Here is a 144,179-nt window from a genome sequence, read left to right on the forward strand (position 1 = left end):
AGTCCAGGAAGTGCAGAGAGTCCCATACAGGATAAATCCAAGGAGAAACACACCAAGACACATATTAATCAAGCTATCAAAAATTAAATACAAAGAAAAAATATTAAAAGCAGCAAGGGAAAAGCAACAAATAACATACAAGGGAATCCCCATAAGGTTAACAGCTGATTTTTTTAGCAGAAACTCTGCAAGCCAGAAGGGAGTAGCAGCAAATATTTAAAGTGATGAAAGGGAAAAAACCTACAACCAAGATTACTCTAACCAACAAGGATCTCATTCAGATTTGATGGAGAAATTAAAACCTTTACAGACAAGCAAAAGTTAAGAGAATTCAGCACCACTTAACCAGCTTTACAACAAATGCTAAAGGAACTTCTCCAGACAGGAAACACAAGAGAAGGAAAAGAACTACAAAAACAAACCCAAAACAATTAAGAAAATGGCAATAGGAATATACATATCGATAATTACCTCAAATGTAAATGGATTGAATGCTCCAACCAAAAGACATACACTAGTTGAATGGATACAAAAACAAGACCCATATTATGCTGTCTACAAGAGACCCACTTCAGACCTAGGGACACATACAGACTGAAAGTGAGGGCATGGAAAAAGGTACTCCATGCAAATGGAAATCAAAAGAAAGCTGGAGTAGCAATTATATCAGACAAAATAGACTTTAAAATAAAGACTATTACAAGAGACAAAGAAGGACACTGCATAATGACCAAGGGATCAATCCAAGAAGAAGATATAACAATTGTAAATATTTATGCACCCAACATAGGAGCACCTCAATACATAAGGCAAATGCTAACAGCCATAAAAGGGGAAATCGACAGTAACATAATAATAGTAGGGGACGTTAACAGCCCACTTTCACCAATGGACAGATCATCCAAAATGAAAATAAATAAGGAAACATGAACTTAAAAATGACACATTAAACAAGATGGACTTAACTGATATTTATAGGACATTCCAACCAAAAACAACAGAATACGCTTTCTTCTCAAGTGCTCATGGAACATTCTCCAGGATAGATCATATTTGGGTTACAAATCAAGCCTTGATAAATTTAAGAAAATTGAAATCATATCAAGTATCTTTTCTGACTACAACACTATGAGAGTAGATATCACTTACAGGAAAAAAAACTGTAAAAAATACAAGCACATGGAGGCTAAACAATATGCTACTAAATAACCAAGAGATCACTGAAGAAATCAAAGAGGAAATCAAAAAGTACCTAGAAACAAATGACAATGAAAACACAAAAACACAAAACCTATGGGATGCAGCAAAAGCTGTTCTAAGAGGAGAGTTTATAGCAATACAATCCTACCTGAAGAAACAAGAAAAATCTCAAATAAACAACCTAACCTTACATCTAAGGCAATTAGAGAAAGAAGAATGAAAAAAACCCAAAGTTAGCAGAAGGAAAGAAATCACAAAGATCAGATCAGAAATAATTGGAAAAGAAATGAAGGAAACAATAGCAAAGATCAATAAAACTAAAAGTTGGTTCTTTGAGAAAATAAACAGAATTGATAAACCACTAGCCAGACTCATCAAGGAAAAAAGGGAGAAGACTCAAATCAACAGAATTAGAAGTGAAAAAGGAGAAGTAACAACTGACACTGAAGAAATACAAAGAATCACGAGGGATTACTACAAGAACTACATGCCAATAAAATGGACAACCTGGAAGAAATGGACAAATTCTTAGAAAAGCACAACCTTCTGAGACTGAACCAGGAAGAAATAGAAAATATAAACAGACCAATCACAAGTAATGAAATTGAAACTGTGATTAAAAATCTTCCAACAAACAAAAGCCCAGGACCAGATGGCCTCACAGGTGAATTCTATCAAACATTTAGAGAAGAGCTAACACCTATCCTTCTCAAGCTCTTCCAAAATATAGCAGAGGGAGGAACACTCCCAAACTCATTCTATGAGTCCACCATCACCCTGATACCAAAACCAGACAAAGGTGTCACAAAAAAAAAACTACAGGTCAATATCACTGATGAACTTAGATGCAAAAATCCTCAACAAAATACTAGCAAACAGAATCCAACAGCATATTAAAAGGATCATACACCATGATCAAGTGGGGTTTATCCCAGGAATGCAAGGATTCTTCAATATATGCAAATCAATCCATGTGATACACCATATTAACAAACTGAAGAATAAAAACCATATGATTATCTCAATAGATGCAGAAAAAGTTTTTGACAAAATCCAAAACCCATTTATGATAAAAAACTCTCCAGATAGTAGGCATAGAGGGAACCTAACTCAACATAATAAAGGCCATATATGACAAGCCCACAGCCAACATCATTCTCAATGGTGACAAACTGAAACCATTTCCTCTAAGATCAGGAACAAGACAATGTTGTCCACTCTCACCAAGATTACTCAACATAGTTTTGGAAGTTTTAGCCACAGCAATCAGAGAAGAAAAAGAAATAAAAGGAATCCAAATCAGAAAAGAAGTAAAGCCATCACTGTTTGCAGATGGCATGATACTATACATAGAGAATCCCAAGGATGCTAACAGAAAACTACTAGAGCTAATCAATGAATTTGGTAAAGTAGAAGGATACAAAAGTAATTCACAGAAATCTCTTGCATTCCTATACACTAATGATGAAAAATCTGAAAGAGAAATTAAGGAAAAACTCCCATTTACCATTGCAACAAAAAGAATAAAATACCTAGGAATAAACCTATTTAAGGAGACAAAAGACCTGTATACAGAAAACTATAAGACACTGATGAAATAAATTAAAGATGATACAAACAGATGGAGAGATATACCATGTTCTTGGACTGGAAGAATCAACATTGTGAAAATGACTATACTACCCAAAGCAATCTACAGATTCAATGCAATCCCTACCAAACTACCAATGGCATTTTTCACAGAACTACAACAAAAAATTTCACAATTTGTATGGAAACACAAAAGACCCCGAATAGCCAAAGCAATCTTTAGAAAGAAAAACCGAGCAGGAGGAATCAGGATCCCTGACTTCAAACTATACCACAAAGCTACAGTAATCAAGACAGTATGGTACTGGCACAAAAACAGAAATATAGATCAATGGAACAGGATAGAAAGCCCAGAGATTAAACCCATGCACATACGGTCACCTTATCTTTGATAAATGAGGCAAGAATATACAATGGAGAAAAGGCAGTCCTTCAATAAGTGGTGCTGGGAAAACTGGACAGCTACATGTAAAAGAATGAAATTAGAGCACTTCCTAACACCATACACAAAAATAAACTCAAAATGGGTTAAAGACCTAAATGTAAGGCCAGACACTAAAACTCTTAGAGGAAAACACAGGAAGAATACTCTTTGACATAAATCACAGCAAGAGCCTTTTTGACCCACCTCCTAGAGAAATGGAAATAAAAACAAAAATAAACAAATGGGACCTAATGAAACTTAAAAGTTTTTTCACAGCAAAGGAAACCATAAACGAAACGAAAAGACAACCCTCAGAATGGGAGAAAATATTTGCAAATGAAGCAACTGACAAAGGATTAACCTCCAAAATATACAAGCAGCTCATGCAGCTCAATATCAAAAAAAAAAACAAACAACCCAATCCAAAACTGGGCAGCAGATCTAAATAGACATTTCTCCAAAGAAGATATACAGGTTGCCAGCAAACACATGAAAGTATGCTCAACGTCACTAATCATTAGAGAAATGCAAATCAAAACTACAGTAAGGTATCACCTCACACCGGTCAGAATGGCCATCATCAAAAAATCTATAAACAGTAAATCCTGGAGAGGGTGTGGAGAAAAGGGAACCCTCTTTCACTGTTGGTGAGAATGTACATTGATACAGCCACTATGGAGAACAGTATGGAGGGTCCTTAAAAAACTACAAATAGAACTACCATATGACCCAGCAATCCCACTACTGGGCATATGCCCTGAGAAAACCATAATTCAAAAAGAGTCATGTACCACAATATTCATTGCAGCTCTATTTAAAATAGCCAGGACATGGAAGCGACCTAAGTGTCCATTGACAGATGGATGGATAAAGAAGATGTGGCACATATATACAATGGAATATTACTCAGCCATGAAAAGAGACAAAATTGAGTTATCTGTAGTGAGGTGAATGGACATAGAGTCTGTTATACAGAGTGAAGTAAGTCAGAAAGAGAAAAACAAATACGATATGCTAACACACATACATGGAACCTAAAAAAGAAAATGGTTCTGATAAACCTAGGTGCAGGACAGGAATAAAGACTCAGACATAGAGAATGGACTTGAGGACATGGTAGGGGGGAGGGTAAGCTGGGACAAAGTGAGAGAGTGGCATGGACATATATACACTACCAAATGTAAAATAAATAGCTAGTGGGAAGCAGCTACATGGCATGGGGAGATCAGCTTGGTGCTTTGTGTCCCCCTAGAGGGGTGGGAGGGAGGCTTAAGAGGGAGGGGATGTGGGGATGTATGTATACATATAGCTGATTCACATTGTTATACAGCTGAAACTAGCACAACATTGTAAAGCAATTATACTCCAATAAAGATGTTAAAAAAAAAAGCTTGTGGGCTTCCCTGGTGGCGCAGTGGTTGAGAGTCCACCTGCCGATGCAGGGGACGCGGGTTCGTGCTCCGGTCCGTGAAGATCCCACATGCCGCGGAGCGGCTAGGCCCGTGAGCCATGGCCACTGAGCCTGCACGTCCGGAGCCTGTGCTCCGCAACAGGAGAGGCCACAACAGTGAGAGGCCCGTGTACCGCAAAAAAAAAAAAAAAAAAAAAAAAGCTTGTAAGTTTGATTAGGTCCCAGTTGTTTATTTTTGCTTTTATTTCTATTGCCTTGGAGAATGACCTAAGGAAACTTTGGTACGATTTATGTCAGAGAATGTTTTGCCTATGTTCTCTTCTAGGAGTTTCATGGTGTTATGACTTATGCTTAAGTCTTTAAGCCATTTTGAGTTTATTTTTGTGTATGGTGTGAGGGTGTGTTCTAAATTCATTTGATCTACATGTGGCTGGCCAACTTTCCCAGCACCTCTTGCTGAAGAGACTGTCTGTTTTCCCATTGTATATTCTTGCCTCCTTTGTTGAAGATTAGCTGGCTGTAGGCATGTGGGTTTCATTCTGGGCTCTCTATTCCGTTCCATTGATCCATAATCATTCAGAAACATTTATGGAGTGTCTACTAGGTTTCAAATATTCAGCTAAATGCAGAGTAGTCTATAGGAAGCAAAACAGATATATTGTTGCTCTTAACACAGTTATGATCCAGGAGAACTGGAGGCTTTTCTGATGCATACTTTCACCTGCAGCCCCAGCTCATGGACAATTAGAGATCCACGTGCACTGCTGAACTAAAGGACGGATAAACAAAAGATGCTCTGAGGGTTCTAACCCACACCGCACATCACAGGGGGATGATACTGACCTAAGGAAGCCAGGTCTTTACCTTCTTAGGAAGTAGAACTTCAGTGGCACCAGCCAGTGCATTCTGCCACGTATGGACCATACTTTCAGTAGCTACTTAGTGCAGAAACTTATAAGGTTCACTTTAGAAGGCATTGGGTGACCTCAGTTTTATATGCAAAATAATTATTTTCCTTCTTTCTCCTGTTTTCAATTCAAAGACATTCTTTTCATAAAGCCCAAGGGGAAAAATCAAGTAAATGTTAAACAAATGCACTTAGGAATAAAAGCTAAAAACCGAAAGCAAAGCAACACCTTGGGCACGACTCAGGTAAGCAGTCCTGGCGGGTAGCAGCCTCAGGCGGCCGGGGCTGGGAGGGGCGGCCAGGCGAGTGGGAGAGCAAGGGTGGCCCAGGGCCAGGCCCTCAGCAGTGGGTGGTCTGCTCCGGGCAGGGCTGGGCAGTGGGCTGCAGGTGAGCCCCCAGTGTGTTTCCATTTGGGGAAGAGAAACATGCCATAAAAGCTGTAAATATATACAGCTTGCCCTTCCCATATGCCAAGCATGTCTCTGGACACCTTTCCCGAAGACAGCAGTTGTTTCAAGAGAATTCCAGAGAGAAACAGGTTCGACCCGGTGGAATAGCAGCCAGAGGCTCGGTGTCCTGAGCCGGGTGACAGGAGGTGAAGGGAGAGCAGAAGAACAGAACACGTCTGTCGTCCTCCTGGTTGGGGCTCTGGCTATACTTTGTAATCTTTCCGTTTCCTTTGGACTAGCTTAAGTGGAGGATTGTCATGCATTTTTGAACTGCACTGAACTCTACTTTCAAACTCTCCTAAGATGAACAAATGCTAAAAAGCCAACTGGGGGCCAAGGGCTTAGACTGAACACAGCCTAAATGTTTGCTGCAGCCCACCCAGCCCCAGGGTCCCTTTTCTCCATCTGAACTGAATTCCAGATGTTTCACAAGCACAAAAGATCTGTATTGTCCTCTGGGCACAAGAGTGATGCAGCCCCTCCCTTGAGTCCAAATAGCACCTGTGAAGCATTTACGCCCAACAGCGGAACGTGAGCTCCCAGGGAAATCTGCTTTGTATAAAAACTGGGCTCATTTTAAGATGCAGTTGTGAATACAATCATCAACATTTATGATGTCACCTTCATTCTCTTCCTTGGCAAATTCATCTTATATCTTTTTATTCAATATTTTTAAATTCTCACTTTCTTGTTAGACTTACAGTATGATATTCCAGTTCTGCCACTTACCCCTTAATGAGACATGGGGGGCATCATTAAGGCTCTAGGACTGGGTTTCTGGGTCTGTAAGCAGGGACGATCGATCGTAACACTGACCTCATGAAGCCAGGAGGGAGCCCCCGACCCTGCTTCACACTGCACGCACCCCGCACTTCCACTTCTGCTGTGTCGGCTTCGTTTCATCATCTGACACACCGTATGCTTTGTTCTACTTGTCTGCTTCTCGTCATCCCCTCACCAGAATGAAGTTCCAGGAGAACGGAATTTTCTCTATTTACTCACTGCTGCATTTCCAGCATCCACAACAGTGCTTGACGCATGAAGGGGACAGATGTTTGTTGAATGAATGAATGTGTGTTTCCAGCTCATGCAGTTACTGGCACATAGGACGCACCCATCAAGTGTCAGCAGCTATGGTGCTGGCCCTGGAAAGTCATCTGCAGAGGGTCTGCTCTCTTGTTTACAACCCAGAACAAAGAAAAGTACTTTATTTGCATGAAACAGTCAACATGTACTTGCAGAGTAGCTTCTACACAGAACATTAGAGCATATTTTGCCAAATGTACTCCGTAAACCACCAATATCAGATAAGTTGGGGGATCTTTAAAACAGACTATGTCTATATGTGTGTATATATAGGGGGTGGGGAGAGACGCATATAAATAGATGTGACGTGATATGGGTGTGGAGGCAGGTACGGATGGGTCCTCCTTTTACTGAATCTGAATTCACTGTTGATGGGAACAATATCTTACTCTCTTTCGTGGCATTCTTAGCTTACATAGGAATCACCTGGCATCTTGTTCAAGGAATACAGGGCTCTGGGCTTCACCCAGACACTTGGTCAGCAGTGCCAGGGCACCCCCAAAAACGTGCTCTTTAAAGCTCTCCTATTTCATCTGATGCTGGTGGCTACAGACCACATTCTGCAAAATATGCTCCAGTGTTCCGTGCGGAAGCTACTCTATAAATGCTTGTTAACTGTTTAACCTAAAAAAAAAAAAAATTCTTTGTTCCTGTTTACAAACAAGAGAGCCAGATATAGATAGTTTAAACAGCAAAGTAAATCTTAAAGCGGTGAAAGATGGTGGAAATATCTCCAAGAGCCAGAGCCAGGCTTCCAGCTTCACATGGAGCCATCGCAGGGGTTCCTCTGAAAGGTGCCCCTGCCACTGGCCACGTGGGGGGCCGGCCAGGTGCCAGGGGTTTCTCCCCCGCCCCTCCCAGGTAGGTCACTGGGTCTGACTGAGAGCGGAGGTCACACACCTGCAGGCTGCACCTGGGACACCTGAGACAGAGCAAACATGTGGAGCAAACATGTGGAGCAAACATCCAAAGCCTTGATTCTGGCCTTGAATCTGCCACTTAATAAGGTATTCAAGATGCCTCACAACCTCAGGTGGCAAAGGTCCCCAAGAGCTGAAACACCCACTGAAATTCTCCTCACTTCCCAGAGGCCATGAAGCACTGCCTGCAACTGAAATGCATTCAAAGCGGCCACGGCAATCACTGCTTTCTTAAAAGAGGTGTGGTCATCCAAATTCATGGTCTGACATGCATCAGCCCAAACACAGCCACCAGCCATGGCCTTACATGTGCATTGGGCCAATCTAAGAAAACAATCAGCCTAATAAATCCCAGTAACCACCTGTTGCTAAATTATGGCAAAAGGTGTCTGTTTACCAACATCACAGGTTATTCCCTTTGTGGTACTGACGGAAACAGCTGAACACTTTAGAGTGGCTAGAACATAGATAAAAATGTAAAGAAATTTAAAAAATAAGTTTTAGGAGGCATATTTTCTTTCATAGTTGTAATAACATTAGGTCATTAGTAACTATGAGAATGGTGCTAAAGTATGCAAAGTTGCATAGCCCAGAGACTAAACAAAGTGCTTTGAATGCTGGAAGGCAAGTCACTTCAGAATATGGGAGTCATCATTTAAAATATGTAGACCTTACATAGTCATTCCACTCATTGTCTAGGTTGAGATTTTAAATTATAGGCTCAAAAGTTTCACACTGGACTAGGGCTGCCTCTAATGCACTTTAAGGAAGTCTTTCCATTCTCTCATTATTTGGGGGAGGAAGGTAGCATTTCTGCCAAAAATAAAATGATTTCTGTAACAATTGGCTACCTGAAATAAAATTGGGGAATAAAACAATGCCTCATTCTTGGATCACCCAACATTGTCATGTTTCAATGCAATGTTGATTCCAAGGCAATCAATTTACTGTGTTGAACCCACAGAATTGTATCATCAATTATTAGTGAAAGCAATTGATGTGTTTCCACTTTATTATTTTGAAATTTTTATGGAGTCATTTAAGGAGATGTTTTAGCCTCTGGTGGAGGAAATCTTGTGCATTGAAGATGTGCTCTTCAATTAAATGGTCAATGTCCTTCAACAGGGATTTCCAATCAGATTCCAGTCACTACCTGCCAAGGAAAAATACTGAGCACTGGATAAGCAAGAAATGTTCACAAGAAACCCTTGGGCAAAATAAACGATTTGTGTTTTAGTTTTAAATGTACAAAAGATTCAGAGACAGAGAGAGGGCAGGAGAGAGAGAGAAAGAGAGTAGGTACTGATTTGTCTCTCCATTTATATGAAATGTGTAGAAACAGACTCTCAGGGACTCTCCAAACTACTTAGGAGGTGAGTGGAGTGAGGGGGAGAGTCCTGATTTATTCTACATTAATATAAATTGTTTATTTCTTTATTGTTTATTCTTTATTTCTTTTACAGTGAAAATGTATTTTCATGTTACTGGTGTTATTTAACAAAATTCAAAAAGAAATACATACTGTACTTTTAGATATATATTAGTGAAGGTTAACAATTGACACAGCACCATAACTGTTTATACTGTTAAAAAAAGATTCAGGAGAGAAAAAATGCTAGTAAGCAAAGGAATAGCTGGCTATGAAACCCCCAGGTTGAAGTCCCTTGGTCAGCAGAAAAACTGAAATGGAATGCTAATTAAAGCTCCATTTAGCACGAAGGATAAATTAACACAGTGGTTACCATAGCAACAAAGGGAGCCTAAGGGTATCGGGGCACCCGCATTAAGACAGGTAACATCATAGCTGGCACACTTGTGGAATACATTGATCTGGATGACTCACCACGCTCACTCTCACCTGGTGCATATCACCCTGTCTCAGAAAAGCTGCGCCATACAGGACCGACGCACTTACTTAAATTACAGTGAGAAATAAACTAACAGGAAATACTAAATACATGTAAGTCAGATGAATTTTGTTGACCATGAATTGCCACTGAGATTTCCCAGACAACCTCGGCTTGAAAACTCTTTCACTTCCCCTAATGTCAGTGTCCAGGGGTCCAAGCAAGCCCTGGAGACCACGGGGGATTTGTTCCCCGTCGGCCTCCTAAGCTCAGAGATGCTCAGACACCGAAGCCCCAGCTCACAGACAGCAGCTTCATCTCCTCCTGCCTGCTTCTGTGAGAGGCACAGCCCCGCCCCTCATCTGCCTTTTACCCAGCTGGTCCCCACGAACACGGATATCCACTCAGGTACCCGACTCCTGTTCTTTCTAGAAGATAAGCCTGTATTTTCATCTTGTTTACATAGTTACCTTAAAAAGGCTAGCGTAAGAAACTAGGAGGCCTAGTGGGAGCAAACTGGAGCAAACATCCGAAGCCTTGATTCTGGCCTTGGATCTGCCACGTAATAAGCTGTGTGATCTTAAGACACTTGACTTTTCTGAATACTTTCCTACAAAGGTGAGAGCATGGGAATAGATTAGTAATTTTCAATTTTTATTGAGCAGTGAAATTCTTTCAGTTTTTCAAAAGTGTAGTATTAAGCAGAGGCTCAATTTCAAGACGAAGAAGGGCTTCTCTAGATGAAGGGCCCTCCTGCCAGAAGCTCAGGCTTCCCGGCCTCTCGCAGGGCTCCCTGGAGCTCTTGAAATACTTGTGCTGGCTCCAATGTAATATGACATGAGAATATCAAGTAACTCAACAACAACGAAAACAAATGGAGATTTTCCCACAAAGACATGGTAAGCACAAAACGGTACTGTCTCTAAAACGGGGACGTCTCAGTTCTTGATTAAAGAGGAGATATGGGAAAATTGTAATTTGTAAAGGGAATGACCCAGGTTAACATTTACAGTAGCAGCCTTGAATCACATCGATTGATTGGGGGATAGCTTGTTTCACTGACAAAGTAGCATGCATTAGGTCGAGTCTGGTTACATGGACCATCACACCCAGTCTGCAGTGGCTTGACCACACAGAGAATTATTTTTTGCAGAAAACAAGCAGACGTAGGTAGGCAACTAGCTCTCAAACAGCAAACCCACAATATCACCGCGTCCCACCGGCTTTCTGCCTCACGCATCCTGGGCTTGGCTCTTGTCTTAATGGCTTCCACTTGGCCCTGGATTGGGGGATAAGAAACAACATGTGTAGCCAACCAAGGAGCCACCACCCCCTCACACGGGGCTTCAATTAGCAAGGGGGCCAAGGAGAACGCCCATCGGGCAGCTGTGTCTCCCTCCGACCTTCCCATGGACTCTGTGTTTTCCTCCGTGTCTACTCCAACGTGGCTGACCTAAACCACCCTTGTGGTCCCTTCCTTCCAGCTCCCAGCAAGGCTTGGCCAGCAGGAAGCCTATCTGAGGGAGGGAGAGAAGGTGCTTGGGCTGTCTTCCCCTTGCTCCCACCCTGTAAAGTCGCCCCAAGGTCATTTGTCTCTCTCCTGAAACCAGATCCTCTGCATTGTTTTGACCCTCATCCTTCTGGGTCTGGGAGGTGGGAAGCCCCTAAGTACTGCAGGAGCTTTTGTGGTTTCCCCATGGCCTGTCCCTAACCTTGTAAATCACCATATCATTAAATTTCCCCTACTAATTCTAATGACAGATGAGTGCATCTGTGACCCATGCCCTAGCAGAGTACTCCCTTTGGCCAGCCAGCCCCTGGACACAGTCTTCTGCAGGACCCTACGCATTTCTCACCTGCATGCTGCCTTCAGTTCAAAATCCAGGGTCACAGCTGATGTGAGGACAAGATGTGGCTCCTCCAGTCCACCAACCCATTACCTTAAAAGATAAAACTAGCTGCCCTGCAGACATATTCCACGTGCTCTGGTGCTGAGGAAACAGGAACAAAACTGAATCACACAGTAAACCCTCAGTCGTCAACACGCTGCGGACACTGGCTCGGTAAGACTCTCCACCCGAGGGTGGGGAAACGAAACCCTCAGTCTGAGGCAGCTAACGTGAGACCACAATGAAACGTCCAAACAAATGACAGAGGTGCTGGACCTGACGTCCTAGAGCCACCGACCAACCCCCGAAGCTCCTACCCTGACTTTGTGTACGTGTGTAATGTACATACATACGCATGTATATGTGTATATGCATTGTACATGTATATTTTAAGCCACCTTTGAGTTTCCCATTATTGTTACAAAAATCCTTGCTAAATCATTCATTCTCAACTTTTAGGTCAACTGTAGCAGAGCATGATAAACTTAATGGTGGTTTGAACAGAACGTGTGACTTATCAACCTTGAAAGTAAAAATCAGAGGCCCAGATGCTGAGATGATTGAAAGAAAGAAAATGCTTGTAGAGTAGAAGGTCAGGTGTATTATCGATAATAAGTGTAAGGTTAAAGCGTATGTATTTGGAAATTTCCAGTGGAACAAGTGGAAAAGCAAAACACAGAGAAATAATTCCGTTTGTCTTGGACACCAGGGAGAGAGCTGTGAAGGTGCAGACCACACCCAGACGTCAAAGGACATAATTTTAAATCGTCTAACATGTCTAAAACAACGTAAATTAATGCTTCTAACTTTTAAGGTGTGTGGAACCCCCTGGGGTCTTACTGAAATGCAGACTCAGACTCTCCGGTGGTGAGGGGAGGGGTCTGCATCGAGAAGATGCCAGGCTGGCCGGGGACCGGCACCACCTGGGGGCCAACACCAGCTGCAGGAACGGCTTCAGGAGCTGAACATCTCCTGTGGGGACGAAAGGACTCAGGGCCTCAAGGCGTGGGTTGTTTTATTCTGTTTGGGTCGTTTACTTGATCTGACCGTTGTAAGTCAACAATTTTTGGAAAGGACAGTGTATGCGCACAGAATGTGGCATAATGTGCAAGTGGTCTCTCCTTGGCTCCGAAGAAGGTTTCTAGGACGTGAGGATGAGTGATGATGAATATAACAAGAGTGACAATAATCAAGATGAATATTTCTTGAGTAACAGAAAGGAGCTGCATTGTACTTCTACGTATTCTTCCAGAGCCCCTCACCCTCACTGCCCAAACTCAAGTTTAGCCAGAGTCCGCTTGGAGTTAATGAGGCTTGGAAATGCAGAATACCACAACAGTAAACACCACGTCTTTGTATATCTGCAAATATCACAATGTTCTTCCGTAGCTTATCATTATTTAAATATTAGGATTAAAATAACTATTGTAAAAATATGAAGAAATAATCAAAATAATCCTAAAGCATCCAAGATTGTTTTAAAAATCTATTTCTACGTAGTGACATAAATTTAAATTTACAAAAAATAATAATGAATAGCAATTTTCCTTATGAAGTACATATTTCTTTAAAAATAAATTAACCAGATTCTTTAAATAACAAACACCCTTAGCACATTTAGGATTCAATTCAACTTAAATTTCACCCATGTTCTCAGGGATATACATAAGCAAACATATTCTCAGGCTCAGCCCTGCAAAAATACTTTCTAAAAAAATTAGCTAGTTACTCAGATGGAATTTCTACAGATGCCAAACATTTGAAAGCATCTGAATGATTGATTCCATTTTTCATTTTTCATCTGAATGTTCTTGCTTTTTGTAGAGTGGATATTGCCATACTATATAGCAGTTTCTCAAAACTGAGTGCATTTTAAAAGATGGAGGAAATTATAATTACCAAAGCCCTGCATATGGGACTGTTCTTTCACAAACCTGCTAATCATAAGGGTTCAAATAAAAGTCAAAAATGTAAAGCGCTCTTTTACTTCTTTTTTTTTTTTTTTGCGGTACGCGGACCTCTCACTGCTGTGGCCTCTTACGTTGCGGAGCACAGGCTCCAGACGCGCAGGCTCAGCGGCCATGGCTCACGGGCCCAGCCGCTCCGCGGCATGTGGGATCCTCCCGAACCCGGGTACGAACCCGTGTCCCCTGCATCGGCAGGCGGACTCTCAACTACTGTGCCACCAGGGAAGCCCTCTTTTACTCCTTGTACATACAAATTATATCAGAAACAAAGCTGGGCCCAATGAAAGCTACAAATTTGGAATTGATATAAATTTGTTTCTACTATTTTCTATCACTCTAATTTCAACGGGCTGACAACAAAAATGGAATTTCTTCATACTGTGGTATGTACATGAACTTCATCATTAGATATTTCATCAAGATTTGAGTAAGAGCACAGTCAGGAAGCAAGAAGCGCTGGCAACCACTTTAAATAGGACCTCAATTAATTTTAGCAAAACAAGTCCCTTGAAAACTGTTTATTGCTATCACTTCAACTAGGAATGCTTTTAAAATTACACCGATCAATTCCAGGTTGTTCCAACACAGACCTCCATGAGACTGGTTACATCCTCATTAATGCCATGGTTATTGATGACATTTAGTCAGGGCCTGCCTGAAGAAAGTCTGGTAACCAAGATTCTGAATAATGCAAACTGGATTTACTTTCTGCTATTTATGTCCAGCTACTACTTTATAAAATAAATGCAATACGATATTAAAACGAAGTGCCACGTTTAAAGGTGCTGTCTTTTCTCAGACTTAAATGCTCCCACTGTGTGGGGAGAAAACAATCCCCCATTGCCATTGACTTAAACCCCGTTGTACAAGATACTGTTCACATTTCTGCTGTAACACTGTTAGAATAGGCCCATTGTTCCTACTTGGATCATTTTTTTTCTTTAACTTTTTTTTTTTTTTGCAGTTCGCGGGCCTCTCACTGTCGTGGCCTCCTCCGTTGCGGACCACAGGCTCCGGATGCGCAGGCTCAGCGGCCATGGATCACAGGCCCAGCCGCTCCGCGGCACGTGGGATCTTCCCGGACCGGGGCACGAACCCGTGTCCCCTGCATCGGCAGGCGGACTCTCAACCACTGAGCCACCAGGGAAGTCCTTGGATCATTCTTAATGTGTGTTTTTGTAAATATGCAGAATGGTTACCTATGAAATAAAACCATATGATGCATTAGCAGGACTCATACCTGCAACATGCAGCTTTTCAGTAATGCCCAGGAGTAAAGAAGAGGCAGGACAACGGGGAAAGGGTATCACGCCAGGTAAGGACTCGGCGTCGAGGAGGTGAGAATGAAACCAGGAGACCTCAGCCTCTCAGGTCTTTAAAGCCTCTGAAAAGGATCCATAATAGGGCATCATAATTATACGACTGTGGTCATTCATTTATAGATAGAGGAAAACAGATAGGAATAAAATGGATCTTTTCTGGATATGCGAGTGTAGGCTAAGTGGGACCAGCACACGGGTTACGAAAATTCTGAATCCACGTGTCGCCAGCAATGGAAGAGTAAACGTGAAGTCTGCCAGTGACATGAGTACGTCAGATTGTAAAATGCTAAGCCGTTCAAGAAATATCCACCAATACCGCTCAAAACTGTGAAGAAAAAATAGTGAATTTCAATTTGAACATATACAGAGGGAAAATAAGCCGAAGTGTCCCTGAGGCACATCATAAATTTTTAGCTACTCAGCATCAGAGCCTGGGTCCTGAGAGAGGGGTACCCACGCACTTAAGGGGCAGAGGCGACAGCTAAACTCGGTCCAACACCATAGTCAGCAGGAGGGTGGCAGGTGCAGTGAAGATGCTTTGACAAAGTTGTCGTGGCCACTCCACTATGACAGGTTCTAAGACAGAGAACAGAAAACATTGCCATATAAGGACAAAAGTAGGATTCAGAAAGGACAGAGGCCAGGTGAGTATTTGGTCAAAGGCAACCGAATCACGAATCGTGTGAAAACCCAATACTGCCTGCTGCTTAGTTACAGAAACGTCCGCATCCTTTGTGTAAAACGATTTGCAGATGAAGGATTAAGAGCCGAGAATTTAAGGGACTAGCCTTGGCCTCAGCGACCGTGCCAGAGTGAGGCAGATCCGCTGCCTGCCTGATTTCCTGTGACTCCAGAGGCGACCCAGGGTGCCTCGTGCTAGATTCCAGCAGAAGACAAACACAGGCACGTCTGGGCGTCTCTGAATCATGCTTGTGTCGAACTAAAGAAAGTATTTTAATGAAAAGCAAACTTATGAAACTCACTGCCACAAAATGAGGCATAAACTACGACATAAACGTGTCCAAAGGCATCTGTGAGGAATCACTCCAACATTTATAAACAACCTCAGGGATGACACAGCAAAATCAGGATGTCAGAGGACAACCTGATTTCGGCATCACCGAGCCTTCCCAACGGTTCCCCAGAACGCAGAGCTGGAAGGATCTGGAGTCCTTGTCGGGGTTTCTAGTTTTGTGCTCTCGTTGCAAAGCTCTGCACCTGGCACACAGGTGGATCGGGCCGCACCCAGTGCCGTCCACCTGTGCACAGGTCCTCAGCCACAGGCTCGCCTCAGAGACGAGCTGCGTCCACAGGTCCAGCAGCAAAAAGCGGTCAGGTGTGCGACTGTGTCCTCTGTTCCACACAGAGTAGGATAAAGGTAGGATAAGGCTTTTATTTAAACTTTTGTTTTGTATTTGTTTTATTTTGCCTATTTTTTCTAAGTAATCTAACATTACCTCTTAAGCCAAGTAATGAGAACTTACTTTGCACACTGCGGTCGGTATTCCTAAATCTGCCGAGAACTACGTCGGCACGTGGTGGGCACCAGACCAGTATTTGCTGAATGGACAGATGAATTACCTTATGGAAGTTAAAGTTTACGTTTGTTCTTTTTGCTGTATTTTTAAATGCACACATGGAAGCTTGCCTCACTGGGAATGCTGATCTCAGGGTGAAACATTCAAGAAAAAGAGACAGTTCTCTCAGGCAGCGGCGACTTTCTCTCCTCCCCAACCTCATCTCTGTGTCCTCTCTCTGGGCTTCTTCCTTTTTCACTATTACTGCAAGATGGCTGCTTCCGTTGTTTAGATTTTAGTTCAAATGACGCCTCTTCGGAGAAGACTTCTCCAGCCACCTGGTGAAATGTAGGTTCCCCTCTACCCCTCGTCATCCCATCTCTCTCTCAGCATTTCTTTCTTCCCTTCTTCTGCACTCTTTGTAACTTGCTAGTTTTTATTCAGTCCTCTATTAGCTGGCGTGAGAACGGCACTGGGCAGGGACCTGGTGCAGCGCTTGACGCGCACAGAAGGTTCACGGCTCCATGGAAGGACAGCAGCTGCCTGGAGGGAGGTGGGAGGGAGGGAGTGAATTTTAGGCCCCGTCACTGGTCCATCTGCCACTGGCAAACCCTCTGGGCCCCTTCTCCACATCCACCTCCTGAGCTATCTACGTAAAATACAAATCTGAGCACCCATGGGCACATTACAGATCACAGGAGAGAGTCCGCAGAACTCAGAATGGCCTCTTTGCTTTTCATTTCTCCCTTACACTCCGCTGCAGAGAGGAACTCCTCAGATGTTCCAAATACGCGACGATCTTTTACACTGAGGTACCCTCTCCGTCCTTATCCCCCTCCCTCCATAAACCACCTGGCTCCAGCCCAACACATGCACTCCATCTGCCCTGATCTCACTAACTGGCATGCTCGTCACCCCAGCAAACACTGAGTCTCAGAGGCAGAAATCCTCACCTGTGCATCCTGCACATCTACTGGCTCACGGCAGCCGCAGCTGAATGTGTGAGTTCAAGTTTCTCTGCATGAATTCACCCTTCCTTGGTAGAAGTATAGAACTGTTTCTGTTTGATGTCACTGCAACTGAGTTCTATCAGGAATCAGCCTGTATGTGATGGGTACTGAGTATACCAAATCCTCTTTGTCTAATGGATTGCATTATAAAAGTGGCAAAAATATTAGAGAAAGCAGTACTGCCATGTTCAAATGTCCCCATGATTATAAGTAAGGGTCAGGTGAGCAAAAAATAGACCATTCTTAACAATTCATATCCCTAGCCAACCGTACATATCTATCACCGTCACTTAGGAGCAGATTCAGCAGTAGCCCTCACCCAGTGGTCTGAGTGCTGGCTGGTCACATGGACAGTTAATACTTCAGGATATTTCAGTCCACTTTCTAACTATAGATTTTTCCATGCAGCTGTGAACAAGTCACAGAATGCTGCTGCCCCAGACACTCTGTAGGATTTCGATGATGCTCTCTTTCACGGCATATCGTAAGAAATGATGAAGTATAGAAAAAAAGACTTTTAGGACAGTACACACTAGGAAAGGCTTAGACATTTTTTTATGTTTTAAAAAAATTTTAGACACTGTACTAAAAGGTTAACATACATTATCTTGTTTTAATACTCACAAAACCCCTGCAGTAACAGATTCATGTCCCTTTTAGACATGAAGAAACGGGGTTCAAAGGGCAATCTCACCCAGGTTCACACACTGGGGAGTGGGAAATCGGACCTGAGCCCATGTTCTCCTCCACCCTCCTGGGCTCTTTGGTCAGCAGAGCTGCTCTCACCTACTTTCTTACGGTCCAGACTCCCATGGCTCTGTGCTCCCACCTTGGACTTGTATATGCACATCTCTCATCCCAACAAGACAACCCCCCATCATTCAAGTGCGTTTCAGATATCACTTTGCCTACAAAGTCTTATGAGATAGCTTCATTTGGCTATCATCTTTTCTTATTAACAGTATATTGGTCATGACTTTCTAAAGAGATAGTCCATGTTCAAGTCGTCTTTGTAATTCTACAACACTGGTTTTCATAGAATAGGTGCCTGATAAGTATTTAGGTGATGTTTTATGAGCATCTGTCAGAAAAAATACATAAAATAATATCTTTATTTGTCTTTTCAAAAATTTTGCTTTGCGTGCACAATGTTCCCTGCGTGATACTAGGCACTGGCGATATAAAATAGCTCCTGGCTGCCAAAATATGATCGTCCAATGGAAGATACGGAAAAGTAATGCAGGACATCTCGGAAACTAAATGGAGTGAGTGAGGTTGGTGCCGTGATAGGAAGAAGCAAGGATGCAAGCCTCAGGGAGGTGGGGGCAGGGTGTTCCCAGAGGATCTGGTGTCTGAGCTGGGAGTAAGGATGCGTTATTCAGTGAAAGCAAGGAGTAGAAGGATGTGGTTCTAGACAAAAAGAGCAGTGTGGGTGAAGGTCCAGGGGGCAAGAATTTATGAACAGCTCCGCATGGCCGAAGCACCGATCTTGAGACTGGGGTTCCCTTCAGGGAGGACAGCGAGCCTTGCAGCCCTGCCTGTCTGCCCCGAGCCTGGCACTTGGCTGCACAGGGCTGGTTGCTGGCACACACTCCGCCCTGTCCCACCGTCCACAAGGGGGGCTAGGGCCCCAGACCGTTGGCCAGGGGTTAAGAGTTGTTTCTTCCTGAATTGCTTAAGGGAAAGAAAACGTAACATGTATTAGTTTTCTGAAGAGAGCCTGACCCTCCTACTCACATTGATCTGGACCCACCCCTTGCAAGAGGACGAGCTGAGGGCTTGGTGGGGTGCTGACCACGGGAACTGGACAGGAGTGCCGTGTTCCAGCTCCTGGCCTGCTCCACCATGTCTCCCAGGCCAGATGCAGAGAGCCCAGCGGGGACTTCAGATCCCAAGAAAGACAGAGCCTGAGTGACAGCAGGAAGAGACCACTCCCCTCCACACATTAGACCAGGACTTGAGAGAAATACAGTTGTATTGCATTAAGCCACTAAAATGTATGGACTGTTCGTTAGAGGGGTTATCTTACCCTTACCCTATCTTTGGAATATGGCACCTTTTTGGCACATTGGAAGTGCCTACATGACCCCAGTCAGTACATGTGTCTCCTTTGATCGGGATATTTATCTCCTGCAGGAAAAAAAAAAAATCCAGAAAATATACTGATGTGGGTGTGTCGTGTTGTTCCTCAGCATGACTGTACTTTGTATGATATTCCCATGGGCAAATCTGACTGTTTATGAATTTGAGATGGGCTTTTTACCAAATAAATAGGAGGGTCTTTATTTTATGTGTTGATGCAGGGTGTGTACATTTCAATTTACTCTCACTGTTGCCATCAAAGTGTGCCAGACTGGAGCCTCCAAGGACAGATAAGTGTCACCAAGCCTCAAGACATCTTCCCCAGGTGGATTTTGTAACTGAACCAGTTCCAAGGAACAAGGTAAGGTCCACGCTCCCTTTAAGCCTTTCGCCTCTGAGGAGTCCTCTTCAGTTTGGCCCTGGGACAAGAATCCGAGCTAGAGTCAGTCAGTCATGCTCAGCGTGTCCCCAGCCTGTGCACAGCTTTGGCCTCTATCGTTTCTGGACCAGCGTGCAACATGGTTCTGCAAATTCAAAAGCGTGTATCGAGGAGTGAAACGGGGGTGGGTGAGCTACATATCCTTAGAGTAGTGTGCTCCCTTTCATATCTGAGGGAAAGAACTAGGTGAAAGCTGTATTTCCTTAATCCAGAATACGCTACTAGGTAGTGTTGCTACTTATAAAGGGTTACGTGTATTATTGATACATTTATACTGAGAAGGTCAGTCCTGTTAGAAAGCTTGTCTTCCTAAATGCTTTATACAGTTTCTAGGACATTCCTAGCATACTAACATCATATTAATAGTGAAAATAACAGAGCTGATAAAAGTTAAACATTAAGCAATATTTCTTTATAGCACATAATGTTATCCTTTATGAAAGGTAATTGTTTTCTCTCTAATAAGAGTTTAGTTACATTATTAAATGATCAACATAATGGTTGAACAAATGTAACAACTCATTTTATTTTAAAACATCTTTATTGGAGTATAATTGCTTTACCATCTTAAAACGTATAGTTCATTAATATATATCTACTTTAGAAGTCTTTGACATCAGTTAATAGTCATCTCAAATAAAATACATCCCTTTTGTGGGAAGAGAAAACTGACTATACTTGAAACACTGGAGTTTTACAGTGTTTATGAATTAAAAAAAAAACTTTTTCATCTGACAACATAGGTCTACAGTAAAAGTAAGTTAAACACAGCTCTTCCCTCGTTGGTTAGTTTCCTTCCTATGATCCAATATAGTTTTCTCAAGATACTAAAACAAATCTAGAAAACTAAGCCATTAGTTATTTTGTACCAATAATGCTAGAATATAGTTTGTTGTGTCATTTTCTCATTTATCTTTTTTGGGCACTTCATAGTAGAAAGTTGTTCGCTTTCTAAAGGACGGAATTAAATTACTTAATATGAATATATCACCTCTTCTTGCCTGAAAACAGATGTGAAACTCATAGTGATTATTTCAGTGAATTGCCTTCAGCTTTTTGTAGGAAACTTGCATTATGCTGTTTTTAAACTTTGTTGGTAACAATCATAGAATTATATAGTTTTAGATTTCAGAAACCATCCACTCCAACCACCATTTTGCACAAAAGATAGTGGAGAGTCTAAGCGATTTGCAGCTACAACTTCACATTCCCACGTGAACCGGTTTACAGTCTGCTCCGCCTTCACCAGCACAAATTAATTCAGCCAATCAGGTGTGCCAGCAATCTGCACAATGCGCATATTTCTGGTGATCGGAGAGCTCCAAAAAGTTCATTCTGACAATACCACAAATGGAAAAGCTCAGTAGAGATTCTAAATCAGTGCACTCTTTTATTAAGTTGAAAAAGTCTGTAAAAATGTCTCAAACTGAGGGCACCTACCGTCATTTCAGCACAGAGCTTTGCAAAAACGGATGAACTAATACATGAACTGTCTGACCCTCACATGCCAGATCTCCTGAATCTAAAGACTGACCAAGTACCAGTTTTGTCGCTGTTGTTTATACATCTAAGTATCTAATAAGCTGGGCTGAAGTGTTGGCATATATATATAACTGGGTGGTAGAAGGAGTCATTCAAAGAATCCATTTGTCTGTCCCGTTAAAAACTGCAAAATAAAGAAAAGATAATAGTGATTACTAACAAGACTTCTTTGCTTGGTGGGGCAGTGGAAGATAGTTCTTACTGGTATTTTTTAGAAAAAAATATCTAGCTTTTGATATGGTAAGATACTATTTAGAAAGAAAGATTATTTGTAAATTTAAAATAATATGTGATTGGGCTAATTTCTTTTCTTTTTTCACTGCAGCAAGATGTTTTTCCAAAAACAGATTCACACCAAAATATTTGACAATAGCAGCGTCACATGCTTCCATTATGCCGGAAAGGAGTCCGGCGCAGACAGTACCCAGGCTGCCTGAGGGATGCTGGTGAGTGCTGGCCGAGAAAGACTTGTCACTAGGCGGTGCTCTCCCAAGAGGAGCTTAAACTTCCATTTACACACAGAAAGGGGAAAGGGAAAAAGGAAACATATCTCAGTTTATCTGCTTAAGAGCAGTTTGATATGAATGTTTACTGTTTCTAGAGTATATCTTGACAGAAACATTCACATTTTAGTCATATTGCTTGGGGGGGGAAAAAACCTCACTGAGAAATCAAACCACCTCCTTTAAGTACATACCCTTAAAAGGTGCGTGTGTGGAAGGAGCTGGACTTGGATACTCACAATTTCGTATCTTTCGTCTCTGTTCTATTTACCCCACCTGACTCTGCCAAGCACTCTTGTCTTCTTGAGGAAACAGACCGAGGGAAGGGAGGGAGAGGGAGAGACGGAGAGACAGAGGCTCGGCGCGGGCCCTGCCTGGGGCGTCGAGGCCGCCAGTGCCGCGCCCGCAGCATCCTCGCCATCCGTCCCCATCCACCCACTGCGCTGCCTGGCTAATGGCTGAGGCTTTTAATTCTGGTCCCCACGCTCCCTTTCGGGTATTGAACTGAGAACACCTTTCACAGTCAGATCGCCGACTTGGAGGATGTCCAGCTCCTGCCCAGAAAGCGCCAATAAAATGGGAAAGTGCGCAATTGATTGATAATACATTTTACAAGAAAAAAAAATTAAAGGAGATAAATTGTTGAACTCTCACAAATGTGCCTGCCTAAATCCAAAGAACCAAAACTTTCTGAAAGAGTCGGGCCTGGAGGGAGGTGACCCGGGAGCGCTCCCGCGGGCGTTTCCGGGGAAAGGGAGCGAGAGAACCCGGGAGCGGGTGGGCGCTGACGGTCCAGAGCGCTGTCCTCGTGCGTGGGTCCGGGGGCTGGGGGGTGGTGGTGGCGGGGGAGGGGTGCTGCCGGTGTCCTGCCCGGCAGCTGTGCCCCGAGGTGCCCAGCCCTAACCCAGCCCCTGCCCTCAGGGCTGCCCGCCTAGGACCGGCCTCGGGTAAAGCGGACCTCGGCCCCAGAGTGGTCCCCAGCCTCGCCGGCAGATTCCCCCCAAAACGCACAGACTCCAGTTGACTTATTAAATGCCGAGGCAGTCAGGCAGCTCCTTTTTTAATAGCCCAAGATCTACATTTAGACAAAAACAGATCTGAGTTCCTGGTAAAGGCGTTTCTTCTCATCCTGTCACAAGTGACAGGAACGGAGGGAAATAGACTGAAGGAGAGAAGCGGGGGGTGAAGGGGAGGGACAAAGGGGAGGAGGAGAGAGATGGGATGAAGGGGGAAGAGGCAGGAGAGGGGAAATGGGGGAGGGGGGAAGGGGGAGGGGAGGGGAGAGGGGAGGGAGACCGACAGGGCGGGTAGAGATGGAGCAGAGAGGAAATGGGGGAGGTGGGGGGGATGCGGGAGGGGGGAAGTGGGGGAGCTGGGGGAGGAGACGGGGGAGACGCGGAGGGGGAGCTGGAGGGGGTGGGGAGAGGGGAGACAGACGGGATACGGAGACATGGGAGGAGTTGTTGGCGGGGGGTGGGGGGGTGGGGGGGGTGTCTGACGAAGATCCGCGCGGGGATACGAACACTTCAGCGGCTTCTAATTAAAGCCCCGCGCTGGGCCCTCGGGGACCCTCCTGACGTCGGCGGCCGCGGGGATAAGAGGCGCCCCGAGGTCCGAGGCCGGACTCTGCCGGCGCGCACCCCAGGCAAGCGCGGGTTCCCAGCTCGGAGCTGCCGAGGCACCGCGTCCCCTTCTCCGCGCGTCCAGTGCGCTCCGCCGGCCCGGGCGCCGCCGGGCATGGAGTAGCGAGCGGGGCGCGCGGCTCTGGGGCGCGCGGACAGACGCCGGGACAGACGCCAGAGGACGCCCGCGGCTCCGGGGCGCGGGGACAGGTAACCCGGCCGGGCTCCTGCGCGCAGGTGGCCCCGCGGGCGGCGCCGGGCAGGTGTGGGCCGGGCCCCGTCACCGGGGGCCAAGGGTTTTCCAGAACCTGGCCCAGCGGGCGGCCGGGGCGAGGGTCCCGGCGCGGGAGCTCCTCGGAGGGGGGGGGGAAATCGGGGACAGCGGGAGGAGGGGGCGACCGCCACACAAAGGCGCTGCTGGAAACTTGAGCGCGGCCGCTCCCCGAGGGAGATGGGTGTGGGCCCGACCCTCTGAGCGGCCGCCGCCGCCCCGCTCGGCGTCTAAAGGGGACGGAAAGTTGTGGCGACGCGTTGAGCCGCGGGGCGCCGGCGATGCGCCATTTCCAGGAAAGTTCGGAGGCCGGCGGCGGGGGCGGGACGCGGGCGCAAGGCGGCCAGGGCCCGTGTCGCCCGCGCGCGGAGGGCGGGCGCACCCAAGGCTTGCTCTCAGCATCAGCGCGTGGGACCTCGGGGAGGGCGAGTCCTCGTGGAGACCGCGGCCCAGCCTCCCGCCGCCGGGCCCCCGCCCGCCCTCCAGGCCCGGGACGGCGCGGGGCGTCCATCCACTGGGTTGGCGGGCGTCCTCTGGGTCCGCAGGGCCGGGGCGCGCGGACCGAGGGGAGTGGCCTCTCCCGCCCTTCCCGCTCCCCCCGCCGACTGGCTGTCCGGGTCTCTCCGCACCCCTGTCCCTGCAGCGAGCCGAGCTCCGGGAGCGCGTCGGATCCGCCCAGCCTGGCCGAGCGCAGGATGCGCGGACCCGGGCGTCCCCTCCTCCTGGGGCTGCTGCTCGTGCTGGGGGCGGCGGGGCCCGGCCGGGGGGTCGCGGAGACCCGGGAGGCCGCGGACAGGCAGACGCTGCTGCAGCTTATCGTGGAGATCGTCCAGGAGCTAAGGAAGTACCACTCGGGGGAGTCCAAGCGGCTGCAGCTCTCGGGCCGGCAGGACTACACCCTGGGCCGCAGGGAGGTCTCGGACTACGGGGCTTACCCGGAGGAGCAGAGAGTGGGTGAGTGTCCCCGCCCGCGTGGCTGTGTAGACGGAGTGGACCGCTTCCCAAGGCCTCTCGGGTGTGTGCGGTGTTGACGGCGGGTCCGCCTGTCCTGTCTCAGGAGACGCTAGAAGAACTAGTACTTGCTTGGAAATAGAATTGTCTTTGAGAACACATACGTATTTTTAAAAGATAAATACATTTTGACTGTTAAAAAAAACTGGGAAATATGTTTTTTAGAGAAGGAAATAGGAATTCCATGAATGATGCCTGGCAGATAACATAACTATCCCTCATCCACTTCTAAGACATGTGAGTTGTTGCCTAGTTCAGTAATTTCAGCATAGAACTGTCATCTGTTATTTTGGATATGGAAATATTTTCAGCAAAGCGGTTTCAACTGAGACAGAAATTCCCATTCCCCGCCCCCCCTCCCCATGGCAGAGCCTTCGCAGAGTGGCTGCCCCTTGGGAAATTACCAAGGAAAGCATGAAAGCTTTTAATGCTTTCATGACACAATTAGGTCAAATATGATAAGGTCAATTTTATATAGACTGACTAAAGTTAGTTGTAAATGAAGACTGACATTTAGGAGATGTCTAAACCTTGCAAGTAAGATTCTTACGGAAATGTTCCCTCTTCAGATGAGGAGAACTGGTGGTAGTGTGACCGCGTGCCATCGCATTACTAGTGCAGAACAGGTGAGTGAAAATGAATCCAGATGGCTATAAAAAGAAGCAGAAACAAGGCTGAAATCAGAAGGAATGTCAGTCAGGTTATCACCAACACCAAGTAGGCGCTGTGCCGGTACAGCCAGTCTTTCCCTGGGAATTGTACCTTTATGTCATCCAACCAGGTTAATGTCTGTTTCCATGCATTCACACCAGCCTTCATAACAAGTGGTTTTGACAGCAACTAACCCTTTTTCTAAATATATACCTAGAAGAATATATACCTATAGCAAATTTTTTGTTTGAAGTGTGAGATCAGGTTTTCTTCCTAGAACTTTGAGAGGTTGTTGAATTTGATTCCCAAGCTCTTCAAGATGAAACTGTCTACGAGTGATTTATTCACTGGAAGATAACTGTCACACACACACCACACACACCCCCCTTTCTTTTCCTATAACTTTACAGTCCCTGCCTCTATCCTAGTGGTGGAGACTGGGCATTAATACCGGAGCTTTGGAGAGCAGTTAATATGATTTGAGGAAAATGTGCCCTATCACCCGTCTTCACATTGTCACGTACTGCAATCACGGGGCTGCTGTGTTCAGGGCAGAATTTCCAGTAACTTTAAACATTCACTTCGGATCACATGAAAACATGCTCCTTTCAGGCAATTTAATAATTAACTTACTTTCCCTCAAACAGAAATTGTTCCTCGAGATCTAAGGATGAAAGACAAGTTTCTGAAACATCTTACAGGTAGGCTTTCCACGCATTACTTCGCTGCTCCCCAGCTCCTGGCATCCCGCAGCCCTCACAATCTGTTTCTTCTTCCACGTTCCAGGTCCTCTTTATTTCAGCCCAAAGTGCAGCAAACACTTCCACAGACTTTACCACAACACCCGAGACTGCACCATCCCCACCTGTAAGTGACCGCATCCAACTCGCTTTAGAAATGCCGGTACAGTGTAGACGAGGCTTCAGGCCCCTCCACCTAGGTGAACAGGCCCCTCCCTTCTGTAACCCAGGTGTGCTAATACTGCTCCCTGCTGACCATACAGGCCGGGGCTGCGGTGAGGAGCCACTTAAGATAACTGCAGGCAGCGGCAACTACTGCCAGACTGAGCGTGGTTCACAGTCACTGGAATGAACCGGCTCTTGGAAGGGGCTGGACTCCTCCATGCACGCTCTCGCATTCTGGTCTGATGCCTGTCCTTGTATCCACTCAACTCTGACAGTGGGACAAATGTTTCAAAGGAGTTGCTAAAATGACTACTGCAGGGTGTAAGGTAACTATGGTTGGCCCTGGGCCACCCCCACTGCCCTGGCCAGAGACTTTGTGTTTCCACCAGTAATTGTAACCCCATCACCCAGGAATTTTACTGCTATTTCAAACTCCTGCTCTTCTACTTGGCTTCCTCACTAATTCAGAAACGCAGGTGCCCTTTTCTGTCTGGCTCTCAGCTGTAACTTCCTGGTTCATCCACAACAAGTGCACTCATTCCCCCAAAAGTGCTTTCTTGTGCTCTTCACAAAACATACAATGAAGACAAGTAACTTATTAGCTAGAGGGACATCTGCTAGAGCCCTACACCAACTTTTTTTTGTGTGTAGGGACCACAACTTTCCTTCCATTTAAGGCTCACAGGAGGGCAGTTGTACAAATAAGCCAGGTCTCCTAGGAGCTGCTTTCAGGACTGTCCGAAGGGGCAGCAGACCAGACCTGCCCGTCCTGCTCAAAACAATAAGCCCCTTTCCATGAAGGGGAAGCTGCTCTGTGCAGGCAGCAGCATCCCTTTACGGAGCTCCTTGTCTCGCACGTCCCCAAACATGGCAGGCAGACAGGGAGCGCCTTCAGGAGGGAGCTGACGTGGTCCTGCTCAAGGCTACCACGGGGACAGTGGCACGAGTCAACGGGTGGCACCCGTGTCCCAGAAGCTCCATGCTCCAGGCTCACCCTCTCATCCAGGCCACGTGGACCTGGGACACCTCACCTCCCTCTTTCCTTCCTCTGAAATGGAATCACCTTCTGTTTGAGAATTACTAACCTGCTTCTAGGGGTCAGAGAACCTTCTCATTTTGTTTCAATGTGTATATATTTTTATATTAAATCTTGTTTTACAATAATAGGATCATAGATTCTAAATTTGAAAGTGACCCTTAGGGTCATTGCTTGAATCCTTTCATTCATGGACAAGGAGACAGACAAGGCACTTAGGCTGCGTGTGCCCCATCGCAGGCGCCACCCACATTGCTGCCTCCTTTGCTGAGTGGGCCGCCACCAAGCTCCCAGTCACCCATAAGGTGAGGCAGTGGGACCAGGACCGGTCAGAAATGCCCCTGGGCCTGGAAGTAGATCTGTGCCCTGGACAAGTGGCTGCTTGTGTGGGTCCCACCTCTCTCAGCCCATAAAGAGCTGCAGAGCCAACCTGACCACTTCTGTGCTGCTCAAGCCTGCATACGACAGTTCCCAGAATCCTGGCCGGTTAGACAGAAGGAACCACAGACCTTCTCACTCAAGGTGTGGTCCTGGGGTGAGCTCTCGGGAAGAGCAGGACTTGTGAGTCCACCACACCTGCTGAGAAAAGTCTGCACCTTAAGGGACCCCAGGCGGACATCAGGGTGGAGAACATGTGGCCCAGCGGGGTCGTGGTCGCCCTCAGGATCTCAGGGTGTGTGGCAAATGCCAGTATCTCCTTTGAGCTCCTACAGTCTGCCGCTTCCACGTGTGGTCTCTTCAGGAAAAGCACATCCTAAAAAACATGGCACATCTGAAGAAGGGCAGAAAAGCCAGGAATCCTGACGACCCTGCCTCCAGCTGTCACATAATTGTTTCATTTGAGCCCAAACTGTTATGTCCTCTAGATATTTAGCGGGTGTGTTTTTAGAAGGCTTAGGTGCTTGCCTAACAGACACGCTGTGCGTATTTATTGCTGTCAATTTACGCATTCACTCAGAATTTCAGCTAAGAGCATGAATTCTTCCATCTTTAAGTAGGATTTTGTGACTCTTGAGAAGTGAACTTCATATTGAGGAATCCCTTTATGGGCGTGATTGCTGTGTCCTCTGAGGCAGCACCTATGAGACTAATGAAACAGGAAACCATACGAGATACCTAGGAAAACCAGTCTGCGCTCAGAAATCAGCTCTTGCTTCCCTCCATTGTCCAGCCAGGTTTTTTGCTCTGGTACTTGGCTGTTGACCCACTGTCTTTAGAATTTCTGTGCGGAAGGCTTTGTGTTATGATTAACTCAAGAGGGGACTCGGCCCGCACGTGACCTAAAAGTTAAGTCCGGGCACGGGAAGACCGACTGTACTCTAGGAAGCAAAACGAAAGCTGTTTTAATGAGCCCAGCAGCTACTGCGAGAAGAAAACAGGCAGAGAGCAGCCGCGTGGGAGACTCTGCATCCCCACTTCCCACAGCCTCCCAGTTACATCATTTAACTTCTGTCACGTGATGCTAAAGGCCCCAAGGCACCATAAATTATTAAATCAACAACTTCGAGCCATGATTGCGGGTGACAGTCTATGTATTGTTTCCAAGGAATTCAGAATATTTAAAGGAATGAATGGCTTTAGCAGTTGCTATGCTTGTTTAAAGTGAATGCAATTCATTTAAGTTGTTGAGGTAGCTGACGAGGGTCTGTGATTTATTTCCCTTGTAGACTATAAGAGATGCGCCCGGCTTCTTACTCGGCTGGCTGTCAGTCCGATGTGCATGGAGGGATAAGGTAAGCTGACAGCCCAGTCGCTGTGGCCCACACACCAAAGACTGGATGCATTTGGGACATGAAAAATTCATGGGAGTTTAGAGACAGTCATTCTTTGGGTAAAGTAGCCTTACTCTGAGTAAGGTTGACAGAACACTCAAAATAGCTCTAGGTACTGGTCAGTAGTAAACACACAGCACCCCAGGCAGCCACTGAGACCTGGTCGCAGGAGGACACGCTGGCCGAGCTCACATTAACCTGCACACAGCCCACTGGCTACTGACTTCAGTGCGTGACATGGTGTGTATCTGCCCACCCACTTCTAGGCTTTCATTCAAACACTCATAGATGAGTATATGACTAACCATATCCATGCGAATTTTAGCGACATATCTGGCAAGTGTTTGCATTGAATTCTGTCATTATACCAATACACTTAAAAAGAACAGCTAAGAATAGGTATCCTCTTCAAATGTTTCTATCGAAGTTATTTTTTAAAAGCCTCTGATGGTAAAAATATAAATACACATTGAGTTTATGAGCTAAACTTTTTACATTGGCCTCTTGAGGGCTGACATGTAACACATAACGCTAACTGTCAGCAAGAGTCAAGGGACGGGCTGAAAGGTTTTATTTTCCTGACACAAATGCCATCGATTTCAGCCACAAACTGTAACTTCACAACTGGACACTAGCTGTGTGTCTTGTATGCTAGGCACAGCCAGATGCGGGGTCTACCTTGCAGTCAGATGGCTGTCCCTTTGCCTCCTGTAAGTGGAGGAGGGGTGCTCACCGTGGCGAAGGCTGCGCTGAACAACGTCTGCACAGATGCTTGGGGTCAGCCGGGCAGTGGGTGCTGCCCTGAGCTGCGTCCTTAGCACTGCTTCTTCCCATCAGGAGTCCCACTAGCAAATGGGGGTTCAGTGAAACAAGTGGTTAGTGGAGGGTATCATCCCACATTTTCCCCAAGCTCACTGAAACTTGTATAACACTTTCTGTGTGGGGGAAGTGAAAGCACAGTTTTTAATGCCAAAGCTGAGAAATTCCTCCACCTTCACTTCTCATCTGAATGCTGTCCAGTTTCTCTTCCACTGCCCACATGGCAAACAGAAAACTTCTTATTTTTAAAGCAATGAATGGATTCTTGTAAGTCTACCAAAGTACCTGCCCGGGGAGATGAGAATGTTGTTTTCATTAAGCATTTCTTTATAGTTAAAGCATCACTATTTCCAAAGATGAACCAGGCACATCCCTGGAAAACAACCGCCATCTACTCACAAGTGGGGAGACCAGATGCCCAGCGTCCACATCCACCGAAGAACCGCTCAGGCCACAGGCTTCCTGTCTCTGTGCCTGCGAGCTAACCCCCTGCTTCCCCACAGCGGTTCCCCAAAGACTGCTATCCTGCAGAGACAGCTCCCCGGAGCGAAAAGTCGAGAGTAATGGTACCCAGGAGCCTACGCTTCCGTGGAACTGCTCCCGAGCGTGGACCTACCTCTGCACCGTCTCAGGACGGGCACACCAGGGCTTTCCCAACACAACACGGAGACCCACATCGCACTGGTCACCACCGTCGGTAACCGTGTTCACTTTGGTCAAGAAGTGGGTAGTTTAAAATACAGATACTTCTGCTAAAATAATTTTATAACATTTAAAAAGATTAACTTCTTCCAACTCCAGAAGTTCTAAACCGCAGTAGCGAAGTCTTAACTGGCTGGTGACGACGCAGACAGTCAAGGGTTTCTGTGTACCCTGACGTCCCGGAGGGCAGAGCGCACATCCTGCGTTAGCAGCAGGTTTTCCTTAAGTGGCGTAAGCTGTGTCCACATACGTTTCTTCCGCCGTCCTAACACATGAAGATGTCACAACAAAGCTGCAGGGTAAGACTCCTCTTCCTACTCCAGACCAGAGCCTCAACTTCTTAAAGGCTAAGTCTGAAAGAAGTGGGTCTTTAGAGGGGTCCGAGCACAGGGACCCTCCACACTTGAGGTCTCAGTGCAGAGCCCGAGCCCGAGCCTTTTGCTCCTTCTTGCTGAAACTCATGACCTGATCTCCTCGAGCCAAAGAGAAGCTGTAGCTTCGCAGCCATCCTCCCACACAGCAGGAGAGCCTCCCAGACACACCCCTTCACTACCTGGACTTGCCGCTCGAGTAAGTTACAAGCCTGAGCCCTGGAATATTTTCAGAGAAACGGAGTTTTGAGTAACAAGTATCCAGCTCGCTCTACAAAATGCAGCCTATTCTGAGCAACCCAGGATCGCCCCACATCAGCGTGGACTGAACTACCGAGGACTTGGCGGCGGACGCATCAACACTGAGCACTGTTCTTCAAACCCTAACAAGCATTCTCTCTTCGTTTGTGATGATTTCCATCCCTTTAGCGCAGCAGGCCCGTGAGCACTGAGTTACTTTCCAGAATAAAATATACACACATTTTGGCACACAGGGAAACATGCAGACTGCAATTCCTCACATCTATGCACACATTATGTTACACGTAATTGAATGTATAGTTCTTCCAGAATCAATAAGCAACTGTGAATCATTCTCTGAACCCAAACGTGTTTGTTTCGCAGCGAGCAGAGCGCCGCGGACGAGCAGCGGCCCGGGACCGTGAGAAGTGCCTTGGAGACCAGCAGGGCAGAGCCCACTGCCTTCTGGACACGCCCCATGAACAGAGATTTATTTTTGCAGACAGCCTCTCCCATAATTCCTTTACCTTGAGTTTTGTATGTTGACACCGTCTGTGGGCACAGAGTCAGTAAATGGGTGTGCCGACAGTAATGCTTGCCACCGGTCATTTTAGACAACAGGAGAATGCTCCACGTTTGATGTGTCATGCTGTGAAACGGCAGAGAGATTTCTCCTTTTCCTGATTAGGTGACGTCACAAATATTTCTTGAGAAGCATAAGCAGAATCTAGAACTATATTTTCATATAGCATATGGTATTATTTAATATTTTATTACTTTTACAATTAAATGCCCAGAGTATCATTTGGAATTGCATGAAAAATTTAAAAAATATAAATAAATAAAAAGAGACAGAAAAGAACTTCAGTTGTGGAGACATTGGAGTGTAAATCTGTGTACATGCTCAGGCTAATTTCATTTGTCCTTTGTATAATAAATGTAAAATAGTATCTAGATACTGTGCAATATGTAGATACTGTAAATAAAACGCAAGTAATAAATGAAGTGTTTGTTATAATGAAGTCTTCAAAGTGACTCTTTACTCCTGAACAAGTTCATCATTGGGAATTCATGATTTACAAATCTTTTGAAAAGACTGAAATACTGGCAGGATATCACAGAATATAAAAGGCATAAATAAATAAAACGAGAAAGCTATGAATTCTTGTAAGGGACATTAGCATTTTTTAAAAAGAGTGGCACTATATATTGGCGACATATTTCTTAACGTACGTGATTTGGTAGCGAATATTTCAAATAAGGTTGCATCCGTATTTCCTGTATGACTTTGTAATGGAAACACTAAACTCCGTATTTCCTGTGTGACCTTGTAATGGAAACGCTAAACTAAGAGGGACCTTAAGACTTCCAAAAAGCTCCAGATTTTTACAGGTAGATATATTTTGAACAAATCTGACTGGATCTAATTTTTCAGACAAGTGAATTCAGCAACGAGGTTTTCTGTTCACATGAGCCCTAGTCTGGATACAGCCTAAGGACAAAGTCAATTAGGAACCCTAGGATTTGTGTGAGGGTCTGTGTTTAAGACATGTGTGTAAGTGTTAAAGAAAACAAACTAGAGAGATTTATTCATCAACATAAAGGAACAGAAAAGAGTAAGAAATTTCCTTACTTTGAGAGTATTAAGCAATTACTGAACGATTAGGGCACTAGGGTGTAATTTTTGAAGTGCTTTACTTTCCTGTTTCCTAGTTGCAGGTAGACTTTTGCCCTCAATTCTTTACTTTTTAAAGCTACCATTATCAAATTCTCAATCCTCCCACGTTTCAGGATAAGCCCTCATGGAGCGACCCCGCAGGCCACCACACACACTCCTGGCCAGCCTTCTTGCCGCCACCTCCCCCGGTGTCCCTGAGTCTGCCGCCCCCGGTGGCCTGGTGGGAAAGACACCTTGCTCATCCCTCAGGCCCGAGTAAGCTCAGGACTGAAGGTCCCCCATCTGGGGCTCCTGTGATACTGAGGACCAGAAGCCGTTCTCTGAACTCTCCCTGCTTCTGAGCGACCGTCACTCAGACCGATCTGTGACCCAGAGTCCTCCCGGGACTTCGGGTCATCAACGATGAACTGGGGTGAAGACCGAGAGGAGAAAAGCTGTCCCTCATCTAGCCATCCACAGGGGTCTGCCTTGGGGTGCTGGCCCCAAGGAGAACCCACACTCCACTGAGGATGGGGCGCAGGCAAGGCCGCTGTGGCTGCAGGGCTGCCAGCTTCTCCCATGAACATATTACTTGAGTGGAAGCAACGTGCTTACTTAGGCACTTACGCCGCTTAGGGTGCTGCCCAGCACGGGGCAGACAGGCACACATCACACATCATCCAAAAGGGACAGTGGAGGCAATGCTTTCTGATTCTTCTCCACCTGTCAGTAGAAAAACAGGCAAACACCAGACTTGTACTTAGCTGTAGTTTTGTAATTTCCCCAGTTTATTTGAAAACAATCTTTTCTGACATATATTCATATGAATTTTAGATCAGTTATCTCCAAGTGCACAGAAATTACCTATATTTGCCTATAAACTAAGCACTGATAAAAGAATACTTAACATATCAATATTTAAGCATTCCAACATAAAAGGACTTTTCCCCCACTTATTATTTTTTTCCCACCTAAGCTGATCTATATTTGACATTCAGGTTAATCACACGCATGTAAAAGCAGACGTGGTCCCCACACTGACCCTAAGGTAAACCAGCACACAAGTGTCCTTCTTCCCGGACATAATTACATTTCCAGAGGCAAAGTGGTTCAAACGGGAACACATAAGGTGACTTCCTTATGAAATCAACTAGACAGACAAACTAAGGAGTGAAGGTGCTGAAGATGAGTCACGCAAATCTTCCTCCTTCCTGTCCTGTCAATGCGCAAGTGTGCACTGTGCATGTGTGTGAACACTTCTCACCAACATCGCTGGACACCAGGCCCTGGCATCAAGAGGGAGTGCAGGGCAGGGGCCCCGTCCACACAGAGGGAAGAGGTAGTGCAGGTTCCTGGAAGTGCCGATGGGCTCAGATGCTGCCGAGCCTTACAGAGATGCTTTACTTCATTATGTTCTATTTTGCTGCTCTACGATTTTCTTTGTTCCACTATTTTTGTAACTGGGGCAAAGTGGGAGGTTCAACTAGTCTAAGAACACTTACCCCATAAACTGGCTGAATCAAAAATTTTTATTTATTCGTCCACCAAACGCAACAACTGATTTCCATCTACAATTATTTTTTAAGGTAAGAAACAGTGAGTCAACTGAAAAAAGGGCTGCGGCCTTGGCTAGGGAATGGTGACACTGTGACACCTGACTGAGAATGCGGGCCTGTGGGAATGAGCCTGGGCCGCAGCAGGGCTGGACCCGGGTCAGCGAACCTTCTCCAGGAAGGCTCTGCAGCACCGCATACACTGCTGGTAGACGGTCTCAAAGTCAGCGTCATTACCCTGAAAAGACAGGGAAAAGGAAGAGTAACAAAGCCTGCGTAAGGAAAAGGCCCTTCAGGAGTCTGCCTCCGACTCCCGACGTGAGGGCACACAGACAGGCTGGTGTTTACGTTATCCCTACCCGTGAACCGCAGGATGGAAGTGAGAACCATACTTACATAATAAGGGTCTTCAATGATGAGCTTTTTCTGTGGATCGTAGCTCCCAAGTAGTTCAATTCTCGCTCTGCAGTTTTTAACTTGATTACTTTTCCTATTCAAATCTCTGTAAAATTGAAACATGAACTCAGTTTTCTGATCTATGGTTTCAAGTTAAACTGGGACGTCTGCTAGGGTTTTATGAAGCACCCATATCAAAATCCAGCAAAAGTGACCTGACTTAAAGAGGAAATCAAGCACTCGGCAGCTCTGCACGGCCCTCCGCGGGGCTGCAGTCATGGGGCTCTGTCTTTCAGGCAAGGGAGCTCGCAACAGCAGGGGACTTACACGAAATGTACAGCTTTGAGTCAGACAGTAATCAGCATTCCCCTGACGGGGCGACAGAGTGGGACGCAAAGAGCCATGAGAACCAAGTCCCAGAGGGCGGGAGGTTCCACGCTAAGGTGTCCTGACGGTGGTCTTGCACCCACTCCACTGCCTGGGGGGGCTCTGCGCCCATCTCCCACCTCAGCTTTCTCACTGAGCTTCGTGTGGACTGTTCCTGCATTTGGCTACCAAATCTCTACGGGGGACAACAGAGTCTAACGGGAAACCCACGAGGCCTCAGAGCACAGACCCTCCCCAGGAAGCCACCGAGGCTGAAACGTGAAGGGCAGGTGGGAGCAGGGGTGGCTCGGGCTGCACCACCAAGTGCCAACCACGTCTGGACATTTCAGTAATGGGTGCCACACGGCGTTCTCTAACAAGACACTGCTGATGATACTGATGAGCTATTCCGTAAGTGAGAAACATGTGGACCAAACAAAACTACAAGTGAAAAACAAAAATAGAAAATCTACGTATTTTAACGCAGTTCGTGATTAATGAAAACCTAGGTAAGCCTGTTGCGTCCGTACCTGTCCACCCTACAACAGTGACTAAAGGAAAGAGTTTCTGTTAATCAGACACACGCAACATTTACGGGTTAGCAGTGAAGCAAGGCAGTGTGGTCCTGCGCTCACACCGCGGGCTCGTCTCTGTCCTCTCGGAGAGGGCAGACACTAAGGGCCCTGCGGGCAGAGTGCTTAGGCATCTCACTCAGCAAGACCTATTGTGTGACAGGCAGCACGGTGCCCATCCTGCAACTGGTGCATGGTCTGCTCATACATTCCCTTTGGTCACTTAGCCCGAGTCTGCCTCTATATTTGTAAAATACATCGTATTCATTTATCTTTGCATGGTCACATTGTATCATATTGTTTGTTAGGTTTAATTTGAATACATGAAGCCCATAATACATGTAAGCCCACCTCAGACTTCAGGAGGAGAGGCCCAGGAAAACGCTCTCATCATTGGTTACCAGTGCCTGGCTGAAGAAATGCCACACCAAGTTCCTTGTTGCCCAGATCCATGTCCCCTGAGGTCAAACGCACAAGTGAGGCGATAGGGCACGGTGGTGAGTGTGACTCATGCCTCACAGAGCCTAGGCTAAAATTCCAACACACCCACCACTGAATCTGTGAACTTGGGCAAGTAACGTAACCTCTCTGTGCCTCGAATTCCTCTTTGATAAGATGGAGCGACAGTGCAAACCTTCAGAGGAAGTGCTTTGGCGTGCACAGCACATGATATGCACCATGCTTAGCCATTTTTATCTAATACCTTAATCTGACAGTTTTTGTTTTTTAAATTGATTAAGGCAATCAACAATTTAAATGAACTAAAACGTCTTCTTTTTTGTTAGTCTTTTTTTGGGGGTTGCTGTGAGGCAGCTGTAAGGGGGAATAAGATGAGAAACACAATAAAACACCATGCTGGCCGTGAATCATTATAGCAATAACGAACTCATTCTCCTGCAAAACAAAGCATCACCTTATATGTCAGACTTTTCCTTATCAAAGGGTGTGTCTAAGTGTAAACAGATCTATGAGACTTCAGTTCTAAATTATTCCCTGGATTTCTTACTATTCTAAATAAGTACTTCCACATGTTGTGACCATCATTATATATTACAAGTTTAAGGTACTAGAAAAGTCATTTTGGACAACAAACTGCCTAGCCTATTACTGAACCGAGTTGAAGAGAAATACCCTTTAAAAATACGATTACCTCAGGTTGCTTTCATCCATACATAGTATATAATCAAAAGTGGCAAAGTCTTCTTTGGTAACCTAAAAGTAAATGAGAAGTGAAAACATAATGTTTACGTTTAGACCAATCAAGCCTAGAGGATCCAAAACAGAACCTTAAAAAAAAGAAAAAAAACAAAAGGCTATACTTGAATCTGCTACTCACTTATTAAGTTATAAATCAATTAAGGTACTTTAAACAGTTAACCTGATTTCCTAAAATTGTATTGCAAATAAATTTTATTTTATACAGTTCCCTAGAATAATCATAAATAGTATAATATGTGGATGCAGAGTTTAGACTTCATCTTCGACTTCTTAGAAACCAAGTCTAACTCAGTTAACGTATTATAATGTTCCGTGTCTGAGCCCTATTTTTCATGCTACAAGTACTCATCCTCAGCCCCAGTGACATGGGCCAACTGCAGCTCTGGCGGCTGTCCTTGTGGGGCTTCCCTCCCACGCAGGGTGGGCAGCTCTCAGGAGTGACAATGCCTCACAGAAAAATAAAGCAGAGAAGAGGGCAGAGAGGAAGATAACATTTGAAGTAGAGGGTGGTCAGGCTCACGAGAAAGAAACACATGAGTAACTGAATCTCTGGATCTTCTCTATTCTGACTAAATATCCATAACTTGGACATGACACAGAAGAAAGTACCACTCAGTATTTTTACTAATTCTAACCCAAACTTGGCACTGTTTTCAGACATAATTCATAAACATAAGCTCACTAAAATGTAAACAAAAAACTCTCTTATGATTTTTTATTAGTATAAGTAATAACAGAATAAGAAAAGAGCGACTATATTCAATTTTAATAACCTATAAGGGGAAAGAATCGGAAAAAGAATATATATATATATATATATATAACTGAATCACTCTGCTGTACACCTGAAACTAACAGCATTGTAAATTAACTATACTTCAATTAAAAAAATGGTAGGCAGGTGGGAAGGAAGGAAGGGAAACATGCCGTAATCAAGGATGGAAATAATTTCTAAGAATGCTTTCAATACTCATCTTCATCACTAAAAAAATCCTCTAAAATCTAGTGGCACAATGAAACTACAAAGATTTTGAATGCCTGGTTAGACAGAGTAGTGACACTCTTCTATGGTCAGCGCTGCAAAAGAACCGCAAACACACTCACTATTCTGTTAAAAATAATACACTCTGGCTCTTAGTATGCACTTGCATTAACTTTTAGCGTAGCACATTAATAAAGTACTGGGACCAAATTTTGCTAACATTCCCAAGGTACTAGCTTATTTTAAAATCTGTTAGAACAAATATTACAAGTTATTTCCCCAAATTAGTTGTCTGAGAAATGTCCTGAGATTAAATATTAAACATTGTTTTTAGTTTTGGAATGACTGCGATTGCAGATCCTAAGAAAGACTTAGTAACTGACAGCTACATGTAGCTACATGATGTTTAGATGTTAAAATGACTGTGGAAGAGGAACAGCTATAATTAACATCTTATAAAGAATGCATGGTAAAGGATTTCCGCTTGCAGCTATAAATGAAATAGCTTGTGGCAAAACAACCCTATTGCCAGAAAAAAAGTAGAAAACGCCCATCAAAACTAAACACTTCTGCACAATCATTAACGTGCTCCCATGACAGCCAGGCTCAGAAAGGCCAAAATCCCAACCGCGTGCACAGGACCAGGTATGCAAATTGGCGGGCCCTCTGCTGCTACAGATAAGCCTGGCTACCTGCGAGGGCTGACCGGCCACAAAGGGCAGCTGGCATCTTGCCCCCGCCCTCAAGAGGACTTGCTGATCCTGGGCCCTGGCTAGAGCTCGGAAGAGAGATCTCAAACTTCCTGGATGCAGAAATTTTTAACTCTTAAAATTATTTAGGCCTTCCCTCTAAACAACTTGTTACTTAGGGTTTTATCTATTGTACCAATATTCACCAAAGCTATTAAAAGTGAAATTTTTATAACACTTATTATGCACTTAAAAATAATAAAAATTCATTACCTGTTATTATAACATTTTTATAAATGAAAAACAGCTCTATTTTCCACACTGAAACTTAGGGAGGAGAGTGGCACTGTTTTACATTTTTGCAAATCTCTTTAATGTCTGCTTACTCAAGGCAGACGGTTCTCCTCTGTGCTTCTGCATTTGATCTGCTGAAATATGCAAAACCAGCCTCACACAAGTATGTAGCTTAAAAGCAGTATTTTAACAGCCATTGTGTAACTGTGGATATTCTCTGATGCAACACCAAAGCTCATTAGCAGTGGTTTCTTACAGGTTATTTGCAATGCAGAACATGAAAACATACGAGCAAACTTTTCCTACTCTGTCCAAGCTCACTGGTTATGGTTAGTCTGAGCCTTTGAATGGATCCCTGACTCACACATTTTGACCTCACTGGCCTAGGGGTCCCTGGAACCCACTTTGGGGACTGTGCTTTAGACTCTCACAGGAGGGACTGTTAGCAACGTCTGAGGACATTGTGATTGTCACGATGGGGGATGAAAGGGGTGCTCAGCATCGCGTGGGTCAAACCACCCGGCCTCCCAGGTCATGAGAAGCCTGGGCAGAAGGCCGCTGATGGAAGGCAGGAGCACCAAAGGGCCAGTGGCCCTCACCGGATGGAGATGCCGGAGGTGAAGCTGGCACTACACGTCTTCTCCTCAGAGCATCTGCCAAGTTCCTAAACTATTCAGAGAAAGAAGCCAAGAGAACAAGTGGAAGGCCGCACGCAGCAGACTCAGTGGGGAGGGAAGAAGAACTACCTCAGAAGCTGCTAAACAGGAACAGCCCTGTGTGCCGAACGCCTCCCCGGCAGGGGGACTCCTGGAAGTTCACCCAAGAGGGGCCCGTCCAGCACAGCCCGAGCCCCGCGAGGCAGGTCCAGAAACCAGTCAGCTCCAAACCAATTCCTGCCCTACCAAAGCGGAGCCACCTGGGGGCGAAGGTCCTTCACCCAAAGCTTCTACATTGTCTATACATCATGCTCCACATTTAATCCAAACTGTCAAGCATGCCGAGCAATACAACAAAGAGGAAAAGAAAGAAAAGCAGACTCACAGATGACCCAGGTATTAGCTACTAGGCTTTGTGTAAAATAACTGTGATTGGAGTTGTTCACGAAAATATAGGGCAAGATGTAGAATTTCACCAGAAAGCTGGAGTCAATTTAAAAGATCAAATAAAACTTAAAGAATTAAACAAAGTAACAGACACTAAATATTCAATAAATAGAGGCTTATGAACTGTTTGAAAACAGAAAGATTTGTACATCACAAAACAGGTCAGGAGAAAAGTCTCAGACTGAAAAACAGTGAAAAAAAGGATGGAGAAAGTAGCAAAAGCACAAGAAATTTATGTTCAAAATACATTTAGGTTGAATCTCAGAAGAATGACGGGAAGAAAAGTAGACAAAGATAACAGCCCAGAATCTTCCAGCACTGATGAAAACCATCAAGACACAAATTCAGGAAGTGAATCTGACCACATAAAACTGCTGGTAACTACACACCAAAGAAAGCTAAAGACAGCAGAAGAAAATGACAGCAACAGCAGGGAGCAACAAAAGGACAATGGATTAGATGAATCCTTCCAAACAGTTAAGGTAGAAATACCATCATTGTTTGACAAAAGTTTTTTAACCGAAGAGAAAAGAAACATTAGCCAACTTGTTTTATGAGGCTGCTCGACCCCGACACAGTGTGTGATGCCAGGTGTGTATCCACCCAACAGAACTGCACACAGTTCCAAACTAGAAACAACCGAGTGTTCATCAAGAGTGGAACTGATAATAAACTGTAGCCTAACTGTAAAATGATACTGAGTCCATAAATGAAGATGACTAAGCTCTGCCATGAGCAACAATACGGAGAATCTCACAAAGGAAAACGCTGACAGAAGTATACACACTATAGGATTCCACTGCCATAAAGCTGAAAAGGTAGACGGCATTTTGAGTGGTGACCTCTGGAGTAGAGGGAGTAGAGCTGGTCGTGCCATAAGATGCACTGAGCACCCTGACATCTGTGCATATGTCAAATAAAGTTTACTGAAAAGGGAAAGAATGTATGATAAAGTAAACATCCCCACAGAACTAACCGGATGTGAGAGTTCACATACTCCAGAGAAATGAGTACATGCGCTAAAAAGAAAAAAGTACCCTGAATGTATTCTGTCTATAAAACCCAGGTTTAATAGAAATATTAGAATAGTTCTCATACAAATTGTGATACTCACTAAAGAGGAAATCTGTAAACATTAGAAAATGCTAAAAAATAACAAAGATCTGACATGATACTGACATATCCTACTAGGACTTTCACATTTTTAAAAAAATCATTGTTGAGAAAATTTTCTTAAAAGCAACAAGAAAAAGAAAATAGATCATGTGGAAGTACTACTTCTAAAACTGGTAATAATTTCATAAGCAATAACTTTCTAGCTTTGTTTTTTTAAGGCATGTGTATTTAAAATATTTCATTTGTACCCACCTTTATTATAAACTTAGTGTATGAAAAATAATCTGATCTTAAAAGCAGAAAACATGGAAGTGTGATTACTCATAATTCTGAAGGTCTACTCAAAATAAATCTACATTATTTAAAAAACAAAATAGAAACTGGCAAGGTATGTACAACCCTGAAGAGATTAGAATGGACAAATGATATAAAAAATGTTTAATCTCCAATGAAAATTCCACTTAAGAAAGGGTCCTTAAAATAGCTAATTTAAATAGTAAATTGTTAACATGCAGAGTCAACTGATGTAGCCAGAAACTAGTTCACAGATCTCAGTTATCTAAGTCAAAAATAATGTGTGTATTACTAATTTCTGAGACATTATTAACATATTAAAAGTGTTTCTATAGTAATTTTATTTTGTGAATTTTCTGGCTCACACCTCAACAAAAAAACCTGTAATTAAATCCAAGTTCTACCACTTTGCAGCTGCATAACCTTCAATAAGTCATTTATTTTCTCCCCAGAACTGTTTCTTGACCTGCAAAATGTGTTTACCAACCACTCCTTTCCGTAATTGATAAAATTTGAGAACGACCAAAATTTAAAATACGATGCTATATGGCAAAGCAATCTGCAAAGTTTTAAATAGAGACAAAATTTAGTATAACAACGACTAAGGAATCTTTATCCAGTCTTACAAAAAGTTCTGATCCAAGCACTAATACTAAATTATAGTTCTCACACTGCCATCCATACTTACAAACATGCAATATATTTGACAACTGATTTTCAAAATATTTGGCTTCTCACTTTGAAGGCCTCAAAAGCTCATGTGACACCAAGCCATAACCCTTCTTGGCCTATAGAGCCTACATTTTGTTAGGATGGATACAAAAGGAAGTTAGCAGATTTTAGCGAGGTTTTTAAAAAATCCAATTGAATCTCCACAAAATAATCATATTGATAAAAATAGCAGTCCCTTTAGAACAACACGCTAGTCAGAAACGAAGCGTGTTTCTGTAGCAGCTGGTCCCCGTGGTTATAGAAGGTGCCAGCACGAGCACCCACAGCAGCTCCTAGACTGGGAGGGACTGGACGGGCCGCCTACGGACCCCGACGTCTCACCACGAATGCTGCCATGAAAACCTCAGCACCCCACCTCCCGCGGTTCCACGGGAGTCTAGAACCCTGTAGCCCAATAACGTGCCCACCAGACCAAGTGGCTATTTAAATGAGTTACAATTTAAAATGCAGCCTCCATTACACTGGCCATATCTCAAAAGTGCAAGAGCACATGCAGCTCGTGGCTTCCACCCTGCAGAGCAGATAAGGTACACCAACCTCCTCGTAGGACGTTCTGCTGGGCCGCATTCCAGAACCAAAACCCAGAAGTACTACTGCTGGTGTGCAGGATATGCATCCATAGTAATATCAGCGTTACCCGGTATTTCTAAGGCACTTCACAGCTGGCAATATGTTTCTGTATTTACAAACGAAATTTATTCTAGCAACAACCTAGTAATGGAAGCAGACTAAGTCACCAGGGCTTAAATGTTTAAAGACCTCACGCACAGAAAAAAAGGCGATGCCAGCTCAGGTCTGCCAGCTCTTAGCCAGGGCTCTCTCGACCATGCATTTTAACAAGTCAATTCCAAGACCATGCAAACCTTTCAGAACTGTGGAACCAGAATGGGTGTATTGTGGCTGGTTAGGCTGACCCTAAATAAACAGACTCAAATAAACGCACTCATTATACATAAGTCTGGTTAAGCCTCTCACAACCGCTCAGGTTACGGGATCAACGTATTAGAAATTAAACGAGGTCTCTTCTACCTGTCTTGCTTTATGGACTGTGTTAATGCCATGATTTCTCAGGCAGCTCACAGCTCTCGGATCTGGCGACCGGCCCACGTTCCAGTCAGAAACAGCGCCACTGTCAATGACCCACTGCAACACAAAACACACAAGTGCACCTTCAAGGTCAAGTACGGTACCTGCCGGGCAACGTGACTCATGGGGACACCATGCTTCTTCATGCAAGCCTGCCCTCGATAATCAGGAGGGTTTCCTAGTTCATACGTGGACGTTGCTGCACTGTCTATCCTCCACTGCAGGAGAAAAAAAGAATTTTTTTCACAATTTTCTGCCCCAAAGCCATTCAGGTTGTCCTCTTTAAGGTTGTGAACAGTACTTACAGTATCTGAAATGTTTTGATCAGTTACAAGTTTCCTGAAAACTGCTTCTGCGATGGGTGATCGACAGATGTTACCTTAAAAAAAAGGAGGGGGCAGAGTGAGCATCTGATGTGAGGGAAGCAAGGTACTCTTCTCTGAGGTGACCGTCCTGCCAGCACGTGGCAGAACCTGGGGGAACAGCTGACCCAACCCTGCTCAATGATTTCACACCAACTGTCCAAGTACTCAAAGTACAAATGACAAAGACATCCGAAATCAGAACAGTCATGACCAAAATCATCGTTTTTCAGGTTTGCTATCACTGACCCAGAAGCGAGTCGTGAAATCAACGAAGTGGGTCGCAACCAGCCTATTTTAAAATGAAATACAACAGAATAGAGTTTAAAATATGCATTTTCAAGTATACTGCACATAATAAAGATGACTATTGTTTCATAAAATACACAAGCAAATGTATTTAGGCCTAAGAGTAGCTCCACACAGACTTCTACCGTAGGACCTGTGCGGAGGGAGCCCTTGCTTGAGTGCTGTGGACCCAAAAGTCAGCCAACTGGGGTAGGGATGGTCCTCCAGGCTGTCCAGTCTGCCCAGAACTTACAGCAGCTGCAAGTTCACAGATCCCCAGAGCCACCCTCACTTCAAACCAGCTGAACCTTACAGGTTCAATATTTCTCCAGAAGGACTGCAGAATTCAGGAAAATGCTATACTTATGATTATAGTTTTATTATCACAAAAAGATACAAAGCAGAACCAGCCAAAGTCAGAGAGCACAGCAAAGATTCTGGAAAGTTCCAAATCGGAAACTTTCTCGTCCTTGGGGACGTGTCACATTCCCGTCACCCATGTGTGACAGTACTCAGAGTACTCCCAATCCAGGACGCCTCCCAGAGCTCCAGTGCCAAGGATTTATTGGGGTTTCATAAATAAGCCCAACTGATTGAATTACTGGCCTGTGGTTGAACTCAATGTCCAGCCCCTTCCCCTGCCATGTGTGGCTCGCAGCCTCCACCCGAGTTACCTCCTCAGCATAAGCTGTGTAGGGCCATCCCTGAATCACAAAACACTCCTATCACTCCAAGGGAATTCCAAGGGGTTTGAAGGTTACCTCCCAGCAGCCAGGACAGAGGCAAGACCTCTCATTAAATGGGGTCAAATTCCTTACTACACAGGGGAAGAAAGATAAAAGACAGAAAATCTTCCCTCAAAATATTTCTACCACGTGCTAAGCAATGTACTTATGGGAGATACGGAATTAGCTATAATAAAAACAAGAAAACAAATGCTGATAGACAAGCAATATACTACAGGAGCAAAACAAGAAAACAAATGCTGATAGACAAGCAATATACTACAGGAGCACTGGAAAAGATTCTAAAAAGCATAAAGAATAAGAAAGTTTCTTATGAGAAAAAAAGAACAATTAGGGCTGGTCTTTAAAAGATGAAGAGTATTTAAATACTGGTTAATTGTAGGAAAAAGGTAACCTGACACCACTATGCTCTCTCTCATCTCCCAGTGTGCTGGCTGGGACACAATTAACAGCACACATTCTTTAGACCTTTAAAACATTAAACACTTAATAATCTTGCCAAAATAAGGAGTTCCATTCTTTTCTGCTATTACCCTTACCAATGGTATACATCTGACACTTCCCTGCACTTCAGTCTGAAACAGGTCCAAATAAACGCTTTGAAGGAATAAAACTTTTATGTTTCAGAAACGTACTGTTGTTACTGTCCTGCATACAGGCTACCAAGTGAAATGGCAAACAGCAACCTCAAATACCCCAGAACTCCATGTCTCACCCCCTCCACCGGCAAAGCTCTGGCTCAACACACAAACTCTCTCTGAATTGTGGGTCTCCCTCCTGTGGCCCTCACCCCTTCTCAGTCCAATCTCAACACAACAGCTGAAGGCTTCTTTTTAAACTTCCCACCTCTGCTCAAAACCCTCCAATGGCTTAACTCGCTCAGTGAGCCCAAGTCCTCACACGGCCTCACCAGATCTGTCCACCGCAGAACCTAAATGTGGGTCTGAAAACTAGGGCTCAGGACCCACCAGCTTTGTATATAGTTCTCAAAGATAAAAATAATTTTTTTACATTTTTAAACAGTTGAAAAATACTCAGAATATCTTGAGAATATTCCATAGAATTCAAATCCCAGTGTCCATACACAATTACAGCCGAGCATAATCATTTATGTATTGGCTAGGGCTGCTTTTGCACTACACCTTTGGTATGGCCTACAGAGCACAAAATATTTGTTCTCTGGCTCTTTACATAAAGCGTTTGCAGACTCCTGCCCCAGAGCACTCACTTTATGTCAGGAAGTAACTTCTCCCCTATGCACCAAGAACAGTACTGCTTATGTATCGACTGGGAACTGAGAAAACAGCCACATTATCTCTGAGTCCTCAGGTACAGAGGAGTGTCTGACTGAGAAGGTACTAGGTCACCAGGCCAAGAACTTCAGCTTCCCAGCCGTTTCTTGAACATGGCCAGCACCCTCACTTCAAAATCTTTCACCTGCCTTCCTCTGGGTCCAGAGTGCTTTTCCAAAATACCCTACACTTGCTTCCTCACCTCCGTCAGGCTTTGCTCAAATGTCACCTTCTCGGTAAGCCCTCCCCTGAACCGCCTACTTACAGTTGCACTCTCCTCCTCTCCCCCTTTCCTGCCTTACTGTCCTAACCAAATACTTGATTGTTGATGATGGAATGTGAGCTCTAGAGACGCAGGGATTTTTGTCTGTTTTCCTCACCACTATATCCCTAGCACTCAGAACAGTGCCTGGTCCCATGGCAGTTGCTTTAAAAAAAAAAAAATACTGAAAATAAATACTTACAAGCAGACATCTCCCATTAAGAGCCACCATAGTGCATTATGTCAGCCTAATCAACAATACTAAGTGAAATAAACAAGGCAATGGAATCCTATTAGATGCCCAACCTGAGCTGAACTGCCCTTTAAAAAACTGTGTTGAAGCCATCAGTCAGCCTTCAGTGGAGAGCTTAAAAATCAAATGATGCCTACTGTCAAAGTGAAACAAGGAGGCCTTTTACTTTTCCCCTCATAGAAATTCAATTCTGCAAATACCTAGTATGCATCATATTTTGTCCTAAAGCTGGAAATACAAAGAAAAATAAGCCACAGTTATTGCCTTCAAGAGGGCTAAATCTAGCTATAATCTCAGGAGGCTATCAAGTTAATTATAATAAAATCTGTGTGAGGAAAGGTGTCTATAAAGGGTCATGGGAACAACTACCTCTACCTAGATGATCTGGAAAAAGTAAAGAAGGGAATACTTGGGTCTGACCTTTTAGAAAGGCTTTCCAGGCAAAATGCAAAATGGGTTCCCAGAAAGAAGCACACACGGAAGGCACACTGAGCATCTGAAGTCCTGGGGAACAGGGAGTCCACAGGGTGTGTGAGTAGGAAACGGTAAACGGGGTAAAGTGGGAAACGCTGAGCACACTTCTGTGGCCTTCTTTAAGGGCGCACCTAAAGAGAAGTGGAAGGAAATGCAGGAAATGCAGACTCATCAGGTTTTAAGTCACTGGACTATTGACGGCCATATAGGCCGTCCTCTCTGGGGAATTAAGGCGATGGGGTGGAAGCACTGAGGTGCCCTATTAAAGGAAAAATCCTGAAAGCTAAAGGGAAAGTGAGCTCTATTTTAAGTAAGGGAGGCTAACTGTTGAAGTCCTAAAAATGAAAATAATTCTGAGCTGGGAGTTACCTGAAGAATTAAAAATAAAAAATACCTTCATTTTCATGTAGAGGAATATTGGCACATGGGGCTGTTACATAGCGACCTAGGGAATCAGATCTCCCTGGTTTGGCTTTTACAATCAAGAAATCCTAAACCTTTGCACTTCCCCTGCCTTTAGGTCAGATCCATTTGTGAGCATGGGCCGAGGCAACATGCCAGCAAACCAGTGTTGTCATGGGTTTCGGTGCATCAGGAGGCCCTTAAAGGACAGATCAGCCCAGTGGCCTCGAGTCTGTCTGATGAAGGGGAAAAAGGGATTCTAGGCAAGTGCAATGCCAGGAACCCTGGCTTGGAGTACAGGTGCTGCAGGTGAGAAGGGAACCGGGCTTGGAGAAAGGACTGTACAGAAGCTAGAGGTCCAGGCTTGCATAGAGGGCTTCGGCAGGTGACGGGGGATCCGACTCGGAGACAGGACTGAACAGGAGACCCCGCTTGGAGAGAGAACCGGGCACGTCAAGGACACCCCGCCTGCAGAGCTGCCCAGGCAACGGCGCCGCCCCATGCCACCCTCGGGTCTCCCCTCTCCGGCCTCCTCCGCATCACCGTTCCTGGTCCAGCGGCGCAGCCCAGCGGCGCAGCCCAGAGCGCACGAAGCCCTCCCCAGCCCTCCAGGAAAGTCAAAGTGGGGCTAGATCAGCGCTGTCTCACCCAGACACACGAACAGCACTGACTTGGTCACCTGTTCGGCCATCTTCCCGCGCTCATAGAGGCGCCCACTTATCACGTAGGAACTTTTCTGGCGCGGCGCATGCGCACCGCGAGGGGCCCGCTCCGCGCGCCCGCGTAGTCCTGCCCCGGCCCCACCCGGAGCGATAGTGCAGTCTCGCGCTTGCGCAGTCTGGCCCCAGAGCCTCCCGCGGGAGGCGGCGCCGAGAGCCACCCCGAGGGCGGGGGGTGGGGCGCGGGGAGGGGAGGGATGGGGCGGGACCAAGAGCCACCTGGAAGGGGAGGGGCCCAATGGGGGAAAGCTGGGGTCACGCGCCTCTGCGGAGTGACCACCCGAGGGCAGGAGAGGGCGTAGCCCCGAGTCCCGGGGTTTTGGGGGCCACAGATTGAAGCCAGAGAGACGGGGCCTGATGGGTCCCCGAGTGTCCTCGGAGAGTAGGGAGTCAGTCCTGGAATTCAGGTGAGCGCCCGTCACCTGGGCCGCGCGGCCGAAGGTGAGGCCCGCGATCAGGGGCTGGGCGGGGTCCGCAAGGGCACCTCCTGGTACCCCGAGACCCCCGCCCCCAGTGCCCGGGTCGGAACCGCTGCGCAAGGTCCGCTCTGCGGCAGGACGGCCGCTGGGCTGCCCAGTTATCGAAGCTGGGCTGCTTCAGCAGCCGCCCTGGGGCCGGTGAGGGCGAGCGCACACCTCCCTTAGCTGCAGTTTTTGTCCTGCGAATATGTGTAAAGTAGGTGCTTTGCCCCGGAAAAGCGGGTGTTTACCTGCTCCCTCACCTGTCTCAGGTGTGCACCTCGCTAGACCGGTCCCTGCCCTGGGAGGCGGAGCCGAGCGGGGAGGGCCTCTCCTCTTCCTGGGTAGGTGTCGGCAGCTCCAGGGGCGCCGGAACGGACCAGGCTCGGGGTCGCAAGTGAGTACGGGTGTCGGTGACGCCGCTGAACCTCACCTGGAATCGGGACCACCCCTTACGCTATACAAAAGTTTTGCTGAGGAGTGTAAATCTTTGGTGAAAGAGGTAGAAACGATGTCTTTGGGATTTTTTTGCTGTTGCGCATCTATTAACACTCAGTTATCCCACAACTGTTAAAAGTTAAGAGGAACCAGCTCCCTGGACTCTCCACAAATGCGGTTGTGATTCAGGTTTGGCCCCAGTTGATTCAGTTCACAGAATGGCTTTTCTCGTTTTTAATTTTAGCGATTGTCATTCACTTCATTTGTAAATATCTAATATTTGAAAAGCCAAGTATTAGGCACTATCTTTTTTCGCTCCCGTCTGTTTTAGTGGGGGACACTCTGGACCTTTGTTGGACGGTTTGGGTTCAGCCTGGGCCTGGCTCGCGCAGCCGGAGGCAGAAAGCTGCTATTGTTTCCGGGCTCCCCAGGTGTAAGTGCCGGGCCCTCCACACCTCACCTGGCCCTGCCTGTGATCAGCCACAGTTCCAGGGAACCTCTTGGGGCAGAGTGGCCGCCTCCCTGGTGCTGTGAGCGCTGGACCTTGGATCTCTTTCCTTTACTGTGGTGGTTTTTCCTTGTGTAATGAAATAGGAAACTGCTCTGAACAGGTAGATGACCATAAGATAATGAGATTTACCCTGCTAGCTGGAAATGTGTCATTTTCACTTCATCTCAACAAATAGTTCTGTGTCACCACTGCTGCTGCTGAGGCTGAGTTGGAGAGAATGACACAGACAGGAGACCCCTGCCCATAGAGAGTAGGAATCTGATGGCCCCAGAATGTTCTACCAAAGGGGAGGAGGTTTTCAGGTTTTCTTTTGTATGCAGAACATGCGTGTCCTGCATTTTTGTCCTCATGAGAGTTTTTATTGAGGTGTGGGAGATGCCTGAATTAATAATGGGTTAGTCAGAAACTCTGCACACACGCACCTCAGAGAAATAACAAGTCTCCATGGTGCTGTTTAGTTCTTTGTGTGGCCTGCTATTGGCATACCTGTGCAGTGACCAGCTGGAGGTTAAAATCAGTTGTTACTTCCATCCTGTTTATCATTTATAAACTAAGGAGAATTGGTTATCTGGTTTACAAATATTCTATTTAAACAGAGTTTCTTTAAAATGAGTTAATACTATCCCTCATCTTTTGTAAGATTAAAAAAAATATTTAAAAGAAATCTGTGCTCATCAAGAGTGATTTGATGCTTTTATTCCATTTAGGAAATTTTCTCAGGGGCTTTCTCACTGTTTAGAAAGAAAGATATGGTGTTTGGAAAGAGAACGCTGACAAGCGAAGGGGATGTTGCTGCCGTGACGCTGAGTGACCGGTGGTCACAGACGTCTTTCTACAAGTTGCCTTATGTGCAAGTGTGTCACGATAAGACATCATCCTGTGCAGTTTGAGACCTAAACACACGGAATTTTTATTTTCTTTGGGAGGAGTCCATTTTTCACAGTCACTGACCAGGTTAATGTGGCCTGTGTAGTTCTTCTCTGAGCCAGGATCACTCTTCAGTTTAAGAAAAGGTAACGTGGTATAAGTCGAGGGGCTCCTTATGCTGGAAGTTATGGTTCTTGTCACTCCATAGTCTCTGTCCCCTGTCTGAATCCTGTGGTCAGGGGAACAAGAAAAGAGGCACAGGCCACGGTAATGTTTGGGGCTCAAATCATCAGTTTAGTTTGAAGTTTGGATTAGAAGGTTAATGACCTGACCAGAGAGACCAGTTTTGATTTCTAGAACTGACAGACTTTGTCTCCTTAAGACAAAGGAAGCAGTTAAACCCAGGCCACAGAGAGATAAGAATTAGTTTAAGAAACAGTGGCATCCACCTAAAGGGGTGGGATAGGGAGGATGGGAGGGAGACAGAGGGAGGGGATATGGGGATGTACTATATGTATAGCTGATTCACTTTGTTATACAGCAGAAACTAACACACCATTGTAAAGCAATTATACTCCAATAAAGATGTTAAAAAAAAAAAGAAAGAAACAGTGGCCATAGTTATCAGGTGGTAGTGTCCGAGATGATAACGTCCTAATAAAGCTAAACTCAATATTTCAAAGGCTTTCAAAAGGTTACATAGATATATAAAGTTTCTTTTATTTTAGCTATGGTTTATAGCCAAGACAAAAATTAATAAAAAATTTCCTATAGGTAGCCCTCTCATAATTGAGACTCCATTAAGGAAAATAATATATTAGATGCTTGTTGACCAGAGGGAAAGTTTGGGAAGCCCTTGAAGTCTTAAAGCGATGAGGTGTTGGGAGGGGACCTTTCCTCTCCCTGCTTTTGTTCTAGACGGGAGGGCTAGGCTGGAGACTAGTCAGTTTTATCACCCCGGGTGGCAGCTTACTCCAAATAGTATTCTAATGTCACTGTGGCCCCCAGTCACCCCAGCCCTGAGTTTACTGCCCCATGACCAATATGGGAATTATTTCTACATCTTAAGCTCATTTCAAGCTTTTGAGGTTTCCAAAGTAAAAATTTTCTCCTCAGTATTAAAAAAAAAATCCTCTTAATTAAAAAAAAAAAAAGTCTTAGTATGGAAATTTTCAAATATTTCAGTTACTTTTTAAAGAAAACTTTACATCTGTTTTCTTGGCTTGAGGTTTGGCATCCATCCTTCTCTTTGGAGGAAACTCAAATATTTATAGATGATTTGCTTTGCCTTGGAGTTCAAGAGACTTAAGAATTTTATGAATATTGAGATGCAAACCATGACTTAATAATGACCTTGTCTTCACAACTTCAGCAATATCATGATATCAACATTCTGAACAGACCATGCCCCTCTGCCAAATGGTACAGCAGAGGAAAAGTGGATGAGCCACGATTTGATGCTGAGGACAGGAATTGAGGCTTGTCTCTAAATCGTTGTTATTACTTGTTGGCTCTGACAGAAAAATTCACCATTATACAACTATGACCTGGCAATATGCTCATATTAGAAATGTAATAGGATCTGTACTATTCAAACAAATTAGCCAGGTTCTTCTGGAATTCAGCTGAACGTGAAGGTGTCCTCACCATGACCAGCCTTGTGACGCCCAGCTCGCAGTGACACAGGGCTGTGTCTAGCACTCAGGCTTAGTGATTGAGCTTTGTGGTCTGCAGGCATCCCGGGCTGCGTGTGAATTCCCCGGTCCAGTAGCTTTCCTTCCCATGTTTATAAAAGAGGCTCTGACCTTCCCTACACAGGATGTTTGCAATAGCAACTCTCAACTGTGGAATTTGCTTATTTAACTCGTTTAATTCTGCCTGGTTGATGGAGTTCAAAGTAGAAAGTCTTTTGGGGGTAAGGTTTATGTATCATTTACTGAGCTTTAGTTGCACATGCCAGAATATCTGATCCAAACTGGCTTTAGCAGGAAAGGATTTCACTGGTCCATGTGACTGAAGAGTCCAGAGCTGCTTGTGGCACCAGCTGTGGCCCAGCCCTGGGCTCAAGCAGTGCCGGCAGAGCCCAGGTTCTCTCTCCAACTCTAGTCAAGCGCTCCTCTGCATGGCTTTGCTCTCAGGCCCTCCCCAGTGGTGACAAAACCTTGCAGCAAGTCCAAACAGAAGTGCCTGTGAAAGAGGCAGTTCCGGCAGCTCCCACACAAGCCCTTGGTCAGACGCTGACGTGGATCAGCCTTGGTTACAAAGCTCTGCTGTAGCACAAGGAGGACACTTGGTCTAATTCTGCAAATGGGTCCCCTTCAGGTGCGGCATCCGTGGAAACAGACACACTGTGCTGGTTCCAAAAACCAGAGGCATAGATGCTCAGTAGGAAAAGGAACCAATTTCCACTGAAGTTTATTAATTCAAGTCAGTGCGATGTACTGAGCACCTGGATGTATGAAGAGGGCTCTACAGGGGCACAAAGCTTTGTAAAAAGCACTGCTTCTGACCTGTAAGGATTGCAGCTGAGTGGTGGACAGCTGTGTGGGTAAGAGTCTCAAATCACAAGCTCGAGTGCTGGAAATGTAAACATTCTATTGAGTCCTCGTGTTCAGTCACGTCTCAGAGTGGGTGTTGGGAAGAAGCGTCAGGTGTATGCAGCCTCTGCCCACTCAGATTTGCTTCTGGGTCTGCAGTTATCAACAGTTCTGAAGCTGGCCCCTGCTGCACTCCCAAGGTCCTGACATCCCAGCTCTGATGGAACAACAGTAGAGTTTCCTGCAAGCAGAAAGCTGGCTCTCCCATGCCTTCTGGGCTGAAGGGGTCTTAGGGGGGTGGGCACCACTTGGCAGTGGGGCTACTTGAGGCTCTTTAGACCAGTGTGCTTGTTGGTCTCCTGACACTCAGGTCTCCTTAGTTTGGGGTTTGGTTTGGTTTGGTTTTGTCCTACCTTTCCTGTGACAGCCTAGAAAGGACTATTTTAAGGTACTATGCCATCAACTTGTACCACGCTTCCCTCTCACCCTCCTCTCTCTCAAGATCTAGGAAATGTTACAGAGTCTGAGAGTCAGGGAACCTTTGCGCTTACTCAGCACACGTTCTTCTAAACCCACTGGGTTTTCTATGTAAATGAGCCTTTCCTAGTCCTCACAGGGTTTTGATCTTTAATTCCTAAAAGCAACAAATGCTTCATTCATTTAACAAATATTTATTGGGCACTTACTATATGTTATTATGGTGTGTGTTGGAGATATTACAGTTAATAAAATAGTCAGTGTGCTTAACCTCATGGCACTTACATTCTAGAGAGGGAGATTAGGTTAGAACGATTAGATTAGATAGACAGACAGACAGACAGGGTAGATAAAAGCCATGGTGTAGACTAAATATGGTGGAAAAACTTCGAGGCGTGTTATCAATGAGATATTACTTAGAGCATTTCTTTGGAGAAGTGACCATAGGTGTTCAAGACTGGAAACAGAGAAACCACAGAGGAGGCTGCTGAACAGACGCCACAGGAACAGATATTCCTTGGGCCAGACTGGTGGCAGGGGAGCGGGTGAGATGTAACCAGATTCTGAGCGTGTTGAAGGTCTGTGCTCCAGTAGGGTGTGCTGGTGGATTGGCACTGGGAATGAGAGCGATATGGAAGTTACAGTTGGCTCAGGTTTTGAGTGTGAGCTCCCTGATGGATGAAGCCTACCTGGAGAGGAAACCTGGGGAGCAGGCTGGAGAGGAGGTTAGGGCATCACTGTGAAGTCTAAATGTGATTAATTTGAGATGCTTACTTGGATACTTGATTTGAAGGTCCAATCAGTAATTGATACGGTGAGTCTGGCATTTAGGGAAAGGTTAAAGAATAGATCAAGCTTGGAGAATTATCAGATATAAATGGTGCTTAAAGTCACAGGACCTGAGGTGTGAGTGTGAATAGGAAAGGTGGAGCCTTGGGGAAGCTGAGAGGACCCTGAAAGGGCTGGCCTCCAATGCTTCGCTCCCTCTTGGAAGCTGCCGACGGGAAAACAATGCACAATGTGAGAGTTGTGAGTTAAGTTTTATTTGGGGCAAAATGAGGACTGTAGCCTGGGAGACAGCCTCTCAGATAGTGCTGAGGAACTGCTCTGAAGAGACGGGGTGGGGAGGCCAGTGTACACGTGATTTCGGTGAAGGGGGTACATGTAATCAAGCACACATTTTGGCAGAAGTTCGCTGCCGGTCACAAGCAGATGTCTGTATCAGTGATTTTAGTGCTTTTCTAGATATGAGAAAATGTGAGAAACTGTGCTCTTAAAATCTTCTCCTGAAAAGATCTAAGTATCTGAAGGCCTGTTCTGCCAGTTCTTTCCAGAGCACAGAGGGCCTCCTTCCTGAGCTCCGCCCTGAGCTCCTTTCAGGGTGTGTTAAAGGTCAGCGACTGCAGTGACCTAATCTTTGTAGAGTCAGATGGCAAGTGACAATTTTCAGTTGGCAAGACAGACGAAGGCAGTGTTAGCAACCTTGGCACTGCTGGGTCCCCTGGGGCCTCTCCCACAAGACATGGGGCAGGTGTCTTCCTTGCTCCTTGGGTCATCTGTTGTTTTGTGCGGCGCAGGTGGTAAAGCTCTGCTCAGCTGCCCCAGGAAGGGATGGCCCCGGGGTGGGGGGATCTTGCCAAATCTCAGGTCTGGTCTAAGATTTAAGTACTCATGGTTTCAAGTAGAAGCGGTGTTTAAGGTTGATTTGGAAGAATGAGTGGAATTTTAAGAGGTCAGAGGTTGGCATTTTTTTTTCCTCTAGGGCCAGGCAGCCCGTATTTCAGGCTTTGGGGGCCAAGAGGAAAACTGAGGCTATGTATTGACACTTACACAACAAGAGAGAAAACAATCTTCTACAAATTGTTACTGATAAAAACTGAATTATAATAATAATTGAGAACTTTTTTTGTAATCCAAGTCTTCTGGTGGGTAGAATGGGATTCTCTTTATGGGAGAACGTTTTCACCTTGAGTTCACTATTTAGCGCCCCTCATCATGACAGATCATAAATGTTCAGCTATCAATGCTGATCTAGGATGGGATTTTACCTGTTTCATCTTTGAAAGTGTGTTCTCACATAAAATATTCTTCTTTTGATTCATTTTTTTCAACCAGCCGTTCCCATGGGAGAACAGTGCGTGGCTGGGTGTGCCCGAGTCCTCGGGGCCTCTGAGCTCCCGACGCCCCTTCCGTATGTGCTCTGGGAGGGGCTGTGGGGCTCCTGTAAGGGGCTGATGCCGAGCTCCCTCGGGGAGTGGTGAGAGGCCATCTGGCGAGCCCGTTTGGCCAGAGGCCCAGGAAAGCCCTCTCGGAGTCCTCTCCACAGCCCCCCGCACTCAGAAACCAGAGGCCCCACTGCTCTGAGGACTCCTGCCCCTGCCACCCCCAGAGGGAGCCCAGCCTGGTGAAGCGCAGCTGTCCGCCGTCCTCGGGCCGAGCGACAGCTTCTCCAAGGAGGGCTACATCTCCTCACATTTCCCCCCGACCCGAGGACTGGCCCTCAGCCGAGGGCGCCACACAGAGTGAATAACTCCCACAGTGAACATCCCCTCTTTGACCCGCAGTGTGCATCCCACCTGCCGTTGGACTCTGCCTGCTACATCTATTCCAGGTGGACAGGGGGGTTACGGCCAGAGGCATGACTCGGGCGCAATGAGGGAGGTGCAGGAAGGGGCCTATAACATCAAGTTTTCAGGCACGTGCTAATAGGAGCACTTGGTACAGCAAAGATCTATCTTTTTATCCATTTTAACATTTAATAAAAAGGCAAAACTACTGCTTTGCTCTTTTAGAAGGACCTGCAAGTAGTCTATTAGGAATGCTATGTAATCAAAGAGAAAGATATTAACATATGGTATGTTATATTTTATGTGTTTTTACCCAGTTATCTACCTCCCCAAACTAACTAAGTGATTAGAATGTATATAAAACAAGTCTAGTCCTAAGTTAGAAAATAAAAATTACAGATACTTCTCCATCTTTCTTCTGCAGCAAATTCCATGGAGAGATGAGAAGTCATTTTTAAGCATAATAAGTAGGGTTATGTCAGCTGCAGCAACAAGCCCCCAAATCTCGATTTCTTAGCACAAGAAGAGTTGTGGTGGGCAGCTTCCCCCGTGTTCTGATCCAGGGTTCTCCATCCCTCCCACTGTGGCTGTACCCTGGAGACCCCTTCAGGCAGCCAGTGATAGGAAAGGGAGGGTGCAGAAAACGCTCCTTCCCACTATTTGGGCGTAGAAGCGACATCCATTACTGTCTCTTGGCAGCAGCTCCCGGGACCAGCGCTGTGCTGACGCAGGAAGCACACAAGTGTGTGGGAAACTAGCTAACACAGGAGACCCCCTGCATGCGACTTGTTCATTCCATAAAGAGTAAGGTTACATCATCTTAGATCCCAACAGAAATTAAGAAAACAAAGGCCTCATCTAGTCCTATGCCCGGTATCAAAGCACATGCGTTACAAATGGACAGTGCACGTTAGTCGGTTTTCTAGTCGCACTCCGGTTGCCTTGCTGATCGCCAGCTCGGTACCTCCTTTGTAGTGATCCAGCGGAGAAGAGGCGGGCTCCCATCGAGGCTGTTCACACCGGTTGTGGGTTGTGGTTTTCAGAAGCCGTCAATTGTGTCAATACCATATCGGAAACTTGGAAATGCCCCCTACCGTGCACACTTTTTCTTGATCACTGTGGAATACCAAAACCAATTGTATGTCATTAGCTTGCTACTGACATTAGTCAAGTCATGACTAACAGCTACTTCCATAAAATGTACTTTAAAGGCCGAAGTATCTACATAAATATGTTCACTTGGAATTTTTCTACGCTGTATTTTTTCTAAGACCTCCTAAATCCAGACTGTATAACCAAAGCATTGATAATAGGAAAAGTTTAAAGACCACTAGTAAATTGACATAATTTTAAATGGATGTTTTAAGATTCCTTCCCTATTTAAAGATTATGTGCTTCTGAGAATTTTTCTGTGTTCATCTTTGTGTTTCATATTCACCATCGCAAGTGAAAGTAGAGAACCAAGAGTAGCAGCTTTTCAGTATCTCAGTACCATCGTCAAAATGGGACAGTGTGATTTTAAACAAATACATGATCGAGAAGATGAAGAGCAACTTTATGTTAGTTCCTAAAAATGCAAATTTCAGAATTGTCAATGGTATACAAATGCATATAATAACAACTGAATATTTAGTGTATAGCCACTCACCAAATCCCTGTCCTTTGAATTATGTGTGTGCGTGTGTGTGTGCGCACATGCGTGAGGGAGGGGAGGCTGTGTGTGCTCTCTTGTTTGTGTAAAACATAAGGGTACATTTTTCACTTTTCTACACCTCTTCATGCAAGACGTTGGCTGTGAGAGGTCAGATTTTAAACAAAAGACAACTTATGGAGTAATTATTCATAATATACATATTTTTTTACAGCTGGAGTCATACGTTTCCACTAATATATTAAATATTTAATAGTACAGGATTCAATTTATGCTGAGCAATCTTTGTTCTGTAATATTTCAGACATACAAAGGACTATTGAGAATAACAATTTTTACATCCGTGACTTACTATGCACAGCCTAAGGGAAAATGTACACGTTTCCAGTAAGCTTCCTATATAAGCCTTCCCCAGGGCCACCCCACCCCCAAATCAAATATCATTTTACTTTATTTTTATATATAAATATTTGTATAACATTTATGTGTTTACGTAAATGTGTGATACCCTATATATCTTCATGCAACTTGTTTTTGCTGTCAATATTCCTCACATTTTGCCATGTTGATACAGTAGATCTAGTTTATCTGAAGTTCTGTATAGAATACAATTTTAATACTACACCAAACTAGATATATCCGTCCTCCTCTTGAGGGACGTTTGTCTCCTGTTTGAATGTATTTATTTCTTTGTGCTGTTAAAAGCCCTGCCTCGGTGGCTGGGCTGCCTCAACAAGTTACCACAGACTGGTCGGCTTACAACAGACACGCCCTCTCCCGCGTGGAGGCTGCCCCGTGGGGCGTCAGCCGGGCGTGCTTGGAGGGACGCACCCCTCCAAGAGTCCTGCCTTCTCTCTCCCAACTCCTGGGGCCCCAGTGCTTCTGGGCTTGTGGCCGCACGGTCCAGCCTCTGCCTCTGTGGCCACGTTGCCTTCCCCTCCTCTCTGCATCTTCCCCTTTCTGTCTCCTTAAGGACTTAGGGGCCACCTGGGTAGTCAAGAATGATTAACTTAATTACGTCTGCAAAGACCCTGTTTCCAAATAAGGTCCCTTTCACAGGGTCCAGGTAGACGTGAATTTGGGGGCCACCATTCAGCCGGGCAGCCAGTGCCTCTGAGCACGTCCAGGAGTAGAATTGGTGGGTCATCTCCAGCTGTCCTCAGAACAGCTCCCACAGCAGCTGCACTTACTCACGTCCCCACCAATGGGACAGAGGCTTCCCTATGTGCCCCTGCACAACCTACACGTGCTCATTGGCAGGCTTTTATAATTTCCGTCAACCTAAAGGACAAGAAACGGTAATGCATTATGGTCTAGCTTTGCATGTCCCCGGCTTCTAGGGAGTTTGATCAACTTTTCATATATTTATTGGCCATGGAGGTTTCCTCTTCTGTGGATTAACTAATTGAACACTTTGCCCCATTTTCTATAGTGATTTCATATTTTTATTGATATTAAAAGATCTGTATATATTCTGGGTGTGGTACATATATACAATGGAATATTACTCAGCCATAAAAAAGAATGAAATCATGCCATTTGCAGCAACATGGATGGACTTAGAGACTGTCATACTGAGTGAAGTGAGTCAGACAAAGAAAGACAAACATGTGATATCACTTATAATGTGGAATCTAAGAAAAGGGTACAAATGAACTTATCTATAAAACAGAAAAAGTTACAGATGTAGAAAACAAACTTATGGTTACCAGGGGTTGGAGGGGAGGGATAAACTGGGAGATTGGGATTGACATATACACACTACTATATATAAGACAGATAACTAATAAGCACCTACTGTATAGTACAGGGAACTCTACTCGATACTCTGTAATGGCCTATATGGGAAAAGACTCTAAAAAAGAGTAGATATATGTATATGTATAACTGATTCACTTTGCTGTACACCGGAAACTAACACAACATTGTAAATCAACTATACTCCAATAAAAATTAAAAACAAAAAAAAAACAGAAATGGAAGAAGCAAAATGTCCAGAACTAAAGAAGGATTTAAGAATTCAACTTGAAGAATCCTAAATTTTAAATAACAAATGAAAAAGTAGAAGATACTAAAGATATGATAGAAATACAAATTGAAAAATTCAAATTGATTTGTAATTATAATAAATCAATTAACCATAAATCATGTCAATCATAATAAACGTAAATAAATTTAAAATTTCTATATTAAAAAATAAAAGATCTTTATATATTCTGGATTCTAAATCTCTGTCACTTATGTTTATGACAAATATCTTCCAATCTGTGGCTTATATTTTTATTTTTTAAACGTATGTTGATACAACTTTTTAAACTTTAATGTAGTTGAATGTATCTGTAGTTTCCCGTTATTGTTGTGCCTTGTTTGTAGCATTCCTCCATCCTCGAATCATAAAGATATTCCTTAGTCTTTTTATTCTAAAAGTACTAAGTTTTGCTTTTAATATTTAGGCGTTCAATTACATTGAATTTTTTTTGTGTGTATGATGTGATATTGTAATCTAATTTTATTTTGTTTTCCTTTGAATGACCTAAAGTCCCAGAATAATTTATTAATTTACCATGTCATCTCTCTCATATATTTTAAAATATATGAGTATATATATATATATGAATATTCCTTTCTTGCTTTTGTCATGAAGGTAGCATTTTTAATTAAGTGCTGTGGATCATTCAATAAATTGTGTTGTATAATTTTAAAATATTAGGTTCTCACTTCATATCCTATACCAATGCAAGTTTGAGGAGGGTCAAATATTTAATGTAAAGTAAAAGCTCTGGAGGAAGAAAATTTAGAATAATACTTGTATAATTTTTTTCTTAAAGGCTTTTAGTCACAATAATAGAAAGATGATAATGGTAGAAAGCTCAGAGAGCTATTGCCATATAAATAAAAACAAATACTGAAAAACTATACATAAAAGTATGAAAACAAGAAGCTGAGATACAAACTTGCGACATGATTAAAATTATAGACAAAAGGAGTATGGCACCAGAAAAATAAGCAAAGAACATGAACAGAAAATATGCAAAGCAAAATGTAAACAAACAATAAAAATTGGTCATCCTGGGCTTCCCTGGTGGGGCAGTGGTTGAGAGTCCGCCTGCCAACGCAGGGGATACAGGTTCGTGCCCCAATCCGGGAAGATCCCACGTGCCGTGGAGCGGCTGGGCCCGTGAGCCATGGCCGCTGAGCCTGCGCATCCGGAGCCTGTGCTCCACAACGGGAGAGGCCACAGCAGTGAGAGGCCCGTGTACCGCAAAAAAAAAAAAAAAAAAAAAAAAAATTGGTCATCCTTTCTGATGTGCACACTTTGCCTCGACCAGCTTCCCCAGTAACAGTACGAATTTTTTATGGTAATACCCAGTGGTTCTAAGGTTGGATAGTAATTTTAGAAGGTGATTTGATAATGGAATAAAAAGCTAGGCATTTTTGACTTTTTTCAGTCATTAATTCCAACTCCTAAGATTCTCTCAAGATAATTACCATCAAACAGTGGTATCACTAAAAACTAAAAATGGAAATAATCTCCTTGTTTAGCAATAGGAACCAACTGAAGCACACGCTAAAATGCAGACAGTAGTATTGGTGAGTATTAGTAGCAGGGATGCCCTTTTTCTTCAATATTTGTGTATCTATATTTTTCCTTTATTTTTACAATGCACTTATGCCATAATTTCTGGTGGTTTAAAAAATATAGAAAAATTTTCAGGGACTTCCCTGGCGGTCCAGTGGTTAAGACTCCATGCTTCCAGTTCTGGGGGCATGGGTTCAATCCCTGGTCGGGGAACTAGGATCCGACATGCCACGTGGTGCGGCCAAAAAAAGAAAAAAAATTTTTCCTCATAGTTGGGCCTTTTGCACTATGAATTTGAAAAGTAATTCTCCCATAATTTCTGGTTCTTTTATGGTTTGACTTTTGGTTGTGTTTTTTTTTTTTCTTTTTTTGCGGTACGCGGGCCTCTCACTGTTGTGGCCTCTCCCGTTGCGGACAGAGCACAGGCTCCGGACGCGCAGGCCCAGCGGCCAATGGCTCACGGGCCCAGCCGCTCCACGGCATGTAGGATCTTCCCGGACCGGGCCACGAACCCGTGTCCCCTGCATCGGCAGGGGGACTCTCAACCACTGCGCCACCAGGGAAGCCCTGACTTTTGGTATTTTAAATCATCAATGCATTTGGAGTTTATTGTTATGTAATGTGAAACTGTGGATGACTTTTTTCCCCCAAAGGACCACTATTTATTGTGTACAACAGCTTTTCCACAATGATTTGAGGTGCAATATTTATCGTATATTAAATTAATTTATATATTTGGGCCAATTTCTGAATTTTTTTAATGGATTTTTATATATATATATTTATTTTATTTTACTTATTTTAAAATTTTTTTTGGCTGTGTTGGGTCTTCGTTGCTGTGCGCAGACTCTCTCTAGTTGCAGCGAGTCAGGGCTACTCTTCGTTGCGGTGCACAGGTTTCTTCTCCCGTTGGGAGCACGGGCTCTAGGTGCGTGGGCTTCAGTAGTTGTGGCACGCGGGCTCAGTAGTTGTGGCTTGCAGGCTCTAGAGTGCAGGCTCAGTAGTTATGGTGCATGGGCTTAGTTGCTCCGCAGCATGTGGGATCTTCCCAGACCAGGGCTCGAACCTGTTTCTCCTGCATTGGCAGGTGGATTCTTAACCACAGTGCCACCAGGGAAGCCCTGAATTTTCTATTTTGTCAAATTGATTTTTCTGCCTGTATTTACATCACTAAGAGGTAAATTATTGAGGCTTTATAATATGTTAAACCAGAGCTTATCGCCTTCATTCTTCTTCTTTCACACATTTTCTTCTAGCTTTTCTTGCTTATTTTTCCATATGAATTTGGGAACTACTTTGTTTAGTAGTTAGACACTTGTTAGACTTAAAAGAGAATATGAATTTGATTTCATTTTTTAAAAAGTAGAAAAACCATCATAAGAAAATTGAAAAGACAAATGGCAAAGAGGAAATCAATGTTTGTAACTCGTATTCTAGAAAAAAAGGTTAATTCCCTTAATATACAAATCAATAAGGAACAGAGAAATACCCTCCATAAATGGACAAGAAATTAAAAAAAAAGATTTGACAGAAATGGAAAGATATTCAATATTACTCATCATAAAAAACAAAAGTACACTGAGAGCTTCATGACAAAGAAACTGGTACTGGAATTGCCACTTGCCGTAAACAACCAGAAACTGGGGAAAACATATGGAGCATCTGTTTTCATGTTGGACAACAGGCAAGTGGGTCTAGGATCCCAGAGGAGAGGGGAAATTGAGGTGAAGTCCACAATTGTCCATTTTTCTGCCTGGACCACTTTCCAAGCTGCAGCACAGGGAGGGAAGCCCACCGTGGCATGGGTTCTTTCTGAATGGGAGAGACAAATTGAGTTTGGAGAGGCTGAGCAACTGGAGTTTACAGAGCAGATTCCCAGAGGAGAGTGAATCAGAGATGGAAAGAGCTCAAGAAATCTGCAGAGTCCTTGGCTGAGCAGGAAGCATTGTGTGAAGGGGACACTTTCAGGGCAGGGCAAAGAACGACTCTCAGGAAGCTGTGAGGCAAACAGTCCTCAGAGCTTATGCAGCGTTGGGAGCAGTAGTTCCAACCAGCCGAGTGGAGAGAGTGTGTCACATCCGAGGACGTTCTGGAGACAGCCCAGAGTCACATGGTAGCTGCAGGCCTGGCACCGAAGACTACACACTCCAAGCGAAACATAAAAGCAAGCCTTGGAAAGACTGAGCTGATCTGCAAGTGACTCCCTGGCGCCAGCACAAATGCAGCAACACTGTTTAAATAAGACAACAAGATCTAGATCCTCAACATGGCGGTGTTCATAGTTCTAGCAACCACGAAATTTCACTAGCAATGGGCAGAAACAGTAAAACATAACCCATAACTAGGAGAAAAGTCAGTCAAAAAACAGACCCAGAAAGGGCAGAGATGGCACAGCCATCAGACAAGGATATAAAAACACTTTTTAAAATATGCTCAAGGATTGAAAGAACAACAAAAACACAATGAGGATAGAAATGGAAAGAATGAAAAACAACCAGTGGAACTTTCAGGGCTGAAAACACAATCTTTGAAATGAAAAATTCATCTGATGGTCAGAACAGCAGGATTTATATTGAAGCCTCTTGATTTCTTTGACTCTTCTGGTTCCTTGTCCTATGATAAAGGAATGGTCCATCCCACATACTTCAGAGCTGGGAAGATTATGTGAGCATCGCTAGGATGAATAAACCTTCCTCTGAGTTTATGAATACCCAACCAATGCTGAAAACATAGAATGCTATACAAATGCAGACGTTCATTAATTGAAGTAATCACTCAATTCCCGAGTCTACTAGAATTTTACTAAATGGAAAGTCGGTGCAGACAGGCCAAACACCTTCAACAAAGTAGTCAAATATATTAAATGTTGTATTAGCTGTTACAGACGGTAAGAAAATACATCTTTTGTTCATTCTCAACATTTTAATATTTTTTGTTAATATTGTGCTGAGTTAAGAATTGCAGGGAAAAGATACATAATTGGGAGACTGGACCAGATTTTAAGATCCTTTAGAATTCCATGATTTTATAATTTCTGAGATTTTGAGAGTTTAGGGTTTCCCAATCTTAGCGAAGTTAATTTACTAGGAAAATAAAGATGAAATGATCAATAAATAAGGATTTTCAATTTATTTCCTTTGTCTGGTAGGATACAATTTGATAATGCTTAATTGTGTATGAAAAAATGAAATTACAACAAATTTCTAACTTCTATTTAGTAGATCTCTTCATTAAAATCATGTTTTTAATCTTTCAGTGAATAACCCTATACCTTCCAATTTGAAATCTGAAGCAAAGAAGGCTGCTAAAATTCTAAGAGAATTCACAGAAATAACTTCCAGAAGTGGACCTGATAAGATCATTCCTGGTAGGTAAATGAAATACATACTTTTCACTTCTACATCTGCTCTGTTTCTTCAATTACCTTTGCAACCCTTGACTCACACAGGTCCTCAGACCACCTTTCTCCTCTGGGCCCGTCATCCCGGCTGGTGTCCTGGGCAGCCCCCTCTCCTCCTCCGCTCTGCAGGGCCCATGGCCCTAAGTACCCTGTGTCCGTTTCCACTGCATGTTCCCCACACTCACAGGTCCTTATCCTCAGTTTCTGAGGACTTTGGCAAGCTCACCTTGCAAACTCACCAGCTAATCTCATTAATAAATTTTAATTTTGTGTTTTTTCTTTCTAGGTAAGATAGTTATACTTGATAGTGGTTTAAGAAAACTAATCAATGACTCCCAGCACAGCTACACATCTGTATTCCCTGGGCCATTAAAGTGCAGTTCCTAAGCTCCCCCCCGACCTGCTGAATCAGACCCTGGGAGCAGCGTGGCCAGGAGTGCAGATTTTATCACATCTCTAATGTGATTCTCCTGTAGTCAGGCTGACCACACAAGACCTGGTCCAGAGGCCAGCCTTTGGGAACCACTGTCTGTTCATTACTAGTACCAGTTATTTCTAAAGGTGTTTCAGAGAATACCTGTCTGATGCAGACACTCACACGCAGACTAGCTCAGGCAGCTGCGGGCTGATCTCCCTCTTAGTGTACAACTCATCCTACATTAGAGAAACCAGTTTAATTTCTTAAGCCAGATTTTCTGAAGTTATTTAACAGACCTTTAAGGGTTGTAAAAATTTCTAATTTGTTGTTGTTATGGTAATAATACGAAGTGTTGTTATTTTGGCCCAGCCACTCCTCCCATCTTAAGAAAACAGCGCTTCATAGAGCCTTGCTCCTTGAAGGCAGGTGGCCACATCTGGGCATCACCTGGGAGCTTGTTAGAAACGCAGGACCTCAGGCTCCACTTCGGCCTGATGAATCAGAATCTGCATTTTTCACAAGATCTCCAGTGAGTCACATGCACGTACAAGCTAGAGAAGCACGTGTAACACTTGGAGAAAATTCAACCAGAAAAGCTCAATTTTCTGTAGCTCTATTCTGAAGCAGGAGACAGAAGACATTTCTCAATATACAGCAGCATCTACATGCATGTCAGGCTAGCCCAAGTTACAGATAAGCTGTATTTCCTACCATAAAAACTTTGGGGTATGGATTATTTCTCGTGGATTTTGTCCAGCAAAATTCTGCCTTGCCTTTATTCTGCTTCCAGTCAAAGGCCACGCGACTCCCTTTCACTGGGTGTAGCTCAGAAAATGAAAACCCGTTTACACAGCAGCCTGAATAAGAGCGAAGTCCCGCAGGTGTGCGGGCTGTGTGTCTGATGGAAGCCAGGGAGGCCGCAGCTGCCAAATGACCAAGCCTCATCTCTCCTTGGGATGAGTAGGGAGGGCCCATTACGCGTACATTAAAGCTAGGGAGGTGTATTACGTGATAGGAGATAAAATCTAAAAAATATTTTAAAACAAAATGCCCAGACCTTTAGACTTCCTTAGGCTGTGAGTTCACAGTCATCTGGTGTGAGGGGCTCTGAGACGTAAGTGAAACTCAATTTAGAGAGTAAATCTGCAATCAGTGCATCTACGTTACAAATGAAGAGCTAATTGGACAATTATTCAGGGATTATTGGTATTTTAATGTCCCTGAATCTGGGTGGATAAGATATAAAAACACACCTGACATTTGAACTATGTTCATTTTAAAAATATACTTCTGTTATACCTAATGTTTCTGAGTAGAGGCACTACTCACCCTAACAGCACTGAGAATGGCGTGTGAGGCTGTTCTGCCAACAAGCGTTGTATGAACAAACCTACCTGATGTATAATGAAGCTGTCAGCATCAGTACCCTTTAGAACACGAGCCAAGGCACACTTAGGTGATGACCGTCGGAGAGAAGAGAGCCTTACTTCTAAACCTTGTTCAAGTACCAAGAGCTCCAGGAATGGTCTGTGTGTTACCCTCCTCGTGCTCTTGGTTGAACCGTCTCTGAGAGTCTGTTATTAATTTAAATTTTGAAATGGTGTGCATAAGTGTATTAGAAATTTACTGTTTCCTAGGGACACCTACAAAGCCTTTTTTGTGTATTTGAGTACACTGTCTGGTTTGACTTCCTTGACAGAATATTTGACTAAAATGATGGTAAATTAAACTACCTTAAAAGTAACATTGGGATCCAAGAATAATTTCCAATGTTTAGGCTTCCTTTGTTATTTGAAAGATGTACTATTGTGTAAATAAATCTACAGACTAGTAAGGCACTGTGTTTAGTGGGTACCTATGTTAATAACCTTCCTTTTATGTAAAAAACTTCCCTGAAATGTGGATAAACCAATATTTTGTAAATTGAATTATATTTTCAGTGCACTGGTAGTTATGTGTTATTCGAATACTGATCAGATCACTTTATAAAGTCAAAAAACGTTTTAAAGTGGCAAAATCATTTAATTTTCCTGGTTTTGAATCCAGATATTCATATTAATAGAAGCTGAACTCAACAATGTGGCTCTAAGTTCAAACGTCCTGCTGCACACTGCATGTCAGTCACTTTTGAAGTTTCTCCTTAATACTATGTAGGTCTTAATTTCTTTGAAAATACTTTTGTAAATTTTAAAATTATAAATTATGTTGTAAATTAGCTGAAATCTCCAAATTATTTGTCCTGCTACTAGATATCAGTACAGTCTCATCCCAGTGTCTCATTTCTTGTGTCCATTGCAGGATTCTGAGCGCCTGCCCTGTCGGGTTAGGGCCACCGAAGGCTTCAGGCTTCTCTGTCCTGGGGCGGTTTCCTCGCAGTTCCCTGTGCCGCTGAGGCTATAGGGAGGCCCTGGTCCCTGGGAAGCAAACCTGCGTGCACAGGCCTGCTGAGCTGTCACCTGCCGGGCGCTCACCTGTCTTCATCTTTTGCAGCACACGTCATTGCCAAAGCCAAGGGCCTGGTGGTCCTGTCTGCGATAAAAGCTGGGTTTCTGGTCACCGCGAGAGGTGGCAGTGGGATCGTGCTGGCGCGCCTTCCAGATGGAAGTAAGCTAGCCTCCCTTCACTGGGAGGGGCAGAGAATCCTTGTCCCTTTTTTGTTCTGTTTCCACTGTAAACAGGTTTTGTAGGGAGAGAGACAGGTTTTCCGGTGCCGCCTGGACTGCCTTCCTTGGGCCGCTCCCTCCGTTTTCTCTGTGGTCAACCGACCCGTGAGACTCAGAATATCAGAAGATGGGGCCCCTCGTCTTTACACACTTTGTTGTCCTCCCATGGAGCATATTCTAAACATTGACACTGTATTTCTGTTGTTAAATATGCATTCCTATTCCTCAGCTTCACCTTACAGTTGCTTTCTTTTGTTTTATGGAAGCTTTTCTCCCCCATTGTTCCTGTGTGGGATCTTAAAAACTAAAACATTTTCAAGAATATCCCCTGGGCAGAATCATATCAAGATCAGTATAATTTGGTTTTACTTTCTGGGGCGAAATCTAATACTTGATTTTTCAGACATGACATCAAAATATGTTTGCTTGAATCCCAAGAACAAACATATATAATATTTAAAATGTGTGTAGGTGTGTCATAACCAACTAAAAGGCTTTTATATGAATTTTACATTTGCTGTTCAGTTATATAATTGAACACATTTTTCTGTTAATAGCTCTTTTTAGTGTAGATAATTTAATTTTATTTTGAGGGAGAACATGGGCCATCCACTGACAGGAGATACATCCGGCATTTGGGAGGTGCACAGCCCCGGAACTTGAGTCAGCAGGATTTGTTGTCCCCTGTGAGGCGTCCCTACAGCAGATGAGAGTTTGCCCCTGAGGTTGTGGTTCAGATTTCACAGCTCTGGGCTTGGCTACGAAACAAAAAGTGACAACATTCTCTTCTTCTCAAGAAAAGAAGCATTACGCAAATTTTCATGGACAGATTCCCAGCAGTACAACCAGACAAGTAGGCACACTCAAATCGAGTCCACCGTGAGATGGGCTCTGCATCTGCAAGGAGCCCCCAGCCCTGCAGGTCCGAATGGTCATGGACCGGTGACTGTCAGAAAAGGGGGAGGAGCCGTCGACACCTGGGGCTCCTATCAGAACCTCGGGTGGACCTTCCTACTTAGATACCTAAGTTTCTGTCTCCCATCTTCCCAAGTAGCTGCTGGTCACTCTTCAGAGGGTAATATAATATGTGCCCAGTGGGGCACAGCAAATCCCCAGACCCTGGCCAGGTGGGCAGTTTGTTTTTCTTTTAGAAATTAATCACTTTTAATAGTTTTTTTTTTTTTTAAGATGTTAGGGGTAGTTTATTAATTAATTTATTTTTGCTGTGTTGGGTCTTCGTTTCTGTGCGAGGGCTTTCTCTAGTTGTGGCAAGCGGCGGCCACTCTTCATCGCAGTGCGTGGGCCTCTCTTGTTGCGGAGCACAGGCTCCAGACGCGCAGACTCAGTAGTTGTGGCTCATGGGACTAGTTGCTCCGCGGCATATGGGATCCTCCCAGACCAGGGCTCGAACCCGTGTCCCCTGCATTAGCAAGCAGACTCCCAACCACTGCAACACCTGGGAAGCCCAGGTGGGCAGTTTTTAAACAGGGACAGTCCCTAACATAGGAAGTGGAAAATAACTTTGAGATTATGAGACATTAATTTCTGTAATCAAAACCCCTCTAAGCCCAGATAGATTAGTTCTGGGTATATTCAAGCACTAGCCTGCCATCTAGAATACATGGTAGCAAGAAAAATTAGGCTTAGGTAGCTACTGGGCATTTTCAGAAAGTACTTCATCTAGACTATCCCACCCACCCCCCAATTATTTTTTTCTAGACTTGTTTAGCACAACTGTGTCTAGATCAGGAAAGCTAGGCACACAATAATTCTGAAATGTACCATATCATGGCAAATGGAATTATTGTACTTAGTTTCCAAATGTAAGGATGTGTATCTTGTTAGAATTTTAATAATCTTGAATTTATAACCTATTTCTTGTGCTTCTACTAGGCACAAAGGGTGTCAAAACAGTTTTTGCCCTCCAGGATTTACAATAGAAACGGTTTAGTATTATGTTACCCTTAGAAGCGATTATAATAAACTCTTTTGAATCCATTTGCTCTCTTATATCTATGATAAAATGCTAACAAAAGACTGGAATTCCAGCTCAATTATTTTGTAAAACATTAGGAATACTGATGGTTGAAATTATCAAATGCTATGTATATATGGTGAGAATTCAATAGTTTGGTATTATGCATGTTTGTAGGGAAAGATTAGAAAACACAGACTTGTGAGTCTATGAGGCTCATAATGAATAACTAACACCTTTCACACCTTTTTAACTTAAAAAATTATAGGGCTTCCCTGGTGGCGCAGTGGTTGAGAGTCCGCCTGCCTATGCAGGGGACGCGGGTTCGTGCCCCAGTCTGGGAAGATCCCACATGCCGCGGAGCGGCTGGGCCCATGAGCCATGGCTGCTGAACCTGCGCGTCCGGAGCCTGTGCTCCGCAACGGGAGAGGCCACAACAGTGAGAGGCCCGCGTACCGCAAAAAAAAAAAAAAAAAAATATATATATATATATATTTATTAAAGAACATTTAAAAACATAGGCAAAAATGCCAAAATCTCATTATTTTAAGAAGAAACACTATTAATTCATATTTTAGCATTTTTCCTCCCCATATTTATGTGCCAAGGAGTTTTAATATTAGAGTAATGTTTGTTTGTTTTTATTAGAATGGTCTGCACCTTCGGCCATCGGGATAGCTGGGCTTGGTGGAGGATTTGAACTAGGGATAGAGGTGAGTGGTGATGTGTGTACATACGACTGCCCTATTCTCTAAAAGCAACTGCTACGTGAAAGTCGAGTGATCTCCTACTGTTCTTGTTTAACCACCTATGGAAATCGCTCCCTTTTATTTTCTTGACTCTCTACCTGAAGCTGTGTAATGTTTATCATTTTTCTCCTTTGCCTTCATTGAGAGTAGAGTTTCTTTCATTCACCATCTCATCTGTTTCCATCTTTAGCACATCTGCAGAACACTTGTTCTCAGACCTGAAAACTACAATTGGCAGTTTATGGCTTCTGATTGCAGAGTCATGGGTGCAAACAGCTCAATGCCATGTATCAACATTTGTGGCAAAATCCATATCCCTAATGTTCAAACTTCTTCCAATTTTTTAAGTAAAGATTGACTTTGTATTGTTTCCTTTGACAACTTTGCTGCTAATGATTATGGTTTCTATCAAATGCACTAGAAATTATACCAGTACACACTTGTTTACAGAGGTCTCTCCCACAGGGAGCATCTACATGATATCAATCTTTCGTCTGCTGCTTTATTGCTAAGTGATTTGGTAAATCAAATCTCCTAATATTCCCCAATCATTTTCTTCTGAAATTTCAGTCAGTCCCTTCCTGAACTACCCTTTTATGAATTTGCTCTGTTGCCATCGCTTTAAATGCCCTCGGCCTTATTAGGAGGAAGTATTTCCACTGATTTTCGTTTTTATTTGACCTTTACTTGCTGCTGCATAGATTCGGGATATAAAAAGAGGAACATATTTTAGTTTTGCTAACGTGACTGCATTTTGGTTGTATATTCAACCAAATCATGGCCTTCAGAAACATCGCACTCATGTGGAAAGCGTATTTTCAGCATGTGTTGTGCACCCCTGCTCACACGTCCTGGCGCTGTACCCAGGTGTCCCTCATCACTGCCCACTGACCCCAGGCTTTGGGGCTCCATCTCAAAGAGCATTTGCTTATATTTGCCGTTTGTGGAAACTTTGAATGCCACTTACCCTCATGGCTGTGTAGAAATTAACTCTGGAATTCCATTTAAATACTGTACATGGAAGATAAGTATTAACTTTTAAAAATATCCACTTCAAGTAGAGATTAGAAGACTGTCCTAGGAGTTTGTGCCTCTTCAATAGGACCTGGCTTTGCTTCCCTGAGTGTAGCCGTAAGGTTAGAGCTGTCGGTCACTTTTCAGTGCTAATGAGAGGCCGTGCTGGTTCCCCAGGAAGCATCTCAGACCTGGCCAGAAACATGCAGTTACCTTCGGGGTGCAGCTCTGACCCAGGATGAGCGAGGGAGCTTGGGGGTCGGCGGCCATGCACCCGCGGAGCTCCTGCGGCTGGATGCTCTTGTCGCCCCAGCTCCAGTTCCAATGAAGTGCAGCAGGCCCGTGGCCACCTCAGGCAGCGGGACCCATGCCCTCAAGTCTGCAGCCCCCCAGGCTGCCCGGGCTCCTCTCTGGCGTTCTTCTTCCGCCAGACGCTTGCTCCCAGTGGGATGGGGCGCTCGGCGCATGCGCCAGTCTGGAGGTTTTCTTGCCTGGCCCTTACCTAGGTTGTGAGTCCTTCATACCTGGGCCCTCAGACTGGCCAAGTGTCAAGCACAAGTAGGCACCCAAATAAATGTTTCTTTAAAGCACTGGCATCATTGGTTCGAACTATTAAATGTTTGTTGAATAACTGAAATCTGCCATTCTGTTCTGGAATGGAATAGTTAGCAATCGTGGCTAACATTCTTATAAAACTCTCACATGTACTCTCATAGAATCATTTCCATACCGTAGCCATGCTGAGTGGCTGTCGCTGCCGTCATTGTGTAGATAACTGAGTTATGTGACGCCTCCAGCCGGAGAATGACAGGCTGGCCATTCAGAGGGAGGCCTCTGGCTTCCATGGGCGCTTGGGTGAGTCTCCTCGCTTCTAGTGCCCCAACTGGTTCTAACTGTAACTCCCACCCATATAACACGCCATGGATTTCAGGGCACGGATGAGGTAGGCAGGGCACATGTGATTATTTTCAACGCACAGAGATGCTGAGCATCTTGCAGAGGTGGTGTGTGGTTGTCTCTAATTGGTTTCACTGGAGACAGAGCCTGAGACAGGGCTCGTGGTGCACGTGACTTACTGAGCAAATGTTCTGGGTGAGGGGGAAACTATAAGGGGCTAAGGGAAGCAGGACAGAGAAGGGGAAGGGTCCAAGCAAGGCCGTGGTTCCAGGTAAACTCGCCCTGGTCTGATGACAGGAGGAGAAGGCAGGTCTTACGACAGAGGCAAGGGGGCTGGCGTTTGGGGTCAGCTGCTCTTGCCACCTGGCAGCACGTGGGTGTGGTGTGTGGTGGCAGGGCTGGAGGGGACTGCAGCGCCCCCCATGGTGGGACCAGACCCCTCTCCTGGGCCCAGGACCCCCTGCGAGCTTCCGCCCCCCCGGCTGCCTCCCCCAGCTGGCGACCCCTTCATTACACGTGGAATGCATACTTGACTATCAGGAAGTCTAGTTCTAGCTCCACTTTGGAATCTAGACCAGGAACGGTTCTGAAGGTATGTGAAATTAGGGACGTGTACAGAATCTGTTGGCCTTCAGGAGCTTGGGCATTAGTTAAATATAGATTATGGCACTGGTCCACTCATGAGAGCTGCTGAGAATTCCCAAGGTTGTATAACTCACACGTACCCACCAAACACAACAACAACAAATGAAAGATTTAAAAGTCAGTGGAGTAAGGAAAGATAATGCTAAGACTTGGTTTAAACACCATTAAATTTTCTTTCCAGGACAATTATAGCAGAGCCCAAAGGTCTGAAAACCCTGATACCTTGGATTATCCAACTGTTCGTTGTTTACCAAAAGCCAGAATCCACACTGGGCCATCAAATCAGATCAACCTCGCTTTCACCCAAGGTTGTAATGTGAGAAAAATGACTCCGCTTTTTCCAGGAGAATTTGGATGAACCGTTTTCCTTTAATGATGAGGAAGGCATCTAGGCTTAAGTTGAGAAACTACTCTTCAAGATCAGAGTTCAGTTTCGAAGTCCCCTAAGATTGCTGTGCAAGGGGGGGGGATCTGTTGGTGTGAGGAGAGGAAGGGGATGGGAACCCCTCAAATTTGGGTCGAACGTTGATGTTGATGATGCCACGTACTGAGTATGAAAGCTTACAGCCCACATGGCGAGGCTTTCTGGGGAGTGAGACAGACTCCTGAGCAGAATGGCTTGAGAGATGGGAAAGAAGGCCCTTCTATGGAGGCTAGGGGTGGGGCTGGGGGACGGGTCTCACTAGAACCACAGGAGGAAGCCCTGGGCTTTCTCGCCAGGTTGTCTGGATTTGGGGCTTGAAAGCTATCTCTTCGTTACAGGACGACAGCATCAGGGACTCGGTGGCTTGGGTTCAAGGTGGGTAAACACTTGAGAGGGAGATGGGATAGTGCTGTGTTGGGGACAGGGTGTCGGGACGAGAAGCCCTCCGGTTCCTGAGAACATTTCTCCCCCAGCTTTTCCTGCATGATACTTGTATTTTTTTAAATTCTTTTTAAAGAATTGAGTTTAATTGTAAAACTCGCATTTTATTTACAGTTAACTGTATCTTAATGCGAACTTATTAAGAAGCCTTTATCAAATTTTTAAACGTCTGTCTTAACTGTTTATTTGCTCCGTTGCTCCGGTTTTCTTTCAGGAAATCTGTTTTGCTTTTTATTCTAAGCTGTGGAAATAAATCAAGAGCCGTAGTCAGTACCGCTGCTCTTCAAACTGTGGTGCTTTGGACCTGGTTCTCTAATTAGTCACGTCACCAAAGAACACAGGATTATCTTACTCTTATTTCAGGAGAACTGAATTGAGACTAGACATAAAATTAAAGGATTAATTTATTTTCTTTATTGACTCAGAGTTGTGCCTTACTTAACTACCCTAAGACGTACCAAGTAGAAGGAGACATAACAACTAGAGTATCCACAAGGTCACGGCTGGAGACTTACACCGAGCGTGTATACTCTAAGCATTACGCAAAGTAATTTCGTATGTGTTATCTTAAAAAGTACATAAGATTTGGTTATGTAATCAGTGGCAAAATTGCTTAACTTTGCAAGAGAAACGCTAAATAATTCTCTGTCATTCAACATAATGATCATCAGAAACTGTCCATGTATAAAATGGAATTAACAGTTGACATGAGTCACAGTGATATGTTTTGCATGCGTCAATTAGCTGGCATATTTGGTCTGTCCTACGGAGCTTGAGTGTATTTCTTCATGAAGGGATTCATATTAAACTGTAGCAGGAATTCCACTAGGCCCTTCCGAGTGCAATCACATTTGGTAATAATCATATTCTTCTGTCAGATGAAAACAAAGATTTGAAAAATTTGAAGAACGATATAAATGAAGTCAATTAATCTGCTTGGCCTTCGCATACTTTATTGAGACGTGATGTCAGGGTTTACAAATGATTTCAGCTCATCTTTCAAACAACCCTAGATTTGTGTATATGCGTATATACATGTATATACATATACCTATACGATTATATATACTTAGAAATCTGGTTACTATTATACCCATTTTACAGAGGAGATTGGGGCTTTGAGCCACTCAATCATTTGCCCAAGGTCACACAATATGCCAGGGGCAGAAGTGGAATTAACACCCAAATGGTTTCCATTTTGAGCCCAGATTCCCAGCGCCAGGCCCTCAGGCCTTCAGTTCTCCGGCACTTGACACACGTGCTTGACCTCCACGTGGTTCAGGGGGCAGGTCCTGCCGTGGACTTTAACCATGAAAAGGCCAAATGGAGCCAAGATGCCGCAGGTGGCCCGGTGCTGCGAAGAGGAGCTGGGTTGAAAGTCTGGCCTCCCCAACCGGCGCCTCTCTGCGGTCGTGGGGTGAGGGGCCGTGGCCTGGGCACCCTGCGCCGCGGCCTCACCGGGGGTCCCGCCCCAGAGGAGGCGAGTCTGAAGAACACGCCCTGTCCACAGCGACCCGCCCAGAGCGTGGAGACTCGCTCCAGCTTTGCTTTTACCTGGAGGATTAACCATGGTAATAGGCATAGCTACTGGTTAACTAATCTTCCTCCTGGTGCTCTGCGCTTTGGGGCGGCTTCTGCTTGGGGGTCGCGTGGCCCTGCGGGGGTGCCGGTGGGGACCAGACTCGGGCCCCCGGACCTTCCAACCTGTGTGTGACCTGTTCACGTGTCACTAGGACACGTCACTCAGCCTCACTAACCCGCGAGGCTGCTGAGAAGAAGTCGATGCCTGGAGACCTCACACCACGTGCTCGATGCACAGTGAGTGCCCGGAGGCCTGCGCTCTGATTACCGGCGGGGAGGTTAGCGGCTCACATCCGCAGCTGAAAATACAGCACGGCTCTGCTTTCATACTTTCTTTGGCTACATTGAAATTCTTGCTACATTACATATCGTATCTTGAGTTTTAGTAAACATATATTTTAAATGATATTTAGACATTATTTTTAAAATAAATGGCTGTCTACATTTCAGGTATCGGATCTGGTAATAATTTTGAATTATGACAGAGCAGTAGAAGCTTTTGCAAAAGGTGGTAACCTAACACTTGGAGGGAATTTGACTGTGGCAGTTGGGCCCTTGGGAAGGTGAGTACGCTGAAATCCCATTTGAACAGCTCTTGGATAGTAAAGGCTTTAAAACTACATTGTTTTTCATTAAGAGAAACGAATTAAAATGACAGAAATTTATGATTTACATGTGCCCCAGAGGGTTTGAGGCTGCTTACAAATAAGAAATATACAAAACACAGCCATTGTGATAAAATGAGAAAATCTGAAACTAAAACACACAAAAAGAAATTAAATATTTCAGAACTGCAGGCTGTTGTATCTACCGGAATCAACATAAAATTCACCTTTAAGCTTTGAAGGAGCCAGGTCGAGTCAATTTTAATTAACTGAGAAAGGATGGCATTGATCAGGGAAAAAAAGGTTTTTTTTTCAAACTAAATTATGAAAAATTGAAATGGAAGTGTTTTACTTGAGTGATGTTTACAATACTTAAAGTGTATTTTCCTTCTCTATTAATCAATAACTATTCTTGAGTTAATTGAGCAATTAAATATTTTAAACCCAGACTGTTTATAGAAGCTACTCAGTAAAATCATTTAAAAATGTTTCTAAGTTCCATGAAAATACTCACTGTAAAAAGAGCCACAGTCTTGTACTCTTGAGGTGTGTTTCCCTGTTTTAGGGAAGGAAGACAATATGGGCAAGTATCAGCTGTACGTGTGTTCTCCACGTGCATCACACTGCTACAACCATCTGGCCTGCTGTGTACTTGCCATGAACTGTCCGTCCTCTAGACCCCTCTGAACACACCTAGCTTAGGCCAGCAGGAAGTAAAATATGTAAAATGATTGAAGCTGGGGATGGGGTTGGTGGTGTGATGAACTGGGAGATTGGGATTGACATATATATACTAATATGTATAAAATAGGTGACTAATAGGAACCTGCTGTATAAAAAATAAATAAAATAAAATTTATAAAAAGAGAAAGCCCTATGGATGTGACCTCATTAAATATTCAATAAACAATATTTCTTCCCCCCCAAAAAAATGATTGAAGTAAGTGCAGAGCAGTTACTTCTAACTTTTGGGTTAGAAGCGCAGTGCCCATCAGACATCTTCAAGTGAACATGCTCACAGTTCTGTGATGCAAAGCCTTCTGTTTTGCAGGAATTTAGAAGGAGATGTCTCCCTAAGAAGCTCGGCTGCTGTCTTTACTTACTGCAAGTCAAGAGGCCTCTTCGCTGGCATATCTTTAGAAGGTAGCTGTTTGATTGAGAGGAAAGAAACTAACCGAAAGTAAGTGCAAGGCAAATCATTTTAATTGATTTGAAGAACGTGCGATGAGAAAATAATACTTTGTAGACTAATGTAGTTCTTAAGAGTGTACAGAGTACCTTTGTACAGGCAAGTCTGTTGGCACCATTTTTCCAACGGCATTTGCTCACTTTGTGTCTCTGCATCACATTTCGGTAATTCCTGCAATATTTCAGACTTTTTCATTATTACTACATTGGCTATGGTGATCTGTGATCAGTGACCTTTGGTGTTACTATGGTTATTGTGTGGGGCACCAGGAACCGCACCCCTATAGGATGGAGAACCTAATCAGTAAACGTGTGTGTATTCTGATGGCTCCTCCGACTGGCTGTTTCCACTCACCACCCCCCCCTGCCCCCACGTTTCTGTCCCTCTCCTCAGGCCTCCCTATTCCCTTAGACACAACAATATTGAAATTAATAACCTACAAAGACCTCCAGGTGTTCAAGTGAAAAGAAGAGTTGCACGTCTCTTACTTTAAATCAAGAGCCAGAAATGACCAAGCTTAGTGAGGAAGCCACGTCAAAGCCAGGATGGGCCGGAAGCTAGGTCTCTTGTGCCAAACAGTTAGCCGAGCTGTGAGTGCAAAGGAAAAGTTCTTGAAGGAAATCACAAGTGCTCCTCCAGTGAACACACAGATGATAAGAAGGCGAAACAGCCTTATTACTGCTCCGGAGAAAGTTTTAGTGGTTTGGATTGAAGACCAAACCAGCCACAACACTGCCTTCAGCCAAAGCCTCATCCAGAGCAACGCCCTAGTTCTTTTTAATTCTGTTCAGGCTGAGAGAGGCGAGGAAGCTGCAGAAGAGAGCGTGAAGCTGGCAGAGGGTGACTCATGAGGCTGAAGGCAAGCAGCGGTCTCCATAACATCAAAGCGCAGCGTTCCTCATGAGAGGTTTCCTATTGTTAGGCTCAGCCTTTGTCTTTCTTCCATAAGATAGAGACCAATTTTGATTTAAAAAATGCAAGATTTGGAAGTACCCTAACAGGCGACGAGGAACTTCCACTTTAAACGGGCATCTGGCTAATTTTTCCCAAAACTGCTCTTCTGTATTTCCACGAAAGTATGTCTAATTGCCCAGAAAAAGATAAAAAGCTAAGACTGAGAGGACTAATTCTAGAACCTGGCAGGAATCCCACTAATAATGACCCTGACAGGGCTGCCTCAGCTGGTGGTGGACACACGTCTGCCGCTTACAGCAGACTTGAGAGAAGCTGAGTACCAAGTCTGCGGTGCCCGTTTACCCAGAATCCCACAGCACATGCAGAAACATTCAGTGCAGACCCCAACAACCAGAAAATAGGAGGAATGGGGGGATTCTTAAATTTCTCCATCTTGTAAAGTCAAGAGAAATGTTTTTACTTCTGGTTTTATTAATTTGAGAAATTTAAGTTAAGAATGCTTTTAGAAATTTGTGATTCTAGGCCTTTGGAAGATTTTCCAACTAAAGTTCACCTAAATCCTGGATAAACTAAAACAAATATACTTCTTAATCAGTTGCAGGGCTTCTAAACATGCAAGGCAAATCCTTACATAATTTTGATACAAATAAACGTTTTAAGGAAGCTATATGTTAGCACCATTTTTATAAGAAACTTAAAAAGTAAAAACCTATAAAGATGTATAGGTATGTGCTTGCAATTATATGTGTATTCGTGTTTATATAAATATATGTTTATTATATGCATTTGTATATAAATATTCTATATATGTTTGTATGTATATATGATGTGCTTTTATATTATTGGGAAAAGGATACAAATATCAGACCATTTATGGTGATTGCCTCTAGAGGTGAGCTTGGAGAGGTGAATTTAGAGGCTTTAACATGGGTTATGGCTTGTAGTTTGTGTTTGAAAAGTAGTATCTATGAAGTGCTATATGTGAGTAAATCACACACACATACACAGTTGTGTGTCCTACATTTAACTCTAGAAAAGATCTATGTCTGCAAAAGAAATGTTCTTAATATATTTCTTATTAGATTTTATTGTCAAGACATTCGAGCTTATGACATTTTATTTGGAGATATACCACGGCCTGCTGAAGCAGAAGATCTTTATGAAATTCTTGATTCTTTTACTGAAAAGTATGAAAGTGAAGGACAACGAATCAATGCAAGGAAAGCAGCACGGGAGAGGAAGAAGGCTTCTGTAATCATGCTTGGTTTTTATATTTTTCTTAGTAGCCACAGAAAATTTCTTTATATAGAACATTCTATCCTTGATATCAGGTTTCTAATAACCTACTACACTTCCCTTTTAATTTCATTAACATAAAGTTCTTGTGAAAATGTCATAAAACCATGACAGTCATCTATGCAAATTTCAGGAAGAAACATGGTTCTCCGTGATTGCATTTCTGCAAGGATAGAACTTTATAATATTAATTAATAATACTAATAACTGCCGCTAGCCAGGGGCCTTGACGTGCAGAGGGTTTTGTGCGCCTCGTTCATCTAGTTCCGCATCTTTCGGAGCCGCGTGGCCCTTTCCTGGTCAGCGCATCGCTCTGCTCCACCTGCGCGGTGTCAAAGGTGCCAGGATGAGGGAAGCTTCCGGTTATAGAAGCGCGCCCCCAGCCGTCACCCGCGTGTTGTCCAGTTCAACCAGATGTGGCCCAGAGCAGTACGTGTGCTCTGTTAATGAGTGCATAGGATAACGTTTGCCGTGTACACCCACTGGGGGCGGGGGGGGAAGCCTTATATGCTCCTAAGTAAAAACAGAGTTTTAAAATCTCATGCATTTTTTTTTGTTGTCTTTCCTCCCAGGCTAAAGAATTGCCTTCAAAACCATTGTCAAGACCACAGCAATCGTCTGCACAAGTACAGCTGAATTCTGGCTCTCAAAGTAAATATTTGTGTTGCAATTCAAATACATTTATAATTAAGTAATCGTGAAATATTATTAAGAAATCAAGCTACATTTAATGATAGATCTAAAGTCATTACTTTAGTGTCAAATAGAAGAACTAATGAGTATTAAAGAGAGAAAAACAAATGCTCGGTCTCTTCTAAACACACAAGGCAAATTCTCATTCCTGTAATTTGTGAAAATGTCTATTCTCATTCAGAAAATGCTTTTTCCAATTCACAAAGTGATTTATCTTTAAAGTTTTTCTTTTTTTGTCATTTCTTCCAAAGACTATTATTCTGCTAATTTGAAATGGAAACAAAATAAGCCTATTTTTCTCATATACACATAGATTTATATTTCTGAATATTAATTTGACCATACATTCTTGGGAGCTCAGGGTTTCATAAGGTGGTTTTAAAATAGGATAAATTCATAAAGCACCAGGCTTTTGGCCTTTACACCTCTTTCCATCACTCATTTTTATGACAGTCACTCTTGGAATTCTGCTTTTCATGTATAGAGGTTACCAGTAAATAGCAATATATTAAAGTAGGCAATGTTTCATGTAATAATTAACTGTTCTGCAAGTGGCTTTGGACTGTGGCTTTTGAGAGCACAGTGATGAATCTAACTTACCTCTTGCCTTTAAAGAACTTTCCTTCTAGCAGCAGAGATATCACAGGTGGAAAAGTAACTGCCATTACTGGAAGGAAGTACAGTTGACCCTTGAATAATGCAGAGGTTAGGGACACCAACCCCTCATGCAGTCAAAAATCCATATATAACTTATGACTTCCCCAAATAGCCCATTGCTGACTGGAAGGCTTACTGGTAACATGAACAGTTGATTAACACGTATTTTGTATGTTATATGTGTTACATACTATATTCTTATATAAAGTAAGCTAGAAAAAATATTATTAAGAAAATCATAAGGAAAAGAAAATACATTGATCGTACTTTACTGTATTTATTTATACCATAAGTTTACATTGTCTGTTTACAAGATGAATTGTCTGTCAGTACGTACATCAATATTGTCTCATATGATACAAAAAACTGTAAATGTTACATGTATTACTAACACTAGACATAAAAAGTGAAAAGATAATAGAAAAAGAAATTTGTTTTTACAGGTATAATGATTCATGCATTGATGAAAAAGAAGCAGCAATATGACTGCTTCACGGTAGCCTAGCCTGTACGCTAATGAGTGAGAACTGCTTCACGGTAGCCTAGCCTGTACTCTAATGAGTGAGAAGTTATGAAATTTGGATGGCACACAGTATTACAGCCATACTGATAATACAGTATTAGAAACATTGTTACATTTTTTAAAAACCACTTACATGCGATGAAGACTGATAGTTTCTCCAATTATGAGAGAGAGAGAGAGGGACATACGGTACAGCAATGTAATTCTTTGAAAGCCAAGTTATAAAACAGTAAGAAAACTAACACATTATTAATTTTGTATTAAATATCACTCACCTTCTGCCTGTGTGAGAATAGGCTATCCACTTCTATACAAGTCTTGCCCAGGATGTTCCGCACGATGAACACTTAGGCGATGATGGTGATAACACAAAGACGTCCCATACAATTATTAGATTTTCACATGCGGACATTCACACGTACACCGCAGAAAAGTTTATTAACCGAACAGCATGCTGGTTATTTACTGTCCATTGAGTGGAGGTGGATCCTCATAAAGGTCTTCATCCTCCTCCTGTGCGTGTTGAGCAGGCTGGGGTGGGGGAGGGCTCGAGTCAGGGGTGGCAGAGGTGGGGGAGGGGCGGGGGAGGGGGAAACAGGGGAGGCAGGCACACTCAGTGTAACTCCATGGAAATACATCGTAATTTCTGACTGTTGTGCTTTTTCATTTCTCTAAAAGTGGGTCTATAGGATCCCAGTCCTCCTTCCACTGTTTGCTTTACTTTCAGTGCCCATATCCTACAAGTTAAAAGCAGTCTTGAATAATCAGAACCCTCTTCCGGATTGTCTGATGTCAGTTTGTTTCTGGCACTGCTTCTACGTCTTCTTCCTCATCGTCTGGCACTGGTTCAGAAGCTCTCATCTCCATCTAGTCATCTTTTGTTAATTCCTCCAGTGTGGCGTCTATTAGCTTTTGAAATTCTCCAAGATCTGTATCTTGAAACCCTTCACAGCAACCCCCCGCCCCCATCTCCTTGGCCATATCTACGATCTATTTCATGATTTCCTTGATTGGCTCTGTTGTAAATCCTCTGAAGTCATGCATGACATCTGGAACAGTTTTCTCCAGCAGAAGTTTATTGTTTCAGGCTTGATGGCTTTCATGACTTTTCCTATAAGCAATAGCATCTCCGGTGGCGTAATCCTTCCGGACTTTGCTAATGTTCTCTCTATAGGCGTTTTCTTCCATAGCATCAACAGTTCTTTCCGTAGAGTACCATGTGTGATGAGGGCCTTTAAAGGTCTTGATGATCCCCTCATCTAGAGGCTGGAAATACAGACGTTGTGTTTGAGGCCAAGTACACAACTTGGTGGTCTACTCATGGAGTTGAACTCACGGGGCTCTGGGGGGCCAGGGGCATTGTCCAATATCAAAAGAATTTAAAAGGCAGTCCCTTACTGGCAAGGCACTTCCTGATTTCAGGGACCAATCCAGCAAAAGGATTCTCACGATCCAGGCCTTGTTTCTGTACAACCAAAAGATGGGCAGCTTGCGTTTATCTTTTCCCTTCCAGGTTTGGGGTTTAGCAGTTCTGTAGATGAGGGCAGTCCTGATCATAAACTCCACTGCCTGTGCACAAAGGAGCAGAGTTGGTCTATCCCTTCCTGCCTTAAATCCTGATGCTCGCTTTTCTTCCTTCCTAATAAATGTCCTTGGTTGCATTTTTCTTTCCCACAATAGGGTCGTTTCATCTGCATTAAAAACCTGTTCAGGCAGGCGTCCTATCTCCTCAGTGATTTTCTTAATGGCATCTGGGAACTTGTCTGCTGCCTCTTGGTCAGCAGAAGGTGCTTCTCCTGTTATCTTGACAGTATTTAAGCAGATAATTTACTAAAATTATCAAGCCAGCCTTTGCTGGTATTTAATTCTCCACCTTTAGATCCTTCACCTTCTTTTTGCTTTAAGCTCTCATATAATTACTTTGCTTGTTCTCAAATCATATTAGAGTCGATAGCAATCCTGCACCCACATAAAAACTGCATTTTTAATACAAGATAAAAAGATATTTCACCAAAGATGCAAAAGGTTTATGTGCCTGTCGGTGTAGCTGCAGCAACAGCTTCATGAATTTCCTTTTCTTTTAAAAGAATTTTTTTTTTGATGTGGACCATTTTTAAAGTCTTTATTGAATTTGTTACAATATTGTTTCTGCTTTATGTTTTGGTTTTTTGGCCACGAGGCATGTGGTATCTTAGCTCTCCAACCAGGGATCCAACCCGCAACCCCTGCATTGGAAGGTGAAGTCTTAACCACTGGACTGCCAGGGAAGTCCCTCCTTTTCATTTTTTACAGCGGTTCTTACACTGAATTTATTTATGTTGGAATAGTGGGGAGCTGCAGCTGCAGACCTCGATTTACAGTATACATCAAGCAGTTCAGCTTTTGCTTGTAATGACTTTTCTCTGCTTCTTGGAAGCACTTCCAGGACCACTAGTGGCCCTTTGTATGGGTCCCATGGTGTTATTCAAGGTTTACGGCATCATACTAAATACAATGGAAAATACGCCAGAACCATGAAAGAGAACTTATTGCAGTGATACACAGTTTACTGGAGAGATTGCTCCTCATGTGGAGATGATTGCTTGCAACACTCAGCTCACCGTAGTGCTATAGCAACAGGAGGTGCTGCACTATTACTGTAGTGCAGTGTGTACATTTATGTATGCACAATAAGTATGTTCATTTATGCACTTATGATTTAATACTGCAGCCTTACATTTGCTTACATTTCTCTCCACTGCAAATAGTGCCATGTGTGGCCTATAAGTGTGTGTGTCCATAAGTTTTGATAATTTTAACTTTTAGTAAAAGATTTGGGTATATTTTATCATAGCAAATGATAAAATAGACTAGTATCTACATAAATTCCATGCATTCATGACACACCTAACTTTTTCTTAATTCTTTTGATATTTCTAGGTTGTGCATTTCATCTGTGAGTTTTTTCAAATTGTGGCAAATCTCAGACAAATTTTCCAATGTATTTATCGGAAAAAAACCACGTATAAGAGGACCCACACAGTCCAAACCCATGTTATTCAAAGGTCAACAGCGTATGATAAGTTCTGGGAGGAGGGGACTGTAAGTGTCAAAGCGCTGCCGAGGGCACGAAGCCCGTTCTGCCCCTCCCCCTCCGTGCTCTGTATCCATTTGCCCAGTCTTCATGCTGGAAGGAAGTACAGTTGAGAATTGGGCGTGAAACATGACTCATAGCCCTTATATTGATTCCTGGCTGTGCCTTTAGCTTAAATTCACCCCTTCCAGGACGATCCTCAGGAACGAGACCTATTCTTCTTTATTACCCACCCCCGCCCCCCGCCCTAACAACTTACTCTGTATCCCATTCTCTTGGGATGCTGCTTTCTTCTATCAAATGGGATAGTCTATTTTTCATTCATGTTGTGGTGATTAATTTGTTTACACTCTTATTTTCAGTAGCAAGATGTGAGAGTGTTGAATCTATTTTTATTGATGTTTTAGATCTGAGTATTACATAAAATTTGACCCATCTGTATACTTTAAAATACATAGTGTTGGGCTTCCCCGGTGGCGCAGTGGTTGAGAGCCCTCCTGCCGATGCAGGGGACACGGGTTCGTGCCCCGGTCCGGGAAGATCCCACATGCCGCGGAGCGGCTGGGCCCGTGAGCCATGGCCGCTGAGCCTGCACGTCTGGAGCCTGTGCTCCGCAACGGGAGAAGCCACAGCAGTGAGAGGCCCGCGTACCGAAAAAAAAAAAAATACATAGTGTTTCTAAAATTTCCTTGCTAAGAGAATAGGTATCTGTATCATGCTGACATAAAAATCCTGTTCATCCTCAATATCAATCCTTGTCAGCGTAGATTAAAAAGCTACTTACCTTATCCCAAGAAGCTCCTCTCACCTGACAATGGAAAAATCTTGGAAGATTTGTTTCTCTTGCATATTCTTCCTGAGCATGTATTTTAAAATCTCACCATCATCTTTGGTCACTGGATCCCCTACCCTAGCCAGCCTTGGCTTGTCTGTTTCCCACAGTGATCTCGTGTCTTCTGATCTGTCGATCTGTGTCGGCAGGGGCTGCTCTCCCTATTTTTCGCAGTGTCCTTGCCAGCTCACCTTCTTGCCTGTGCACGTTTCTGCAAACTCAACTCTATTCACTATATGTCCTTGTGATTACTCTCCTTCTCCCTTGACTTTTTAGCTGCATTATTTGTTGCTCGATTCCTATTTTTTTCACACGCGCATCACCTTTTCTCATGCAGTGTATCATTCCCAGTTGCGAACACCCATTTTTTATTCAATAAAAGGAAAATTTTAAACTAGTATCTATTTTCAACCTTTTATTTTAAACATGACCTATTCCTAAGTTCTTTATTAAAAAATGAAATCTTAATTTTTAATTTTTTATATATCCTCACATATATAATTTTATATAAGTATATACGTGGTTCATAAATATGGTTTTTGAAAGCATAGTTTTTCTTTTTCTTTTAGGACTCATTCTCTTTTTCCCATTTCTTCTGTCTTAACTTGCACGGCACCCTCTTCCATACTCATCCCAGCACACCCATGTGAACAACAGGAGTGATATTTTTCTCCATGTTTCTATATTCCGACACGTGGGCACATGTGCAAACACGTAGATACGCATAGGCAGAATATTTTGCTGTTGTCTCACAAAAATGCTGTCTTATTATTTATGCTTTACTATAGCTTGTTTGTTTGTGGGTTTTATTTGTTCCTTTTGCTCAACAACACCTCATGGAAATCCCTGAATCAACTGATACAACTCTAATTAATTCTTTTTAAAGGCTATTTAACATTCCATCGTGTAGATGTACATATTTTATTCAGCCACTCTCTTACTGATAGATATTAACTTTCAGTTTTTTTCCCATGCTGAGCAATGCCACAATTAATAGCTTTTAAAGTTAAGTTGTCTACAACATTGGCACTTTTAAAAAGATAATTACCAGGAACGGACATGACAGGTCAAAGGATATATTTTTAAATTTTTAACAGATTTAGTAGATTGCTTTTTAAAAGTTTTTACTACTGCAGAGTCTCATTAGCCATTCCCCACCATATGCACTCCCCACCATGTGCACCCCCATCATATACCTACACTCCCTGCTATGTACGCGCCCATCATATACCTACACTCCCTGCTATGTACACGCCACACCGTAACATTCCTCACCATATTCATTCCTCATCACTGTTAGTGTTGGAGTGTCTTGAAGTGTTTACGAGTCTGAGGGTTGGTTATATCTCCTTGTTAATTGGATTGTTTTTGTCCCTATTAGTGATTTAAATACTTTTTCATACTATTGCTGGTGTTTGGAATTTAATCTTGTCTGAAAAGTCTCTTTGTTTCATTGGTTAATTTTTTGCTATTGGAATATTTGTTGCATTTTCAACTTGTAGTAATGCTTTGTATATTAAGGGCTTTGTCATTTGGATGAGTTTTTTTTTTCTACATGTATCATTTGTCTGTTGATCTTATTTCTCATGTATTTTACTATATGAAAGTTTTAATTTTTATGCAAAAATATATCTGTCCCCTATTTTCATAGGTTTGTATTTTTTAGTCATGGTTAAGGACTTCCCTCCTATACAAGATTGCATTCATGGTATCCTAAATTTTCTTGCAGTGTTTCATTCTTGCAGTTACTGGATACTTACTCTTCATATACTTTAAGATCATTTTACCAATACTCCCCTCGACCCCCAATATGCAATTCTAGTTGAAGTAATATTATGTACTTACATGAATTCTGTGATTTTTTGATATTAATTACAATAACATTACATATATAAGGTAATAAACTTGGCATTTGTATGATAATCTTCCTATTTTATGCTTTCCATTTGTTGAGATATTATTTTGTCTTTCCTAAGATTTCATAGTTTCTGTGCCTTTCTTGTTAAATTTATTCCTAAATACTTTGTGATTTTGGTTTGCTGTGTTGAATGGAATGTACTTTCCCATTTATATTTCAGAGTGCTTATTTTAATAGTTGAGAAAGTCTTAATTTGCATATATTTTGTCTTATATATGGTCACCAACCCCAAATCTCTTGTTTATAGTCAGTTGTTAAAAATAGATTCTCTGATATTTGTACCCTCTTCCCCACCTTGCCAATGCTTATTTATATATTTTTCTGTTCATAAACTTCCGACGCCACTGGCCTTCAAAGTGGTGTACCTCTGTCCTTAGGGGGAACACAGAGACTGTGAAAGGGCACCTGGGCATAGGTAATTTAAGAGATACAGTTTACAGATGACCAGTTTCCACATGTGTTCTTTCTTAAAGCCAGAGTCCAAGTGAGAACATGACGTGCAGGTTACCCTCTCTGTCTTCTATCCTTTCACAGTAGTTTTTTTTCACACTTGAATAAGAAAAGCAAACCCCAAACCATCTTAACCATACTACAGTACATTGTCCCCAAAATGTAAGAACAATGATCCAGTGTGAAATATGGATGTTAATGTTGGTATAGTTAGTTAAGTCTGATGAGCAGTAAATACTTTGTAGATTAGGTGATTTACTTTTTTTTTTGCTTTCAACAAAGCTAAAGAGAGACCTAATGGCACTGTTATCTTAATTTATAATAAGAATAGTAATTAATATTATCATTATATATTATTTTAAAAATCACATAGCTACTTATCACCAAAATAAAAAATTATAATAGTAATAGTTTATTATTTCATAAGTAATATTTTATTATTGCTATTGTTTTGATGATAGATCACTATGCGATTTTTTTTTACCTCTATCTTAGAAGGGACATAAAAAAATTCTGTTACATTCCTATAAAATATCTCTTTCTTGCCCTCTCTAGTTTTTATAACAAACAGCTTTCTTAACACCTAACACCTATATCTTTAAAAAGGAACACTGAAATACAATTTTATGTTGAAACTATGTCATCAGAAATAATAGTCATCCTGTGTATATGAACTAATTTTTAAAGTCTTGTCCACTTACTGAGATGCATTTCAAATAACCTTTTACTTTCCTGTTTAGTAAACTAACAAATTCATACTATATTTAAAGTTTTGATCAATGTGTGCTAATAATTATTATGATAACTCAATCTATAAGAAATTATTTAATAGATGATTGTGTTACATAAAATACAATTTTAAAAGTAAATTTATGTACAAATTTGTGTTGTAGACACATAAAGTACAATATTAATACATTGCTAGAAAATCTTTGGGACAAATTAAATGAAAATACGATTTGAAGGTTAAAAATGAAAAACATCTTGTTGATTTTCTTTAACGAATGCTGATGGGTTCAGATCGTTATCATATTTAGATCCTTTTATCCACAAAGGGAGTGATATGAATGTTTATAAGTAATTGATATTGAAATATGCTAAAAAGTACACCCTTAAGCTTACAATTAACAATTTTAGGTATCAATTTAAAAACATACAAGTGAATATTTGCTGTTTAAAAATTACTTTAATGTTAAGCAAGCAAGAACGTCTGAAAATCACTGGCTTGGGGATTACAAATTTTCTTATTCAGGTATTTTCTGGAAAAAGAGCTGTCTGTATTTTTCACGAATGTGTAATTGCAAGGCCATGAGTTGTAGTTTATGTGCGTCTGGTCATACGGATATCAGACATTTACCATCTGCCTTACGTTTGGTCTATTTTCAGGTAGAAAATAGGAATACCTGAGGAATATTCAGGTATTCCTCTTGATTTAAAGATGATAAAATAATGATATTTCTATCAGAGTGATTTAAAATATTTGCTTAACAAGAACAAGCTTTGACATTCTTGGGTATTTTATATACTATATACTAATAAGTTTTCTAAATGTTCCCCCTCTTTTATTTATCTATTTACTTTTTTTCAGGTAACAGAAATGAATATAATCTCTATCCTGAACTTTCCAGCTACCGGGAGAGAGTTGGTAAATAAAAATATCTCTGTTTTAAAAATGATTCATAACCATCTTATAATCACAAACTTCCGAATTAATCTGGCAGGTTGTAAAAATATCTGGGAAGTTGTTTAGCACCGCTTCTTTGATTTATGGGATATCCACGTTATCTTGAGAAGCACTTCATTTAAAACATGCTCTGGGGCTTCCCTGGTGGCGCAGTGGTTGAGAGTCTGCCTGCTGATGCAGGGGACACGGGTTCGTGCCCTGGTCCGGGAAGATCCCACATGCCGTGGAGCGGCTGGGCCCGTGAGCCATGGCCGCTGAGCCTGCGCGTCCGGAGCCTGTGCTCCGCAGCGGGAGAGGCCACAGCAGTGAGAGGCCCGTGTACTGAAAAAAAAAAAAAAAACATGCTCTGCACAGTTAGAATGATTAAACTTCATAAGGTCAACAGACAGGCTGGACTTGCTTGGGGAAGGGGGCCCATCGGGACCTGAGGGATAAGGGACATTAGCTACAATTGAGCCAAGGCTGTGGTCCACCCCCGCCCCCCAATGTGGATCACCCCCAAGAAGGCCTTGGCAAAGTGACTCTGGGAAGTAGGGTTCCTTTTCTCAGATTTCTCTAAAGTCTGTACCTGTAGTATAGATGCCTAATAAATATTAGAAATATCTCTTAAAAAGCAATAAGGGAAAGTGTCTAATAATAAGAAACAGAACCCTAACTGGGCTCAGGAGACAGAGGCTCCGACTTCCAGCCAATACCCTCATTCACTGGCTGTGTGATCCAAACACAATGTTGCTTCCCATGGTTGGGTGGGTGGTTGGGTTTTGCTTTTATATTTGGGGGTAGGACAAGTTAAGTGGTATAAACAGTACGTAATAAGTTAATATAAATATTTATTTTAGTTCTTTCTCAAATTATAAGAGATTTTGAAGAAGAAAATGTAAGGAAAGGTTTAAAGTCTATTTAAAAACTAAATCTTACTTTACATTACCGTGTGAAACGGTTAAATTCTTACCAAGGACTTCCTTACACCTGGTCTATCAGCCTTGCAGGGAAAAGTCACAACCCACAGCCCTCAGGCTCGGGTTGAAAAACCATTTGAGCGGGACATCTGGCTCCCCACAGCCTGTCCCATGCCCACAGACGAGCTGCAATTTTGCACGGGCATAACGATAATTCTCCAGATTGTACGTACTTTTGCTTTGCACCCTTTGGAAGCTCCAAACCACCTAGTCATCTGGCCTCTCGGTGAAACAAGCCTTGAGCGTCCACAGCCCTGTTTACTGGGGTGTTTTGTAACTGAAGGTCTGTACCTCCTCGGTCAGCCTCCATCATCCTCTTCTCATCCACCCCATGACTGTCAGTGACACTTGGGCACAGTGGACGGCTCTCTCTTGTGGGGCTGTCCTGTGCTGTGCTGGTTGCAGCAGTACCCATGCACTAAGCCCACTCGATGCCAGTAGCACCCCCTCCCCAGGGGGTGTGACAACCACAAATGGCCCAGACTTTGCCTTTTGAGAACCGCTGGTCTGGTGGCCTCGCCTGGTAGCCTCATCCGGCTCACTCGCCATTGACCCTTACACTCCTACAGAGGACATGGTCACCAAAGTTATAGATGCCACACGTAGCCTGGAGGGACGTGGCACTAGGATCAAGTCAGCCACCCGGCTCATCACTGCAGTAAATGTGAAGCAAAACATCGCTGTGTTCTCTTATTTCTGGTTGCTCCTTGAAGGGGACCTTCCCAAGGCTGAGATTCTTCTGAGTCATTTCTTGGGCCAGATGTGTCGGCTGCACATGGGTTACGTCAGGCTCTGCTGAGAAGTGAAATAGCAGCATCCCGCGGAGGCAGACTTGCTAATTATGAGCCTCAGGGCAGCTGCCAGTCACCAAAGCATTGTAATCTGTTTCCTGTTAAGCGTAGCCCTGATTTGGGAGAGAAAAATGACCTCTATTTGAATTAAACTTGAATATTTTGATGAAAATGGTCAATTGCTTCAGAGATCCTCCAGATTCTTTTGAGTGCAGGAATATAAAACTTGAAGGCATATACTGCTCAGAAGGAAGGCGTCTGTGAACGCTGGCTGCTATAGTGACCCAGTGGGCTTTGCGTCCATGGTTTCCAGGGTGGTCTCCCTTCCTGGAAGAACACATCTCCTTGGCTCACCTTTCCTAATGAAGTATTTTGTGGGCATTAAACTTCTCCTTATGGAAATTATCACAAATATTTACAGTAAAGAGGAACTTTAAGTCATTTTGAGCTTATTGAAGAACAAGCTAACAGCAGGGCATGGCACTGGCCTGTGAACTGGTCCGTCCTGGGAGCACCTGCCCTTACTCGGCCGGGCTCACTCCTTCGTTTTCATGTGAATGAACTTTGCCAACGACCCTTCAACTCCCGACTCTCCTACACTCCTGCCAGGAGGTAGAGGGATTTGCCTGACTGGTGAGTTGGCTGAGGCATCTGGCACCCCTCTGTCTGCCTGTCTTAGCCACACTCTTCACTAGCTCTACCAGCCACGACACCTCCCTCTCTGCCTCACCTCTGTTCGAAACTCGGGTGGGAAGAGGAACGTTGACTGTTGACCTCCTCAAACCCAGCAGCACCGCCTTGTCCTCTGCTGCAACTCAGAACCATCTGCTTTGCCCTTATACCCACCTTTCCCATTATCTTATTTGGAAACCGCAATTCAGAGGCAATGGCAACCCCTGGTCGGGGGGCAGGGATTGAGCCAAGTCTGTGATCCCCTCTGTCTTTTCTTTAGGTCATAATATCTTTCTTCCTCTAACTTATTCATCATAAAATATATTTCTAAAACTGCTAAAAACAAATTCAGTTATCAGTGATTACCAGGGGTCCTCAGCATCGGATGTTCTTATTATTTGTACAGTCTGGATAACTCAGTGATGCAGGAAAATATACTAGTTCTCCTTGAAAGTCTTCCTAACAAAAGTACAATGCACTGATGAATCTAAGTTCAGTCTGTTGAATGCAATTTAAAACTCATATGGTTGCTGAGGACCCTGGGGTATAATCTCTATAGTGATTAAGATTGCCTGGAGACAGACTTCCGAGATTCAGATCTCCCCGCCTTGGGCAAATCACTTAACATCTGCAAGTCTCAGGTTCATATTCTGTGAAGTGGGGATGCGGGAGCTGCCTCCTAGGAAGTGAGGCACGAGGATGTTCATCCCAGTGTCCGGCTCGGGCTACAGGAGCTGCTCTTATCATAGCCACACTGAATGACACCTGTTATCATGTTGATCACCGTTCCTATGCATCTCTGATTTTGTAATCAGTGCTACAAATGTGTACATGTATGGCAGCTAAGGTGGCTATGGCTTCCAGAACATTCCCTGATATTCACAAGCACTCTCTTTTTACGTGCTTCTTTCTATTATCCGAAATGTCTGGGAGACAAGAGGGGGGAGGAGTTACTCGAGGGTTTTTTTCATTAATTAAGTTCAGTTAATTGAGATTGAGCTTTATATATGGAGGTCATAAATGTAATTATTGATATAGGAAAAGAGTTTTCAGAATGACTTTTTTCTTTAACATTAACTTACATTCTTCTGATCTAATCACAATGAGGCATGGCATTTCTGCACGTCCCATCTCAATGTAGTATTATAGCTACTTTTCAAAGTACATAGTAATGACTGTTCATTCATATGTGTTAGTAGTCATTTAACTGGGTTTGATTTTATCCAGACTATATCAAAATTTTATTCTTTTAATGACACACTTCTAATCTTATTTCTTAAAATTAACAGGTTAAAAGTAAATACAGTATAAAATATAAAAATATACAGAACTTTTCTATTTTATAGAAAAAAACTGTACCAGTAATACCACTAATATAATTATATTAGTTATTATTAAAGCTATTTCTTTAGGAGAACTCAGCTACATGGCACACGCTTTATTGAAAGAACTCTGGCACCATCTTGTGTGAGATACACATTCAGTGCTTCAGTAAATGTAGTTTAACTAGAGTGTTGACCATTTTCATTTCTTACTAATAGTCCAAGGTCACTTTATTTTTTCTTATTATAGTATTATAGGCTCAAATAAGTAACTGGACTTAGAATTTGGTTATTTATATTTTCAGTACAACTGTACTGAGATGCATTTAACAAGCATCTAATTGCACAAAATTATACAAAACTTGGAAATGCCAAATTCCATGTAGCTGAGTCCCCAGAAAGTATCTGTTTCTTTATATTTATTATGATGCTATACAGTTTGTAATATTTAATGTCTTTTACTCATGTTACCCACTCAATTCTCAAGGTATTTTTTTCCCAATATGGGTTGAAGTTCTGGTTAAATATATGTAGACATGCTTCTTGATGTGCTAATTTGAATTTCATCTCTCTTTTGAGAGAAAGGATCAAGTAAGTACAGAAATGAAAATAGCCGTAAAAGCCTGGGGAAAAGAAGTGTCTACTGATGAATCAGCAAATGCATCCAAGCTGGAATCCTCATTGTCAATGACCACAGAGCACGGTTTTTAAATTGAATCTTTTATGATACAGTCAAGTGCATAAATATCAGCTTTTATCTAATAGCTGTAATTCATTGACGCTACCATGACTATTCTATTAAAATTGGAAAAACAATAATATTATCTTTTAGTTTAGTCTAAATTTAAACAATTATAACCACAAATATTTGCCAAACACATATTTAAGTACATAGCAATATACAGTTTGACTTGTGTGGATTTAGGAAATGTTATTACCAAATATTTGCTCTTTACAAAGAAGAAAAGCGTAAGTTTAATAAAGTGATGAAAATCACGCAGACCATGTGCTGTGAGTTCTGCTGGCCTCCAACATCAGAATACCAAGCCCTGAGTTGTTAATTTATATCTTACCTACACATACTTCCAGTTTTTCTCATAAAAATGTGAATAAATACTTTTTTCTTGTTTTAGGCAATTTGAACCAACCTATTGAAGTGACAGCACTATATTCTTTTGAAGGACAACAGCCAGGAGATTTGAATTTTCAAGCTGGAGACAGAATCACAGTTATATCAAAAACAGATTCACATTTTGATTGGTGGGAAGGAAACCTTCGAGGTCAAACTGGCATTTTTCCAGCCAACTATGTTACCATGAATTAAAGTTTATATTATTTTCTTCTTTGAGAATTACAAAAAAATTATTACTACATTGGCAGGATTTACTATTCAGTTAAACAATGTTTAGTATAAGTTTAAAAACACTTCTGTTTATTCTGTAAACTTTTATCCAGTATGTAAAAGATTTTGTTTATATATATAGGTATATATATAGAGAGAGAGATAGATAGATATAGTTACATATCTTTAAATACTTTCCACTGATTTTTATCACATATACGATTTAATAGTTTAATATCCTCCAATTTATATGGTCACATTTCTTTTGTGTTCATTTTCAAACATCACTAAACATTTGATTTGGCTAGGTATATGATGACTTCATTTTCAAACATCACTAAACATTTGATTTGGCTAGGTATATGATGACTATTTTATCTGGAGAGTCTATTTTATCTGGAGAATCTTAAGGATAGGGGCATGAATACCAATTTATATATTTGCAAAGTGAATAGAAAAGAATAAATCAGCTTAAATAGTGTATTAAGTAATACTTAGAGTTGTAGGTATTAACTAGAATATTAACTAGAATATTAATCCTTAAAAATTATCTCTATACATTCAAAAATTATATGTAAGAAACACGCTATGACAAAGAAATTCAACCCCTATGCATTAAAAAAATGATGACATCTGTTAACTTTCCTTCTTTATGAGGTTACGCTTGTTCATTGGTAGCAGTAAAATAAAGTTATGTTGATATGGTTCCATTGTCCCTAAATAAATGTTTTTAAAATGCGAAGTTAATGTCTTGATTTTGTTTTTCTTATTTTCTTTTGGTAAAGTAACCAGAGGTCTGTGGTTGGTCTGGATGTTAAAACCCACCTCCATGACTATGCTACTGACCTCTTTTTTTCAGCTTGATTAATATATAATTGACAAAGCTGTACAATATTTAAAGGGTGCAATATGATGCTTTGATTTGAAATACATATGCATTGTGAAAGGATCCCCACTTAGTTAATTAACACATCCATCTTCTCACATATTTACTTTTTTGTGGGTGTGAGAACACTTAAGTTCTACTCTCTCAGCAAATTTCAATTGTACGATGCAATATCATCAACCATAGTCACCGTGCTGTACACTAGATCCCCAGAACATATTCGTCTTAGAAACTGTAAGTTTGTATTCTTTGACCAACATCTCTTAATTTCCCCCACCTCCTGACCCCTGGTAACCACCAATCAACTCTCTGTTTCTAGGAGTTTGGCTTTTTTAGCTTCCCATATGAGATCGTACAGTATTTGTCTTTCTCTGACTGATTTATTTCACTTAGCATAATACCCTCAAGTTCCATCCATATTGTCGCAAATTCCAGGATTTTCTGCTTTTATTTATATATGCCACATTTTCTTTGTCCATTCATCCGTTGATGGACACTTAGGGTTTTCTACATATAATAACATGCCATCTGCAAACAGAGATACCTTACTTCTTCCTTTCCAATTTGTATGCTTTTCATTTATTTTTCTTGCCTAATTGCTCTGGCTAGGGCTTCCAGTACTATGCTGAATAGAAGTGGTGACAGTGGACATCCTGATCTTGGAGGGAAAGTTTTCACATTTTCACCATTGAGTATGATGTTATCTGTGGGCTGGCCATATATGAGCATGTTGTTTAATATCCACATATTTGTGAATTTTCCAGTTTTCTTCTTATAGTAGATTTCTAGTTTCATATCACTGTGGTCAGAAAAGATGCTTGATGTGATTTCAACATTAAATTTATAAAGACCTGTTTTGCACCTAACATAGGCTCTATCCTGGAGAATGTTCCATGTGCACTTGAGAAGAATGTGTATTCTGCTGCTATTGGTCTAACATGTTATTTAAAGACAATGTTTCTTTATTGATTTTCTGTCTGGATGATCTATCTATTGGTGAAAGTGGGGTATCAAAGTACCCCACTATTATTGTATTGCTGTCTATTTCTGCTTTTAGGTCTATTAATACTTGGCTTTATATATTTAGGTGCTCCTATGTTGGGCACATAAATAATTACAAATGTCATTGCCTCTTGTCGAATTGACCACTTTATCAGTATATAATGACATTCTTTGTTCTTATGACAGTATTTGGCTTAAAGTCTATTTTTTCTGATATAAGTATAGCTACCCCTGCTTTCTTTTGGTTTCCATTTTTGTGGAATATCTTTTTCCATCCCTTCACTTTTAGTCTGCATGTGTCCTTAAAGCTGAAGTGAGTCTCTTGTAGGCAGCATATAGTTGAGTCTTTTTTTTTTTAATCCATTCAGACAGTCTATGTCTTTTGATTAGAGAATTTAGTCTATTTACACTTAAAGTAATAATTGATAGGTACGGACTTACTATTGCCACTTTCTTCATTGTTTTCTGGTGGTTTTGTGATTCCTTTTTTCCTATATTCCCCTCTTGCACTCATTCTTTGTGATTTGATACTTTTCTGTAGTGGTATGCTTAGATTCCTTTCTCTTCATCTTTTGTGTATCTACTGTAGATTTTTGCTTTGGGGTTACCATGAGGGATTACATAAAACATATTTATAACAGTCTGTTTTAGGTTGATAACAACTTAGCACACATATTAAAGCTCTGCATTTTTACTCTCCCCCCCTCCATTTTATGTTTTTTTTTTCATTTTATGTTTTTAATGTTACAATTTATCTCTTTTACCTGTGTGTACATCAACAAGTTCTTGTAATTATAGTTATTTTAATGCTTTGTTATTTAACCTTCACACTAGATTTATAAGTGATTTAACCACCACCACGATTACAACAGTAGAGTGTTCTGAATTTAACTCTAACCCTAGACTATTGTCACGGCTTCCAGTTTTGATTCCTTGCTTCCACACAGCAGCCAAATGATCCTTATGCTCCAGATTTTTATCCTGCTTTGTGTTCTTATAGACTTACATTTTGTACAAACATGTGTTGACTTTTTTATAACGTAATTCATAAGACATGGAAAAAGAAATGAAGACTCGCATTATCATCGCCCAGCAAGAAATAAAACACTCTTCCCAATCTCCCTCCCTTTCTGACTCAAAGGTAATCATCATCCTGAATTAGCTGTTTATTAATTCCATATATTTCTTTACACTTTTATTACATATGTATGTGTCCCTAAGCGCTATGTGGTATTGTCTTGCATACTTGCAAGCTTAGAAAATTTAAACCTTTAAACTTATAAAAATTATACAGTGAATGCACTCATTTGCAATGGGATTATCATAATTTATGATGTATACATTCAAGGAATTAAAAGACAGGGTGGAGAATTTCAGCAGAAAATTGACACTACAGGAGAGAAATGAAAAAAAATTGGAGTTGAAAAATCAAAAACAATAAGTGGATTTAACAGTAATTTAGACATAGCAAAAAGAGAATCATTGAACTGAAGGTAGATCTAAAGCTTAGTGAGTTGAAAAAATTGAAAATACAGGAAAGACTTGTCTGCTCATTTTTCCACACTGATCAGATTACAAGACTTTATGGTATTTTTTAAATGTAGCAAGTTAAGCAATTCTTCTCACTTTTTTTTTTTTTTTGCAGGTTTCCCTGGCTGTTCTTTTGGTTTATTTTCATGTGGAACTTAAGAATCAACTTAACCATCTCCAGAAAAAAGACTTACTATTTTTTCAGTGGGACTGTGTTAAATTATATTAATAATATATATATATATGTATAACGTAAGGAAAATTGTCATCCTTATGATGTTCATTTGTCCAAAGCGAGGATAATGGATGTCTTTCTATTTGTCCAAGTCTAATGTTGATTTTAGAAGTGTTTTAAAGTTCTCACATGATATTTGCATATTTCCTGTTAAGGTTACATCTCGGCACTTCATCATTTTTGTGGATATCTTAGTTTCGCATCTACCTACTTTAAATATCTCATCATCTCATTTGTTTACATGCCTCCTGTTTCACCAAAGGTCCTTGAGGAGAAGACCAAGTCTTATTCAACTTTGTATTTTCAGTGCCCAGCAAAATGCTCTGTTACTGAATGAATTTCCCTTTCTCAATTGAGGAAACAAAGAGAAGACTCAAGAAAATTAAACCGTTTGCAAAGAGTCACAGACTGTTAAAAAGAACCGGAACTTAAAATACACTCTTCTGAGTCTACAGAAACAGTCTATATTTAATGAAATTAAACAAAATCCTCCAACCATTATTCATATATCATATTTGTTTTACACTTAAGACTTCACTAGTAGTCAGCTTTTGCAAAAAAGATAAAATTTTCTTTTCTCATCCAAGATGTTCATGAGCATTTCTTCAATATTATCTACAATTTGGAAATTTTATCAAGAGGTTCAATTAGAATTAAAAATACTTAAAAAAAAAAAAAGCTAGAGGCCTAAACACCTTTTGAGTTTTGTCTTTTGTCATCTAGAGTATTTTCTGTACACTCTCTCTTCAATTGCAGTATTCTCATTTTCCTGCCTGTTTAAGTACCTCGTTAATTTATGGTCACATTGAGTGACCTGGGCTTTGAGACTCAACAACCTGTGCTGTCAGGGCTGCATTTACAGAAGACAGTAGTAAATTTGAACAAATACCCCCCCAAGCGTTTCCAACATCACCAGGCCTCTTCTTTGTGAAGATGTGTCCCAATGTGGTTTTACCTTACTGCTTCTAGGAAAGGTAAAATGAGGCCACGGGGTTTCCTGAAAACACATGTGACAGAGTAGCCAACTCAGTCAGACCAGAGAGAGACAGAAGGCAGGAAAACGTCGACAGCACAGCCCGCTGTCCGACAGTTAGGACGGCTGAGCCCAGAGTGCTGGACACCGAAAGGCAGATCTCCCTGCCTCAGAATGGGGCGCATTTTAAATCTGACTGTCACAGAGAATTTATGAGATGGTCCCTCTTCCCGAAAGCTTGAAATGTAAAGATCGGCCTTGGTCAGAACCCTCAGTGCTTGGCATGGTTTTGTGGGTAGACATCGTGCTCAGCCAGTTACCTGCTCTAACAGCTTAGAAATTCACTCCTGAAGACACTGGCTTGGCAGGGCTCCAAGGAGGCCTGCATGAGCAGAGAGCCAAGCACTCGGCACCTCATACGTGTTCAGTATTAGCTCATCCTTCCCGAGACAGTACTGGCCGTTTTCACAGAACACCTGTGTTATGGTGCACCCTGTTTTCCATGCAAAAGTCATGCACAGATTTTTTTTTTTTTAGCTAAATTGAAAATTGAGTAAGTGATCCTTATGTTGCATAATGAAAAGCCTTGCACTTACCAGCAGAAGGTAGTTCTTTAACAAAAGTAATCCATCATTCTAGAACCTCTCCTGCATTCAGATTTGCCCTGAAAGTAATGATAAAAATGAACAGAGCAATGCCTTCTACTATGGATATAACAATTAATTTCGTGGCTTAAAAATTAAAATAAATTTTACAGAACTACAAAGAAAATCCAGCCCATTCATTAAAATAAAACGAAATTGTAACAAATGTACCACATTAATGCAAGATGTTAAAAACAAGGAAAACTGGGGGTGGAGGTGACAGGGACTTGGGAATTCTCCATACTAGGGGCTCCTTTTCTTCTGTAAACCCAAAATCTGCTCAAAAAGTAAAGTCTTAATTTAAAAATAACATGAAATCAATCCATTTGATCTTATAACTTAATCCACTCATAAGTAAATTGTAACAGCTGAGGAAAATATAATTTCTATTTTTATATGACAGTATTAGCCCTTGTTTTCAAGATTCAAACATCACTATAATTATAGCATGTAATTTAAACCTTTCAAGAAAATTAGAAGCTACAGGCTGAGGATATTCTGGGAGAAGACGTAACACTTTTTTCTTTCTCATAGGCAAGAGCTCCTGAAGGCCGCATGAACAAAAGCATGGATTTTGAAAAAATGTTCAATTCCATGTGAAATTGGATCAATAATAGAATTTCTGAGTCTTGGTAAATTTTTATCATAGCCACGTAACAAGCTTTTGGGAGGATTAAATGAGCTAATGGATGTGAAAGCTCTGGAAACCTCCAAGGAGAGCAGCAGCAGGGCAGGGCTGGAAGCACCGGCTTCTTCCTCGCGGGGGCGGGGCCTCCTCCACGCACACTACCCCCGAGGGCCAACACTCGAGCCCTATGCCAAGTATAAGCCGGATCCGAGGTAGGGAAAAACGTTTGGAACACTTTAAAATGCTATTTCCCACAGCATAAGGAACATGCAAAAGGTCATGAATGTCTATTTTTTAATTTCACACGTATTCGAAGAATGTTCAACTGGGAGTTCCCGCTGAACTCACCTAGGAGCTAATTGATGACTACTTTGGGGCGCTGCGGGAAATGCACCCGCAAACACAGTGGTGATCTCGGTCATCCCGTGAAGATGCGGCTCATCTAGCGGGCAGAGCCCATGTTCCCCTAGTGATACTGGCAAAAAGTCTGTCCTGGATGAGACCCTTCTGTAACAGGAGAAGTGAGCCCAGCAGTTAAGACTGCAGGCTCTGGATCCAGCCTCCGTGACTGGGACCTCAGACAACTTACCTAATCTCTCTGTGCCTTGGTTGCCTTATCACTGACGGTCACATGAAGCACTCAGAACAGTGCCCAACACGTGAAAAGCTCCATAAATATTAGCACTTCTTTGCAGCCAGAAGAATGTCTAACTGACACACTGGCTTAACCAGCTTTTTCAAGTAATCGCTTGTACTCGCAGTTTAGATAAGCTATATCAAAAAGGGAAGAAACAGGGCTTCCCTGGTGGCGCAGTGGTTGAGAGTCCGCCTGCCGATGCAGGGGACACGGGCTCGTGCCCCGGTCCGGGAGGATCCCACGTGCCGCGGAGCGGCTGGGCCCGTGAGCCATGGCCGCTGAGCCTGCGCGTCCGGAGCCTGTGCGCCACAACGGGAGAGGCCACAACAGTGAGAGGCCCGCGTACCGCAAACAAACAAACAAACAAAAAAGGGAAGAAACAATTCTCTTCTGCCCCAGAATGTGTTGCCGTATGTATACTGGTGATGGGGCCAGCTCCTTAGACGCAGACGGGGATGTTTCCTCTAGGTTTGGTATTCACAATACCTCCTCAAAACAAAATTCTGCTAAGCCCAGGTCCCCCACGGGGCTCATTCCTGTAGGTTCCTCCTGCCACCTGCTGGGTGAGCCCCCAAAGGAATGAGGCTTCCGCACAAACAGCCTCACACCTGGCTCTGTTGGAAGGCGCCCCTCCCCCTCCTGTTCTCCACCCTGGGCTGATTCCAGCTGCAGGGCGGGGAGGACTCTCAAGGTTAAAAGCCTGGGCGGTTTTTCTTTGCTTTTTGGGAGCTTCCCTCATTAATGGGTCAAATGTGAGTTATGCTGAAGATTTAACGTGACGGTTAAAAATTGTCAGTTACGGTAAGAGCAGGATACTGCAATCTCAATTTTAAAGAAAGTCATATAAAACATTTCAAATTTGAGCTCCACGAATATTTTCTCAAGCCAGGTGGCAGTAGTAAGTAAAAAAATAGACCTTGTATGCTCTCTTTCAAGACATGAAATAGTTTAACACAGCAAAAGAACACTCCATTGCTCTAGAAGTCTTTTGGAAACAAAAGTATTTTTTAAAAATAGTTACTTTCTTAATTTTCTTTGTAAACTAATGAGAAATTAATGAGAAGTAGTGGTAAAATAATTGTGATTTTTTTCAAACACATGAGTTGGTATTTGGAGAATGGTTTAACATTTATTTTCTTAAATAAAACATTGATTTTCTTAAATAAAAACTCACCTTTATCTTAGAGTAAATGACATCTACTCAAAATATATTTGTTACTAACTCTTCATAAATCATTTTTTCTCACTTGGGAAATATCTAAGTTTTCATTTTGTAAAACCCAATAGCTATGTTAAGTATGTTTAATTATTTTTATTTATAAAAAGTGATCTTTTTTATGAACTCAGGCTTACATATAAATATTTCGTGTTTTTATTTATGTCAAATGATACCAATTTTCCATTTAAGATGCCAATACAAGATTTCCTTTTGAAAAGTGTCAAGTAACAGGGAAGATGGTTTTCTGATGTGGTAAATAAACTTGTGAAATTGTATCTAAGTGACTGGTGTTTGAGAAACAGCACCTTAGGAGACACAGGCACCTGCTTAAGAAATGTGGCGAATATCTGCTTCCTCTTAAACCTAGAATTTCACGAGCAAGATGCTGTCACTGCAGTAGAATTATTTAGAGAGAACTTGTAAAAATGAATGACATAGATCACTGTGAAAGTCAGTTTCCATGTTTGATCTCCAGTCTACAAAACAAACAATGCAATGTACAGTCAATGAAACACATTATTGATTTAATTTCACTTAAGTTAAATTGTGGGGGGGGACATAAAAGAAACACAATCTGAGAAATGCAATACTACAGACTAATGTTAATGTTATGGAAAATTGGAATAATAATTGCCCTTCCTGACCCTATTTCTACTCAAAGTTTTCATTAGAGTGTTGGATTTCACTATAAAGTTCTTGGTTATCACATTCTTAGATTAAGCAAATTTGGCAGGGATTACAAATATGTAAAATGACAGTTCAGTATATAAATGTGTTTACAAACTAGAGTAAAAGGACAAATCTAATATAATCCAACTACAATAAACACAAGAGTCAGCATCTTCTTCCCCTCCCCACAGCCCATTACCCTGGTTGAATAAATAAAGGTGGCAAAGGAATAGTTTTAAAAAGCGAACATGGCAATTCAAGAATCTCCATACTCTTAATTCACAGTCTATCTTCAGCAAGATATTGGGTTGGCCAAAATGTTACTGAAAAACCCAAAACCTTTTGGCCAACCCAATATCTATCTTAGGCAAAGGAAAGGAAGGAAATCTGTCTTCTCAAAATATGTTTTTCTCCTCTTGGGACCTGAGAAAAGTGGGCCAGCCTGACACTCTCTCCCTGGTTTGATCCTGCAGTGTCCTTCGGAATGCGAGAGTGTGATTAACTGACTAACGTCAGCATGGATGCTGACGAAGTAAACCACACAGATAAAAGCATGTGGGAGCGTCGGGCATTTCTGGGGGCAACTAGGAGAAGATGGGCATGTCTGACTTGGAATCACCTGGAGTTGGACAGGTTTTGTGCTTGTCTGGAATCCAATCTCTGTTATAGTATTTTTGGAAATGCCTCTCTATGTACAAGAACACAAATGAACATCTGAGGTCCCACGATGTTGACATTCACCTCCAGGGAGCAGTTTCCAGCAAATTTAACAGCAGTCTTTGGAGATCACCATGTAAATAAAGCATCATTTTAAACTGCATCAAAGAACATGAAAGTGACATAAAATGAGAGTAAAAACTACAGAATGAAACGAACTGCGTTGCAGGTGAGTCACTGGAAGGGGAAGGAAGGAAAAGTGCTAACCTAACTTTAACAGGATTTTGACTGAAAAAAACAAACTTAAAATTATGCAGTAGTCCTACACTGTAGTTAGTAAATGTGTTCAGTAGTGTGGGGTAGCAATCATAACTTTGTGAGTGCTAGGACTGAACAAACAGGAAAGCCCTGTTCCGCATCCTCAGGAAAAGAAGTTACAAGTACAGCAGGGAATAAGGTGTGAATGAGCCCTTGGTTTGGCATTAGAATCAGAGGCAGCCCCACGAGCTCATGGTCTTTAATATGTGTGCAGATAAATGCACACAGAATGTCCACACCATGCATTTCCAGCTCTGTCCCCTGAGAGAGCCCAGGAGCCATGGCAACCCCTTGTCATGAGCTCATCCAGCACGCCCCTGCCCCAGATCCTGGCTTTGAAATACCATTAAAATACCATCTAAATATCAATAGAAGAATTGGCTGATTCCTGGGTTGGGGGCAGGGAAAATACAAGATGAGCCTGGGAAATCTGTGGGACCAGAAAGTAAGGAAGTGCTCAGAAAGGGTCTGCGGACCTGGGGAGGGCCAGATATGCACTGGGGAGAGCTCCCAGTGATCTGAGCTTGAATAATCTGAGAAAAAATGTAATGAAAACTATCTATTATAACCCAGAAGACAAACACCCAGAGTCGATACTGATATAAATAATTGAATAAGTAAGTAAATGGGGAAGAAGGGCAGCTCTTCCTCAGGCAAGATTCTAATCAATAATGTGAAAAGAATCAAGAAAATATAAAATCGCCGTTAGAACACTACAGTAATCATTCTTGCAGGCCAGATCCACTCACGGATGCAAACTTAGGGGCAAGGGATTCGCACATACCTTCAAAGTGTCTCCCCAAGATCTTTGATAAAAAGGGATAAACAGTAACCTTACAAGGGAGAAGCCCAGTAGATAGTACTTCAGCCACGTGACCAGGGCTAACACCATCAATAATAACACTGAGACACAGTCTGCAAAGTACCTGGGCATACTCTCCAAAAGCGCTTTCTCAGTGTGAAAGATGGGGAGACTGAGAAATGTTAGATGTTGAAGGAGAGCAAGGAGACAGATTCCTGCAACAACAAAGAGCATCGATGGAAATACATGAAATCCAAATAAAGTCTGCAGTTAATCGTTTTGATAACTGATAAGATATTGACATCGGAAGGAGATGGGTGAAATGTATGTGGAAAATCTATGCAGTATTTTTGCAAATTTTCTGTAAGTCTAAAATTATGTTAAAATAAAAAAATATACAATTGCAATTGACTTTTGTGCATGAAGAGTTTTTTTAAAGTTTTGCACGTTTTTAAGCATTGCTTGATTATGCCTTTAAGGCCCGAGTCTCTCTACTTGGCATTCGTAAGGGTTAGGACTAAATTGCTGTGCTTGGCTGGGTTGTTATTGTATTTGGCTTTTCTGTATGTTTTTATGTGCACGTTTACATTATTTCATAACTGTGTTTTTATTATCATAGCAGAGCAAACAGTGCTGTCTGTCTTCAGACACAGCTCTTGTGGGACTACATAAACAAAGGATGGAAAGTGGAAACCAAGGAAGGAGACTTTGCCTGAAGCAAGGGGTCTTTCTCGCTTAGCTTAGCAGGTCACCTGGTGGTCCTAGGGCTGCTGTGCTCATGTAAGAAGTGAGATTTCTGGGAAAGCTTCCCAGACTTTGACATTCGTTAGAAACAAAAAGAAATCAGTCCTGAGTGATTTCTCTTTCCTTTCTCAGTCTGGACAAAGCCGTGCTGTGAACACACTGCTCCTTGACCAGCTTGTTCTGCCAGTAGTTTCCAGACGTCATCTGGTTTTCATGTATGGTTAAGCTTCACGTTCAGATAAACTCTGTGGGGCTAGTTAAGTATCTGATAGACTGATCCCTCCGTCAAATACCCCCAAATCCTTACTGGTTACAGTGTAAATCCATAGGACTTGTGTCATACTAAGAAAAGACTGATTAAAGAATTTAGTTAAAAACAATAAAACAAAATTTTCAAATCTCATATAAGTATTTTATATTCACAAAGGTGAGCAATGGTTTTTTTTCTTTAGCATGTCGAATTGTCCACACTTTCACTTAAGTCAAATAAAAATATTACATGTGTATTTCAGTCCTCATGGTTTACCAGGTACTTTCCAGACCATTCTCTCATTTAATCCTCACAGCTGAATGAAGACAGTACCATTGTGCAAATATTCGTGGTGAAGAAACTTGGTGTCCTGCCCAACATCACACCGCTAGTAAGTGGCAGACCCAGAGCTCCAAAATTGGTGGCTGTGCTGGTTCCAAGCTTACATGGAGGCTCCAGTCAGCCCTGAGACGGTGGGGAAACAAGCTGTCTCACCGATGGCTCTCAGCCATCTACAGGTATGGGTCTTTCTGCCATATCCTGTCTGGGTCCTGAGTCTGGAGTACTTATGTAGAGTCACATAAACGTTGAGCCAGTGTGATATGCTAGAATCAGACTGGTATGGGTCTTTCTACCATGTCCCGTCTGGGTCCTGAGTCTGGAGTGCTTATGTAGAGTCACATAAACGCTGAGCCAGTGTGATATGCAAGAATCAAACTGGTATTGGCCTTTCTACCATATCCTGTCTGGGTCCTGAGCCTGGAGTACTTATATAGAGTCACATAAACGCTGAGCCAGTGTGATATGCTAGAATCAGACTGGTATGAGTCTTTCTACCATGTCGTGTCTGGGTCCTGAGCCTGGAGTGCTTATGTATAGTCACATAAATATTGAGCCAGTGTGATATGCTAGAATCAGACTGGTATGGGTCTTTCTGCCATATCCTGTCTGGGTCCTGAGTCTGGAGTACTTATGTAGAGTCACATAAACGTTGAGCCAGTGTGATATGCTAGAATCAGACTGGTATGGGTCTTTCTACCATAACCTGTCTGGGTCCTGAGTCTGGAGTGCTTATGTAGAGTCACATAAACGCTGAGCCAGTGTGATATGCTAGAATCAGACTGGTATGGGTCTTTCTGCCATATCCTGTCTGGGTCCTGAGCCTGGAGTACTTATATAGAGTCACATAAACGCTGAGCCAGTGTGATATGCTAGAATCAGACTGGTATGGGTCTTTCTACCATGTCCTGTCTGGGTCCTGAGTCTGGAGTGCTTATGTAGAGTCACATAAACGCTGAGCCAGTGTGATATCCTAGAATCAGACTGGTATGGGTCTTTCTACCATATCCTGTCTGGGTCCTGAGCCTGGAGTACTTATATAGAGTCACATAAACGCTGAGCCAGTGTGATATGCTAGAATCAGACTGGTATGGGTCTTTCTGCCATATCCTGTCTGGGTCCTGAGTCTGGAGTACTTATGTAGAGTCACATAAACGTTGAGCCAGTGTGATATGCTAGGATCAGACTGGTATGGGTCTTTCTGCCATGTCCTGTCTGGGTCCTGAGTCTAGAGTACTTATGTAGAGTCACATAAACGTTGAGCCAGTGTGATATGCTAGGATCAGACTGGTATGGGTCTTTCTGCCATATCCTGTCTGGGTCCTGAGTCTGGAGTACTTATGTAGAGTCACATAAACGCTGAACCAGTGTGATATGCTAGAATCAGACTGGTATGGGTCTTTCTACCATATCCTGTCTGGGTCCCGAGCCTGGAGTACTTATATAGAGTCACATAAACGCTGAGCCAGTGTGATATGCTAGAATCAGACTGGTATGAGTCTTTCTACCATGTCGTGTCTGGGTCCTGAGCCTGGAGTACTTATGTATAGTCACATAAATATTGAGCCAGTGTGATATGCTAGAATCAGACTGGTATGGGTCTTTCTACCATGTCCTGTCTGGGTCCTGAGCCTGGAGTACTTATGTAGAGTCATATAAACGCTGAGCCAGTGTGATATGCTAGAATCAGACTGGTATGAGTCTTTCTACCATGTCCTGTCTGGGCCCTGAGTCTGGAGCGCTTATATAGAGTCACATAAACGCTGAGCCAGTGTGATATGCTAGGATCAGACTGGTATGGGTCTTTCTACCATGTCCTGTCTGGGTCCTGAGTCTGGAGTGCTTATATAGAGTCACATAAACGCTGAGCCAGTGTGATAGGCTAGAATCAGACTGGTATGGGTCTTTCTACCATGTCCCTTCTGGGTCCTGAGTCTGGAGTACTTATGTAGAGTCACATAAACGCTGAGCCAGTGTGATATGCTAGAATCAGACTGGTATGGGTCTTTCTACCATGTCCCGTCTGGGTCCTGAGTCTGGAGTACTTATATAGAGTCACATAAACGTTGAGCCAGTGTGATATGCGAGAATCAGACTGGTATGGGTCTTTCTACCATGTCCCGTCTGGGTCCTGAGTCTGGAGTACTTATATAGAGTCACATAAACGCTGAGCCAGTGTGATATGCTAGGATCAGACTGGTATGGGTCTTTCTACCATATCCTGTCTGGGTCCTGAGCCTGGAGTACTTATATAGAGTCACATAAACGCTGAGCCAGTGTGATATGCTAGGATCAGACTGGTATGGGTCTTTCTACCATGTCCTGTCTGGGTCCTGAGTCTGGAGTGCTTATGTAGAGTCACATAAACGCTGAACCAGTGTGATATGCTAGAATCAGACTGGTATGGGTCTTTCTACCATGTCCTGTCTGGGTCCTGAGTCTGGAGTGCTTATGTAGAGTCACATAAACGCTGAGCCAGTGTGATATGCTAGGATCAGACTGGTATGGGTCTTTCTACCATGTCCCGTCTGGGTCCTGAGTCTGGAGTACTTATATAGAGTCACATAAACGTTGAGCCAGTGTGATATGCGAGAATCAGACTGGTATGGGTCTTTCTACCATGTCCCGTCTGGGTCCTGAGTCTGGAGTACTTATATAGAGTCACATAAACGCTGAGCCAGTGTGATATGCTAGAATCAGACTGGTATGGGTCTTTCTACCATGTCCTGTCTGGGTCCTGAGCCTGGAGTACTTATATAGAGTCACATAAACGCTGAGCCAGTGTGATATGCTAGAATCAGACTGGTATGGGTCTTTCTACAATGTCCTGTCTGGGTCCTGAGTCTGGAGTGCTTATGTAGAGTCACATAAACGCTGAGCCAGTGTGATATGCTAGGATCAGACTGGTATGGGTCTTTCTACCATATCCCGTCTGGGTCCTGAGTCTGGAGTAATTATATAGAGTCACATAAACGCTGAGCCAGTGTGATATGCTAGAATCAGACTGGTATGGGTCTTTCTACCATATCCCATCTGGGTCCTGAGTCTGGAATGCTTATATAGAGTCACATAAACGCTGAGCTAGAATCAGACTGCTCAGCACAGTGGTGAACGCCAGGCCTGGACTCGACTGCCTGCAAGCTCTGTGATTTATGCAGAGGACTTTCTGTCTTTGAACCTCAGGCTTCCCGTCTGTAAGACTGGTATGAAATAAAGTAATGCATTTAAGTGATTTCACTGAGCGCTGGGCATTTAGGAAATGCTCAGTAAGCATTACTGAAATATTATTACTATTGTCACATAAAGTTTGCAAATTGAACTGGCAATCACCGTTGATCAATATGCGTAAACCCAACTGGAAGCTCAGATGTCAACCATCCGTAGCTTTATTCAGCTCTTGCCACTTTCTAGCCCAATCATCGGTAGACATGATCTTCAAGGAACATGAAAGCAGGAGGTCCTTGAGCATCACACAGGGCTGCTAATTCAGGAATCACTGCACCCAAGGATTTTGTGGATACCTTCTGGTTCTACCTGTAGTTTCTGAGGCATGTTTATTGAGGACTGAATCTACCTCTAATGCACACTGTATTCTCTATGCCTGTTTCCATCTCCGTATGTCCCTGATAGGACGGGGCTTTGTTGCTGCACCCTCGGAGTTAGCCTACTAACAGACCTGCAGTAACTGCTGGTTAATAAGTGGAAGCTGGGTAAGCCTTGCAGTTCCCATGTTAAATTTGTACCTACATATATAACAAGAGCACTTTCTAATGAAATCTGTACTAGTCTATTACGTGAAATGCCTATTCGACCATCTATACGTTCAATCAACATGTGTTTATTGAATACTGTGTGCCAGACACCGTTCAAGGCAGAGAATAAAAAAGACTAATATCCCCGCGCTTCCGTAGTGGTGTGAGAATTATTACGGTACTGTGCACAATAGGAGGCTCTAGCTCTCTTGTCACTCATCAGGGTCTCGAAAAATAGCACAAGGATGCGTTAGAAGCAGTGTTTGGTAAAACAACTCTTTCTGATGCCATACTATGAAATAAAACTGAAAGTCATCCAGGTTGCATGAAGTCTTCTCACATCCGCTCCTTCCTGCCCCAGACACCTTGAAGCCAGGTGTTTCCCACAGCCAAAACACAAGCCTGCCAGATAACAGTCCTTTTCCTGTCTGCGAGCTCCGACGTGCAGTCTGTGTCTCGCTCATCGTCTCTCCTCAGGTCTGTCACAGAGCACATGTCAGGTCGGCAAAGGCCCAACCCAACTGAAGTAAGTCTGTAGCTTGCATTCTTGCACTCTTGCAAAGCAGTTGAAAACAAAATTAAGGCAGAAAAAGACATAAATACATACGGGTGTAAGTTTGAGGAACTCAAAAATGATCAACAGACTAGCAAGGCTAACTTTTAGTCAGTGTTTTGGATTTTTATCCCGCTAATTATTCTAAAATGGTCACGTTGCTTTATTCCCACACAACAGGCACAAAACAGAGGAGGAATACCTCCTTTTACAGACGTTGGTTGTTTTGAGATGCACCCATCTCTCCAAAAGGCACCCTTGATCTGAATTTATTTTTATAATTACATGCATGCTATCTAAAAGAAACAAAGAACGTGGGAAAGGATAAAGTTTAAAATAAACTTTAAACTGTGGGGATGCAGACAACACAGCTGGAGAAAAGAGAATGACAGGGAGGGCTGCTTAATGTCTGTGCTGTAATATACTCATCCCAGCAAGATGACCCACACCATGGAGACTGGAACCAAGGATGCAAGAAATGAGATAAATTAATTTTATTTTTAAATATTTCATGAGTTTCAAAGTACATGAAGCCCAGGGAAAAGCCAGCTATTTTTGGCCATGCAGGTAATCACATTTAAGTTTTAAAGGCCCATCGTGGTTCAATATTATTTTATTTACAGCCATATGAACATTATATTTATTAGTGTTGAGAAACTCTGAAATATGGCATAGCCGTTACAATTATGATTATGACAACTAAATAACAACTCAGAAAAGTGCTTACAATATATTGTTCAGAGAAAATTAGGATACACAATTTTACATGCGTTATGACGAAGTTTGGAGGTTGGAAGGGAAAATACAGGTGAACACAGGCTGTGTGTCAGGGTGCTGAGGTCGTGCAGTAAAATTTTTCTTTGTCTAACATTTTATATCATGTTTTATTTTCTTAATAACACCTAAAAAAGATTTCAAGTAGAAATTACTTTTTTTCCAAAGGGTAAAAATAAACATAACCAGGATATTAGTTTGCTTCTTTTGTTCTGGTGTACCTTTGCCAGACAAGCTGGAATTTCTCTCTTAGCACCTCCACAGAGATTATAATCACAGTGTCAGTCCTGAGGAGAGGACTTCCCATGAGGTTACACGGTCAACCCTGTAGAAGCCAGGTAGGTGCATTGCAATGTGGATGGGTTACTGTGTCACTTAGGTTCTGAAAGTTACCTGGGCAGCCATCCGCATCAATACACATACCTAGAGAGTACGTTTCCTGTTTAAGTCACTAGAAGTAAATTGTCTCTTATGGAATAGGAGTAACTGTGAATATGTAGCAACTGTAACCCTGCCCCCCGTCTGGGTGACAACGGAGGGGTAGCCCTTGCTTGGGCCTCCCTGCCGTCCACTGCCCAGGTCTGCCCTGGGGTGGCTGCAGCAGTTAAGTTGGGTCCACTTGGTCCAGGTTTTTAACTCTCAACAATATTTGAAGGGTTCCTTAAATATAGGACTTTAAACATGCTATAAAATATTTAGTTGAGAAAGGTTGAGTTCATACTGTATGCATGCAGGCACAAACCACGTAATTCTAGAAACAAGGTGATTAAAGTCCTTACGTTTCCGTTTCCCAGGCAGTTACAGTGATTTCACTAAGGCTCCCACATTCTGGGGAATGGAAGTTCTATTTTCAGTTTAATTCTTCTCCCAGGAAGAAGTTCTCAGTATTGTGAGCTAAATACTGCTGTGATTGGTAATAAGGGACCTGAGGTAAGAATTGAACAACACTGTAGCATAGGGAACTCCATACAAGATTGAACACTGGATAGAGAATGAAATCCATCCTGGGCAAAAATTATTTCTAGCTACTGACGATGCTGCATTTTGCCCAGCCGTGGGCTCCTGGCAAAGAGCAAAGGTTAGGCATCCCCACTTTGTGTTCTGAGAAAGGACCGACTGCAAAGAACACCTTCCCCACACCTGAGATGAGACCCCCTTGTTCACCAGCGACAAGGCCACTTGTCCATGTTCCCGTTCTTTGTCCCATAAACGATTAGCTGAACTGCTTTGTCGCCACTGCTGCAGGAAACACACCTGTCGGCTTGTTAACCAAACTTTGGCTAAGATTCTCTCCTCCCCGTGGCCCCTGAACTTGGACCCTCCCTTGAGCATTAAGATGAGGAATGCCCCCTCTCACTGCCTCTCTGCGGAACAGCTGACCTCTGACCTCCTGCGGTCAGGCTTGCCCACACCCGTCTTCTTATCCTCGTTCACTCCTCCCCAGAAAGACCAAGACTCGTCTGCCCAGGCTGGAGATGCTTGAAGACCTCACGGTCAGAACCTCCCCTCCATTGTCGTAAAGTCCCCTCCTCGAGGTTTGTTTGATCTGACACCGCACTGGTTGAGAATTACACTAAGTTCTTCACCACAACGAACAATAGCAAAGAGGGCTCACTGTCTGTGATGTGGCGATTTATGGACCAGGGAGCCAGGAAAAACAAAAACAAATGAGTCGTTTGAAAACTTACAGCTGAGGACATAGACAAATAAAGCAAGCCTTGGAGTCTAATCTGCAAGAACAGGCAAGCCTTGATTGGCTCAGGACAATGCTAATTCTTGGTGGCCAGAAGTGCGGGATTTCACAGGGCTCACGTGGCAGGAAGTGGAAATGCCCTTTGTAAATGCAGGTCCTCTGAAATGGGACAAATAGAGTGCTTGAAAAGCAAATCAACCTGGGAGAAATACTTAGCTCTCTTTGAATCCTGGTGGAGGGAAAACAGGATAAAAGAGAAAAAAGTCACTCCAGAGTCTTCCTGAGCACAACGCTTCAGTTTGGGGTTTCAGTCCACGTGCCTCTGTGACTCCCAAACCCTAATTCTAAAATGTAAAGGCCAGGACTAGATAGGGCAAATACACATCCTCTTTGGGACAAAGGGCTTTGAGGATGGCCTGGGTTTTAGGGCCATATAGGCCAAGATCCAAAATTTCAGGCCTTTACAAGATATTTTGGTAGAAGGGTGACAATCAGATGTGCTCCAGTGTCAGGGAGTGGTGGCCAAAAAGGGGCTACAGAGGAATTATTGTGGAACCCTAGCTTCCAAAGGGCTTGGATGTTGAAGGTGAGAGCAAGGGAAGAAGGGGGTCCATTTGCTCGATGGGGGACTTGCAGCTTTCCTTTGGCTATGTGAATTCTCGTGTGCCTCTTAGACATCCAAGGGGGTGCTCTTAAGTGAGACCTGTGTCTGCAGACCTAAAGCCCAAAGAACGCTAACATCTACCTTTGGAACATGCATTTACCTAAAGAAGAATACAAAAGAGGAGGAGGGAGACCGGGTCCTGGGAGAGCTCTGTGAGGGGCAGAGCAGAAAGACTGGGGCTATGAGTAGCCAGAAAAGTTGGGAAAAGCAAGAAGATTTAATGAAATAAAAACCAAGAGAGGGCTTCCCTGGTGGTGCAGTGGTTAAGAATCCACCTGCCAATGCAGGGGACATGGGTTCGAGCCCTAGTCTGGGAAGATCCCACATGTCACGGAGAGGCTAAGCCCGTGGGCCACAACTACTGAGCCTGTGTGCCACAACTACTGAACCTGTGCTCTAGAGCCCATGAGTTACAACTACTGAAGCCCACGTGCCTAGAGCCCGTGCTCCACAACAAGAGAAGCCACCGCCATGAGAAGCCCGCACACCACAAGGAAGAGTAGCCCCTGCTCGCCGCAACTAGAGAAAGCCCGCGTGCAGCAACGAAGACCCAACGCAGCCAAAAATAAATAATAAATAAATAACTAAATTAAAAAAAAAACAAGAGAAAAAATAGTTAAAATGAGAGGCACTGGTCAGGAGGACCAGAGCTACTGGGATGACACGTGAGGTGGAGACAGAGGAGAGCCCCTGGGGGTTGGTGTGGAAGTCAGTGACAGTCTAGACCACAGTCCTCCCAGGGGCGGGTACAAGCCTGAGCCCCCTGGAGTGGGGCGAGGGCAGGTTGAGGGGAACTGCGCGGAGGGAGGCCTGGCGGGGAGGCAGGTGAAGAGTCCGCCGTGAAGGTGGCGGAGAAAAGTGCAGAAGTGGAGCATGTGGACAGCAATGGTGCCTGCAGGGCCTGGAGGGGACACCTGAAGGTGGGGCTTCGAGAAGGCGGCCTTTGATATGTTCAGACTCGTCCAGTTACTGTCTCAGGGTGAAAGGCACACTGTGCTCAGAAATCGTCGGGCTGGTAGGCTTGGGCTCAGAAGAGCAGGGCTTTCCCATCTCTGATCTCACGTAGCTCAGTCTCTACATGAGACGCGGGAGGTTCAGGAGAAAAGAAAAAGCATAAAGTAGCCACTGTGGGGACTCGACGTCGTTTCTGGGTGGCCCGCAGGGCTGACTGAGAAGCATGGTCTGAGGCTAAAGGGGCCCATCTCCAGGCCTGCGGTCACCCTGGGCTCTGTGGGGCAGACCCAGAGCGGCGGCCACGGCTCCGGGCCGAAGGGCAGGTCAGACAAACACGCAGGGCAACCCCAGGGAAGGACGCCCACCTGCCCGGATGTCCCAGACAACGGACACAAGGTGCTGGCGTGGTTTACTTTCAGAGTTGTCACCTGACTTGTTCAATTCAGCGCTGATTCTTTGGTTATGTATTATTTGCAAGATTCCCCTTCAGGGACCAGCTCCTTCTTAGAAGGGACTTAGAGGCCAGTTTAAGAGCAGACAGTGAGAAAAGACCAAAAAAGGGGTGGGAGGACACTCTTTGAGAGGAGAGATGCCAGGCCTCGCTCTGGTACTGAAGACACACTGTGTGTGTATTTTCCCCAAGAGAGTCAGGAAGAGGGAAGGATGCGTGGAGAGGAGACACCCTGATATGGAGCAACACATTACAATACGCACAATATAATAGAAGTGAAATAAATACCATACCAGAATTTTTTTTCTAAGCAATGATTAAAGTGAGGTAAACATGATTATACCTATGAACAAGAACTGGAAAAGTGTGTCGGAAAATGCTAACAAATGACTGGTTAGGGTAGGGAGAATGTCAGTAAAAAAAAAAGGATTCTGAGTTTGTTCATTTTTTACGGTCTTGTTTCTGCATGAGATGATCTTTGAAGCTCCACCCACACCCGCCCTGGTTCACCACAGGTGCATGTCGTGAAGACAGAGGCTGGATGGGGATAGTCACACAGGCGTGCATGTATCTGTGTCTGCAGACGGGTCCTGGTGAGGCCACCGTGGATGTGCCAGGTCCTGGTCCCTCAGGAGGGGTACTCCCACTGTCACCGGCTGGGTGACGCCTGCTTGGCCTGATTCTGGTCTTTGGAACCCACAGTGAGAGTCTGTCCTGTGGGCCCCCATCTTCCCTGTCTGCTGCGCCTCCTGTGGGCCCAGGGCCTGTCTCGGTTCAGAATTAACTTCTATTTAGTTTGCTCTCTATCAGGTACAGGTTGTGAGCTAGTAAAAAAAAAGACATTTTAAGGATTGGTGGTTTTTTTAAATCAACCTCCTCAGGCTTACGGTGAGTTATTGGTTATGGGAAAATGTCTAGATAGGCCATAGTGCGGCCAAGGCAATGTAAAATTGGGAGGTTAAAAAAATTCTAAAATAACCCTCTCTTTCTTTACCTCCCCCAAAGCTCATGGGCCCAGCCGCTCCGCAGCATGTGGGATCTTCCCAGACCGGGGCACGAGCCCGTGTTCCCTGCATCGGCAGGCGGACTCTCAACCGCTGCGCCACCAGGGAAGCCCTGTCCATTCTTTTGATCGTAACCATCCTTGGTGGGTATGAGGTGGTATTTCACTGCGGTTTCGATTTGCATTTCTGTAATGATTAGCGATGCTGAGAACCTTTTCCTGTGTTTATTTATCATTTGTATATCTTCCTGGGAGAAATGTCTGTTCAAGTCCTTTGCCCATTTTTTAACAAGATTATTTGTTTTGCTGCTGTTGCTGCTGCTGAAGCGTACATGCTGTTAAATCATATAATTACCTTAAGTCAATAAAGAAACGTGGTGACTTTTTCCCTTAAGTGATACACACGCCTAGACTCTGTCATCTGATATTAGGGTTAATACAAGTATTAAAAAAAAGGAAAAATGTATCATTTTGAGATTTCATTTAGTTCAGGGTTTCTCCACCTCAGCACTACTGACATTTTGAACTGAATAATCTTTGTGATGTATATTCTGTGTATCATATGTGTCTAGTATCACCCTGTTCCCCCAAGTTGTGACATGTCTTCAGACATTGGCACATGTTGGGGGGGCAGGGACCTGAACATCCCTGGTTGAGAATCGCTGGCTTAATTGTATGAGGATCCAGGAGTCATTGTGATACCGAAGCCACATTGGAATCTTATTCTGGGTGTTACCCAGGACGCTAAAGACCTATTCTGTCAAGGTTTTCCTTTCTTACCCAAGCAATATTTCACAATGGAGTGAGGATGATTTTGTATGACTTGTAAGCACGTGTGAGAAGGTCAAAAGAAAGATATCCACTAACTCTCCTTTTGAAGGTCCTCCATTGGTTAAACTTTGGGGACATACAAATGACTCCAAGGGAAAATGGTGATATTTTAGAGGAATTTATACTTTCTTTTTACTTAAAAAAATCTTATCAGCAAATGGTTTGAAGCCAACATGGAGATACAATTTGTTCAGAAAACAACTAGCTTAGTATTATTCCAATTATATTTGATATGTGTACTGTACTCTAAGAATATAAATATAAGACATCTCTGTCAAGACGACTTATAAATAGTCTTAAAAAAATAAACTCTCCACGTAATCGCTCTTCAATTTTGGCATGCGCACATATTCTTTAAAAATGACAACAAAAACTCTCCTTTTAATTTTTCCCTGGTGTCCACTTTAGCAAATTAAGTCTATAGTTTACCAAAAATTGTTTAACACAGCTGACATGTCTTCTTAGCTGCATTAATCATTAAAGAAAATATCAAATAAGTCATCATCTCTTTCCTACAAGGTAATGGAGTATCGTATACATATTACTGTATATTTTTAGCATATATGCACATGACTATAATACTTTTACAGATCAATTTGGAAATATATAATAGTATTAAGAAAAGAAGATTGTTTCTTCCAAGTCTGAAATGAATTAAAAAATTATTGCATTGCTATTTTTATACACTGCTTTTTAGATTTTAGCATTTCTCCATTAAAAAAAATCCCTGAACATAATTTTAATTATTACATAATATTCCATTTTCTCCACTTGCTAAATAATTTCTTGTTGTTATACATGTGGATTATTTCCAGCTTTTCACTGTCGTATACATCTTTGTATGTAAAGTTTTCTTGTAGCACTCACTTGCCCAGAGAAATTTCTAAAATACTAAGTCAAAGGCTGTATTTCAACACTTTTGATATATATTAACAACTGTTTCTTTAATAAGTTGTACACATTTGTTCAACATCAATATAAATAAGTATTTCCAATATGACATGTTTCCAAAAAATCACAGAAGCATGCTGCTTATAGAATTATATAGGTATGCATTTAAAGATGAATACATTTTTGTTTATAAAAGTAGAGATGTTAAGCAAAGAAGTAGTTGAAATAGCTAACATCCACATGCTTCCCAAAGGCTTTTCTAGATTTTCCAAATGAAAACTGATAACTATTTAAAAAGTAAACAGTCCAATGCTTTTGTCTTATACAATTTTTCTTTATTTAGGCAAGTCAGGTTTCTTTCTTAGTAGCTATTGTTACTCTGGACATGGTATGATATGTTGACCACAGGTTTCCATATGCAGATACCACACTCATAACTAATCAAAAATATAGGCTCACTTGTTTTTGCTTTTAAACATAATTTCTTTTTTCTTTTATTTAAAAAATTTTATTATTGAGATATAATGGACATATAACATTGTATTAGTTTCAGGCGTACAAGGTAATGATTGAATATTTGTACACATTGTGAAATGGTCACCACAATAAGTCTGAGTACCATCTGTCACCTTGCATAGTCACAAATATTTTTTCTTTTCTTTTTCTTGTGACGAGGGCTTCGATTGTGTATTTCCGTTTATTCTCGCAACTTTGTTAATCACCACTTTTATAATTTTAACTGTTCTCTCCCTAAACTGAGCTCTGATATTGGCCTTAGGGATTATTTTTTATTTTTATATAAGTTGAAATAATTGTAAGAATACTCTAAAAAACTTCATCCTTTTTCTCCAGTTGTTTACATTTTGCTTCATTTGCTTATTATTTTATAGATCTTTATTTGTTTTTATACGTGCATATTATTTTTTCTGAACCATCTGAGAGTAAGTTGGAGACAGTGGACCACTTTATCCTTAGATACTAAGGTGGATATTTCTTAAAAGTGAGAATTCATGGTGGAGGAATAGATTTATCTAACGCTATATAACAAATTGCACCAAAACTTACTCGACTGAAGCAACAAACACTTCTGTACCTTCGGGATCTGGGTGACATAGCGGGTCTCCCGCTCTCGCATCGTCAGCCGGGGCAGCACTCTCATTTCGAGACTTGGTGAGGCGGGCGTGGCTTTCACACTTGCCCCATGGCTGTTGTCAGGGTTTGATTCCATGGACTGTTGGACTGGGGACCTCAGCTCCTTGTGGCTGTTTGCCCGAGGCCACCCTCAGCTCTTCGCCATGTGGGACTCTTCACAGGGCAGCACAAAACGTGACAGCCGGCCTGCATCAGAGCAGGCAGAGGCAAGAACAAGAGAGCAACAGCACGGAGGAACTCAGAGTCTTTCAGATGCCTCTGCTGGAAGCATGTCCCATCACTTCCTCCACATTCTGTTTATTAGAAGTGGGTCACCAGTTCAGCCCACCCTCACGGGAGGACTTTGCACAAAAGCATGGGTACCAGGAGACAGGATCATTGCGGGGGCACCTCAGGGCTGCCTACCGCAAGAAAGATTTGATCAATTCTGACCACCCATCTCTAGAGAGCTTCCAAAAGTTGAATAACTCTTTTGAAGCTGAATGCCACAACACACCTTCCCAAATCAGTTTGATTATGTGTGCTTTATGTTACAAAAAGCAACAAAAACTAATAATACTTTCACATATTTATAATAGAAACACATTTCCATTGATGAGCTATTTAACTGGAGTATTATTTCCCCTAGAATAGTTCACATTCATGGTCCTGGAGGAATTGGAATACACATCGTACTCCTAACAGTTTCCCTTCCCCAGTGAAGAGCAGTGAATATTTGGAAATGATTAAATAATTTGCACATTTTCTTTAAAAGAGGTATCATCCTGTTTGTTTTCCTGTAAATACACAAAGGAAATTTTATACAACTCAGCTACGCAGGCTCCCTGATTGCCTCTCTACCTCGTCTTCAGCTAGATCAATATGTCAGCTGCGTGGCTGAAAGGGCAGCATGTCGCTGTGTGGGGAACAGGAGTGGGCCTGGGACAGGGAGCTGTGGGCAGCACGGCCACCCCGAGGGCCTGCCCGGGACTCACCTCCATAAACACACTCACGCTCCTGAGATAGATGATGTCTCTCGGTTTGGGGCTGTGCCCACTTATTCCTTTCCTTTTGTTCCTCTTAGTCTAAAAGCGTTTTGGGAAACCTTGAGCTAGGCCCAGTGGGCCAAAGGAATAAGATGCCGTCCCTGTATTTAACTTGCTCCTAAGGCCAGCAGGGGAAACGAGGGTTGCTTACAAATAACTGCGCTGTGGGATGAAAATGTGCACAGGAGGTCACCTTTCATCCAGAGGCACAGGAGTGAAGATTCAGCGGTCAGTCAGGAGTGCCTGCCTGCTCCGGTGAGCCCTGGTTTCCTGCTGCCCTCGCGCGCCCTGTCCCTCATCTGGGACTATGCCCCGCTCCCTGACGTTCTCGCGCCTTCCACCTCTGCCTCATACAGCACCCAGCGCTGAACAGGCGAGCGCACCGACTCCCCTCTCTGGTTCAAACACTGCTCTAGGCACTTCACCGGGCCACACATTTCACCCACACGTCCGCCCTAAGACACAGATATTGTTATTTTTCTTTAACTAGAAGAAAACCGAAGTTTAAAAAAGTATGTCCACATCTTTATCCATTCATCTGTCGATGGACACTTAGGTTGCTTCCATGTCCTGGCTATTGTAAATAGAGCTGCAATGCACAGCACTGTGAAGCAATTATACTTCAATAAAGATGTTACAAAAAAAAAAGTATGTCCAAGCTCTGAAACCCAGTGCCTTTCCACTTTCCTCTCAAAGCCCAGTTACTTCCTGATGGACACGCTCTGTTGACAGACTCAATAAGCCATAAGCCCAGAGTCTCCACAACCTTCTTCTCTGAATCAGAGCCCTCTAGCAAGATAGGCTTTCTGCAAATTTTACTGCAGTAGAGGTATCTGAGGCCTTTGCCAGATCACAATGCCGAAGCTAAAGGTGGTCTTTTCTCTGTAATACAAGCATGAGGCATTTAGGACTCAGGAATGGAAACTTCATCTGGCATAGTCTAGGCATTTGAGCTCCCAGGCCCAGAAGGATCTGCTTTTGCAGGAGCTGACTCACCCTGCCTTGGTCATGGCTTGTAGGAATGCAACACCCCGAAAACAGACCATAGCATTTTAGAGAATTTTGTTTACATGACACTAACCCCCAAATGACCTTAAATTCTAAATAAAAGTTCCATAGGCAATTTGTATAAGAAGCTTGTTTTTAAAGAAAATAAATTATATGACAGGTTTATTATATATATTACAAACTAGACTGGTGAACATTTTTCTCGACATTTAAAAATCTGTAATTAAGACATTTCAGTACATAACGCTTACATAACAAAACCTAGCAGAAATCCATAAAATCTAAACACATTTCTAAAAGAAGGGATGGTGCCACATTTTACAGGCCGAGGCTTCCAGGGAGGCTGCCCTGTGTGGAGACATGCGTGTTCTCTTTAACCATCTCAACATTTTGTGTCCAAGACAGTCTTAGCTCACAGGAATTTTCTTTCAAAGCGCATTTGTCGGCCTGCAACCTGTGGCATTTGGTAAGTGAGACTTGTTTAATATAAGGTGTCAATAAAGCCAAGGTTACAGTCTAAAAATAATCGACACTAATCCCCAGGACTGCACATGCAGTTAGCGTGCCCTGTGCTCTTTGCCTGGATCCATTCCGCCAGGGTCCAGAGTCCTATGCAAATCCACCTCTTTTTTTCCAAAAGAAGAAACAGGCAGCCTGAGGATCTAGGTGACTTGCTGATGTTCACAAAGTTTAGAAGAGGAAGAGCAAAGACCTTGTTCTATTGTTTTTATTATTCCAGATGGGAGTGTCAAGTGCAATTGAAGTCACCGTCATCAATAACCAACACGCCTTAGGTTACAAAGGCGCTCTGCTAAAACTGAATGTTTTTTTTCTTGGGAGTCACACAGTTTCAACTTGTTTTATTTTTACACATTTCCAAAACAGATCATTTGAAAGATCAAAGAGGTCTGTATTCACGCGGAATGAAAAATCTGAAGAGGGTAGGCTAGAGCACAGCTTTGGTTACCATCCCAAGGGTGTGGTGTGGCTTCATTGTATCACACAAAAGACAAGCAGTGTCCCTTCACCTCGGAGAATCTGAGCTAGCCAGAACTGACTCTTAGCGGTGACTTGCCCCTTTATTCTACGAGGTGCTAAGGTTAGCCAGGACAACGTAGTATTGACATTTTTGGTCGCACTGGGGGGTGCATGTGAAGAGCGTGGATGTCCCCAGCCATCGACGTGGAGAATGAAACAAGGCAGGTGTTTATTCGAGGTGCTACACAAGAGTCACTGATCTTTCTCTGTGGAGGGATCCATCCTTTGAGCAGAGGTTTGCAAGTGGGGAGGGAATGGGGAATTCCTGTGAACTTCAGTGGTGCTGCATAGACAGAGGAGGTGATGTTTTATGTCTTGATAAAACATCAGGGCTTTGATCTTATGTGACATCTCAGCCTCTCACTGCCCCTCTAAGGCTGCAGCCAAACGCTCACTGCATGAAGCTATGACTCAGCTGTGTTTTCTGGTTTGCAGTGATGTCTGTAACACCCCCTGACTGTTTCTACTTTATTGGGACTAGGAGGTATTAAAAGTTCCTCTCCAGGCACTGTATTCATCCAAACACTGTGTATATTCCCGCTCACTCTCTCTCACAGCTGTTCTCTTTTCCTAGAGGCTGTGTGAGAAAATGAAAAGGAAATCGGTTCTGATGAAATGCAGAGGTGTCTTTTGGTTCTAAAGGGAGCTGAGTTGAATTCAGCAAGCGCACGGCCATTAGTGTGTGAATGGGATTCAGTCCTAGACAGGATTCGATTGCCAGTAGAGACAACAGTCACCCTGCACCAGCCGCCCAGGTAACTTGTTTGTCCTTTGCTTGGACAGCTCACCACATGTGTGCATGAACACGTGATATGCACTCATGTGTGAATAGTGTACAAAAGACCATGCACACACTTGTATATTCATATGCATGTGTGCACTTGTGTGAGTGCACGTGTATGCATGACATTCACGTCTGTGTATGTGTGCGTGCGTGTGTGTGTGTGCGAGCTCACGCGTGCCTTTTGTTTGCTGTGCATGCTTGTGCGTGTGCCCACGTGTATATATGTGCCCGTGTATTTGTACATATTTCTATGTGTTTGTGTGCATATGTTTGTGCATGTGTGGCACAGGCATATGTGTGTGGCACATTTGCTAATTTAGCCTGCAGGCATCTGACAAGAGTCAATCTTTCCTATATTTTTATGTGGGTATAAATTCATTTTAATTCCTTAACATGGACATTTGTGCAGTTATCTGGGTTGTTCCTTCCCAGCAAAGGTTTAATTGCTTCACATCTGGAATATGTCAAGTTTATCCTTCTTGGGATCAGTGTCATAAATGTTCTCCCCTTGGGTCAGTTCAAGAGTCTGCTGCCAACATGACACTGTCTGGTCACATGGGTTCACATGAGTTCTGACTCCATGGACATATGTTCCTGTGGTTAAGGCTTCCTTCTTTTACCTCCGTTTACATGTCATCCTTTCCTCCGCTCCTTCGCCTCTGCCTCTGTCTCGTGTCCTCCCCAGGGTCTCATCTTGGCTGACTTCTTTGGGGCAATGGAAGCAGAGGCCACGGGGTCAGTCAGCCTGGCTTCCGGTCTCATCTCCACTTTCTTGCCCAATTAAAGCTGTGTCCCAGAGGAGGCTTCATTTTATTTGGTCTTGGATTTCTCAACAGTTAACAATATTTGGGTATATTAATTTAATTACAGGTTTGTTTAAAGAACAAACAAGACAGTATATGTCAGTCATTTTGTAAACTTTAAGCTCAGATCTTGCTATCATTATTTAATTATAAAATCCTCCACTCCTTGCTTCTTCCTTGATTGCTGGCCTGGATATTGAATTAATTCTATCCTTTCTATTTAAAAAAGTTATTATGTGTGAAATTGCTGATATTAGACTATTTTCACCTCTAAGAATGTCACTTTCACGTGGTTTATCCTACTAATTAAAAATATAGCAAAGTGATACATTTGCATTGTCTAAAACCTAAACAGGGCCAGTAGATGACAACATAAAAATGCTGTTTGTGTCTCATTTTGCTAGGGGTTAGTTTCTCAAGAATAAGCATATCTGCTCGTTTACTTTCATCTCTTTTTCACCTGGAGATCGTTTCCCTTAAATGTCTGGTGATGCTTTATTTTCTGTTCACATTTAACAGTGCCACTTCAAAAAGGTGAACGGAATCTCCACTGTCATTTGTAAGGTTTGTCATTAGCAAGCGGCTTTCTTTGGGGTGATTTGATAGGGAGTGCTCACTATGCTGAAATTTCCCAAATATTAGAAAGGAGTGTCTTTGGTCTAGACTTCTTCCTTTCTCTAGAGGAAAGTCCCTCCTCTCCTCTCGGAAGGAGAGTGCGTGGCTGCTGGCGTTTTCCTCACTGGTGGCAGGGAGAATGGGTGTGCAGGCAGGGTTGAGGTGAGGTACTGAGGGTCCACCATTCCAGGTACAGAGTTTAATAAATCCCTCTGCTTTCAGAGAGCTGTCTCAGTTCTACCCTGGATGCCTTGAATCTCAGCATCCAGAGTCCCTCCCCACATGTGTGGACTGAGGTTTCCTTCACTCTGTGTGAGCTCCAAGTCAGTTTTGGTCTTCTGCCGATCGCTTCTCCAACCCCTATGATAGAGATACTGTGATAACGATGCTGTCTTGGAAGGAAAGGCTATTATGGGGGAGTACTTGGTCCACCATCTTTAATCTGGAAGGCTTTCTCCTCCAGCTAATAGCAAAGATTGAGAAAATATGCAGTAACTCAACTTTGGGGACAATTTGAACATCTTGAAGCACCAACTTATTGTGTTTCCTGAAACTGGTGATAAGAGAATAGTTAATTACTTAGCTTCTGCTTTGCCTTAAATATATTGTACCAGGCTTTGTGGTATTATTCACCCTCAGAAAGTGCAAATCAAATTTTAGTATAACGTTTTCTTGGAAGAAATTACTTAACTACTCTTTAATGCCATACTAACAGTGTCACCAAATCTTTATTTGAGACAAAATTGATTCTTTTCTCTATATAAATTTTTCTCCATATAAATGTATTGTACTTTGAAAAAAACATATATTATTTGGGAATTCTAATGTCTTTATTGGTTTTCTTAAAGTTTTTGGATAAAAGACAGAATGACCTGATATCATATCCCTATGGAACATCTAGCTGTGGGTACCGGAGGAATGGGAAATTTTTAGAGGAAAACAAGGACAGGGTGGTAACTATCACTGTTACCCTTTCACAGAGGCGTAAATTGAGGCTCAGAAATTTTTCAAGTGGAATTGAAACTAGCACCTGATTTTATATTTCATAATTGCGTGTTCGTTCTCTTATACTACATGGTGTTCCATCCTTTTGAATTTCTTTGCCAAGGCTGACTAGTTATGAGCGTCAGCCCTCACACGCTAAGCAGGCATTTATGTCTCTTATATTCTGTTGGTGTGCGGTGTGCAAGTAAACTTGAGAGGAGTCTGTACGGCCACCTCCCCGTGTTTGCCACGTGGGTCTGCACTGTGGCTTTAGTCCTCTGCGTCCTGGGCTGTATCCTCGACAGTCTCGTGGCGCCGCCTGGTGGCTGAGGTCCACCCTGCAGCGCCACCCCGTCCCGGGAAAGGGAAGACTCCAGGACCCCGTCCTGTCCTATTCTATCAGAATCCTCCACCTCCAGAGAAATGGGATCCCACATGGAGGCAAATTATCTGGTTCAATTAGTGAGATCTGAGAGCGAGCTCCAAGGAGCTTCATAAACTACAAATTTTAGATATAAATTCCAGTTTAATCACTGTATTTCCTCCATTTCTTGGCATGCTTTTTCATGTTTTAATATTTCTGAAGTCAGGTCACACCTTACAGTTGCTGCAGTAGATCTCTGATCTTGGGGAAAAGTACCAGTTCGTGAGTGGTGAAGGTTCAGTTAACAGGATCTCAACATCAAGAACGTCCAGTTTACAATCATTAACTATTCCACAATGTTTAAATGCAAGAGGATCATATTTCTTTCTTCTTAGAAGTCGGATTAGATCTAGCAGAAGCTCCCATATATCAGGATGTGGAAAACTCCCGTTCACAGAGCTTTGTCTTCTGCACCAGAGCACTGGACCCTTGGACGACCTGAGGAAACCCAGTAGCACCTTATTCCTCCCCCTCCAGGCTATTGTCTCAAGTGCTGGTCCTTCACAGGGCGGGGGAAGGGGGTCGCTGCCCCTGGTCTCCTGGGAGGGGTCCTCCTCCGAGGACTTCACAGCGGTCTGATGCTGGTGGCACTTTTCTCCTTAAACCGTGCTCTGAATTATATTTTGTCTCAGGGTGGTCTTCCTGTCTCTTGTCCTTACTCTGGCTTCGCATGACCTTGACCCATTAGAGCCATAGCCTTGCTTCTATGTATCATTCTGAATGTTGTCCTAGATTAAAACTTCATTCCAGTATTGGAGCCAATAGAAAAATTAACTAAATAGTTCTTCCATTTCTATACTCACTGTCGCTGATAGTTCGTGTTTTTTGTAGTTATTTAATTGTCAGGCTAATGGACGTTTTTCCTTCAGCTTACCCACCTGAGATAATTCCAGCCCACAGGATAGAACACTGACGATTTTGGCAGGTGCTGGGTTAATTTCTGTAACTTTTCCTCATATAAATTGAATGTGCATTGTTTTGCTTTCCACGTTTGCTTTCATATAATATCTGGATAATGCCTCTCTGGTCAATAACACTGTGACGGTTAATTTTATGTGTCAACTTGAGGCCAAGAGATGCCCAGATTAAACGTTATTTCTGGGTGTGTCTGTGAGAGTGTCTCTGGCTGAGCTGAGCACTTGGATCCGTGGAGTCAGTCAAGCAGTGGCCTGCCCTCCACAGTGGGCATCATCCAGTCGGTTGATGAGGTTTCCATCACCTGGAAGGAAAAGCAGAGGGAGGAGGGTTCACGCCTTTGCTTCCTGGCCACCCATACCTGGCAGGGCAGGGACCTCTCTTTAACAAGAACACGCAGGGCAGAGTCGGCAGCACCCTTGACCAGGGCAGGAGCAAGGGGTGTGAGAGCCCCGTGCTGAAAAGTAATTACTGTCAGTATTTGGCAGGATAAGCTTTTTAGTCTATTTTGTCTTCTGCTTTCTTGTTTAAACGTTATACTATACACACTTTTCATATATCAAAAGTATTAATGACACTTATTGGCTAAGTCAAATCTCATTTAACGAAAACATACAATTTATTTAAACCAGTTCCTTACTTGGGGGGCTTTTAATAACTTTATTTCTTCTTCACTTTCTTTTTGTCTTGTATTATCTCCAGATAAATATGTTTAAACAAATCTGATCATTTAATTTGGATAGATATTGTGAAGTGGAATTAATAGGACAAAGAATATAAATGTTTTAATGGTTCAATGTATATCGCTGCCTTTCTCGTCATATAGACAGTACCATCGTATGTACGGCTCATCACTAAAGTAGTGACAATATTGCTTTCTAATTTTTTGAAATTCATAATTTGTAACTATTTTATTCTCATGTTTATTAATTCCTTATAAATATGTAGGTTCTATATTTCTAAAAAACTATACTGCCCAGTGTTATAGTGTTTATAGATTATTCCTAATTACAAGTACCTGACTTGGAGGTTACTGTCTGGAGAATTTAACCTTGAGGTCCTTAACGGGCGCTACAGTCACTCTATATTGTTAAAATATTATATAAAAATGTAAGTGTATTTACAGTCACGGGTGCTATAACCTCGTTTGTGAAGCTGTGTCTCTCCTTCGCTTCGATGGTCCTCTGAGTTATCAGCACCACCTGGTAGGCTCGGTTTAGCGCGGTGACTGTCACTGGAACCCTGTGTAGCCCTGCTCTCCTAGTAGATACCGTACCATCTTCTTTGGTTAACCTTCCAGCATCCAGCCACAGGATGGCGTCATGAGCTAGGGAAACAAGCTAACTCATTGGTTTCTGATCACCGTGTTTTCATGTTAAGAGTAGGCTTAAATTCTATTCAATAAATGCACAGATCTCCGAACATTGACTCAGAGGGAAAAAGTAGCATGCTTGCTAGAAGCAGTTGACCTTATTTTAATAGAACCAGTAGCAATGTTCTGGGCCACGATAAGCCACTGGCTTAATATAAATTAACCAAAGAATTCTTTAGCGTATGGTTTAATCATTCCAACTGTCCAGAAGTCCGGGGATGGTAAGGAGTACGGTAAGTTACAGGTATTCATGGGGTTTTAGAGAGCCCTAAGTTACCATAGAAACAAAATGGCTTCCCCTATTGGATTCTAGATGATTAGGGTGACACAGTCCATTAAGAATCGGGATGATACAATTCAGTAAGACCTTGATCACCATGTCAGCATTTGTCTTAGCCATTGAGAACGCTTTCTTACCTTCTGATGGCAGAATTTCTAGAAAGTCCATTTCCACCAAGTCCCAAGTCATGATGGCCTCAGTGGGCTTCCGTGCCTTAGAATAGATGTTCTTCATAAACAATTTTTCTGACAAACAGCACTCCTTTATGTCATTTCCTGAATTAATTGACCCTGTTACAAGTGTGGTAAGAGTCCGAGATTTTCAGTATATACTTTTTTTTTTTTTTCAGTATATACTTTTGTTCAAATGAGTTTGCTGGCATGAAAAAACCACCGGAGCAGGTAACAGCCAGGATAGGGATAACTCCATTGCGCACCCTCATTCTCCTATGGCATCTGTAGCTCCTCTCAGTTTCCAACTTTCTAGTCCTGGGAGGGCTGCACACTGCTGCAACTGTCAACAGGAGGCCCTGGGCAGAAGTAATGGGGCTTCAGTTTCCCCAGTTCAAACTTTATTAGCCCTTTTTGCAAATTATGTAAGTACACACATGTAGGTTGCCTGTCTTTCGCAGAATGCCTTACTTCTGCAAAGTGCAGGCTCTGTGGCTAAGTGAACGGCCTGCACAGCTCTGACTCTGCCCTGAGCTGTTCTGCCTCTTCTTCCCAGGAGGCTTGCTGTCCCCCTGCTCTGGGAAGTACCCGTTCTTGTTTGCTAACAGATTGAAACAGGCCCTGTTGTCAGCGTCGTGACACTTGCACCAAACGGCTGTAGCTGTAAGTACCACTAGGATTTTCCCATTTACACATTTTACGTCTAAAATCTTGAGGTTTTACAAGGTTATTATATTGCAAGTGATCTTCCTCACTTCCTTCAAAGACTAAACAAAATGCAGTGCTTTTCTGTGCTTTTACAATGGGGAGGAAGGGGCATGGTTGCCATATCACCGGAGAACTTCTACTGAAGGCTTTGCACTTACAGGCGTCAGGCACCGTTCGCCAACACACACTTTGGCCAACGGAGCCATACAAAGACTTCATACACTACCGTGCCCTCCCCAGGACGGGGGATGCTGTACCCCTCCCAGCTGGGGCCCTCCCTTTCCCCACCAAACACCGTCCCAAAGGGCCTGAGGAAGGGACTGCTCCCTCAGGTGCACAGCTGTGAGAAAACCATTGTTACAGGGGCCATGAGGACTGGATATTAGTTGTAACTGCTGCATGATGACTTTGACCTGTTCTGATGACAGACCCTTACATCCACAAAATGAAGGAATGCAGGAAGTGAATTCCACCAACATTCCCATGAATATGCCAATGCCTTTGCAATGACAGAAAGTCAAAAGTTACACTAGAAGGAGACCAGGAGTTCTTCCTGTTCCATAAGCTGTAGAAATGGGAAACCAATCTGTGTAAGTCCTAGTCATGAATCATTCTTGTCTGGGAATTCAGCCACTGGCACCTCCTTTCTTGGGGAGGGAAGGAGACTCCATCCACAATCAGTAAATACTCCTCTGAATTGGATGGTGGAGGAGAACTCTCCTTGCCTGAGTGTAAACATCAGGACTGTTTCAGGTTCATTAAGCCGTTGTTCTAGCTTTTAAGCAAACGTAGCCCTCACTCGTTATATAAACCTTATGCCAGAAAAAAGTCTCATTCCAGCAGATGGGATATAAATAACAAGCCAGAGGGACCAGAAGAGACCAGGCAAATACAAAATTAAACATAGCTGTTTGGGAACCAACATTTCAAACCATGGGATGTTAGGCGTCTACTGACGTCTATTAAACGAAACATCTGTTAACAGGTTGTTAGCAGAGTGTGACAAAGAGTAGTTACATTTCAGTGCCGTGGTATAAAATGAAACCTGGCATGATTATTTTTACACTGCTGAGCTCTGCCCCACATTCCCTGAGACTGCAGGAGAGAGACCGTCTCCCTGCCTGGGAGAGGGAGCTGCAGCACTGTGACCCGCCCCCCAGGGGCAGAGCCTGTAAATGTCTGCAGCTCACTGCGGCCCCCAAGCCCATCACAGAAGCATTCTGAGTCCTACATCCTGACTTCTGGGTTACACACGCATGTGCGCGTGTGACACAGAGGACTTTTTGGTGGAAACCATCAGCGTCTGCATTAGCACCTGGCTCCTTCCTTGTCAGGAGCAAAGACTCTTTATCTGAACAGTGTGAAATAAGCGCTCCAGAACCTGACAGACTTGGTTTGGATCCTGGCTCAGCATTTAAAATGAACTGTGATTTTAGTTATAAAAAAATCTCATGAAAATGCCACTGTTATCTCTAGGGGTCCCATACTAAAAATAAATCAACAATGTGTGGGGCACTACTATATATAAAATAGATAACTAATAAGAACCTACTGTATAGCACAGGGAACTCTACTCAATAATGTGTAATTGCCTATATGGGAAAAGAATCTGAAAAAAGAGTGGATATACAGTTATATGTATATATACATATACATATAACTTATGTATACATAAGTTTACATATACATATATATGTATAACTTATGTATACATAACTTATAACTTATCAGTTATACATATATATCTGTATAACTGATCACTTTGCTGTACACCTGAAACTAACACAACATTGTAAATCAACTATGCCACAATAAAAATTTTTTTTAAAAACCTTAAAGGAAAAAAAATGAATAAATGCAAAACAACAACAGCAATGCATGGGGAAAAGCAAAGCAAATTTCACCTTATGCTACAGCGTCAGAAGTTTAGTTACCAGAGTATTTGTTAAACTAATTAAAAATGAGTGTTTTTACTGCCTCTGTGCCCATCACTGTGCTAACCACAAGAGATAGAATATATAAACAAAACCAAACATGACCTTTTCTTCATACATGAAGAAAGGGCAGCTAAAGTTCCGGTACATTCTTAATTCTGATCTTTGGCTGTCCTATTTATATCTCAAAAGTGGAAAAAAACTCTTGTTGACCAAATGTTATTACCTTTCTATTCAATACATGGTAAAGAATACGTTCAATATTTCATTTCACTTATTCAACAAATATAATTCGAATCCAACTCAAGTTTATGCTGGTCTTAATTCTAACCTACTTCCTTTCCCTGAAAACATCATGAAAGGACAATTTTGCTGGTCAGCACAATGTATTACATTTGGAGTATTAGGAGTTATAGTTTTCTTGGTTTTATATTAGAAAGTTAAAGTTTAAAAGCTGTCTGAAAAATAGAGAATTGATTTATGCCATAATTCTCTATGCCCTGGTGAATATGAGCTGCTTTAAGGTCAAAAATGAAAAAGTGAACAAAGTAGTGTGGCGGTAGCTGAGAACTCAGAGCTAGTGGGCTGGCCCAGGGCATGTGCTCTCTCCAAAGCCCAGAGATTTATTCAGTCCACACAGCAGGGCTCCGTAAACCTCTGATGCCGCTGTCTGGTCTCTGTAGTGAAGGAAAGGAGTAACCAGGGCTTTTTAAAAGGTAACATATTCCCTTCGAATATAATACTCAGTAATGGGTTTGAGTTAGAAAAAATAACTTTCCCCAAATTTTAATGTATTTTGCATATTCTACCAAGATCCTAGAGCAAATCATGTCACAAAGAAAGGGTGCTGGCCCCGCCATCAGGGAGACTTGGGCTTGAAGCCCCGCTCTGCCACTTAGAGCTAAGTGACCTTGGCAAGTGACACTCTGAATTTGTTTCCTTACCTGCAAATCAACAAATAGAACACCTAATAAATTATAGCTGGAGGACTGAATGAGACAAAGTCTGTAAACCAGCTGGCCCGTAGTGGGTGCTCAGTAAACGGTATACTAATTACCGTTGATGTTTACACATTTTAACATTGTTTTATTCTGTATAATGTACATAAAATTTATCTTATAAGTGTCTTCTTTGTCTTCCAAGTTTCTGAGGATGAAAATATGATGATTAATTTAAGAGAAAAAAATAGTTCTTGAATATTATTGGCCTAAATCAAAGTAATTTATATCAAATAATATATAATCTTTCACTCAGGGGAATCAGGGTTATGTTAAACCTGACTCATAAAGGCTAATAAGCAGGGGAGGAGGTTTAAATCACTAAATGGTCTTACTTTTAGTAAGGTCTTACCTTTACTAAGGTCTGCTTATTTTATTCAAACTATATTACAAATGTGTTTTTTAAATAAAAATGGAATTTGCCAAAATGTTAGAATCTACTGAATTTCCTGTTTGTCCCTGGGGCTTTCTTTAGTGCAACAACTCTTTCAACAATTTCTAAAGGATAAGACATTTTCAGTCCTGGGGCTGAAAAAAATACTGTTCACCTAATACAAATACGGAGTTGAAAAGCTTTTTAAGTCAGATGTCCAGATGTTTTGTCTACATAAATGTAAACAGTTAACAATTTGGAAATATCCCCATATCTGAGGGTTTTTTGTTTTTTAGTGTTTAGTTTCCATTAGATTCTTTGGATTAACATAGAAATGATAAATGATTAATGTCAGTGAGGAACATTTAAAATTTTGGTCCTGCCTTACTAGGTGGTACTGATTCTTGTATCACATTTGAGTTGCTTTCAGGAAACCAGAAAAAGTATTAATTTTGCTAATTTCTTAGCAATTCCAAGTAAGCCTGAAAGTCAAGATGAATTAAGGATGAAGGGTCTCTCGGTATTTGGATAAGTTGACAGTCAACCTGTGAGTCATTACTTAAAATACACACCAATTACATGTGCGTACAACCAGCTTTTCCAACAAACACAGCCTCTTCCATTTCCCCTAATTTTAAGAATTTCTGTTAATGTGACATCTTGGCACAGCCAGCATTGGTTTTTTGTCAGCTCATAAGTAACCTTGACCTTGGAAAGGTTATACTATTTTTCTGTGAACGCTCTCTTACAAAAAGAAAAGAAAACAAAACTTCTTGAAACGTTATATGCCCAGTCAGATCACCGAGCAAAAAGCTTACAGTGGTTTTCCTAAGAATTTACAGCCAAGTGGCTCAAGTCACTAACTTACAATTTAGTTTCGTTTTATGGCTGAGTAATAGTCCATTGTATATATGTGCCACATCTTTATCCATTCATCTGTTGATGGACACTTAGGTTGCTTCCATGTCCTGGCTATTGTAAATAGAGCTAGCATAATTTTCTTTAGGAGAAAAACCTTGAGCAGCCATGCTGTAAAAATGCATTAGAAGAGTGATTAGACTATAAATGTTTAGAGTGAAAAAAGAAGCAGCAGCTTGGTTTCTGGCCTTAACACAAACTAAATGAAATTGGACAAATCCCTGAGCCACTCTTGGTTGAATATTCTCCTACTGAAAATAATAACTGTTACACAAGAGTATAACATAGATAAAATTTGCAAAGGTAAGTTAGAAGAACTTGGTAAAATATGAAGCAATTTATGAAGAACTTACAGCATCTCCTCTGGTGTTACCTCTTTTATATCTGGAGGCCCTCTTACCATCCTCATGTTACAGATAGGGAAGTCCACCCCTATGTTCCACAGCAAGTTACATCAAAGTTAGAAGAATAGTGCAAGTCCCTTGACCATGGGGTTATAAATTAGCTACCAATATGGTCAAATAAAGAAAATATGTTTTATATGGTTTTGAAGCAAATTTCCTGCTGAAAGTCAGCTGAGTATTGAAATTGTCCTTTACACGTTATTTCTTTTCACATCTTCACAGATTAGATACTTAGCATGAAATTGAGGGCAGAGAAAGGTTAAACACTACAACATGATCACACACCAAGTTGCAAGCAGGCCTCTTAAGAATCATATATAAAGAATTATTAAGGAAGTAAGAACATGTGTCCTGGAGAATTGTGATAATCTGTTTGATTGTTTTCTTCAATCTTTAACTGCTTGCTCCTGGAGTTAATGTAAAAATTGAGGAAAATTAACTATTATTTCAATAGTACTTGGAGAAGAAGAAAAAACTTTCATTTGAATGTGAGGTCAAAAAGTGCACCTGCTACTGTCTAGTGGACAAGTCTAAACCCCTTAATTCCCAGCGTTATGAGAGGGATTTTTAAATGACCCATTGCAAAAGGGTTGTGAACCCTGAGATAAGAGCCACACCTTGCATCCCAAAGCTGGCCTGCTGATCTACTCCTGAACAGGTCAGCACCAGGCAGGAGGAAGACAAAAACACGAGCCCTGGGTGATCACGTCTGAACAGACAGAACATAAACCTTGTCCAAACCACGAAACCCCAGCTGGTATGAGTGACGGCTACACAGCTCCATCAGCCCAGCCTCCCACCTCCTGCTAAGACTTGTTGAGACCCCCCAGTTGTAAAACTGCCTACATCCCCCGAGCCTCTATCCCAGAGCAGAGCCCTGCTTCCTCACACTCTCCCCCAGATTACTGAACACCAGCCACATCTGGTAGGGTCTTTCCTAACACCCTCTTGGCAGAAGCCCCAAGGTCCCCCTGTGGTTGGTCTCTTCTCTTTAATGAGTAATAATTTGTGCCTTAATCATGCTCGGTGGGAAGACATGAAATCAGGACATGTCATACAGGAGATGCTGAGGACCTTTCATCTCTTGGTCATACAGGAGATGCTGAGGACCTTTCATCTCTTGGTCTGAGTGGTGGTCACATTAGTGTTCATGTAATGATTCATTAAACCACACACTTATATTTTATGAACTTTCTCACATGTGTATAATACTTAGTGATTAAAATTATTTTTAAATTCGGCATTGGATACAGGGATATGTTTCTTAGCCCAGGAATAAAATATTCCCTTCTGTCAACTTATTGGGCCAGATCGTACATATATCAATAATGAAAATATTTTTAAATCCTAGAAACGTAAGCCTCATGTTTAGACGTTAATAGAGTGGGATGAAAAGAAGTGCAATAGACCAATATTCCAAAATGTAGTAACAGTTTACATCAACACAAACATTCCTGTCTTTGTTTTCTCAGGTCAAATGCATTTGAACTACCAAATTCATCAAAAGGAATAAAGGACATGAGCCCACATGCATTTCAAGCAGTGGGGCAGACACTGAGGACTTAGTTTTCACATTGGAGGAACCGCCAGGAATGCCCAGGATTGGGTGTTTCAGACCAGGGACAGGAACTCAACATCAGGCATACTTGGAGGGACCCAGCCCGGGGGAGACTCGGCTCTCTTCCATGTGTGCTTCTAAGTCGCACTGAAGGCAGCTCCATCAACACCCAGCAGCCAATGGAGTCAAGACCAGAGTAGAGGATCAAAGGATGCCTTTATGGGTCGGCCCTAGAGGTGTACACCACGCCACTCTGTCCGTATTGTGCTGACTGGGACCCAGTTATTGGGTTCACGATGCAAGATGGGCTGCTGACAGGAGTCCTCGTGCGCGGCAGCTTTTCAGCTAAGCGTTTGCACTACAGAGGGAGAACATATCTTTGGTGGAGGGCTCTCCATCTACCCCTCCCTGCTCCTATATGAGTGAGAAATGTGACTTCTGTTATGTGAAGCCACTGTAAGTTTTTTTTTTTTTTCAGTATCTCAACTTGTGTTTCCTTCTTAACTGATACCACGGAGAACATTCCACACCTCAGAGGGATGGCCACCAACTACCAGTTGTCTATTACCAAGATTTGGAAGTAGGGGTAAAGAAGATAAAGCAGCAGAGAAGTAACAAAGGTGGGTCTTTAAAGAGACCAGGCCATGTGAGCCTGAGAAAAAGCTCCTTCATTTATGAAAAAGGAATAGCACACCTACCATGAACCAGGTGGTATAGTAAAAGCTTTTGCTTTCTTACAAACCTATTTAATCCTCATATAGCTTAGAGGCTACTTGCCTATCCCCATGCAGCTAAAGCAGAGGGAGGGTACTCAGTACTCCTCAGTACTCCTCAGCTAGCAAGTCAGAGGCAGGATTAAACCAGCCGTATGGCCGCAGATCCCCTGCTCTGGGCTTTGCGCGTTGCTGCCTCAGGGAACAGGGCTCACTGACTTAGGAGATTCTGAGAGTAAGTGAGGAATCATCTCCAAGGCAGTCGAAGGGTTGGCATCAGGCTGAGGTGACCAAACACCCAAAATGCTGAGGGAGCTCAGAGACAAGGAATCCTGCATTTCTCCAAATGTGATGTGTGGACGGTACTGTCTCTGACTTTAAAACTCTCCATTTTGCCCTTTCCCAACTGTCCCCCAAAACAGTCCAAAGCTATTATCCCTTTTTGCCAACTAGTTACCTTTTCCTCCTTCCCTTGGCAAAGTCTTCAGTGGATTTCCAGAGAGTTTTCCAGAGCTTCTGTTTCTCTCTTCAGCTGAGGCTGTGCTGTTTGACACTGAGGCCACAGTGGCTGCATGGAAATGAGATGGGCCAAGGAAAGGGCAGCCAGGCTGAGGCCCACAGCCAAGAGTTTCTGCAGGAAAAGGAGGGACAGGGCCTCTGGGAACAAACTGATGGGAACTAATTGTCAAATATGGAAACTCATCCCAAATGGAGGGAAATTAGAAATAAGTCAGTGCTGACACAGCACACTGATGTTTGAATCAATCACCTCAGCACGCTCTTTCCAGTGTTAGATTCATTCACTCAGGACTTTGCTATTAATGATGAGTGATACTTCACTGGGATCTGAAAGTCCAAATATTCTGCTAGCACCCACTTCTGGTCCTGGACACCAAGGCAGAAATGCTTTATTACCGGCCAGGACTAGTCCCAAAGCCCAATGTAGCCTCCTGGACACTTGGCTTGATTAAATGCAGAAATAGTGAATTGCCTTTTGTCTGGGACACGGGTTGTCCAATAGCTTACGCCAGCATCCCCCAAACTCCTGCACTATGGAATGCTGTCTCGAATGATGACACACACAGGCAAAGCCTCGATAACCCAGAGAGAAGGCAGGGAGAGGTGGGAGGAGGAAACAGAGAGGAACCTTGATCTGCCTGCTACAGAAACGTTTCAGTCCACACTGAGATGGTAAAGGGAATTTCTGCAGATCCTGGAAGGTCCATATTCTCACTGGGTCACCACTGATCTGCTTTTCTGCCTGCTTTAGGAAAGTATGACATTTCCAAAGCTCTTGTGTTACTGCATCCCATTACAGATGGGGCAGTGACTCACTCTCTTCACACAATACACACAGTAACACACATAAGCTGGAGGATTTCGTTTTATTTCCCAGTGGACCGATGACTGTCGTTCCTCCGCTTCCATCTCTCAGTGGTCTGCTGTCCAGCTTCGGACCACCAAGGATAGGTGAACGCTTCTCTGGAGAACTCGGCTTCAGTTGCCACCCTCACCTTGACTCACTTTCCTTCAGCAAAACTATAAAAGCCCTTTAGTGATGCAGCTGATCTTCAGTAAGTTTTGTCTGTTAAGTTTCCCAGGTGATAGTTCCTCAGTTTTATTTTTTCAGGCTTAGGAAGTTTCGTTAGTGTAATGATTGAAATTGTGTTGACAGGAGTTAAACATTCAAGTGTGATGTGGTCAGTTGATCATGTGGGAGTTTCCTTGAGCTGACGATGCTGCTCATCCTGCTTTGCCATCTGAAATATGCCCCCAAGGGAAGATGTTTAAATGTTTAGAGAAATTTGAATTTCTGGTTAAATAAAGCCTTGAAAATAGGCAACGTGGGACTTCCCTGGTGGCGCAGTGGTTAAGAACCCTCCTGCCAATGCAGGGGACACGGGTTCGAGCCCTGGTCCGGGAGGATCCCACATGCTACGGAGCAACTAAGCCCGTGCGCCACAACTACTGAGCCTGCGTGCCACAACTACAGAAGCCCGTGCGCCTAGAGCCTGTGCTCCGCAACAAGAGAAGCCACCGCAATGAGAAGCCCGTGCACCAAAACGAAGAGTAGCCCCTGCTCGCCTCAACTAGAGAAAGCCCACATGTAGCAACGAAGACCCAAAGCAGCCAAAAATAAATAAATTTATTTAAAAAAAAAGAAAATAGGCAATGTGATTGGCTGTTGGTTTTGGCACATGATGAGCACCCTTTGCTTGGTGGAAAGACTGGAGACCCTAGAGATCATAAAAATTGCCACCTTTCTACCCCACCTTCTACCTGGACAGTCCTTGATAGTCGTTAAGTTTCTAGGGTCTAGCAGTCTGTCTCTGATCAATGCCAGCTCTTCAGACTCTGCACTCCTAGTCCAGAATAGTGACATGGCGACCCAGAGCACCAGCCCACCAAGACGGTGTCTACATGAGCATCAGAAGGACTGAAGGGTGCTAGGACTTGCCTCGCTTCCCCACAGGGCCAGGGACTTCAAGGTTGTCTGTGTCGCGAGTAAAATCTATCTGGCAGCACATTCGTTTGTAAGACATTGCCTTCGGGGGGTTGGGGGGCGGCGGAGAGGGGAGCGGGCAACCAGCCAGAATGCTCAGAGCTTTACACAGAAGAGACTGGTGTCCCAGTACCTTCCTTGATGAAGCCCTAAGACAGTTTATTCCAGCCCTTTATAATTACTCACATTTATACTCTCACACAGACACATTCTTGGGCCCTGGGGGATTTGTTGCTTTTTTTACATTTTACAGTTGGCTCTGTAACTGTTTTTGCATGAAAGAAGACTTCACAATGATCACTGAGGCCAGAGCTGATGTTTTTGCATCGATTATAACCTCTTAACAACCTCAAATGTGTTGTGAAAGAGCCACGTCAATTGTTATAACTTTATTCTAGTTTTTAATAAAGTAAGGATGAAATAATGCATGTGGAGACTTCGCTATCAACCATTTTAATTTCCAGGAAAACCAGAAGTGTGAACTGTGGTAGGTTATCTGTACTCATGGTACAATCTTCAGCTCTTACTGTTCCCATGCCCCCCTGCCGCCAGTGCCATGCACTGTGTCTGTGAGTATCTGTGCTTTACCGTGATTAGTTAATTGCTCTTCACCTTATGCTATTCTGGTTTACGAAAGGCTGGCAGGAACACTCTACCTTGGGATAGCAGGGAAACCTGTACAGGATACGCAATCCCTCTATACATACACACATATCTTTCTGTTAAAGTTGGAATTATAACAGGAATACAATATACCCGTCGTGAGGCAGAGGAGTGAGGGAGGCAGCAGGAATAGCAAGGGCTTCTCAGACCCCTGCCTGCTCCGGGCCAGCTAACATTCTATTGGCCAAAGTGAGTCACATGACCAGCTGAGGTTGAAGCGGGGGAGGGGCCTCTGCCCTTGAAGACAGGGGTTCCAAAACGGCAAAGTAAAGGGCACCAGAAAAATGAGAGTTGAAGGGCTGTGCCATGAGTACAGGTAACTTGCCTCAGTACCCACTCTGGCTTTCCTAGAAATTAACATGGTTGATAGAGAAGTCGCCATGTATGTTATTTCATCCTCGTCTAATCAAAAACTAGAATAAAGTCCTAATGATTGATGTGGCTCTTTCATAATACATGGATGCAAATTCCCCATCACTGGAGCCCGAGGGTACCCTGGGACATAAAAGATTGAGTTCTTAGGATAAAATCCAGTACCAGTGGGCTTCCCTGGTGGCGCAGTGGTTGAGAGTCTGCCTGCCGTTGCAGGGGACACGGGTTCGTGCCCCGGTCCGGGAAGATCCCACGTGCCGCGGAGGTGCTGGGCCCGTGAGCCATGGCTGCCGAGCCTGTGCTCCGCAACGGGAGAGGCCACAGCAGTGAGTGGCCCGCGTACCGCAAAAAAACCCCAACAGAAACAGTACCTGTCTGCTCAGCTGGAATACAAAATTGATGGCTTTAGCAAATTTCCTATAGACGTTCCTGCCCCAGGTGTCCTATGGGAAGCTGCCGGGGAAAGAGCACCCACACTCCCTCGGCTGCCTTCACCCAACACACTTTGTAGCTTAAGGAGCCCCAGGGTTGAGGGAAAGGATATGTGTGGGTAAACGGGAAAAGAATTCATTAGAGGAAGAGGAAAAGCTGTCGACTATGTCAGAGACTTTTCTACACATTGCCCTTCACCATCCCTACGAAGCCATACTAGGAAGGTAGACTTATCCCATGCCATACATCCAGGCCATGTAACTAGTAGCTGGCAGAGCCAGGATTCGGTTCCAGACTTCCTGGCTTTAAAACCAGTGCTCTTCCCCATACCTGGTTGATTCACAGTCGGAATCTACTGTATGGTCCAGACATTGGAGCAGGCATGCCCATGCAGCTATTTCTCCTGGTCTATCACGTCCTAGATCTTTAAGAAAAAAAATTTCTGAAAATGAATAAACTTCCTTCTTAAAGTACAGAACAAATTATTAAACTTTTCAATTATCTCGGGAAGTGTACCTTTGTAGAGGTAATTTATTATTTACCTTCCTGTTTAATTAATATCCAGTGCTTAGGGATCAGTTTCGGAAACTCCCTAATCCCTTTGATTCAGAGGGGATGTAATGCTGCTTAGGTGTGACACTACTAGCCCTCCACTGTGTCACAGGAGGTTGCATCCTGCGGCCTCCCAGAGCAAATACACCACCCCTGCCTCCCCGGCTGCCCTTCATTTTTTGGCACAGGCGTGGACAAAGTAATTAGGTGCCCTGATACAGGTCTTTAGGGTTGTAACTCTCACCTGCCCCTCAGAACAAGTTCAGGTAATGTGTGAACTGCCAGTCGATTACGTGAAATCATATTTATTGAAGATTAACATCTGCACAAAGCCTCCACGTCTTTATAGAGAGAACTATAAACACGTGACTACAAGCTGGCACCAATGTTTTTTCCACTCAGGTTAAACTGTCACTATTTGAAGTATTAAACTCAAGATTAAGCAACACTAGGCTCTTGTTAGGAAAGAACAATTGTGTCACTTTATCATCTTGACTGGCCTCCCATAATATTCCTGAGGAGTCTTTGTGTGTTTGCTTCAGTGCCCGTCAGGTAGCTGTGGGATAATGTTTCAGCTCTGGAACTTCTGAGGGCCTTGGGCAGGCGCGTGGATCTCATCTCTCCATGGCTGGGTTAAGGCAGGCTTCCCCTCTGCCCTCCCCTCTCAGCCCACATGCCCCCTGAGCCTTCACGTCCACAGGACTCGGAGTTTTCTGCTCCAGGACCTATGACTCAGCTGCCTCTTTTGTACTAGGAAGTCTCTGTTCCCTGTTTCTTGTTTTCTGATGAACTTCAAAGCAGCCTTAGAGTGATTGTAAGAAAGAGGATGGAACACTAGTGAGAGTTCAAAAAAGGGGACCAAAGTGATTCAAACTGATGACTGAGAGAAAACTTAAAAGGAAGTTATTAAAAGGAAAGTTTTCTCCTTATTATATAAACAGGATATTGATCCTTTTCTTTCAAAACGTGTGTGAATGTCAGCAAGAGGAAATAGGCTTAAATTAAAGCAGAGATATTTTAGTAGTCTAGAGAAAGGACGTTCATCTTTCCATAACTGACATGGGTTCCAGAGATGTCTGGTTCTGTGGGAGGCAGCACGTAGAAAACACAGCTCCTGACGTATAGGAAGAATTTAACAAATGCATTATCTTGTCAGATTTTTCAGCATTAAAAGGGCTTTTATGCTGAATTATCTTGTTCTTTGTGAACAAGGCCCATGTGTCAGAGTTTTGCAGAACACTGACTGATGCTTTATGAGACATATGTGCAAGCACAAATGTTGCTTTCCAGTAAGTTTGAAAGTTACATGGCAACCAAAATTAAATGGATTTCTTTAGTGTAGAAGATGTTTAAAATGTTATTGGACAATCTTAGGCATACAAAGGATAATTTAAGAGGCAATTTCCCAAGCTTACCTCATGACTAAACCTGTTTCCCTGGGCATTCCTATAAACATCTCCTTCAAGAGTTCTGAAGACCACTTGGGAAAACACTTTTCTTCCTGGAGTCGGGAGCTTAAATAAAAAGTCCCTTTTTAAATATGACTTTAATTTAGGACCCAAGAAAATTAGACTAATTTAATTTATTTAGGGCCCCACTATTTTGTCACTCTCCTAACCAGAGACATTTGGTGAGCCCTGTCTCCTAGCATTTCAAACCTCACCCCTGCCTGGCCTTCAAGGCCCCCTCCAAACTTGCCCTGCCACATTTAGCCATCATCATTCCCCACAACCTGTCCAGGGCCTCCTCCTACTGGGTCAGATTTACCATACAAGAAACACTGACCTCTGCAACTAGCAAAGCAGGCATCCAGCAAATTTTAGAGCAAATCGGATGGAAGTCAACAGGAAAAAAATTGCATATAGTGACTGCATCTTGAGAAAATGCCTTAGTAAAATCCAAGAACTCTCTGTAATTAGTAGTAAACCCTAGACAGGAGCAAGTGTGCGGCAGACTGCAAAGAACAATGACCACAACACACACAGGAGGATTTTCTGTGTCCAGAAGAAACAGCTTCCAAAGCAGAGCAGTGTCCCCAGCTGCCCTGAAAGGGCAGTTATGGAGCAGAGCATGAAGAAGGATACTGCCGTCAGCATCCACTTGACGTAATTCTGCACATGCAAACCTTGTAACCAACCTGTCTGTATCCTTCCCACTGCAGATTGCTTTCAGGTATTCTCAACAAAACCTATATTCTTCCTCATAAATCCCCAAGCTAAAGAACTACTCACGGGATGTTATATGTAACAACTGGACTGCATGCGACTCTGACTTCTATAGTAAAAATGTCTTGTCAGAAATGACTAGAGCGAGGTCAGCTGTCCTTTGTTACAGAATCGTCTCAACTAGGCTTTCTTCTGTCTGGTTATCTGTCCTGTCCTGCCCCCATCGCAATGGGTTCACAGAATGCTGGCTGAAATCACAGGAATCCAATCCTCTGGATAAGCTAATACTGCTATAAAGTTGATGACCACTTTCCATTTGGATTTTCAAAATATTGAAATAGTTTATAGATCCCTTGTATTACGTCTGAGGATCTCAAATATCCTGGGCATTTGGGTTAGAAATCCCTCTTCTAGTGGATGTATTGCTCACAAGCAGGCCCGAGGCAGCACTCAGCGCCCTCCCGCACACCCCCGTTTAGCTGTTGCTGTATAAACCGATACTCCTCTACCAGCTTTGCTGTTGGTTCATATGGCTTCTTCCTGCTCTTCCCCGGCTCTCTACCTCCTTCCCCAGATTATATCCACAGAAGAGGTAAAGTTTATTTAACTTAAAGACCTACGTAAGAAAACGATTGATTGTTGAAAGGGTTTTGTCATTCTTGACAAGTCTTTACAAGAGGCATGAGTCACATAGAGCTTAGCAAATAACAGCATGCCAGAGTCACATCAGAGAGCAGAATGTGGAGTTTTGTTTTGTATTAAGTAGCTGTTTTAAGGGAGCCTTTCTGTGAATCTTTGGTGGGGAAGTTTGTTATCCTGAGATCTAGAAAAGTATAAGCAACATCATTCTTCAGACCTACCTATGCTTTCTTCACAGGTCATAACGGTAGAGCTGAACAGACCTGACATATCACCTAGGTCAACCTCCTTATTTTAAAAATGGGAAATTGAGCCCAGTAGAAGTTAATTAATCTACATAAAGACACAACTGGTTTGAACTGGCAGCATAACTAGAGTGACTATCCAAACTAAGATTTTTGGTTAAGTAAAGGGGCAGTATTAATAATTATGTCAGAATAATAGGTATAAATTAGGACTGTTCCAGGCAAACAAAGATCCATGGTCCCCCTAACTGTAACCAGATATTCTGCAGCTTATAGTCAGCCTACCCTAACACCAATTAGTACAAACAGTAAGAAAAACTTTTGTGCAATGGTTTTATTGAAAATAAAAGTGGCTTTTGATGGAGAAAATAATTTATCTTTTGTTTCACAAACTCTATTCGAAAAAATTATTCTAATGTTTATGCGATGAACTATAATAAATCCTGAATCCACCTTCATTGGCATTACTGTAATATTCTAACTTTGCATCATTATAACAAGAACACAGCAAAGCACTTAAGTAATAATGTCATTTTTCAAATTCCTCAGATTGAGTAAAAGAAGGCAAAGAACCCATTCATCAAAGATGTATATTTTAATAACTTTGAAAGTTAATTTAGCTTTCATATTAGATTCAGAGATTGGCCATTATCTATACGTAGAAACATGTGTCAAGGTTTATAAACAAAAATATGGCTACTGTAATTAAACTTCTGATTATGGAGTGAAACTAAAACATGAAAATATATTGTTATAAT

General features: G+C 42.9%; 3 protein-coding genes across 7 annotated transcripts; 2 read left to right on the forward strand and 1 right to left on the reverse strand.

Moving 5' to 3' along the window:
* The first annotated feature begins 24,678 nt into the window (after nt 1-24,678).
* On the forward strand, nt 24,679-29,576 carry ALKAL2 (ALK and LTK ligand 2). The gene is made up of 4 exons (XM_022561475.3): nt 24,679-24,952; nt 26,308-26,361; nt 26,447-26,527; nt 29,269-29,576. The coding sequence occupies exons 1-4, from the start codon at nt 24,694-24,696 to the stop codon at nt 29,331-29,333; spliced, it is 459 nt and encodes a 152-aa protein (XP_022417183.1). The 5' UTR covers nt 24,679-24,693; the 3' UTR covers nt 29,334-29,576.
* Nucleotides 29,577-34,673: 5,097 nt separating this feature from the next.
* Nucleotides 34,674-48,376, reverse strand: ACP1 (acid phosphatase 1). 3 transcript variants are annotated; one of them, XM_022561473.3, is made up of 6 exons: nt 48,291-48,376; nt 43,869-43,942; nt 43,507-43,620; nt 37,200-37,261; nt 35,112-35,217; nt 34,674-34,953 (listed from the first exon to the last, which is right to left on the reverse strand). In XM_022561473.3, the coding sequence occupies exons 1-6, from the start codon at nt 48,331-48,333 to the stop codon at nt 34,876-34,878; spliced, it is 477 nt and encodes a 158-aa protein (XP_022417181.1). In that variant the 5' UTR covers nt 48,334-48,376; the 3' UTR covers nt 34,674-34,875. The 3 variants fall into 3 exon arrangements, with proteins under 3 accessions (XP_022417181.1, XP_022417180.1, XP_089750319.1); XM_022561472.3 differs by lacking the exon at nt 43,507-43,620 and adding an exon at nt 43,668-43,781; XM_089894193.1 differs by lacking the exons at nt 34,674-34,953; nt 35,112-35,217 and having other exon boundaries at nt 43,507-43,781.
* Nucleotides 48,377-48,825: 449 nt separating this feature from the next.
* Nucleotides 48,826-95,317, forward strand: SH3YL1 (SH3 and SYLF domain containing 1). 3 transcript variants are annotated; one of them, XM_022561468.3, is made up of 10 exons: nt 49,003-49,216; nt 64,704-64,814; nt 67,756-67,869; nt 70,552-70,616; nt 76,105-76,217; nt 77,311-77,439; nt 79,446-79,614; nt 80,232-80,310; nt 89,394-89,450; nt 94,367-95,317. In XM_022561468.3, coding segments are annotated over exons 1-10 (1,029 nt in total). In that variant the 5' UTR covers nt 49,003-49,215; the 3' UTR covers nt 94,558-95,317. The 3 variants fall into 3 exon arrangements, 2 of the variants coding, with proteins under 2 accessions (XP_089750318.1, XP_022417176.1); XR_016387428.1 differs by lacking the exons at nt 79,446-79,614; nt 80,232-80,310; nt 89,394-89,450; nt 94,367-95,317 and adding exons at nt 73,390-73,516; nt 73,971-74,007; nt 75,277-75,644 and having other exon boundaries at nt 48,826-49,216; nt 77,311-77,422; XM_089894192.1 differs by lacking the exon at nt 67,756-67,869 and having other exon boundaries at nt 49,001-49,216.
* The last annotated feature ends 48,862 nt before the right edge of the window (nt 95,318-144,179 follow it).

Source organism: Delphinapterus leucas, chromosome 13 (genome assembly GCF_059928025.1).
Source record: "Delphinapterus leucas isolate spDelLeu-1000000601 "Yukka" chromosome 13, BTC_Dleu_Yukka2, whole genome shotgun sequence".
Lineage (NCBI taxonomy): Eukaryota > Metazoa > Chordata > Mammalia > Artiodactyla > Monodontidae > Delphinapterus > Delphinapterus leucas.

Coding starts and splice junctions, on each gene's coding strand:
- SH3YL1 (XM_022561468.3), top strand. Junction 64,815..67,755: donor ACCTGATAAGATCATTCCTG/GTAGGTAAATGA, acceptor CATCTTTTGCAG/CACACGTCATTGCCAAAGCC. Junction 76,218..77,310: donor GCAGTTGGGCCCTTGGGAAG/GTGAGTACGCTG, acceptor TCTGTTTTGCAG/GAATTTAGAAGGAGATGTCT.
- ALKAL2 (XM_022561475.3), top strand. CDS start 24,694: ATGCGCGGACCCGGGCGTCCCCTCCTCCTGGGGCTGCTGCTCGTGCTG. Junction 26,362..26,446: donor GTTTCTGAAACATCTTACAG/GTAGGCTTTCCA, acceptor TCCACGTTCCAG/GTCCTCTTTATTTCAGCCCA. Junction 26,528..29,268: donor AGACTGCACCATCCCCACCT/GTAAGTGACCGC, acceptor TTTCCCTTGTAG/ACTATAAGAGATGCGCCCGG.
- ACP1 (XM_022561473.3), bottom strand. CDS start 48,333: ATGGCCGAACAGGTGACCAAGTCAGTGCTGTTCGTGTGTCTGG. Junction 43,943..48,290: donor AGTGCTGTTCGTGTGTCTGG/GTGAGACAGCGC, acceptor CTTTTTTTTAAG/GTAACATCTGTCGATCACCC. Junction 35,218..37,199: donor ATGGATGAAAGCAACCTGAG/GTAATCGTATTT, acceptor TCAATTTTACAG/AGATTTGAATAGGAAAAGTA.